The 130,505-nt window shown below is 49.3% G+C and overlaps 2 long non-coding RNA genes across 2 annotated transcripts; both read left to right on the top strand.

Annotated features, from left to right (window-relative positions):
- Positions 1–22,487: 22,487 nt before the first annotated feature.
- Positions 22,488–66,981, top strand: LOC123571638 (uncharacterized). The gene is made up of 2 exons (XR_010584818.2): positions 22,488–22,717; positions 66,581–66,981. It is a non-coding gene; the product is annotated as an uncharacterized lncRNA (long non-coding RNA).
- Positions 66,982–76,918: 9,937 nt separating this feature from the next.
- Positions 76,919–114,584, top strand: LOC135969576 (uncharacterized). Its single transcript, XR_010584819.2, has 3 exons — positions 76,919–77,369; positions 103,017–103,134; positions 113,244–114,584. It is a non-coding gene; the product is annotated as an uncharacterized lncRNA (long non-coding RNA).
- Positions 114,585–130,505: the final 15,921 nt, after the last annotated feature.

Raw genomic sequence — 130,505 nt, forward strand, 5'->3', positions numbered from 1 at the left:
CCGCCCGCGATCGGGCTCCCAGCCGCCACCCCCGGCCCGCCCCCCTGGCTTCTGGGAGCCCCATCGCCGGGGGTGCAGGCACCGCCCGCGATCGGGCTCCCAGCCGCCACCCCCGGCCCGCCCCCCTGGCTTCTGGGAGCCCCATCGCCGGGGGTGCAGGCACCGCCCGCGATCGGGCTCCCAGCCGCCACCCCCGGCCCGCCCCCTGGCTTCTGGGAGCCCCATCGCCGGGGGTGCAGGCACCGCCCGCGATCGGGCTCCCAGCCGCCACCCCCCGGCCCGCCCCCCTGGCTTCTGGGAGCCCCATCGCCGGGGGTGCAGGCACCGCCCGCGATCGGGCTCCCAGCCGCCACCCCCGGCCCGCCCCCCCTGGCTTCTGGAGCCCCATCGCCGGGGGTGCAGGCACCGCCCGCGATCGGGCTCCCAGCCGCCACCCCCGGCCCGCCCCCCTGGCTTCTGGGAGCCCCATCGCCGGGGGTGCAGGCACCGCCCGCGATCGGGCTCCCAGCCGCCACCCCCCGGCCCGCCCCCCTGGCTTCTGGGAGCCCCATCGCCGGGGGTGCAGGCACCGCCCGCGATCGGGCTCCCAGCCGCCACCCCCGGCCCGCCCCCCTGGCTTCTGGGAGCCCCATCGCCGGGGGTGCAGGCACCGCCCGCGATCGGGCTCCCAGCCGCCACCCCCGGCCCGCCCCCCTGGCTTCTGGGAGCCCCATCGCCGGGGGTGCAGGCACCGCCCGCGATCGGGCTCCCAGCCGCCACCCCCGGCCCGCCCCCCTGGCTTCTGGGAGCCCCATCGCCGGGGGTGCAGGCACCGCCCGCGATCGGGCTCCCAGCCGCCACCCCCGGCCCGCCCCCCTGGCTTCTGGGAGCCCCATCGCCGGGGGTGCAGGCACCGCCCGCGATCGGGCTCCCAGCCGCCACCCCCCGGCCCGCCCCCCTGGCTTCTGGGAGCCCCATCGCCGGGGGTGCAGGCACCGCCCGCGATCGGGCTCCCAGCCGCCACCCCCGGCCCGCCCCCCTGGCTTCTGGGAGCCCCATCGCCGGGGGTGCAGGCACCGCCCGCGATCGGGCTCCCAGCCGCCACCCCCGGCCCGCCCCCCTGGCTTCTGGGAGCCCCATCGCCGGGGGTGCAGGCACCGCCCGCGATCGGGCTCCCAGCCGCCACCCCCGGCCCGCCCCCCTGGCTTCTGGGAGCCCCATCGCCGGGGGTGCAGGCACCGCCCGCCATCGGGGCTCCCAGCCGCCACCCCCGGCCCGCCCCCCTGGCTTCTGGGAGCCCCATCGCCGGGGGTGCAGGCACCGCCCGCCATCGGGCTCCCAGCCGCCACCCCCGGCCCCGCCCCCCTGGCTTCTGGGAGCCTTGGGAACCCCTGCCTCTTTCTCATATTCTGAGTAATATCATCTCCCCATCGGAAAATTTTCAACTCCTTCTCAGACGATTGTACACCCCCAGTGTGCACACCCTCAGAGGGAGTAACCCCCTCTGTATTAGGAGTCACATCAGCCTCTTCCTCCCTGAATATTCAGAACAGTATCCCACCGTTGTTTCTACTTCCAGTGAAACTGATTGTCATATCCTCCTCTCCCAAGCAGAACTTGGAAACTCTGTCACGGGGGGTGTACACCATTGTGATATAGAAATTAACATCGTCCTCTCCCGGGTTTACATCAGGAGCAAGTCTATTAATCATTAATATTAATAATTATATTAATATTAATAATAATTATTGATATTAATGATCACAATAAAGAGAGTAAAAATGAATACTGGTTTAAAAGGTTAACCACTTGTAATCATAATTATTAGTAATATCACTATTAATAATAATATTATGATATTAGCAATTAATGTGACTTAAATCAATACCCAGTGATGCTGGGAATACAATAATGATTAGTATTAGGAACTAATAATATTATTTGATGACATTAATATTAATAATTAATTGAAAGCAGGCATAATCATGTATTGAAAATCATTATCCATAATTAATAATGGTATCTTATGAATTTTTAGTATCATTGATAATTATTAAAATCGATCATTGATGATTAATAATCATATTATTATTCCTCATTCCACAGGAAGTGTAAACCTACTTGTGATGCTGTTCTTAATAACCAGGGTCGGAAAGCAGGACTTTAGTTTTAATATCGCAGCAGGTGTACACTCACCACGTGACACTGATCCTAATATGAACGGGGGTAGAGTATCACATGACTCCAATTATAGCAATGGATGGATAGCTATGCGGTAATATTGCTCCTAATATTCCCGGAAGAAGCCTTTGCTATTAGTCCGAATATGGCACTGAGGGGATAGTTTTTCTGAGATATAGTTCCTAGTATACGGAGTTGGAGAGGATGATAATAATTCACAGGCTGTGTGCTCCCGCCCAGTGATATTGTAATTACTATCCTGGGAGGGAGAGGATGATATTGCACTCTGTACAGCAGGAGGCGTACACCCAGTCTGGGATATTGTTCCTAATATCCATGGAGGGGACAGGCTGATATTACTCGCAATGTGGCACAGGGTGGACATTCACCCTGTTTCATCCTTCTCAATATTCCAAGGCCGAGAGACAGATATTAATCTCAGTATCACAGACACTGGACAACCCCTTGTGATACTCTTCCAAATATCCAGATCAGGTTGCCAGGAGCCACCCCCGGACGGCCCCCCTGGCTTCCGGGAGCCCCATCGCGGGGGGGTGAGGCACCCCCCGCGATCGGGCTCCCAGCCGCCACCCCCGGCCCGCCCCCCTGGCTTCTGGGAGCCCCATCGCCGGGGGGTCAGGCACCCCCCGCGATCGGGCTCCCAGCCGCCACCCCCCGCCCGCCCCCCTGGCTTCTGGGAGCCCCATCGCCGGGGGTGCAGGCACCCCCCGCGATCGGGCTCCCAGCCGCCACCCCCGGCCCGCCCCCCTGGCTTCTGGGAGCCCCATCGCCGGGGGTGCAGGCACCCCCCGCGATCGGGCTCCCAGCCGCCACCCCCGGCCCGCCCCCCTGGCTTCTGGGAGCCCCATCGCCGGGGGTGCAGGCACCCCCCGCGATCGGGCTCCCAGCCGCCACCCCCGGCCCGCCCCCCTGGCTTCTGGGAGCCCCATCGCCGGGGGTGCAGGCACCCCCCGCGATCGGGCTCCCAGCCGCCACCCCCGGCCCGCCCCCCTGGCTTCTGGGAGCCCCATCGCCGGGGGTGCAGGCACCCCCCGCGATCGGGCTCCCAGCCGCCACCCCCGGCCCGCCCCCCTGGCTTCTGGGAGCCCCATCGCCGGGGGTGCAGGCACCCCCCGCGATCGGGCTCCCAGCCGCCACCCCCGGCCCGCCCCCCTGGCTTCTGGGAGCCCCATCGCCGGGGGTGCAGGCACCCCCCGCGATCGGGCTCCCGGCCGCCACCCCCGGCCCGCCCCCCTGGCTTCTGGGAGCCCCATCGCCGGGGGTGCAGGCACCCCCCGCGATCGGGCTCCCGGCCGCCACCCCCGGCCCGCCCCCCTGGCTTCTGGGAGCCCCATCGCCGGGGGTGCAGGCACCCCCCGCGATCGGGCTCCCGGCCGCCACCCCCGGCCCGCCCCCCTGGCTTCGGGGAGCCCCATCGCCGGGGGTGCAGGCACCCCCCGCGATCGGGCTCCCGGCCGCCACCCCCGGCCCGCCCCCCTGGCTTCTGGGAGCCCCATCGCCGGGGGTGCAGGCACCCCCCGCGATCGGGCTCCCGGCCGCCACCCCCGGCCCGCCCCCCTGGCTTCTGGGAGCCCCATCGCCGGGGGTGCAGGCACCCCCCGCGATCGGGCTCCCGGCCGCCACCCCCGGCCCGCCCCCCTGGCTTCTGGGAGCCCCATCGCCGGGGGTGCAGGCACCCCCCGCGATCGGGCTCCCGGCCGCCACCCCCGGCCCGCCCCCCTGGCTTCTGGGAGCCCCATCGCCGGGGGTGCAGGCACCCCCCGCGATCGGGCTCCCGGCCGCCACCCCCGGCCCGCCCCCCTGGCTTCTGGGAGCCCCATCGCCGGGGGTGCAGGCACCCCCCGCGATCGGGCTCCCGGCCGCCACCCCCGGCCCGCCCCCCTGGCTTCTGGGAGCCCCATCGCCGGGGGTGCAGGCACCCCCCGCGATCGGGCTCCCGGCCGCCACCCCCGGCCCGCCCCCCTGGCTTCTGGGAGCCCCATCGCCGGGGGTGCAGGCACCCCCCGCGATCGGGCTCCCGGCCGCCACCCCCGGCCCGCCCCCCTGGCTTCTGGGAGCCCCATCGCCGGGGGTGCAGGCACCCCCCGCGATCGGGCTCCCGGCCGCCACCCCCGGCCCGCCCCCCTGGCTTCTGGGAGGCCCATCGCCGGGGGTGCAGGCACCCCCCGCGATCGGGCTCGCGGCCGCCACCCCCGGCCCGCCCCCCTGGCTTCTGGGAGGCCCATCGCCGGGGGTGCAGGCACCCCCCGCGATCGGGCTCCCGGCCGCCACCCCCGGCCCGCCCCCCTGGCTTCTGGGAGGCCCATCGCCGGGGGTGCAGGCACCCCCCGCGATCGGGCTCCCGGCCGCCACCCCCGGCCCGCCCCCCTGGCTTCTGGGAGGCCCATCGCCGGGGGTGCAGGCACCCCCCGCGATCGGGCTCCCGGCCGCCACCCCCGGCCCGCCCCCCTGGCTTCTGGGAGGCCCATCGCCGGGGGTGCAGGCACCCCCCGCGATCGGGCTCCCGGCCGCCACCCCCGGCCCGCCCCCCTGGCTTCTGGGAGGCCCATCGCCGGGGGTGCAGGCACCCCCCGCGATCGGGCTCCCGGCCGCCACCCCCGGCCCGCCCCCCTGGCCCCTGGGAGGCCCATCGCCGGGGGTGCAGGCACCCCCCGCGATCGGGCTCCCGGCCGCCACCCCCGGCCCGCCCCCCTGGCCCCTGGGAGGCCCATCGCCGGGGGTGCAGGCACCCCCCGCGATCGGGCTCCCGGCCGCCACCCCCGGCCCGCCCCCCTGGCCCCTGGGAGGCCCATCGCCGGGGGTGCAGGCCCCCCCCGCGATCGGGCTCCCGGCCGCCACCCCCGGCCCGCCCCCCTGGCCCCTGGGAGGCCCATCGCCGGGGGTGCAGGCCCCCCCCGCGATCGGGCTCCCGGCCGCCACCCCCGGCCCGCCCCCCTGGCCCCTGGGAGGCCCATCGCCGGGGGTGCAGGCCCCCCCCGCGATCGGGCTCCCGGCCGCCACCCCCGGCCCGCCCCCCTGGCCCCTGGGAGGCCCATCGCCGGGGGTGCAGGCCCCCCCCGCGATCGGGCTCCCGGCCGCCACCCCCGGCCCGCCCCCCTGGCCCCTGGGAGGCCCATCGCCGGGGGTGCAGGCCCCCCCCGCGATCGGGCTCCCGGCCGCCACCCCCGGCCCGCCCCCCTGGCCCCTGGGAGCCCCATCGCCGGGGGTGCAGGCCCCCCCCGCGATCGGGCTCCCGGCCGCCACCCCCGGCCCGCCCCCCTGGCCCCTGGGAGCCCCATCGGCGGGGGTGCAGGCCCCCCCCCGCGATCGGGCGCCCGGCCGCCACCCCCGGCCCGCCCCCCTGGCCCCTGGGAGCCCCATCGGCGGGGGTGCAGGCCCCCCCCCGCGATCGGGCTCCCGGCCGCCACCCCCCGGCCCGCCCCCCTGGCTTCTGGGAGCCCCATCGGCGGGGGTGCAGGCCCCCCCCGCGATCGGGCTCCCGGCCGCCACCCCCGGCCCGCCCACCTGGCTTCTGGGAGCCCCATCGGCGGGGGTGCAGGCCCCCCCCGCGATCGGGCTCCCGGCCGCCACCCCCGGCCCGCCCACCTGGCTTCTGGGAGCCCCATCGGCGGTGGTGCAGGCCCCCCCCGCGATCGGGCTCCCGGCCGCCACCCCCGGCCCGCCCCCCTGGCTTCTGGGAGCCCCATCGCGAGCCTTGTGGACCCCCTGCCTCTTTCTCATATTCTGAGTAATATCTCCGCATCGGAAAATTTTCAACTCTTTCTCAGACGATTGTACACCGCCAGTGTGCACACCCTCAGAGGGAGTAACCCCCTCTGTAGTAGGAGTCACATCAGCCTCTTCCTCCCTGAATATTCAGAACACTATCCCACCGTTGTTTCTACTTCCAGTGAAACTGATTGTCATATCCTCCTCTCCCAAGCAGAAGTTGAATCTCTGTCGCGGGGGGTCTACACCGTTGTGATTTAGAAATTAACATCGTTCTCTCCCGGGTTTACATCAGCAGCAAGTCTATTAATCATTAATATTAATAATTATATTAATATTAATAATAATTATTGATATTAATGATCACAATAAAGAGAGTAAAAATGAATACTGGTTTAAAAGGTTAACCATTTGTAATCATAATTATTAGTAATAACACTATTTATAATAATATTATGATATTAGCAATTAATGTGACTTAAATCAATACCCAGTGATGCTGGGAATACAATAATGATTAGTATTAGGAACTAATAATATTATTTGATGACATTAATATTAATAATTAATTGAAAGCAGGCAAAATCATGTATTGAAAATCATTATCCATAATTAATCATGGTATCTTATGAATTTTTAGTATCATTGATAATTATTAAAATCGATCATTGATGATTAATAATCATATTATTATTCCTCATTCCACAGGAAGTATAAACCTCCTTGTGATGCTGTTCTTAATAACCAGGGTCGGAAAGCAGGACTTTAGTTTTAATATCGCAGCAGGTGTACACTCACCACGTGACACTGATCCTAATATGAACGGGGGTAGAGTATCACATGACTCCAATTATATCAATGGATGGATAGCTACGCGGTAATATTGCTCCTAATATTCCCGGAAGAAGCCTTTGCTATTAGTCCGAATATGGCACTGAGGGGACAGTTTTTCTGAGATATAGTTCCTAGTATTCGGAGTTGGAGAGGATGATAATAATTCACAGGCTGTGTGCTCCCGCCCAGTGATATTGTAATTACTATCCTGGGAGGGAGAGGATGATATTGCACTCTGTACAGCAGGAGGCGTACACCCAGTCTGGGATATTGTTCCTAATATCCATGGAGGGGACAGGCTGATATTACTCGCAATGTGGCACAGGGTGGACATTCACCCTGTTTCATCCTTCTCAATATTCCAAGGCCGAGAGACAGATATTAATCTCAGTATCACAGACACTGGACAACCCCTTGTGATACTCTTCCAAATATCCAGATCAGGTTGCCAGGAGCCACCCCCGGACGGCCCCCCTGGCTTCCGGGAGCCCCATCGCGGGGGGGTGAGGCACCCCCCGCGATCGGGCTCCCATCCGCCACCCCCGGCCCGCCCCCCTGGCTTCTGGGAGCCCCATCGCCGGGGGGTCAGGCACCCCCCGCGATCGGGCTCCCAGCCGCCACCCCCGGACCGCACCCCTGGCCCCTGGGAGCCCCATCGTCGGGGGTGCAGGAACCGCCCGCGATCGGGCTCCCAGCCGCCACCCCCTGACCGCCCCCCTGGCCCCTGGGAGCCCCATCGCGGGGGGTGCAGGAACCGCCCGCGATCGGGCTCCCAGCCGCCACCCCCTGACCGCCCCCCTGGCCCCTGGGAGCCCCATCGCCGGGGGTGCGGGCACCCCCCGCGATCGGGCTCCCAGCCGCCACCCCCTGACCGCCCCCCTGGCCCCTGGGAGCCCCATCGCCGGGGTTGCGGGCACCCCACGCGATCGGGCTCCCAGCCGCCACCCCCGGACCGCCCCCCTGGTCCCTGGGAGCCCCATCGCCGGGGGTGCAGGCACCCCCCGCGATCGGGCTCCCAGCCGCCACCCCGGACCGCCCCCCTCTCCCCTGGGAGCCCCATCGCCGGGGGTGCAGGCAGCCCCCGCGATCGGGCTCCCAGCCGCTACCCCCGACCGCCCCCCTGGCCCCTGGGAGCCCCATCGCCGGGGGTGCAGGCACCCGCCGCGATCGGTCTCCCAGCCGCCACCCCCGGACCGCCCCCCTGGCCCCTGGGAGCCCCATCGCCGGGGGTGCAGGCACCCCCAGCGATCGGGCTCCCAGCTCCCATCCCCGGACCGCCCCCCTGGCCTCTGGGAGCCCCATCGCCCCGAAATGTCTACTAAAAATACAAAAAAAGAGAGAAAATGCCAGGTATGGTTGTGGCACCTGTAGTCCCAGCTACTCCGGAGGCTGAGGCAGGAAAATCACTGGAACTCGGGAGTTGGAACTTGCAGTGAACTGAGATCACAGCACTGCTCTCCTGCCTGGTCAACAGAGCAAGGCTCCATTTCAAAATAAATAAATAAATAAATAAATAATAAATAAATAAAATAAACCTCCCAGTCTATGGCACTTTGTCATAGCAGCCTGAATGAACTAAGATTGCTCAGTAACGAATCAAACAGAAGGCCAGGTCACAGGAACCAAAAGGAAGTCCTCCTAGAAGCAGAATGACATCAGGGAAGAAGGAACAGTGGCAGGAGGGGCAAAGTAGGACCTCAGGGCTGTTCTAGGACCCCCAGGTCCCAGGCTGTGAGGCTAACTGTGGAGCTTGGCATCCTGCCAACCCAGATCAATGGCACAGGTGCCTACCGGGAGCTGTGCAGCAGACCCCCTCTTTCTCAAGGAGCGTTCTCGGGACCAGCCTTCTGGACTGGCATTGGACAAGAGCTTCACAAATGTCCTCACAATTGCATCCATGGGCAAGAAATTCCACTTCTAGAATCTTTCTTAAAGAAAAAGCAAAATGTTTAAATAAATAAATAAAACAATAAAATTAGACTCATTCCTGGAATGTTGCCAGGATATAGCTTACAAGATAGGACAACAAGCTCAAATTATAGGAGTGTATTTAATAAAAGAAAAAAAGAAAGAAAAGAATAGAACAGTCCGAAGATGGTCATATTCTAGAAGAGCTGTAGGAATAAGGGAATTAAAAACAATATGCTCCAAAACCCTTTATGAAGGTACGCTCGGGCTCCAGACCTTTGGCCTGGTTTTTTGGACAAAAGTGGTGAATTGGTCCTCTCTCCCTCTCTCTCTCCCTCTCTCTTTCTCCCTCTCTATATCCTTCCCTCCATCCCTCTATCCATCCCTTTCTCTCTCTCTCCCTCTCTCTGTCTCTCCCTCCCTCCCTTTCTCCCTCTCTATCTCCCCCTTTCTCTCTCTCTCTCTCTCTCTCTCCCACTCTCCCCCGCCCCCTGTCTCCCTGCCTGCTTCTCTGTCCCCTCCCTGCATCCCATACACATCATGGTAGAAAGGCCCCTTAGGATCATCCCACATCCTCTGTGGCCATCCACACCTGCCAACCTGCCCTCTGATCTGTATACTGTCCTGGTTTATTCTGCCCACCTGAAAAAGCTTGGCCATGCAGGTAGAAGATGCTGCTGTTCTATTTCCATGATGCCAAATGCCTAGAAATTAAGGGAAAACCCATTCACCAAAAAAATGGGATTTTATGGAGAATCTTAGCATTTACTTCTGTTATCCTCCTTTTTTTTCTTTTGTTTAGGTCTGTGTCCTGGGAAGCTCTGGGATGAACATGACTCCTGAGCACAGATGCCGCCCTGACAGAGGTTCGTGTATGCTCGGCTTCATCCGCGGAACTTTACACTCACACTTGACTCACCCACTTTATGTGTCTTTTTTTTTTTTTTTTTGGCCTGACTTTTAGAAAACCAATCTGAGAATAAAGTTTAAAAAGAGAGTTTCTGAATCCTTAACTGAGATCAAAATCTTGGAGTGAAAGCCAAAGATGCAGTGTCCAAGGAGTCAGGGGAATGGGGGCATTTTCGAACCCAGAATCAGTCAGCAGTGGGGAGAAAACAAGGGCTTCTATGTGCGGCTCCCTGATGAGCACTCGGAAAGCAAATGCATTTCAGTCCACAAGAAGGTCAAGTGAGGAAATGAGCTAAATGGGGCTTATTCCTTGCCCAGCCCTGAGAATAAGCTGGAGTCCCCAGGCAGGAGAGGGAGGGCCAGGCCCCATAAGCCTCTCACCATGGAAAACGATGATGGGCCAGGAAGTTGCAGAGTGAGTCGACCTTCTTGCCCTCTCTGCAGAGGCCTGGCCCTTGTGAGTGAACCCCCTCACTCCCTCTTATTATTTAGTCTTGCTACTGTTGGCATATTAAAGTTGGTGATCATTTGGAACATGAGTGCTAAACTGAATTTTGTTAATTCTAATAATTTATCAGAGCATTTTTATATTTCTAGGAAACAGAATTATACATTATCCTCAGAATTTTTTTATCTTTCTTGTTAATAATAACAGTCCTTCAGTCGCCCTGCCTTCCCACTGGGTGTGAGTGCATCTCTGCTAATGTGGGGCATGAGAATGGATGCCAGAGGCAGAGCAAGCAGCTCAGAGGCCATAGCAGCTATTTATTTTTTTGTTTATTTATTTATTTATTTTGAGATGGAGTCTCACTCTGTTGCCCAGGCTGAAGTGCAATGGCGTGATCTCAGCTCACTGCAACCTCCACCTCCTGGGTTCAAGCGATTCTCCTGCCTCAGCTTCCAGAGTAGCTGGGATTACAGGCACCCACCACCATGCCGGGCTAATTTTTGGTACTCTTAGTAGAGACGGAGTTTCACCATGTTGGCAAGGTTGGTCTTGAACCCCTGGCCTCGGGTGATTCACCCACCTTGGCCTCCTAAAGTGCTAAGATTACAGGCATGAGCCACCATGCCCGGCCCATTGTGGCATCTTAATCACAGAGTGAAGAAGGCCTGGACCCAGCGTGAAGATGATGAAAAGGGGGAAGAGCAGCTCTCTCACCTATAGTGTTGCCAGGGTCTTCCAACTTTCAACATAAGGGACACTAAATAGCTTTCCCAACGAAAACAACTGAGATGTTGGGTAAAACCTACAAAAATGCATCTTTGTAAGTGCATTACTGGGCTGGCATTGAAGGATGGAATCCACAGCAGTCAATAAGGAATTGGCGGGAACCAAAGTGAAATTTATTTTTCTGTTTAGACAGTTGCACAGAGGATGGGGCATCAGAAACAAAACCGGATGTCTCTCCAAAATGAGGTCAGAAATCTGACATCTTAGACTTAAAATAAAAGCCCACCTCAGAGCAGGAGCAGCAAGGAGAGCAGCTGTCCCTGCATTGGTGCTGGGTGGAGGGAAAACCACTGACCCTGAGAACCGATGAGAAACAGTCCTCCAGGAATTCATGCTGGAAGACCTCGAGAGCATGGGTCAAATCGACGTGGCACCAGGCGGCTGCTAACTTCACCTCTACCACCTGTGAGTGAACATCTTTGCTGAAACAATGCAACCCTGTCCTCAAAATATCTCCCCACTTAAAATTCCAAGAAAGATAAGTCCCCGTGCAAAAAGTTACAAAACATAAGTAAACAAAGTACTGTGGATACATCCAATAATTCAAGAAACAAATTGAGCAGAGCCACAAAAATCCAAAATGTGGAAAAGATCAACTGCTGGCAAAGTATCCACTGCTGTTGCTCCCGTTAAGAGACTGTATTTCATAAAAAGCTAGACACGCCCCTCTGTGGCCTCACACTTGCCTTCTCAGGCATGTCTGCCCCAGAAATGCCTTTGCACTGCCTTCTCCAAGAGACACATACGGGGCAAGAATATTTAGGCAGTGATTGTAGACATAGAAAACACTTGAAAGCCACCCAAATACATCTCTATCAAGGAAAAAAGCTGGCGTAGTCACATTGTGGAATATGATACAGCTGTGAAAATGAACTGCCGTTAGAAGCATCAGCAATGAAAAATTACAGTGAACAAAGGAAATTACTGAAAAATACACTGCTATTCCACATACAGTTCATAAACTATAACATATGACATGGCTGAATAATATACAGAGAAATGATATAACTTATGAAAAGCAAGACAAACATTAACACATTAGTCCTATGTCTGGGTGAAGAAGGGAGACCCAGGTGATGAAAGAAGGGCGCATTGTAGCCTTTCAAGACACTCGATGCTAATGCATGATGACAACAGCGCAATTATTAATCTATCAGATTATGCATTCAGTTTTGTTTGTTTGTTTGCTTTTGAGGCGGAGTTTTGCTCATGTAGCCCAGGCTAGAGTGTAATGGCACGATCTCGGCTCGCTGCAACTTCTATCTCCTGGGTTCAAACAACTCTCCCACCTCAGCCTCCCGAGTAGCTGGGATCACAGGTGCCTGCCATGATGCTCAGCTAACTTTTTGTATTTTTTTAGTAGAGACGGGTTTCACCACATTGGCCAGGCTGGTCTTAAACACCTGACCTCAAATGATCCACCCGCCTCAGCCTCCGAAAGTGCTGGGCTTACAGACATGAGCCACCATGCCCAGCCAAATTTTATAGACTCTTAGGTGTCATATATTTCATAATTAAACATAAAAAACTAAATGTTTACTGTAGTTTGTAAATGAAAGAGCAATAAAAATTGTTGCAAACTTTTAAACATCAAACCTGTTGTATAGCTCATAGTGACCCTCCTATTAAGCTGTGGTAAGCTCCAATTGGTATTTCATTGTTATTTTCTAAAAACTAGGCGAACAGATGAAAAACAGAATTCAGTTTTAAAACAAGATATTAAGATAATGTTACTGGTTGAAAGTGTCCAGGTTGTTGGTGCCTTGAACCAAGAATTGGACGCAATGCAAAAATGGAGCAAGGAAAGAATGAAGCAGCAAAGCAGACATTTACGGAAAATGAAAGCACGCTCCACAGGGTGAGAGCGCCTGAGCACAGGGGGCCCGTTACTGAAGTTTCTAGGGCTTAAATCCCCTCTCGAGGTTTCCATTGGTTACTTGGTGTGTACCCTACGTAAATGAAGAGGATGAAGTAAAATTACAGAGTCATGTACTCGGTGTAAGCCCTGTGTAAATGGAGAGGATATTTCTTGTCATACCGCAAGAGTTTCCATTTGATTTCGTTCTCGGAAGTCAAGGTGAATCGGCCTTATGTTCCTGCCTCCAGACCCTTTTCTCCTGCCTCCGTGGAATGGATGGCAGGACATGGAAAATGGTTTTGTCCAAATGACATGTCCCAGGGCACTGGCAGCTGAGGACAAGAGGGAACCAGTTGGTGTCACTGAGGAACGCTCACCCGTGTCTCCACACCGCACAGAACAAAGTGAGTGTCCTTGTCCTGAACCCTCTGAAGTGAGTATCTCGCCTCAGGGCTTTCATGAAACCCTTTTTAGGAGAGGCTCCTTCTCTCTCCTTCTGCAGCCACAAGGCAGCAGGGATAGCCCCTCTCTCGCTGAAGTTCTTCTTAAAAAAACAAAGAGAATAAAATACTAGAATTAATGTAATGAATAATAAAATAATGAAAATGAAAGTATGTTTCACAGAAGCAGCTCTGGAATTTCATGTATTGGTGGCATTTAAAGCATAAAATGGGCCTATAGGCCTGGCGGGGTGGCTCATGCCTGTAATCCCAGCACTTTGGGAGTCTGAGGCAGGTGGATCACGAGGTCAGGAGATCGAGACCATCCTGGCTAACACAGTGAAACACCGTCTCTACTAAAAATACAAAAAATTAGCCATACATGGTGATGGGGCCCTGTAGTCCCAGCTACTCGGGAGGCTGAGGCAGGAGAATGGCGTGAACCCGGCAGGCCGAGCTTGTAGTGAGCCGATATCGCTTCACTGCACTCCAGCCTGGGCAACAGAACAAGACTCTGTCTAAAAACAAAAAAAAAAAAAGAAAAAAGAAAATGGACCTATAGAGCTCCATTTCATGGCAAAAAATTAAGGAAAGAATAAAAAGACTCTGCTAATAATGGTGACGTGAGCTGCTCATACTGTCATTTTCTCTGGGACCTAATATTGGGGAGGAGGTGGGACCACCTGCCACCAGGCTCCAGGTGATTTTCGGGCTGTTCCCCCAAATCACTGCAGCCTCTTCCCTGCTGGTCCCTTGATCCTGCTGCTGTGCCGGGCGTCCTGAGTGGCAGGAGGCACCTCGGCAGCTTCCAGTGGGATAGGCCTGCAGCATTCTGAGCCTGAATGTCGTGATCACTAGGAAGTAAGGAGACATAAGCAGGAAGGGTTCAGGGATGGAGCGGCCGCTTCTCAGGGATCAGTCTCGGGCCCGAGCTGAGAAGAATCCCCTTTCAGGACGATGGCTCCAGGCTGAGGTCAACGCTGTTTCTGTGCGTTATGATGACTGACCTGCATCCACAGGGAAGCGTATCCGGGCTCCTTTTTCCCAGGCAATGTTGGGAATACCTTGAAATGGGCACTGGTGGATTTCAATTCCAGCCTTCCAGAAGCCACTCCAAATGGAAATGGAGCTAACGGATGCAGGTGGAGTAAGTAAACAACTTTAGGTCCCAAACAACAATTTTCACATACAATATAGTGTACAGGGAAAAATAAAGCCTTGGGACCCCAACTCACAGCCAAAACGGAAAAAAATCATTAAGTTGGAAGCTGAATCATGCAAGAAACTGCCTTTCCTTTTGTTCCTAAGCAGATAGTTACAGATAGCTACATCTCCACAGGAAGCTGGGCTATGTTCACCTTATCTTATATAAAGGCTTATGTAGAGGACTGATTTACCGCATGTGAGATGAAGACGTAACTGATCCTTCCCCATCTGCTCTCTTTCTCTTGCAACCTGAGGAAGACCACAGGTTCCCTCTCTCCCCTCCTGCCCACCATTTTCCTCCAGCCCACCCTTCCCCTCCAGCCCACCCTTCCCTCCTGCCCACTCTTTTCCTCCAGCCCAGCCTTCTCCTCCAGCCCGCCTGGAAGAGGAAGAGGTCTGCAGCTTACATCAGAATCTCGAAGTTGACACCCAAAAAAGGTAAAAGATCCTGCGGGATGCTGGCATATACAACTAATGAGATAACGCTCTGGGTGTACATCCTAGCATACAGGAAGAGCATTCTTGTTCATGGCGGTGGTTTCAAATATTTCAGTGAGTTTTCCCTTGAATGCCTCAGTTGGGAGCCACTTCAGTTCAGCGCAGGAAGCAAGGGAGCTTCAAGGACTGGTAGTTATGAATTCAAGCTTATACACAGCGACAGATCACAGGTCTGTGGAAGATACTGGTCAATCAATATACAGAGGTAGCATTCCATAACTGAAGCATAGGGCATATCTGACTTCATCTGACAAGGCTAAAATCATGATTGTTTTTCTAACTGGGAAATTTATGTAACTTATTTGCCAATAAACAATCATCTCTCTCTCCCCATTTTCTGACATAACGCTAGTCGTTAGAGAAATGTTCCGATGATGTTCATGAAAGAACAAACCAGTGTCTTCCGCTTTAATACCACCTATTTCACACATATGACTCTTGCTGCTTCCATGTGACACTAAAAATATCGGGAGTGCCAGGAAGTCTCTTTAATCATCGTTCTCCAACGTGCTCAGGAGATGAAGTCATTCTGTGAAGTGGACTTCAGTTGACACCACTGAGAAAACGTCCTAGAGAAAGTAAAACTTGTAGTGGCCTCATACTTTACAGAAATAATCCAACTTCTTTCTTTCATTTCTCTCCGGTTTTTGGACATGAATTTTAATTGGTTCAGGGCGACCTGTTTCTGCATCAAAGTCTTGGGAAGCTTCCATCTGTTTTTATATTATATTATATTATATTATATTATATTATATTATATTATATTATTTAGAAATAGAGTCTCACTGTGTCACTCAGGCCAAAGTGTAGTGGTATGATCACGGCTCACTGCAGTCTCAACCTCCCAGGCTCGAGCCAATCCTCAGGCCTCCACCACCTGAGTAGCTGGGACTGCAGGTGTGCCACCATGTCCTGCTAACGTTTTATTTTTATTTTTTTATTTTTTGTAGAGACAGGATCTCGTTATGTGGCCAAAGCGGGTCTCAAACTCCTGGTCTCAAGCAATCCTTGTGTCAGCCTCCTAAAGTGCTGAGATTATAGACATGAGCCATGGCACGCAGCTGATTTATTAGTTTATTTTCTCAGAACTCTATGCAACCTGATTCTTAATACATAAGGAAAGAGAAGCCAGTCAAAAGTGGAAGTAGTTGCACACAATGAAAGTGTCATTTGGCACTTAGACAAGAGAGGCGGATTATAAAAATGAAAGATCTACATGTCGCAATTGGCTGTGGGCTTGGACTCCAGCACTTTTTATTTTTATTTTTTTAGGAGATAGTGTCTCACTCTCTTACTCAAGCTGGAGTGCAGTGATATAATCATAGCTCACTGTTATCTCAAACTCCTGAGTTCAAGTGATCCTCCTGCCTCGACCTCCCAAGTACCTGGGACTACAGATGTGCCATCGCTCCAGGTAATTTTTTTTTTTTTTGAATTTTTGTAGAGACGAGGTCTCCCTGTGTTGCCCAGGCTAGTCTCAAACATGTGACCTCAAGCAATCGTTCCCCCTTGGCCTCTAAAGCACTGGGGTTATAGGTGTGAGTCACTGTACCCGGCCAAGAAACCAACCCCACCTGTTTTCTATATAAAGTTTAGCATCTAGATACGAAGCAAAATAAGTTTTCAAGATCAAGGAGTCTGAAGGGAAGCTGCTGGGAGGGGAATGGGCTCAAGGCAGCGTTTTCTGGTCTACAGTTTTGCTTATTCTTGGACTTTCCAAAGTCCTGAAAGAAGCAGAAGGAAAGTGAGAAGAGAGGAAGAGGCAGGAGGAAAGGAGGAGGGCTGCACCTCTGCGGTTGCAGATTAGCCCAAGCCGGCTCAGTGGCTGGGAAGGAAGGGAGGAAACCCCCAAGGCCGAAGGTGGAGTCAGAGTCCTGGGTCCAGCAGAGACTGGACAGGGGGAGGGTGCCGGGAGCCAAAGACCTTCCTGCTAGCACTGCAACCTCTTAAACTGCTTAGGCTTTTATCTAAATTTGATATGTCCGCATTTTGTAGACCTCCAAACCAAGTCACTCAGGGTAACCCAGACAGGAAGGGGAGGATGATAGGAGAAGGTGCCCCACCTGATGATGCCCTTCTGGCTTTTATCCATTCCTGGGAATGACTCTTTCTCCAACTCGGGGGATACCCCTATGGGAGAATACAGTGGCGTGGACCAGCAGTGGAGAATTCCAAGTCCAAAAAACGATTGGCATTTTCAAGGAAAGTAAGAAATCATCCTGCATATATGAAATATTGGGAAAAAGGTTGTTACTAATAATTCTCAAGCGACCACTCTGGTGAGACTAGGTTTCTCTGGGGATGTGTGGAGCAGGGTGTATGTATCGAGTGAGCACATCCCACCCTTCAGACTCCTTCAGCTCCTGTCTACTGTAGCAGTCAGAGGGCAACTCCTGTCCTCATCTCCTCTGAGCGACCCACTCACTCATTCACTCACTCATTCATTCACTCGTTAACTCATTCACTCACTCACTCATTCACTCATTCACTCCTTCACTCGCTCACTCACTCATTCACTCACCCTTTTACTCACTTGCTCATTCATTTACTCATTCACTCACTCATTCACTGACCCATTCACTCACTCACTCACTCATTCACTCACCCATTCACTCACTCATTCATTCCCTCATTCACTCACTCAGTCATTCCCTAACTCACCCTTTCACTCACTCACCCATTCACTCATTCACTCACTCATTCACTCACTCATTCACTCACTCACTCATTTCCTCATTCATTCACTCAATCATTCACTCACTCAAATCATTCACTCATTCACTCACTCATTCACCTCTTCACTCACTCATTCACTCATCCTTTACTCACACACTCACTCATTTATTGACTCATTCACTCACTCGTTCATTCACTCACTCAATTCTTCACTCCCTCATTCACTTGTTCGCTCACTGACTCATTCACTCACTCTTTCCCTCACCCATTCACTCACTCACCCACTCATCTGTTCACTCACTCATTCACCCACTCACCCATTCACTAAGTCACTCATTCATTCACTCACTCACTCACTCATCACTCATTTATTCCCTCGGTCACTCACTCATTCACTCACTTATTCACTTGCTTATTCACTCACTCATTCACTAAGACGCTCATTCATTCACTTACTCACTTATTCACTCACCCATTCACTCACTCACTCATTCACTCATTGACTCCCTTGGCAATTCATTCACCCACTCACGGTCACTCATTCAGTCATTTACCCACTCACTCACTCATTTCTCCTTCCCTCATCCACTCACTCACTCATTCACTGACTGACTCACTCACTCACCCATTCACTCATTTACTCACTCATTTACTCCTTCACTCACTCACTCACTCACTCACTCACTCACTCACTCCTTCATTCATTCATTCAGCAGCACCCATGACAGGTTCACTCTGTCCTGGGCTCTGCTGTTGCCCTGGGACTGCAGCAGGGAATAGTCAAAGATCTCTGAATCCACGGCATTCAGAGTTCAGCCAGGGGACCTTTCGAGAAGCCCAGCAGATAGGTGAAATGCCCCATGTGTGACACTGACGAGGATGTTTTAAGAGCAGCAGGGAGGGAACAGGAGTGTGCATGGAGCCCAAAATTTCTAAGAGGGTGATCTGGGGAGGCCTCACTGTGCAGGAGACCTTGCAGGACAGACCTGTGGAAAGTGGGCAGAGTCGGTAGGGAGAGGAGGGCCTGGGTTGAGGAAAGAGCAGGCTAGGCCTGAGGTTGTCGGGTGCCTGCATGGGCCTCTGGGCAGCACCAGGATCTGAAGGGACCAGACGACAGGCCAGTGTGGCTTGTGTGGGGTCTGTGACTCCGAGTCAGCAGAGAAGATGCCTGAATTACATCCTGATAGGTGCACCCTGACTTTGAAGCTGAGGACACCCGAGACATGGAGGTGGGGTGGAGGTTGGGGCAGAGCAGGGGATGAGGAGGGAGCCTGTTCCGGTCCAGGTCAAAGGTGGTGGCCTGGCCCTAGTGGCTCCAGATGCAATGAAGAGCCAATGGGGACTTTCCTGAGGGACTTAGATGCCAGGGTGGAAGAGCACTGCAAGGCTTCAGCCTGAGCCCCTGGGAGGATGGAGTCACCAGGAGCTGAGGTAAGGAAGACTGAGCGATGGGGGGTTGTGTGGGGGGTGCAGAGGCCTGAGCTCAGTTTGGCCCCTGCAGATTTGAGATGCCCACTCCATGCACAGGCCGAGACAGCAGAGAAGGGGAAGAGGCTGCAGCTCAGGTAGCCCTGGGATGTGCAGCCCCACATGCTGGGGCACTGGGTCATGGTGTCCTCATGGCTGGGAGCTGCTTCCCTCCTGGGATGCCAGAACTCCTTTAGGGCACATCGGCAACTCCTGCGCTCACCACTGAGGGGAAGTGGGAAGGGCAGCTGTCCCTATGCATGTTCTCCTTCACCTTGTCCTAGGCAGGTCCCAGGCAGCACCACCCTCCCAAGTGGCTCCCCTTGGCCGCTGTCTCTAGTGTTCACAGCCAGACCCTAGAAGAGGGCTGGACTCAGCGGCTCACTTCTGATGAATAGAACCAGGCAAAAGAGATGGTGGTCTCTCCTGAGATTGCATTGGGAGGAGCTGAGGTTCTGTCCACTGGAACTCTCCCCCTGGCTCTTGGTAGGTGCTAGTTCTGGCAAAGCCAGTCACCCGCCCAGGGCAGAGGGCAACCTGAAGCTGATGCCACAGAGAGACTGGGGCCTTCAGTCCAACAGCCTGCAAGCAACAGAATCCTGCCAGCAACACAGAAGTGAGCATGGAAGCAGCTCCTCCCCTGATGAGCCTGAGCCTTCAGAAGACACAGCAGCCCTAGGCAGACACCTGCTGCAGCTCTGGAGAGCCCCTGGGGCAGAGGGCCCAGTGAAGCCTGCCTGAACTCCTGGCCCAAGGAGTAATCACTCCTGGGGTATAAGTGTGTGCTGGTGTGGGCCTTTGGAGTAATCTGTCAAGGGACAATAAAGAACAAGCACACACCTCAGGTCCTACTGGGTGGAAGCTGTACGGTCAGCACGGCATGTAATATCTTCCTCTTGAATTAGAAGATTCATTGCTAAGGCCAAAGTTAAAAAAAAACAAAAACAAAAACCTCTAGTTGTAGCAACATTGAAATACATGACTTTCAAAAAAAAAAAAAAAAGCCATAGCTATTCTTTTCCATCTTTGCTACAGGTATATATTAATATATGTTAATTCCCTGACTGACTGAGCAATGGGCCAAACTCATAAGAACAGATGTGTGAGGACCGTCAGTGACCACCCTGACCCTAGCCCTTATACACAGACAAACTTTTGAACATAATCCGTAACCTTGGGGGTCTTGACACTCTAAATTTTATTGTTTTTCATTAGCTATTTCTATTCCCTAAACAATACCTGTTCATCGCAGAGAAAAATGGCATTGCCTATACTAAGCAAAAGAAAGGAAATAAAATGCTCAGAAACATTTACAGATGTATGCAGACTCACACACACACACACACACACACACGCACGCACTCACACACAGGCTCGCACTGCGTCTAGGCCTGCCTTTTCACTTATTTGTATGTCCTGAACATATTTCCATGTCAGTAGACACATATCTTTGTAGCGGTAACAGCAACTAAATATTATTGCAGCGCATATTTTTACCATCATTTATTTAACTCATCATGTTTGAACTGTTAGGTTGTATCTATCATTTTCTGTATTACAATTTGATGACAAATGACCAATCCCCTAATGTTCAATATAAAAATATCAATTGTATAAGGAGATAACGGGTATTTGGCTAAAATAAAATTCAGTGTGGCCCACCTTCTCCACATGTAACATGCTCTAAAAAGGCATGAATAATTAAATTAGCCCTTCTATTCTCCAGCACAGATCCTGAGCCCAACTGTGGGTGCAGGTGCTTAGAGCCTCGGTCTGCTCTTCTGCCCGCCAGAAGGCAAAGGCCACTCAACTGCCACCTTAAGACAGCCAGGATTCGCCTCTCCCTTTTAATTAATAGAATAATGCTCAGGTTCACTGCATGAGAGCAGCGCTCTCTGACTTTGCATTCATCAGGATAACCTAGGTGGTTTGTTTAAAACTACACATTTCCTGGCTGAGCTCCCAGAAACTGGACTTCAGTGGTTTAATGGGGGTGTGCATAGGACAGGTGATTCTGAGGACCACGAGGGGTTAGGAATTTCGCCGTTAATTCTGGCCAAGGGAGAGATTAGACCATCCAGCATTGTCTGTAGCATATATTTTTTTTCCTCTTTTGCAATGAATATTTGATGCTCAGCGGGATGAGCCCCAGGATGAGGCACACATCCAAGAAAAATCCATGCCTCTCCATCTTTTCCCCAGGATTGCCCTTTGGTGAGACTCTCCTTTGCGATTGCTTCACTTTCCCGGGTTCATAGAACAAACCTCTTCTTAGTCTCTTTTGTTGTTTCCTATCTGTTCAACAAACACCCACTGCGCAGGACCATCCTCCGGAAAGCCCTCGAGTGGGGCCGTTTGGGAGCCCTTCTTCGTGGGGTGAGCACTGAAGGAACCGGGATCCCATAAGCCCGTGCTTTTGTAGGGGCTGCTCCCTCTCCCATCGCAGGTAACTGGCACCAGGCTGTTAAGCTGTGGATGGGCAACTGGCACAGCGCTTTGGATGTGCGTATTTCAGCACGTGGAGTTGGCCGGTGAAGTCAGCCGAGGTCGGCACAGCGTACAGCAGCGCGCCTGTCCGTAGGGAGGAAGGGTCGTCCCGCCTCCCCGCCAGGTCAGTCCCGTTGCGCCTCCTCCTATCCCACTCTGACTTTCGCGCGCCCATGCGTCTCTGAGGGTAGCGCCCCGATACTCTCCCCCACCCCAAGGATTCTTCTCCCCACGGGACGAGCTGGGGGCCCGGGAGCGCCACAGACCCCGTGGACCCGGGAAATCGCAGCTTCGTCATAGCTAAGCTCGCCGCGCTCAGCTTTTCCCACCACCTGGAGGATCCACTCTCCGTGCGTCCTTCCCGACCTCAGGCTGCAGAGAAAACGTGGGGGCGGGGATCGAGGAAGCCGCGCGCAGAGGCTCCTAGCGCAGCCCCAGGAGGAATCCTGCCGCCACCAAGAAGCTGTGCGCGCGGCCGGGCTCGGCGCTGACAACAGCCGGATCTACCGGGCCTGCCGCGAGCCTCCGCGTCCAGGTGGGGTCTCCGCGCCCCAATTCCACCCCGCCCCGCCATCGGCGCTCCCCGCAAGTGCGGGGTTTCCACCGGCCCCGGCGTTCGCGCCCACTCACGGTCTCCCTTGCCCCCCCCGTCCCCGGGAGATGCTCCAGGCGTTCTATTCCGCCCCGCCTTGGCCCGCCCAGCGAACGATGTGACCCCGCCCCCTTGCGGTCTCCCCTCCCCCGGTCGCTGCCCCTGCCCCCACCTGTGGCGCTCCGGGCATCTCTAAAGGCCCCAACCAGAGTCCTCCAACCCACCCGCAAGGGTAGCACACCGGCAACGCGGCCCCACCCCCAGGGACTCCGCCCACTTGTGGTGTTACCCCCGCCTCCGCGACCTCACCCACCGCTAGCGCGGCAGCCACCTACGACGACCCCCGCGTAGGTCCTCCTGCCCACACCCGGCCCCGGCCAGCCCCTGCCCCTTTCTCTGCCCCTTTCCCTGCCCCTGCCCCTGCCCCTAGCCGCGCCCCACCCCCGCAGCCCCTCCTGTGCGCTTGGGCCCCGCCCGTCAAGGCCCTTTGACGCTAGGGCCGGGCGGGGGCGCGGGCGGGGCAGCGTTTCCGAGTCGGGCGCACGCGGGCAGGGTCTCCATTGCCTGCTGCGCACCCGGACTAGCGGCTGCCCTCGGCCTCCTCGTCTTGGACGCGGAAGACTCCCGGGCCCCCAAGGGCTCCTTGCGGAAGTTCCTGGAGCACCTCTCCGGGGCCGGCAAGGCCATCGGCGTGCTGACCAGCGGGGGACATGCTCAAGGTGCGCGCCCCCCTCCGGGCGGCGAGGGAGGGACGGACGGAGAAGGGGAGAAGAGGGAGAAGGGGAGAACAGGGCGAAGGGGATGGGGGAACCGGGCAGAAGAGGGGGAAGCGATGGGAGGACCCGGGGAAAGGTGGGGAAGCGATGGGAAGAACTGGGGAGAAGAGCGGGGAAGCGATGGGAAGAACTGGGGAGAAGCCCGTGCCCGGGAGCGGCAGGGGTACCTGCGGGGCGGCGGGAGCCGGCAAGGCAGCCCCGGGGTCCATGCCGGGTGGGGCGGAGGAGGAAGGAACATGGCGATAGGAACCTCCATTCGGAAAATAGTGAGCTTTCCACCCTCTCCGGTTTATGTTTTAAATTGAGCCTGGTAGAGGGGGTCGCCTGGAGCACCTTCCGGGGTCGTTCTGCCTCTGAGCTGTAGGATGGGGCCGGGCTTCCCCTCCGAATCCTGGGTACAGCGCGATCACTTCTTAAGTTGCCCCCGCCCCCCAACTCCGCCCCACGCCACCCCCCAGCTTGTCGAGGAAGAAACGGCCGGATCCCGGCGGGCCTCCTGTCGCCTCGGGCCCCCCGCGGCGTGGGCGGGGTCCCGGCTGCTGCAATGCGGGAAACGGCAGGGGTGCTCTGGGTTCCCGCCTAGCGTCTCCGAGGCAGTCAGGCAGCCCCTCGCGTTTCCGTTGGAAGATTTTAAAAAAGGGTTTCCTGCGCTCGCATGTGCTGTCGCCTTCCGGCTCGTGACAAAACCGAAAACTAAAATGGGTCCCAGGCCCTCCCCGCCAGCCTCCGCGGACGGGAAGGACCAGGAAGCGGGGACTCCGGGACGTCAGTGGCGCTGCAGCGCGGGCTCTGGGCTTCCCCTGTCCTGTAATGTGGAAAGGGCTCTCCAGGAGGGGCCGAGCCTGGGCCCACGACGCAGGCGCTCCGGGAGGACATTTAACATTGAAGAGCGAGAGGTGGTGGAGACTGCGCTCCCCAGGCCCCGGGTGCACGTAGGGGCACCGGTGCCCAGGTTCAGGAGGGTGAGGCCTTCTTGGCCAGGTAGCCTTGTTAAATCTATCTGAAAATCACAGATAACTAAGTATCAAGTCGTCACAGATCATTTTAGTATCCTGAATGAGATGGCTACGGAAAACATGAAAACGTCGTTACTGGTTACGTGCATGATGCATCCAAAACATTGTTACCTGCACAGTGGCAGCACTGATATTTGTGGGCTTTTGAACGTGTGGACTGGAGTGTTAAGAGCCCTTCAGAGTTATGACAGTAGTTTGATTTGAATGTTCTTTTCTTGGCGAATAAATGCTGTACATTGAATTTACCCAGGAAACTAGGAAGGTGAACCCACACGAAGGACACAGGCCTGTGGGCTGCTCCAGGCGCCCTTAGGGCGTTGCAGGGCCTGAGCCATGCGCTTCCTGCTCAGCCTCCTGAGAGCCGTGACGGCGTCTCTGTTCTGCCTCACACTGGACCCGCTAGTTTCATATTCTTGTTATGGTTCCGAGGCTACAAGCGGTTGGATTCTGTGAGACACTCTCTGTCTTCCTCCTCCGGCTGCTTTCAAATGGGTCGTCTTTTTTTAGAACTGATTTTTTAAGCAGTGATTGATGGGGTGAGTTGTAGTGCTGTCCTGAACTGCAGAGGGAGCGCATTGAGGAACCTGGGTTTTGATGCTGTGCACATCAGCAGAGTCACCAGCCCAGGGCCCTGTCAGTCCCATTATTAAGCTCATTTCTTGCTCTTGTCATCGTTACTCAGACGCCTTAAAAAAAAAGCAAACTCCTGCTTACCGTCACTGGCTGAGTTTGGCAAATGGGTGTTTACCCTGGAAAGAGGGGCATTTTGTCCTCTGGAACGTCTAAGGCGCCCTTTGGTGAGGTGGTCTGTTTCTGACCACTCTATCCCGTGGGCGTCCTTCCTACTTCCACCTTCCCTTTCCGAACGCCTCCGCCTCCAGGGCTTTAACTTTCCTTCTGTGTGTGTGCCACGCAGAGGTTATGACTGTTGTGCCAGTGCCCTGTTTTTTCTCTTTCTTTCTTTCTTTCTTTCTTTCTTTCTTTCTTTCTTTCTTTCTTTCTTTTCTTTTTTCTTTCTTTCTTTCTTTCTCTCTCTTTCTTTCTCTCTCTTTCTCTCTTTCTTTCTTTCTTTTTTTCTTTTCTTTTCTTTTCTTTTTTCTTTCTTTCTTTCTTTCTCTTTCTTTCTCTCTCTTTCTCTCTTTCTTTCTTTCTCTTTTCTTTTCTTTTCTTTTTTCTTTCTTTCTTTCTTTCTCTCTCTTTCTCTCTCTTTCTCTCTCTTTCTCTCTTTCTCTCTTTCTTTCATTCTTTCTTTCTTTCTTTCTTTTTCTTTTTGCTGAGGGCCCAAAACTTGCTGCATCTCAAAAGAAGCAATTGCATCCATTTGTTCGCGATGAGCATAAACTGCTCTTTAAGGGAGACTAATTGGTAAACCCGGCTGCTGTGGGTAGAAAGACAGAGGTGGGTGCGGAAGCAGGGCTCTGCCTCTTGGAAGCCTGCACAACCTTCCTGCTTTCTTTCTTCAATATCCGCGGGGGGGGGGGGGTGGTTAATTTTAATAAGCCCTGGAAACCAACAAAGCAGGAAAGTGCTAAGACATTGAGGTGTGAGATTTAAAATGACAACCAGCAGCCTCTCATTCTTCCTTCACTGAGGAAGGAAGGAACCAGTTGCCTCTTCGTTTTGGGGCTGCAGGGTATGTTTGGCAGCGACACTGGCCCTTTGTGCTGTGTGACTCATGAATTGAGATAGTTCTTTACTAAGTGTTTTGTGCAGTAGGTATGAAAATGGGGAAAGAGGGAGCACTGTCCGGGGTGGAGAGGCGTGGAGAGACGCTGTGATACATAGCGAGTCCTTTTCTTCTGGGCTCCTGGTTTTCAATCTTTTTCTTCTTTTTTTCCTAACAGCTTGAAAGATGATTTTTGTGTCTTAATTAAAAGATTGAAGACTGTGGGTCAGACCCAAACTAATTCCATTGGCATCAAAGAAAAGGATTCTTTACATATTTATCTATAGGCACAATTAATTTTTTTATTTTTTGCTGAATTATCTGGTTAGTCAAATCATACATTAGAGAAGTAATATTAAAAATTAAAAAATAAAAAATGTATCTGTAAACATATCCCCCTTCCATTCCAGTCTTTGTCTCCGTGTAATTTTAGAACCTTGGGCCATGATGTACATAGAGTTTATATTCTTTTAATATCTTGCTACTTCATTGTTTTCATGTTTAATCTTTGGGTTGATGTATCACAGGTTACTTGACCGTTTCTTACAGGTGTTTGGTTTAGTTTTTTTTTTCCCTTAACGCTAATGTAAATTTGAGTGTTTGGATGGTAGTTTTAGCAGAATTTAAGGCAGAGTCTCAGTTAGGGTGATGGATCGATTTATAGTCCCTAGTTTGAGGAGGGAGGTGGCAATATGCCCTTTCTTCTAAAATTGATATGTTAAATCACAATGGACATTTACATGATTTTGAGCACTTGGGACTCCCCTGGGGTTCACTGTTATTGCACGGTCAGGGCTGGGGATCTTCTGCTGGAGAGGCCCCCAGCGTGCCCAGCGCAGGGTCCTGAGTGTGTTGCTGCAGGACAAGCTCTGGGCTTTGCCCTGCAGTGGCCGTCGCTCTGGGAAGAGCTGGCTGCTCCAGGAATGAGGCCTATGCTCTGAAGCTCACAGTCAGCAGACCAGCAAAGGTCAGCACAGATGACCTTATATGAATCATTCATTTAACAAGCATTCATGGAATACACATTCCATGCAGTTGGAACTTAGAGTGGAAGGCCATCAGTTCACTGTTGTCTCAGCAGAACTTTGTCCCTGGGTCCCTGTTGAACTTAGAGTGGAAGGCCATCTGCTCACTATTGTCTGAGCAGAGCTTGGTCCCTGGGTCCCTGTTGAACTTAGAGTGGAAGGCCATCAACTCACTGTTGTCTGAGCAGAGCTTGGTCCCTGGGTCCCTGTTGAACTTAGAGTGGAAGGCCATCAGCTCACTGTTGTCTGAGCAGAGCTTGGTCTCTGGCTCCCTGTTGTAGCCTCCGCTCCTAGGAGGTGCACGGTGAGTGTTGGGGGACCCTCCACAGGCACAATTGCTGAACAAGGACCCCTCCCAAGGGTGTCAGCCCTAGGCCCTGAGCTCTGAAGAGGAGGAAGGCATTCCTGGGGCCATCTCCCCTTCTGGATACTGAGCTCTGCACAGAGAGAAACTCTTCCACATTCACTGCAGTGAAGTTCATACTTTAGAGACTGGGGCCTGCATTCCCCAGAATTTCCATGGCCACAGGTGGTGGCCGCACCATGCGACTGGTGTCTATGTTCCCTGGAATTTCCGTGGCCATAGATGGTGGCTGTACCATGTGACTGGGGTCTGCATTCCCTGGAATTTCCGTGACTGCAGGTGGTGGCTGCACCATGCGACTGGAGTCTGTGTTCCCCAGGATTTCTGTGACCACAGGTGGTAGCTGTACCATGTGACTGAGGGTCTGCGTTCCCCTGAATTTCCGTGGCCATAGGTGGTGGCTGTACCATGGGAATGAGGGTCTCTGTTCTCTGGAATTTCCATGGCCATAGGTAGTGGCTGTACCATGCGACTGGGGTCTGCGTTCTCCAGAATTTCTGTGGCTGCAGGCTGTGGCTGCACCATGCGACTGGGGTATGCATTCCTCGGAATTTCCGTGGCCATATATGGTGGCTGTACCATGTGACTGAGGGTCTGCATTCCTTGGAATTTCCATGGCCATAGATAGTGGCTGTACCATGTGTCTGAGGGTCTGCGTTCTCTGGAATTTCTGTGGCTGCAGATAGTGGCTGTACCATGTGACTGAGGGTCTGCATTCCTGGAATTTCTGTGGCCGCACATGGTGGCTGTACCATACAACTGGGGTCTACATTCCCTGGAATTTCCTTGGCCACAGGCGGTAGCTGCACCATGCATCAGGTCCTCTGTCTCAGGAGTTGGTGCCATTGTCTCTGTTACTCCCTCGCCTGACACACAGAGGCAGTTCCTGACTTTATCACTCCCAGGAAACACACAGGCATCTGTTTTGGATCCTTGTTTTATTTCCCCATCACCTTTCTCATCAAAGGGAAATTCACATCCCTCTAAAGCTGAAAATGGTGTGGGGCCCCCTGGTGGTCTTTCCAAGGCGTTATCAGCAGGTAAATTAGATCATGTGGGCCAGTGTACCTGAAATGAAAACAGAAAGGTAAGTCGTGTCACTAAGCTTTGGTGGGAGATTCAGGGTCTTTGTTAGTGGCAGAATCATCCAAAGTAAGTTGTTTGTTCACTGCAGATCTAGATGGTTGGCTGTGTCAGGATTAAACTTAGCCAGTGTCGACAGAGTGTCGCTTAATCCCTCACGGAAGCGTGTCAAGTACATTGAAGAATAGCTGCCAAGTCTGCTATTGTCGGGAGAGAGGCAGGTACGTCTCTCGCTTAGCCCAGTGCTGCAGGAGGCCAGGCTCACGTCAGGCTGTGCGTGTGAGTGGGTTGGATTTTTAGCACTCTGGGACGGTAAAGCACAAACATCTATTTTTAACTTGTGGGTGACCTTCTTCTGTGCTGCTTGAGTCTCTGTGGGCCTTTCTGTTTCCTTCCTGAGGAGTCTGTGCCAGGGTCCCAAGCGTTCTCTGGGCTGCACATCCGCGCCTGCCCAGTGAGGAGCCTCCTCCTGGTGGCTGTGGGACTGGGCTGGGCCCACACTGTCAGCATCGTCTGGGGTAAGCAAGCCCGTCCTTCCACACCTCAGTGTCCCCAGCTGTTGAACAGGGCTAATCAACTGACCGTCAGGATTAATGGGGATCACATGCGCTCATCTCATAGCCCTGCTTGGTAAATAGCCACTTCCACTCTGTCCTCCAATGTGCTACTCTAGACTTTTTCTTTACCTCCATTTAGCCAGGTGATTCGAGGTGACAGTGACTATCAAGAGGGATGTACAGAGGAAACCAGTGGAAGAGAGCTCGAGGAGCAGACATGGGCGCAGGGAGCACAGTGCGGGGAGCACGGCTGCAGGGAGCATAGGCATGGGGAGCACAGATAGGTGTAGGGAGCATGGGCGTGGAGAGGACGGGTGCGGGGAGAACGTGTGTGGGGAGCACGGGCGTGTGAAGCATGGGTGCGGGGAGCACGGGTGCTGGGAGCACAGGGCATGGAGAGCATGTGTGTACTTGCTCTGCTCTGACAGAGGCTGCCGAGCATGTACTCTGTGCTCAGATGGGTCAGAGCCTCAGTGCCTCTTTTTAAAAAAAAAAAAAAATCTTTTTTTAAAGATAGGACTTCTGTCTTCCTGGTGGCCCCTTTTAGTCGATACTCTTTTAAGCCTGCTTTTCCAGAGAAAAGCTAGGAAGGATGGCCTATATAGGTTCCAGTCTGGGCATATCTGGAAGAATGGGTCTTTTTTAGGTTTGAGTCTGGCGTACCTGGGGACATCTTTGAACCTCCACTCAGAGTCCCAGAACCACGTGTAGAGGCTCCCCAAATGTCTGCTGGGACTTTCCCCTCTGCTCGCGGATGATGAAGAGCAGAACCTCACCCTGCCACTACCTCTGGGGTCCTCCTTCCTGGAGGGCAGTGCCTTGGTGACCAGCGTGTGTAGGAGTCTGAGCTGGCACCTTCGGGCTATGCTGTGCAGCGGGGGCTCATGCCATGGGGCATTCTTGTGTTCTGCACCGGGACTGGTGACGTTGGGCATCCTCGTGCAGTGTGGACCACATGAGGTGCACATGAGCCAGACAGCTCCCGGAATTCGGAGCCTGGCTCTGTCTCAGGCCACCCACCTGTCTGTGGCATTTCTGAGGGATTGTGGGGACCGTATGAGTCTGTGTCCCCACCCTCACTGGCTGGACACCTGTGCCAGGCTGGAGCTTTATGTTTCACCATCCCCTGTTCCGAGTTGTGTGAATATTTATTTTCATTACCTACTCTCATGAGCTTTCCTTTTTTAAAAAAAAAAAAAAATCGGAGACAGACTTTGAAGTCCCCTGGCCCCACCGTTCGTGGACCTAATGGTATTGCAGAAATTATGACTTCAATTATGTAAAATAACTGGGGCTACTTTAAAAGTCATGTAAAGGAACAAGGTGGAGTAGCCATTTCAAGCTGTACATCATGCTGGATTCTTAAGTGAACATTATCAGGGTTTCAACACGTTTTCTCTTTTTATTTACTTTGGAGAATATAATGGATGCTCAGAAGCTGTTGGGATTTAGTAAGAGGAAGTTATCCTTAAGAAGCTATTTAAGCAAGGGGACAGTTGGAGTAAACGTAAATTATGAACACACACCTATTCCAAACCAGAGAAATAAAAGCATCAACTTTACTGGGGTTGAAACTTGGGTGCTAGTGTGTCTTTCCTGCCCACAGTGACTGTGGCAGTGCTGTGGGCAGGAAATTCTGGAAAGAAGACTTGGTGCCAGTGGTAATTTTTGTGACGATTCATTTGCTTTCAGCTCAAGTGACTATAGTCTTACTTGCAAATGGCTAGGTCTCCACCAATGGACCACAACACTGACAAAGGACACATGAGAAATGACCCTTGGGTTTTTAACAATTATTATTTTTAATGGACACATTATAGTACATATCCATGGGATACAGTATGATATTTCAATACATGTTTTTCGTGTGTAATTAGCAACTCAGGGTAATTAGCATGTCCATCATCTCAAACATTTGTCATTTCTTAATGCTGGGAATATTTAAAATCCTCTCTTCTAGCTGCTTGAAAATATACAATAAATTGTAAACTATAGTCACCCTACAAGGCTATAGCACACTAACCCTTATTTTTACTATCTAGATGTAATTTTGTATCCATTAGACAACCTCTCCCTTTCTGCCTTCCCGCCGCCCTTTCCTGTCTCTAGAAGCCACTGTTCTACCTTCCGAGGGTAGAATATCGTTTTCCTCATAGAGATCTTTAACCTTCTTGGTTAGATTTCTTCTGAGGTATTTTTATTTTTATTTTATATTTTTGTAGTTAAATGGGATTGCTTTCTTGATTTCTTTTTTCACTGGCTCATTGTTGGTCTATAGAAATGCTACTGATATTTATATGTTGATTTTGTATTCTGTAACTTTACTGAATTTGTTTATCAGTTCAAAGAGATTTTTGCTGGAGTCTTTTTTTTTTTTTTTTAATATATAAGAGCACATTGTCTGAAAACAGATAATTAGAGTGCCTCCTTTCCACTTTGGGTGCCCTTGATTTCTTTCTCTTGCCTGACTGCTCTTGACTAGGACGTTCAGTGCTGTGTTGAATAGGAGTGGCACAAGTGGGCGTCCTTGTCTTTTACAGATCTCAGAGAAAAAGCTCTTAGTGTTTCCCCATTCCCCATTATGTTAGCTGTGGGTTTGTCACATATGGCCTTTATTGTGTTGAGGTATGTTTCCTTCAGTGCCTCGTTTGTTGAGACTTTCTATCATGAAGCAGCGTTGAATTTTATCAAATGCTTTTTCTGTATCTATCGAAATGATATTATGGTTTTTGTCCTTAATTCTGTTGATGTGATGTAGCATGATTATTGATTTGTGTTTGATGAGCAATCCTTGCATCGTGGGATAAATCCCACTTGATCATGGTGTATAATCTTTTTGATTTGCTGTTGGATTCAGTTTGTTAGTATTTTGTTGAGGATTTTTGCATCTGTGTTCATCAGGAATATTGACCTATAGTTTTCTCTTTTTATTGTGTCCTTGCCTTATTTTGGTATCAGGGTAATGCTGGTCTTGAAGAATGAACTTGGCAGAATTCCCTCCTCTTCAATACTTTTGGAATAGTTTGAGAAGAATTGAAATAAAAATGTGTAGAGTTCAGCTGCGAAGTCACCTAGTTCTGGGGTTTTCTTTGTTGGGAGACTTTTTATTATTACTTAGTCATACATGTTACTCATTATTGGTCTCTTCAGGATTTCCGTTTCTTCTTGGTTCCATCTTGGTAGGTTGTACGTGTCCGGGAATTTATCCATTTCTTCTAGATTTTCCAATCTGTTGACATACAATTGTTCAAAATAGTCTGTAATGATCCCTTGTATTTCTGTAGTATCAACTATCATTCTCCTTTTCTGTTTCTAATTTTATTTCTTTGGGATTTCTTTTTGTTTGCTTAGTGTAGCTAATGGTTTGTCTATTTTATTTATCTTTTCAAAAAACCAATATTTTTTTCTTCATTTTTATATTTGTTAGTTTCAAGTTTATTTAGTTCCTCTTTGATCTTTGTTATGTCTTTTCTTCTACCACTTTTGGATTTGATTTGTTCTTGCTCTTCTAGCTCATTGCAGTTCGTTGTTAGGTTGTTTATTTTAAATCTGTTTTTTAAATGTAGGAGTTCATTGTTATAAACTTTCCTCTTAATACTGCTTTTGCTGTATACCATAAACTTTGATATGTTGTGTTTCTGTTTTCATTTATTTCAAGAAATTTTTAAATTTCCTTCTTCATTTCTTCATTGACCCATTGGCTATTCAAGGGCATATTGTGTAATTTCTATGTATTTATACAGTTTTGAAAGTTCTCCTTGTTGTTGATTTTTTTTTTTAATTAAACTTTTTGTTCTAGAGTACATGTGCACAATGTGCAGGTTTATTACATGTGTATTCACGTGCCAAGTTGGTATGCTGCACCCATTAACTCATCATTTACATTAGGTATATCTCCTAATGCTATCCCTCCCTCCTCCCGCCTCCCCCCTCCCCACAACAGGCTCCAGTGTGTGATGTTTCCTTTCCTGTGTCCAAGTGATCTCACTGTTCATTTCCCACCTATGAGTGAGAACTTGCGGTGTTTAGTTTTCTGTCCTTGCGATAGTTTGCTGAGAATGATGGTTTCCAGCTCCATCCATGTCCCTACAAAGGACATGAACTCATCCTTTTTTATGGCTGCATAGTATACCATGGTGTATATGTGCCACATTTTCTTAATCCAGTCTGTCATTGATGGACATTTGGATTAGTTCCAAGTCTTTGCTGTTGTGAATAGTGCCGCAATAAACATACATGTACATGTGTCTTTATAGCAGCATGATTTATAATCCTTTGGGTATGTACCCAGTATTGGGATGGCTGAGTCAAATGGTATTTCTAGTACTAGATCCTTGAGGAATGACCACACTGTTTTCCACGATGGTTGAACTAGTGTACAGTCCCACCAACAGTGTAAAAGTGTTCCTATTTCTCCACATCCTCTCCAGCACTTGTTGTTTCCTGACTTTTTAATGATCGCCATTCTAACTGGTGTGAGATGGTATCTCATTGTGGTTTTGATTTGCATTTCTCTGATGGCGAGTGATTATTGTAGCAGGACTAGCCGCAGACAAAACATGATGGGAGGCTACATGCATCAGCTAACAGAACAAAACGTTTTACAGTGCTTTCTCAGACAATGTCTGGAATTTACAGATAACACTAGTAGTTTTGGTCAGGGGTTAATATTATTATTATTATTTTAACCACCAGGGCCAGGTGGTGGTGCCAAGGTCGTCTAGCTATTTATCTTACTTCTGTTTCCTTCCAACTTTTTGTTTTCTCCCCCTTCTCCTGTCTTATAAACTAGGGAAAAGGGGAGACGGGGAAAAGTTGGGAAAGACAACAGGAGAAGTGGTGGTCTCATTCTATATTATGAGCATTTTTTCATGTCTCTATTGGCTGCATAAATGTCTTCTTTTGAGAAGTGTCTGTTCCTTGTTGTTGATTTATAGCTTTATTCTGTTAGAGTCTGAGAATATCCTAGATGTTATTTCAATTTTAGAAAAAATGTATTGAGAATTCTTTTGTAGCCTAACATGTGGTGGATTCTAGAGAATGTTCCATGTGCTGAGGAGAAGAATGTGCATTATGTATCTGTTGGATGAAATGTTCTGTAAATGTCTGATAGGTCCATTTGGTCTACACTGGACTTTAAATTTGATGTTTTGTTGTTATTTTTTGTCTAGATGACCTCCAGTGCTGACAGTGGGATTTTGAAGCTCCTACTATTGTTGTGTTGGTGTCTCCCTGTCTCTCTCTGTCTCTCTCTCTCTCCATATATATATATATATATATATACATGCACACGTATATATGTGTGTGTGTGTGTGTGTGTATTTATGTATATATAAATTTATTTGAGACAGAGTTTTGCTGTTGTTGCCTAGGCTGGAGTGCAGAGGTGCAATCTCAACTCATTGCAACCTCCACCTCCTGAGTTCAAGTGATTCTCCTGCCTCAGCCTCCCAAGTAGCTGGGATTACAGGCATGTGCCACCATGCTGGGCTAATTTTTTGTATTAGTAGAGAGAAGGTTTCACCATGTTGGCCAGACTGGTATTAAACTCCTGACCTCAGGTGATCCACCTGCCTCCACATCCCTCCCAAAATGCTGGGATTATAGGCATGAGGCACTGCGCCAGACCTCTCTTTCTATTTAGATCTACTAATATTTGCTTTACATATCTGAGTGCTTTGTTGTTGGGTGCACATATACTCGTAATTGTTATATCCTTTTGCTATTTTGATCTCTTTATTATATAATTACCTTTTTTTCTCCTTTTTACAGTTTTTGACTTAAATTGTGATTGATCTGAAATAAATATGGCTACTCTTGCTCACTTTTGATTTCCATTAATGTGGAATGTGTTTTTCCATCCCTTCACATTTAGTCTATGTGTGTCTTTGCGGCTGAACTGAGTTTTTTGTAGGCAGCATATAGTCAGTTTTTCTTGTTTTAAAGTCATTCAGGCCGTCTGTATCTTTTAATTGGGAATCTTGGGATTATTTTGCTATTGATATCACAGTCCAGACATTAAGATTTTCTCACTTAAGTTGCTTTACACAAATTAATATGAAGAGGAAGTAGAGTTTTTCTTTTGTCCTTTTGAAGAGAGTGATGGATTATTATTTTGACTTCATGCAAGTGAGGGACTCACCATGCCTGTTGGGATTTTAGAATTTCTTTCCTGTTATTAGGAACAGCAATGATCTGTAATGGGTTCCTGGAATCATCCAGTGATGGTCTGAATATCTTAAAACTTTCCTTTCATGTCTCATTTTCTATTTCTCCCCTAGTAGCCATGCACCTGGGGCAGGACCTGGCCTTACATTTCTTTGGTTTCTTGATGATTTTTTAGGTTTAGTGTTTGACACAGTTAGGAGTCTGGATAAAATCAGCCCTTCTGGGAAGTGTGTAAGTCAAACAAGGACTTTCTGGTGACGTTATACAGGTTTCCCATGCCCCATGAGTACAGGAATAGCTCCCTGGGGAAGGAGAATGGGCACATGATGGCAGGGAGCCATTCTGGGATGGTCCCATCGTTCTGCAGGAATTGTCATGCAGGAAGAAGAAGCACGTGGTGACTGAGCTGGTAGTGATTCTGCTGATAGTTTTGATCGTTATGATTTGCTCCTGAAAGGTGATGTGGGATGAACTGCAATATTTAGAATGCTGACATTCCTTGAAACAAAGATATAGAAAAAGGTTTATAATTGCATGATGCCTTGTAGTTTTCAGCTGCTCTCATGTGGATCCTTTTTCGTGCTTCTGAAATGCTTTCCCAGGAGAGAGCGTTGTTCTTTGTATATAGATGAGGAGCCTGGGTTTCAAATGGTTAGGAATTCAGCACACGCATTGGAATCTTTAGTTTCCTGGAACATTTTCTATTCAAGTATAGACCACATGGCCTCTAAAGGCTGGCTCATTCTTAACACCGCGATTGGTTATCCAGCCTCACGTCTGGGGTGGGTGGCAGGAACTCCACAGCCATCCTGGGTGCTCTGGGGTGGAGTGGCTGAGCTGTGGCAGCTCCTCCCAGCTGAGCAGCAAGGCTGGGGAAAGCTCATTCCATTCCCCTTGGTTCTAACCAGGTAGAGGCTTACACTGCACGTTTCCTTAGCTGGGAACCTTTAGAACTTTACATTTAAATCTAATCTGTGATCCAGGGGGTAGACACATGGGTATTCACTGTACAATTCCTACATTTTTTGAATATTTAAAAATTTTTTTTATATGTGTCATGGACGACAAAAGAAATGAGACCCCTTTGAGTTAGCTTTTCTGTATAGCATCTTCTAGAATCAGGAGGCTGGACAGGGTTTAGTTTCATCAGAAATCTGAATCTTTCTGGTCAAGAGACGGCACTATTAAGTTCTTGGTTGTGTGGTTTCTGGGAAAGAAATATTCTAAATGAGTTCCAGGAATCACCTCTGTGGGATTTCTACAGGAAAAATGACCACTCTTGAAGCTTCGCTGTCACTAACAAGAATAATGGTGACGGTTTCTAAGCTGTCTCCAGCCAATCTTTAGTTCTTTTATGCAGAGTGCTTTTATTCCAAGTGAGGTGCCCTTCTGTTTAATAGTGACCTGCAGTTATTACAGGGATTGCAGCTGCATTTGATGGACGTGAACCTGTTCATCTCTGGCTCCCCAGCTTCGCCTCTGGGGTGCGTGGCAGGCGCTCCACAGCCATCCTGAGTGCTCTGGGGTGGGAAGTCTCTAGGGGGAGTGGACAGTGCATGGCCAGGACGTTCCTGTCCGACGTTCCACACTGGTGTGTGGGCGTCTCTGCCCTGTTTCCTCCGTCCGTGCATGTGTGGCGTTTCCTCCGTTCGTGCATCTGTGGCCTGTTTTCTCCGTGTGTGCCTCTGTGGCACGTTTCCTCCATCCATGCGTCTGTGGTGTTTCTTCCATCCGTGTGTCAGTGGCATTTCTTTCGTCCCTGCGTCTGTGGCACTTTTCCTCCCTCCATGGGTCTGTGGCGCTTTTCTTCCCTCCGTGCGTCTGTGGTGTTTCCTCCGTCCGTGCGTCTGTGGTGTTTTCTCCGTCTGTGGATCTGTGGCGTTTCCTCTGTGAGTCTGTGGCCTGTTTTCTCCGTCCACGCTGAAGGCCGTCACTTCTCTCTAGTCACCACTTACTGATCGCTCCCTGTTGGGGTCCGTGCCGGGGGTGGTGGAGAATGAAAGAACACACAAAAGACAAAGACACACAGAGAACATGGCGGCCGCGCTCAGAGCCTCCGCCTCACTTTATTTATACTCCATAAACCCCACGTCAGCAGAAAGAATGCAATGCAAAACAAACTTTCTTTTCCCAGATGTAACCTTCTACTCAGTTCTTTGTTTCTATGCTCTTCCTTATCTGCCCGCCTTCTTGGCGCCTACGGGAGTTCATTAAAAGTTCAATTGGAGATACTGTCCTTGAGCCCTATCTATTCTCAGCATACTGCTTTCAAAGGCCCCTGCAGCTCCCTGTGTGCTGAGCCTGTGTCAGGCGTGTGGCGTGTGTCACCTGTGTGGCAGGGGTTTGCGTGACACACAGGGACACACGCTTGGGGAGCTGCAGTGATGGGGTCATAGCCACGCAGCTCAGCCCTCGGCCTGAGGGTCTTGGTGCCCACCCAGCTCTTCCCGAAGCAGCCTCAGGGCAGATCCCAGCTCTGCTTTCTCTCCTCGAGATACCTCATGAAGTAAACTAAGCAAATCGAAAGTAGGAAACAGTTGTGAAATGAGGCCTGGTTTCAGGTGTGTGTGGTCATTTCTCTTTACATGTTTACTTCACATACCCCAAATGATATACTTTCCAGCTGGTATAACAATTAATTACCAGCCATTACTGGTACAAAATTCCAGGAAGGATATTTGAGGAGGGCATAGTCTCAAAAACATGCTTGATTTTCACAGTTGTGATTTGCATGATAAAGCTGTCAGGACTGTGACCTTCTTTTGTTATCTTATTTTTATTTTTAGACCCTTGGGAGGAAGTTATTTAGTGATTACTTATAATTGTGAAAATAATGTAATGATTACAGAATCTCATTATAATAAATATTATATTTTCTGTTCCTTATGTCAATGAAATCATCTTAATCCAGGCCGATGTTGGCAGGAATTGTCACGTTTAAAATGGGTAAGATATTTATGTGATGTGACGACCTCCCGTATTGTCTCTGGAACATATCAGAACTTTCATCTCAATTCTCACTTGTTGACACCCTACCCTGTTTTGTAATTATTCTTGTTTGCATCAGAATTTTGAATCCACGTACCTGAGATGATACTTACGTATGCATGTACGCATGCATGTGTGTGCATGTGTGTATGCGTGTGTATGTGCGTGTCCACGTGTCCATGTGCACGTGTATATGCATGTATGTGTGTGCATGTGTACGTGTGTATATGTATGTGTGTGTATGAGTGTACGTGTATGTGCATATGCGTGTGTATGCATGTATGTGCGTATGTGTGCATGCATGTGCGCTCATGCACACACGTGTACATGTGCATGCACGTGTGCACGTGCATACACGTGTATGTGTGTATGTGTATGCACATATGTACACACGTGTGTACATGTATAGGTACGTGTATGCATGTGTATGCATCTGTGTGCACACAGATATACCTTTTCCTTTCATACAGGCTGTTTTGAGTATTGCTGTTAGGCAGTGACAACTTTCTGTTTCCTCAGTCAGAAAATGGGTAGCTCATCATTAATAAAGATGAGCATTCAACATCAGGAATAACTAAATACAAATGAAATTGTCATATTAAATAAATAAATTCCAAAACAAAGGCAATGTTCTGTACTATGTGTTCACATTGAACTTTCTTATAAAAATTGGTGTGAATGTTTCCCACTTATTGGAAATCACATGACTAATTTAAGCCAAAACGTGGAATATTAATTAATTCTGTTTTCAGATCACTTTTGCATATTTATGATTGATCTGTTCTGCTGTTCTGGAAGCTCTGAAAACCACTCTGTCTTACTCTAGCTGATGCCACGGTTGTGAGAATTCAGGGAAACAAGGTGTTTGCCAGTTTAAGTATTTTAGATCTCAAACTGCCTCTTTTCTGCATCATAAACCAGTCTTAAAGAAAGACATAGTGTGACTTGTAGTGGATTATGTCAGTTTTATTTTCTGTGGCTGAATCATCACTCTACATTGTGAATTAATGTTATTTTTCAGATCGTCTTCATAACACAGGGAGGTTCTCCAGTGTTGAGTGCAGGTTCAGTGAAAGTACTAACACTGTTACTACGGACTTAAACAGACTTGTTTTCTGAGGTGATAACCTTGGAGTCAGGCATTCAGTGTCCGCCCATCTCTTGGTTCCGAGTTCTCGGTCCCCTCCCGCTCTCCTCCCCCTGTACCCTTACTACTGTCTTACCTTCTTTTTGACTCCTAGGCCCTCGGAAGATGGTGTGTTGGGGGCAGGTGCCTGCTGTGAAACTTTGATAACTTTGGGAGAGAACTTTTTCTTTGGAGCAAGACCCCTCTCAATAAACTTTCAGTAGCCTGAGTATCATCTGTTGTGTGAACTATTTGTGGAAAATGTTCAGCATTTTTCCTTGGATTTTGACTGATCTTTCTCCACCTGCCAGTTTCTTCTCAGTTTGCCATGTCTGTACCCTCACCAACCCGTTCCAGCCCTGGTTACGTGTAAAGTATTTGAAGCAGAGCTCTGCAGATGAGAGAGTGTGTGTCACCCCCCCGAGTTCCCTTCCTGGCCTCTGAGTGTCGGTTGTGTTTTGTTCTGAGGGACGACTCTGAGGCTCCTGGCCCCTGTTTTGGAGCACCCCACAGCAAAGTGGGTGTAAAATGAAAAATGGGTTTATGCTGTATTATTATAATTCATAGAGTAGATGATAAAAATGCTTGAATCTGAACAGCAGCTGAAAATGAGGACATGGTACCAGTTTGAATGTTGGACGACTTTCTTGAAAAAAGCTTTCATCAAATTTAGAAACTGTGCGTGTGCTGTTTTCTATTTCATACTTAGAATCTGTATAGTGTGTGTTGTATGAATGTGTTGTATGAGTGTGTTGTGTTGTATGTGAGTTGCAGGGGTTGTATGTGTGTTGTATGTGCATATTGTGTTGAGTTGCACTTATTGTACGTTTGAGTGTTGTGTGTTGTATGAGTGTGTTGTGCGTGTATTTGTGAGTTGCATGCTTTGTATGTTGTATGAGTGTTGTGTGTTGTATGTGTGTATGTGTATGTCGTATATGAGTTGCATGTATTGTGTGTGATGTATGAGTGTTGTGTGTTGTATGAGTGTGTTGTACATGTGTTTATGGGTTGCATGTGTTGTGTGTTGTATGAGTGTTGTGTGTTGTGAGTGAATTGTACATGTATTTGTGTTGAGTTGCGTGTGTTGTGTGCATGTTGTATGTGTTATATGTTGTATGAGTGTGTTGTACGTGCATGCTGTGTTATGCGTGAGTTGCATGTGTTGTATGTGTTGTATGAGTGTATTGTATGTGTATGTTGTGTTATGAGTTGCATGTATTGTGTGTACGTTGTATGAGTGTTGTGTTGTATGAGTGTGTTGTACGTGAATGTTGTGTTGAGTTGCGTGTGTTGTGTGTGTTGTACGTGCATGTTGTGTTGAACGTGAGTTGCATGTGTTGTACGTGAGCTGTATGAGTGTGTTGTGTGTGTATGTTGTGAGTTGCATGTATTGTATGTATGTTGTATGAGTGTTGTGTGTGCATGTTGTGTTGTGAGTTACGTGTGTTGTGTGTTGTATGAGTGTTGTGTGTTGTATGAGTGTGTTGCATGTGCGTGTTGTATGTGAGTTGTGTGTTGTGTGTGCTGTATGAGTGCATTGTACGTGCGTGTTGTGTTGTATGTAAGTTACGTGTGCTGTATGTGTGTATGAGTGTGTTGTACGCACATGTTGTGTTGTGAGTTGCATGTATTGGTTATGTGTCGTATGAGTGTGTTATAAATGCACATTGTGTTGTGAGTTGCATGTATTGGGTATGTGTTGTATAGGTTGTGTGTGTTTGTGTGCAGTGTGTGTTGTCAGTGTTGTATAAGCCCATTGTACATGCGTGTTGTGTTGTGTTGCATGTGAGTTGCATGTTGTCAGTGTGTGCCATGTGAGAGGCGTGGCATCCACATGACTGCTCCTCAGTGAGTCCTGCCTTGCAGCCCCTTCAAGCTTGTATCTTCCCGAGCAGCCTAGAAGCAGCAGCCTGTTTGCCTCTGCCCCTCCCCAGGGGGCCTCAGCCAGATCCTGTGCTCAGCCCCCGGCTGGGCAGTCTGCCTCTCTTGTCTCTCTCTCTTCTCTCTCATCGTCCTCCTGCGCCTCCTCCTTCTGGGGACCTGCATCCTTCCTCTGTGCTTCCTGGCAAGCCACACCTGGGACGTTGGAGTTCAGGCTGTCCTCCAAACCGTTTGCTCCTCTCTGAAGAGCGCCCCCCTTGACTGGCCGTGAGCAGCTGGAGTGGATTGCAGGGAAGGGAGGTGGGTGTTCCTGTAGAGACGCCAGGGTCTTACCTGGGGAGAAGGGAGCCTGCACTGGGCAGGCCGCCCTCCTGAGGAAGGGGATGGGGTGGGAGGAGGCTCTCGTGGACAAGGGGCCCACCTCCTGCCCTCCTTCCCTCTATCCCAGTCTGTTGTGAGGGAGGGCGGGACCCTAGGTGATTTCTATGCAGATCTTCAATTATCCACGCTGTGAAACAAATACTTCTGTTTTTAAGATCAGAGGAAATCTCCTTTGTTTCTCTGCCTTTTATTTTATTTTATTTTATTTTATTTTATTTTATTTTATTTGAGAAGGAGTTGCCCAGGCTAGAGTGCGGTGGCGTGATCTCGGCTCACTGCAACCTCCACCTCCCAGGTTTAAGCAATTCTCCTGCTTCAGCCTCCTAAGTAGCTGGGATTACAGGTGCCCGCCACCACATCCGGGTAATTTTTGCATTTTTAGTAGAGATGGGGTTTCACCATGTTGACCAGGCTGGTCTCAAACTCGTGACCTCAAGTGATCCACCCGCCTTGGCCTTCCAAGGGGTTGGGATTACAGGCGTGAGCCACCGTGCCCGGTCTGTCTGCCTCTTAGTTAGAACCTGTGTATTTTATGTTTTACATTTCACTTTTCTGGGTCAGAACAGTAGTGTTTCTTTTTCGTAGTGTTGCTATGAATGTCCTTTACGGTTAGGAGACTGGGTTGGCTGCCCACTGGAGAGTGGTATCACTGGGTCACGGTCACCATCTGCCGCAGCAGCGTCCAGAGTGTTTAGAGTCTTTCCTGGACGTAGACACCCTTTTGTCTGACATTCAGATAAAACCAATCACCGCATTCAGATAAAGAGGTCAGAGCTGGGAACCGTTAGTTCACATCCACGTCTCCCGAGAGTGTTCACGCCTCTTCCACGCGGGGCTAGGCTGCTGCTGAGCATGGTTCTGCTGGCTGTGGCTGTGGCCTCTTTCCTCAACCACAGCCATCGCAGGCCTGCCACAGTTTTTATTCTTCTAGAAGAGAATAGGCAACACAAGAGAAGCAAGGTATGTTAGATATGAAACCGTTAAAAATTATTTCCTCAAACATTGTATATATTTTTTGCCCATACCTAATTTGATAGCAATTTTAAAAAGATTAAAATGAAAAAAAAATTCCCCTATATTAAGTCTTTGAAAGGCATCCAACTTAGTTTTCATACAATTATTCTCTCTTTGGAGTCATACTTTGTTGGTTTCAGTAATGTGTAACAAATGCACCAGCATAAACAGATTTAGGAGCAAACAACTGCTTCGTAATTATAGTTCAGCTCGCGGGGCCCAGCTGTGGGGGTGCAGCCTGCGCCTGCCTGTGCGCCAATAGGGCTGGTCACCTTGAGCATCTGGGAGTGTCTGGGTAAGTGATGTCTGGGCAAGGCAGCGTCCACACACCTGCGTAGTTCTCACTTTGTCCACGTTATCCGGCAATGCCACAAAATTATCAAGTAAGTGTTCTCCAAGCGCATATTCAGTTAGTGTTTGGAAAGTGCATAGGTACCTCATACAGCACCTTTAAGAGGAACTAGGAGCCCAGGAATGAGAGCGGGTGTGAGGCCTGTACTCTCTTTGCATAGATAAAATATGCATGTGCATATCTGAGGCCAGAAAGTTAGATTGGGGCCAGAATGTGGAAGTCCTTACCTGTGGGATACTAGGGAACCACTGAGGGTTTTGGAGAGAATCGTGTCTCTGATGTGCGGCATGCCGTGGAGCCGGGGGGTGACAGGGAAGGCTCATGCAGGGCACTCGCCGTGGCCGGAGGAGGAGAGAAGGCAGCCAGTGAGCTGAGCAATTCGGTGCCTGGGTCAGGAGGGGAAGAGGGAGTACAGGAAGGCGGATGAAGCTGCGAGTCTGCACCCCGAGGTCGCCGTTGCGCTTTGCCGGAAATCAGGAGAAGCAAGTGTGGACCTGACTCAGAGATACTTAGAGACACCACTGCAAGCTGCAAGTTTGGAAATACAGGAGGAGGCTTGGGGGAAATCTGGAGCAGGGAGCATTTGGGAGCCTCTTAGGTAGAAGTGCACGTCAAGTAGCCAGAGTGTGAGGCGTGCATGTCTGGAGAGAGGAGGCCAAAGGAAAGCCCACATTTGGAAATGGAGGAAGGGTTGGAAGACCCAGAGAAGGCCCTGCTTAGAATCCAGAGAAGAGCTGGATGGCGCAGTTCACTAAAGCCCAGAGCCGAGAGTTTCCAGGAGAAAGTCCCAAGTGTTGCTGAAAACCAGGGGGCAGGACTCCAGTTGGAGCCTGTGGGGGAGCCTGGCGGCCCTGATCCCTGAGAGCAGCCAGAGCCTGGGTGTCATGGTGGAAGTGGGTGGGAAGTGCAGGAAGCAGGTGGAGATGGTCCTTCAAGGCCTGGTGCTTCACACAGGTAGCCAGCTGTGGACCGAGACACAACTGGAGAGGGGCCTGAACCCAGAGCATCTCCAGGTGGAGGAGGGAGCCAGGAAGGGCAAAGGTATCCGGAAGAAAGGGGGCAGGCATGGAGCCAGGTCCCCAGGGAGGCTGCAGTCTTCTTTCTCTGTTCATGGACTGGTTGTTGGTTATTTTGAGTTCTCAAAGTCGTCCACTCGGTGCGGTCCAGAGAAAGTTCCCAGGGGTCTCAAGCCGGAGCAGGCCTTGTGCTTTTCCGAACACTGTGCGTGTTGACTCAGGGTTACCGTCAATGGCTAATTCTAGCGTGTCTTTTGTTGAAGTCTGCAGAGGAGCCTCAACCAGCACCGGCTCTTGAAGAACTTAGAAAACTTGTGTTCTTCTGATTCTGGGATTTTTGCCTGAAATGCCTCGTATATTTTTGGCTAGGTGTTGTTAGCACTTGTGTTACAGCATTTGGAGCTCTGTATTTTTGTGATGTGCTAGCTGTGAGGATGTTTAAAATTAGATTCCTAGAAATCAGGTTATAGGAGCTCTCGGCCATGCTTCATGGGTTATGTTTTGACCCCTCATAGTGGACCCCGTTGCAGTGGCTATTCTTAGTATTTGTGGAACACCTGACTGGTGATGCTAGGAGAATGTGATTTGTTTTCTTTGTAAGTCTAAAGTCTAACGACCTTGTAGAGTCTTTATACCTATCTCTTATAAATCAGCTTTAATATACTTGAAAATGTCCTCATTGTGCCCTTGAAAAGCAGGCTCACATTTTAAAAGTCATCCTTTTAAAATCCTTTTCTGCAGCCTGTGCCCTTTGTCTGTTTTGTTACCTTCACTGCAACATCATGAAACAGGGACAAGGGCTAGAATCTATTTCATACACAGAGCTTGAAACAGGGACAAGGACTAGAATCTCTGTTTCATACACAGAGCTGAACTGTGCTGAGCGACCTGCTATGCTGACGTCTGTTTCTGTCATGAGAGGGAACCCAGGCCTCTTGACTTTTCCTTTTGTACATTTTCAAAAAGAATATTTTTTCCTCTCTTGGGTCCATTCCATTGTGGGATTCTCTCCTAAGGCTGTTTCTTTGCGTTCCATTTTGACAAGTATGATTTATTTCTGAGATGATGAAAGGGCAGTGAAAAGGCCTGGGAAAGAGAAAGCAGGAAGAGAAGGAATCGTCTCATGATTTTAGTCAGAAGGAAATCACTCAGACAGAAACGCTATTCCAAGTGGGTCAGATCCCAGGAAGTGGGATTGAATAAGTGACATGATATCGCACAACTGTTTTACATTCTTGCTGTTGCCAGGGGTAACGAAAAGAACGAGTATATTCATTCCGAGGTCAAATATATATCTTTGCTGACTCTGACTATAATTAGCAGAATTCGTTCAGTTCAAGTTTGAGAATACCTTTACAGAAGAGGGTCTTCGTGCCCGTGTGCCTATTTCTATTTATATGTTCACACGTATTGGAGTATAAATGTGTGTGTGCTGTGTGTGAGACCTCATTATTTGAAACAAGAAATGTGCAGTAGAGCTTATTAATTATGGGAAGGTACATTTGGGGGATAAACCACTTTGTTTAGAATTGAATAATGGGGTCTTTGAGGGATGTATATATGTATGTGTGTTTGCATTTATGTGTATGAAAGTGTGTATTGCATGTATATGTGTTGTGCATGTATGTGTGCCTTTGTGTGTAATGTACATGTGCATGCATGTGTATATGTGTGCATGTGTATTTGTGTTGCATGTATGTGTGTGCATGTGTTACATGTTTAGGCACGACTGCACATATGTGCAAGTAGGCATGCATGGATGCTCATGTGTATATAGTTATACATGTATATTTGTGCATGTTATGTCTACACACTTACGTATGTATGTGTGTCAGAATGTGTATGTATATGCATGTGTGTTTGAGTGTTGTGTGTATGCTTGTGCGTGTGTGTTTGAGTGTTGTATGTTTGTGTGCGTGTGTTTGAGTGTTGTGTGTATGTGTACGCATCTGTTATGTGGTGGTATTATGTGATTATGTGAACGTGTGTGCATGTGTGAATGTATGTATTGCATATAGGTGTGCGTGTCCATGTGTGTGTGTGTGTGTGTGATATGTGTCTGTGCATGCATGCATGTGCACATTTGATTTGTGAATCCTCTCTGGGAGGGGCATGTTCCTGGAGACAGTGCATGGGATCCTCCGCTGTCCTCTCAGGGAGAGAGACATTGTGAAAGTTCGAGCCATTAGGTAAACATGCCTGATGTTCTATAAAATATATATTTAAATATACCACTGGGGTTAAATATATGTTAAATGGGTGCAAAGCTGTTATATTGCATTAAAAGTCATGTTAGTACTTCCTGGTTAAAGGCTTTGTGAAAGATTTCCTGTACATGGGACATAATACACCACACAGAATTACAGCAGGTCAATGGTATTTGCCAGGAGGTCTGGCTTATGATTGGTATTTCTAGTTGCAGACATGCAGGTTGAGCTTTGCTGGACTTAGAGGAGGGTCATTGACTCTGCCCACTGAATGATACCAGCGTCTCTGCTGCTTCCTTTTTCTGCCGGCTTCATCCAGAGCTGGGACAGCTGCTCTCAGACGCATTGTACTTTTTTCTACATAAAAATCTGCAGCATTTGTTAGCAGTCCAGTAGCAGACCGAGTGGCAGGTCCAGGGGCAGGTCCAGCGTCAGGTCCAGCATCAGGTCCAGCGGCAGGTCCAGCATCAGGTCCAGGAACAGGTTCAGCGGCAGGTCCAGCAGCAGGTCCAGTGTCAGGTCCAGCGGCAGGTCCAGCCAACTTTCCACATGGCCCATGTGAAAATGTACCCTCTCCCTTCCATTTTTTAAAGCAGTATCATTAGTAGAGCCTACTGCCATTTCTCCTTGAGCTCCTCACAGTGGATGGTAAGCATTTGCTTTATTAAAGCAAAGTTCCGTGCTCTTTGTGCTAAGTCCCCTCTGCCTTTCTGTGAGAGGCTAGAATTGGGATCGACCCTCAGCTGTGCCAGAGCCTTGGTACATGTCTCAGTTCTGGAATCTACTCTGTGCTTGTTGCCTTCCATCCACCGACAGCCGTCTGTCTTCCTGTCACTCCTTCAACACGGAGTCCAGCAGAGTGCACACAGGTGAGCCTGTGTGAATGCTGGTTTTGTAGGATCTTATCGGGACCTTAGTCATCTTTTCACTAGGAAACCAGACACTGCAAAGGACTTAAAGAAAAGCCCAAAGAAGCCGTATCAGTAGAATCATAGAGACAGAATTCTACAACCATAGGAAATGGCATTGATTATCATGAAATGTGCATTTATGTGAGGCATAGTAAAACATCACATTTCTTACTGGGTAAGAGCTTGGAAAAGATTATGAAAGTATAACTGACTCTACTCTTGTATCGTAGAACATGGTAAAATGATGCAAGGTGTTGTATAGAATGGAACAAACAGAATATAATTATATAGAGTAGCGCAGAATAGAACAAATAGCATAATGTTATATAGGGTAGCATAGAATAGAAGAAACAGTGTAACATTATGTAGTATAGTATACAATAGGAAAAATCGTATTACATGGTCTAGAATAGAACAAGTGGGATAGTATTGTAGAGTATTCAGTTGAACTAATGACGTAGTATTGCATAGCATAATACAATCTAGATTAGAACACACAGCATAGTATTAATATTACGTAGTGTGGTGTGGAATAGTAGAGTCGCATGGCACAGAACAGAGAGGATAGTGTTCTGTAGCACTGATGCAGGAGTTTTGCTCTTTAGCTCAGCTGGGTCCAGGTTCTTGTCTAATGACCAGGAAGAAACAGGCACGGGGACATCGAAGAGTGAGTGCAGTGGAACTCGTTAAGCTAAAAGTTAAGCTCTCAGCGAAAAGAGGGGTCCTGAGAGCAGATTGCTGGTCACCCCCTTCCCAGTTGACTACAAGGGCTTTTATATAGAAGCTGATGGGGCTGGTCTCGCTGTCTAAGGAGCAAATATCTGGTGGTTCCACCCCATTCCCTCGTGTGCATGGGGACCTTTAGTCTGCTGTGAGCATGTTTAGGAGGGCCCCCCCGTGCAAGTCCCCCTATCTGCACAAAACATGGGCTGGAGGCTCTCTGGGACCCTTCCCTTACTGTCTGCCTAAAGCAAGCTGGCTAACTCCTTTCTGTATAGAAGAAAATAGAATAGAATAGAACAGATAGTACAGCGTTTTATAGTATGGAGTGAAGCTGTAGTATTCTATCATAGAGAATGGAATAGTATAGTATAGAACAAACAGATCGTACTAGTGTAGTATAGAATAGTAGCCTCATGCAGCACGGAGCAGGGTTGTTCTCCCTATGTACAGAGTGTAACCACCAGGAGAGCGTTCTTCAGTGGGGCGTCACTGGCCCTTCATATTTCTTTGGTTCTGCGGAAATGAGGAGAGGAAGTTAATAGAGGGGGAGGAGGTTGGCTTTCTTACTTTTAAGGCGCTCATTACTTCTTGGGGATCATTTGATGGTCCCCTTTGGTAGTATTCTGTGAAGCAGTCTCTGTACTCTGTGTAGGGTGAAATGTGGGGCAGTCTGTGGACTCTGTGTAGGGTGAAATGTGGAGCAGTCTGTGGACTCTGTGTAGGGTGAAACATGAAGCAGTTGAGAAAGGATGAAGTCAGAAGTAGCTCAGCAGAGATGCACCAACTCTTACCTGGGAGACTGTGGAGCAGTCTGTGGACTCTGTGTAGGGTGAAATGAGGTGTTTTGTGTGAATTGTTGTCTCATGCCTGGCACATGACAGAGCCTCCGTGGATCTTGCCGTCGTGAACCCTCTGATAACTTCTCTACAGTGCCCTCCACACTATAAATACCACACATTGTGGGAAGTCCGGGCCTTTTCAAAGGCTGGGTTTCATTTTAACAAAATTGTTATGCCCTGCTTATTTGGAATGGCCAGATCATCCTGCACTTCTGACTTCACCTGTCCAGCTGGGTACACCTCCCTGCGTGCTGCCAAGGTTTACGGCGGAATTCCCTGACGCCACTACCCTCACTGCCTGCACCTGAATCTGCTGTGGGGTCATTTCCTTATTGGACTTGTCTGGGGACCTCCTGAGGGGTGGATGGGTGAGGACTGGGTTATCTGGGGAAGGTGTTCATGGCATTCCTGTTTTCAGTTTGTGTCTCTGTTGGAAGAGATGCTTTTAGCACATCCGTTAATCCAGACGTGATTAGCAAGGAGTGTCTCTCCCAGGTAAGAGTTGGTGCATCTCTGCTGAGCTACTTCTGACTTCATCCTTTTTAAAGTCTGTTACAAAGAGAACTTTGGTTTCTCAAGGTTTAAGAATTGATGTCAAAGAGCAATTTAGTGTTCTTTTTGAGTCACCAGCCTTGCTGTGGATGATTCATGAGTCCTTGGTGGTTAGGGCCACAGCACAATCGGTGGGCCGTCTGTTCCCCACCCTGGTGGATACTTTCTCACCCAAAGAAATGTATTCTGTTAACATGTGTCAGTTAGAATATTTTAGTAGGAGACAGAGTTATGGCTCTTGTTTTAATTTGTAATAGATGATTACTGTAGCAGGGTCAAGGTTGAGACTTGCAGTGTAGCTCATGGAAAACATTGATTAGAAACACCCAAAATATATCACCAGCTTTGTTGCTGCAGCTCCAAGGGACTAGGAATGCATATATATTTTTTCTTTTGTTATTATTTATTATTTTTATTTTTGAGACAGAGTCTTGCTCTGTCACCCAGGCTGGATTGCAGTGGCATAATCTCAGCTCACTGTAACCTCTGCTTCCAGGGTTCAAGAGAATCTTGTGTCTCAGCCTCCCAAGTAGCTGGGATTACATGTGCCTGCCACCATGCCCAGCTAATTTTTGTATTTTTAGTAGAGACAGGGGTCTCACCGTGTTGGCCAGGCTGGTCTTGAACTCCTGACCTCAAGTGATCTGCCAACCTTGGCCTCCCAAAGTGCTTACATTACACACATGAGCCACTGTGCCTGGCCGCCATGATCATTTTAAATGTGGCACTGAATATCTGCCTTTTTTTTTTTTTTTTAAGAAGTGCAAATGTTACCTCTCACACCTCTATTCTGTTGCTGGCCTGGGCTGGCCAGCAGGGTTCCCAGGCTCGAGGCCATGTCTGAAGTGTTGTTGGACAGTGTGGATCTGTGACCCCTTGGTCTTTGGGGACGTGGGGCACCCCGAGACACCCACAGTCTTGCGAGGGCTTACGGCTCTGTGTGTGGCTGCTGTGAGGCAGCCTTCGGTGGGGAGGAAGGAGAGCAGAGCCCATCTGTCCTGGTGCGGAAAATGCCCAAGAAACCAAAGAAATGGTACAAAAAAAATCATCTGCCCTGGTGCCATTTCTGTAAAAAAAAAAAAAAAAAAAAAAAAAAAAAAAAAAAAAAAAAATTCACTCTGAATGTGGCTCTGTGCTTGAGGAGGATAGAAAATACCTGGAAAGGCACAGAAAGTGTTCTTATGGGGTCAGTGCCGGGAAGTGGGATGGGAGGCTTGGGAGTGTGTGCAAAGGAGGAAGTGGCATATTTTATTCTAGTTTATTTGGTAGAGCAAGTGATGAAAGTGAAGCTTGAGTGATCAGAGTAGCTCGGCCTGGCCATGGGTAGATCCCAGCGTGTCCCGCCTCCCGCCTGCAGCTGCAGCTCTGTTTCTCCCTCACAAATGAGACAGGTGGCCTGAGGTTGTGGGCCGAGGAGGGGCAGCTCGGTGTCCCCAGCACCTGACTGTCCAGGCTGCTCTTGGGCCAGCCTGAGGGAAGGGGCGGAGGAGAGCTGGGAGGGTGCACAGTGCGTCCTCCTCCCCCGCCCTGGGACTGAGGTAAGCCCAGGCTGCTGTCAGGATGGAGGAAGATGCCCTCAGGACGGAGGAAGAGGCCGATGGAGTTTGGTCAGCAGCCAGTGTTGTCTTTCCCACAGGGGATACGCAGTGCCCCAACTAGCAGGAAAAAACTCTGCTTTAGTTTTTAAATTTTGCTCATTCTCTTTATCGTGCTGGTCATGGTAAGATTTGGATATTGTTGGTAGGAATCAGTGTCAATTGCGTACAGTTGACTCTTGTCCAACACAAGCTTGAGCTTTGCGGGTCAACTTATAGGTGGATTTTTTCAACCAAACTCAGGGAGAAAATACAGTGTTCTGCCACGTGAAACGCATGTCGGAGGGCTGATTCTTTGTACACGCAGAAAATACAGTGTTCCTGCCATGTGAAACGCGTGTCGGAGGGCCGACTCTTTGTACACGCAGGTTCGGCAGGTCCACCTGTGGGGCTTGAATGTGCCTGGATTTGGTGTCCATGGGGTCCTGGAACCGACTCCCTGAGTCCAGCGAGGCTGGCCCCGGGATCGACTCCTTGAGGACAGCGAGGCTGGCCCCGGGACCGGCTCCCTGAGGACAGCGAGGCTGTTTCTAGTAGCAGGTGGTTTATTTTGTGTTTTCCCCCTGGCTCCACACCCCGTTCTCAAAGACACGGCTGTCACAGGGGGACCAGCTGGGGCAGGGGAAGAGTGGAGGGCACCTGGTAGAAGTGGCCGTGGACTCTCTTAGGAACGATAACCGTGACACCTACCGTAGACGAAGATGTTGTTGGTCTGCACTCTTCTCGTGTTGGTCTGGGGCATACAGTGGCCGTGAGCTGGTGTGGTCCACAGCCCCGGTCTGGGGCATGCAGTGGCTTTGGGCTGGTGTGGTCCACAGCCCCGGGCTCCGTGGTCCCTGACCCTGAAATCCCATCCGGTCCTGTGTCACCTTGGGCCAGCTGTCTCCTGAGGGGAAGGGAACAGGGAACAGCCCTCCCCGCATGGCCTCCCCAGCACCACCCACCCCCAGGACTTCCAGTGTTGACCCTGCTGGGGGCTCCTCTCTCCTGGGGGGACCTTGTCCCAACAAGAGGACTCCATGGGCTGCAGGAGGTGTCGAGCTATTTTCTCTCCTGGAACTGGGTTGCTGGCAGCTCCCAGATGCAGGAGGAAAGGCTCAGAAGTGCCTTCATAATAAGGAGTTGTTGACGTGAACTTTGGACAGCAAACACTGCTTACATTTCCTTTTCCATTTTGATGCGTTAATGGTGTGCGGCAACACCGTGACACACGGGGATGCAGGTGATGGGTGACCCCCCCGCAAGGGGGCCATGCACCTGTTTGATAAGAAGGCATGCTTCTCTTACTGCAAATAAAAGCTTTTAATGGTTTTCTGCCAGAAAGACGCTGTCCTTTATGTAGGATACATAGCGGATCATTTGGCAAGGGATTGGGGATTTGGGGTTAAACTAAAAACAAATTAATTTCATTTTGTAGCACTCTGAACCCATTTGAGTTAATTATTCATTGAGAATTTGAATAGCACACACTGTTCTGACTTCCAATTTCCCCCTAATGAACGGCATTTGCTGTAACATGACAAAACCCTTAGTCTTAGAATTACTGGGTAATGTGGAAAAAGTCAAAGTTGGTTCTCTGTTGTTTTGCTTTAAGGAAATTATATTACTTTGCAGCCACTTAGTTTTCTCCTTTCCAGTAAGAAAAATTGCTTTCTTACTACCTGAAAATTCGTGAAGGTCAAGGGGACACAGGCTGCAGTGCATTAAAAGCCACCATCAAATGTGGACGTGGACCGAGTTTTCCCCTGTTCTCTCCCACCATCAAATGTGGATGTGGACTCAGTTTCCCCCTGGTCTCGCCCATCATCAAATGTGGACTTTGACCCAGTTTCCCCGTGTTCTCGCCCATCATCAAACGTGGACGTGGACCCAGTTTCCCCCGTTCTTTCCCACCATCAAATGTGGACGTGGACCCAGCTTCCCCCTGTTCTTGCTAACCATCAAATGTGGACTTGGACACACTTTCCCTCTGTTCTTGCCCACCATCAAATGTGGACACGGATTCAGTTTCCCTCTGTTCTTGCCCACCATCAAATATAGATGTGGACCTAGTTACCTTCTGTTCTCACCCACCATCAAATGTGGGTCTGGACCCAATTTCCTTCTGTTCTTGCCCACCATCAAATGTGGGCATGGACTCAGTTTCCCTCGGTTCGTGCCTACCTTGCCACCATGGCTCATTTCACAATCACTCAGGAAAGGAAGAAACATTATTTTTAATAGGCATGAAGGCAGTTGTTTTTAACCTAAGGAACAGGACATAATTCCAGCAATGGGAATGACCAGCCGAGTGGGTCTGTGTGAGGTTTGGAAGAAAAAAAGGATTTTAACTTCCCCTCTCTGTGTGTGCCCACCTCCCCCAGTTGAGAGTCACAGATTTAATTACTTTAATTTTGAGCTTAAAATAATTTCACAACCTAACAAAAACTACTACAGTCCTATAAAATTCTGCTGTGTGTTTGGTTTTTCAGTTGCTTTTCTGAATATGGTAAATGAATGCATTATGAGTTGTTATTTTAGTAATTGCTGTAAAAATTAATGTATGTTATAACCAAGTGTTATAAAGTTAATTTAGCACCAAAGGAAAGCTAAAGCTGCATTGATTTCCCAGTGTAGTTGTGCATAACAACGGCTCCATGAGGCAGGGGCTGTGACCTTGCAGTCTGGTGGGAGCAGGTGCCACCTGGCTGGTGCGTTCGCTGCCCGTCCCCTCTTGCTGCCAGGCAGCTTTGCAGTTTCCAGGCTATGCGGGAGTTGAGGCCGGTGGTCAGTAAGAGACGGTGGGGAGTTGGGTGGTGCAGGTTGACGTGGGGTGGAAGGAGGCGTGGAGAGCCTGGGGAAGCCTGGACAGCAGCTCCGGTACCTGCACAGGGGAGCAGGGTGCAGCGGCACGGGACAGTGAGTAGCTCCTGGAAACAGCCGTTGGGGTTTTTATAGATGAGTCTGTCTTCAGCTCTGCATCCCTTTCCTGCTGAGTCCGGGTGGAGGGTGGAGGCGTCGAGCGCTTGTTTCTCCAGGTGAGGGCCCATCGGACACAGCCAGTGTTTCCTGGAGTCCCCTCACCTGGGAACGTGCCCCTGCTCTTTTCAGAACAAAAGAAATCTTAGTTAAACTTGACACATCACCTTTCCAGAAGGTGTTTAAGTCTGTATGCCTGTTAAGTCACCTAACTTTAAAGAGTAATGATACAATATGCTTCTTTTTAGGGGAGAAAACCTAGCTGATTTAAAAGATAAAATCAGAGGTTGGGGTCACAGCATTGTGGAGGAGACTTGGTTTATGTCCTGGTGGGCAGCAGTGTTTCCTCAACTATGGTGTTTGCTCTATTATTACATTACAGAGGTGACACTTCAAGCATAGGGAAATGGAAGGCAAAACAGCGCCCCCATTCAGAGATAAACGTTATCAACATATTCATGCACTTCCTTCTGCTGTTTTTGCTCTTCACTTTTTGTTTTAAGACCACGTTCGTAGGATGGATATATAATTGTTTATGGTGACTTTAAAAGCACCTTTCTTGCTAAAAAGAGTATTTTTTCAGTCTGGAAAATTTAGACAACATGTTTTGTTTAAAAATTAATTATAATACCACCGTGAAGTCATCAATGTTTTTATACATTTTCTTGGTCTCTTTATGGACTTAATAGATACAATTTAACAAATTGGAAATAACGTAATATTATGCATAAAATGTTTCTTGGCATTAGAGATGGAGCAGAGAGGAGGCACAGGGCTTCCCGCTGGCTGAGGTCCTCCCAGGGTGTGACCAGCAGCCTCCCAAGTTTAGGATCTGCACGGAGTAAGATTTCTAAATTGCCTTACACCACAACCCCTGCAGCCACGCGTCCCTTTGATAAGGGGGTGTACTCTGATAGATTTTTCAAGACAAGAGTTTGCTGGATCTGAGGCTGTTTCAGCTGCTTCTGGAGACGGCAGCTCTGGGACGTTTGTGCCAGCTCTCCCTCAAGACCCCACGGATGCCACATCCTCATCTTTTGGAACCCAGTGTTGTAGAGGAGAAATCTGAAGCCAGTTTGATTTTTGCTTCTTGGTAGGAAACTGATGTTTTCAGGCTTTTCCCCTTTATTTCCATAATGAAGATGATGTCCAACCTCATCCAGAGGTGTGTTTGTTACCTTGTCGGGAATGTCCAGCCCTTATGTCCCCCTTTAGGTCCTCAGTCCCTTTCTCAGCTTCCTCGCAATCCTCCCCATCTCATCCATCTTCACTGTAATTCTGTTATTTTTTTCATTTTTGTGCTCACTTTCCCATGCGACTTTTGTTCTTGTTTCACAGATGCCCGTGCCAAACTTTATGTCTGGGGCTCGAGGGCCGTGTTTTATTCTGTCTGCCTCTGCATGTACTTTTGAGAAGTGGGGTTGGAGGTTGCCCCCCAGGTGCTGTTTCAGCTGAACCTGCCCAGACTCTGTGAATTGGGGGCGTCGGGCAAATCCCATGTGGCTCTATGGTGGGCCGTGCCGCTGAACCGTACGTCTGAGGTTTGGGGGCCGTGTTTCATTCTGTCTGCCTCTGCATGTACTTTTGAGAAGTGAGGGTGGGGGTTGCCCCCTGGGTGTTTCAGCTGCACCTGCCCAGACTCCCTGAAGTGGGAAGGTCGGGCAGAACCCGTGTGGCACTACAGTGGGCTCTGGTGCTGACAGAGCAAGAAGCCGCACTCCCAGGACGTGCTTGCAGCTGTGGGCAGGACTGGGATTGTGACAGGATCATTTCCTTCTCTAAAATACATCTCAACTGTTATCCAGAGGGTTGGCTGTAGGCTTTCAACAGCTTCACTCTTCTTAGTTACCAGGAGACAATTCACTAAACAGAGTTGCTGTCAGGGTTTAATTAGGAATTTCTGCGAGAGGCTGGTGGTACAGCTCCCTCTTCAAGCCTCCTGCAGCCTACCCGTCCCCACTCTTGGGCCCAGCCACCTGCATTGGTCTGTGGAGACTGCACATTCTCTGTTCTCCTAAGGGGCTCCTGGACTTCGGGACAGCCTTGGTAAGTTGATGTGTAACTCCCAGTCTCTTCTCTCTTTAAGTAAGTACGTTCATGGAATCCTGATCTTCGAAATTGTTTCATCTTTGTAAAACAGCCATAGTTTCCTAAGCCACCTTGTGTCTGAGTGTGAATCACTTGTTATTTTTCACTGCAGAATGAACAGAACTGCAATCATAAGATTTAGAGGGTGATGAAAAGACAGAGGTTAGCATATTCCATTTTCTCACCTTTTCCTTACACTTTTTCCTTAAATGCACCCCTCGTATGTCTGTGAAGTTCTTCCCAATTCTGTAACGTCACTCTATCCGCAAGTGGAACATTTGTGAACACTAACAAGTATTGATGTATACACCTCTGCAACCCCGCTGGAATTAATGCTTTTTATTTATGAATGGATGGTCATCAGATGGCCAGAGGGATTCCCTGTGAATTGCGGGGGTCCTCATGCCTGCTTGTGAGTGACATGCACATGGCGAGGGCTAGGGAATCTCAGTCTCTGTGATTTGAGTTTTGACATCGTTTACGCAAGGCAGGTGGATGACTCTTTGAGCTTGGCATGCTCCTGGGTGGCACAGCACAGCTGACATGGAGTGGGGCAAGGGCTTGTTCCACGAGTTTCTGTGTTTTTGTTGTTGTTGTTGTTGTTGTTGTTATTTTTTTTGAGATGGAGTCTCTCTCTGTCACTCAGGCTGGAGTGCAGTGGCGCGATCCAGGCTCACTGAAAGCTCCACCTCCCGTGTTCACACCATTCTCCTGCCTCAGCCTCCCGAGTAGCTGGGACTACAGGTGCCCACACCACGCCCTGCTAAATTTTTTGTATTTTTAGTAGAGACGAGGTTTCACAGTGTTAACCAGGATGGTCTCGATTTCCTGACATTGTGATCCACCCGCCTTGGCCTCCTGAAGTGCTGGGATTGCAGGCGTGAGCCACCGTGCCTGGCCTGTTTTTGTTTTTTTGAGACGGAGTCTTGCTCTGTCATCCAGATTGAAGTGCAGTGTCATGATCTAGGCTCACTGCAACCTCCACTCACTGCAACCTCTGCCTTTCAGTTCGAGCAATTCTCTTGCCTCAGCCCCCCTAGTAGCTGGGATTACAGGCATGTGCCACCATGCCTGGCTGATTTTTGTATTTTTAGTAGAGACAGGATTTTGCCATGTTGGTCGGCTGGTCTTAAACTGTTGGCCCCATGTGATCCACCCGCCTTGGCCTCCCAAAGTGCTGAGATTACAGGCATGGGCCACTGCACCCGGCCCTGTGTTTGACTCTTAAATCTTCTTTTTCTTTTTAATATTTCTGTTTCTGGACGGCCACTCAGTGGATATGGAGGAAGAGTTCACAGATGTCCGTATTACATTTCTTACTTAAATTAGCCTCCCTTGAACACTGCTATAGGGTACAGATGCATGAAGGGCTGAAAGGGTGGTTGCGTCCCAGTAAGTGTGAGCGTGGAGCTGGTCTGTGAGACCCCGGTGCCAGTGAAGGCACCCGTGTGAGATGGCCTGGGATGGGGGTGTTCAGAGCCCTGACCGTGGCACACACCCTTCAGCTTTGATGTTTCAGGCCATTGCTCTGGTCATCAGTGAGCAGAAGGTCTAACAGCAGTGATATTTATCACTAGCTGTGTTGGCCAATGTGTTAGGAGGGTGAACCTGTTTGACTTAAGCTGTTTGACGGGTTTGCATTTAAATAGACAACTGGTGACCTGGTGCCTGGACGCTTGCTCTGTGACTTGCCCTACGTGGCTTCTCCCTCTGGTATGCGTTAGATGAGATGGGCGTGTTTAGGGTGGTGTGGCCCTAGACTAGAAATGCAAACCCTGCCTCACCCCAGATCTGCCCCACCCCAGTGTGACTTTTGGAGGTGGAGGCCCAGCATCCTTCACCTGCCCTCCAGGGTGATGCTGAGGATGCTGAGGTTTCAGAGCGCTGCTTTGTTGGCACTCCAGCAAGTCCTGCTTAAAGAGGCCAGGATCTGAAATGGCAGGTTACCAAATTGTATAGCAGAAAAATAGAAACGTTTCCTTAGAATGGGCGTAGGAAGAAAAATGATTTCCTTCACCATATCTGGAAAAGATTTCAAATTAGCAGGCACTATTTGGAATTATTAGTGGTCTCCTGTATTTCTTATCTTTTTTTTGTTTTTTCTTTATTTTGATACAGGGTCTCACCCTGATGCCCAGGCTGGAGTGCAGTGGTGCAATCTTGGCTCCCTGCAACCTCTGCCTCCTGGACTCAGGTGATCGTCTCACCTCAGCCCCCTGAGTATCTGGGACTACAGGCACGATACCATACCTGGCTATTTTTTTTTTTTTTTTTTTTTTTGTAGAGACGAGTCTTGCTATGTTGCCCAGGGTGGTCTCAAATTCAAGCATTTGTCCTGCCTCAGTCTCCCAAAATGCTTCTGTACCCCTGACCCAACAAGGAAGGACAAGAGGCGTGAGCCACACTCCTGGCCTCCTGTCTTTCCTTGTTGGAGCAGGGATGTAGAAGCACTTGCCGCAGCTGACTTGAGTATATCTCGTTTTGCTTTGTTTTCGTCACGGGTAACCTGGCAGTGCTGTGCACCAGTGCTGCTGGCCAGTTGTTTTTTCGATGGACTGGCAGAAAATCAATCTGAGACCCGGGTTCCTTTCTCCCCGGGTACTGACCAGGTGGGAGAGGAAGGACGTTATCTGAGTATCAACTTCATGAGGGCTGGTGGGGAAACGTCAACTTTAAGGTGCCTGGGATCTAAGGCATGGAACCCAGAGTGCAGCGGAACATAGGGGATGTATCCTTGGGAGCAGAGACGTGCGGGCCAGTGCCCTCGTTCCTGGCAGGTTCTGAGTGCAAGAAAAGGTTAGTGACCCAGCCGAAGTCACGGAGCAACCTGCCAAGACCTGCCTGGATGTGTGGCTGGCATCTGTGCTGGCCCCAAAACTGCCCATTTGGGGATTCCTTGCAGTTTCAGACCCATCTAGGGGTCCGGAGAGGGTCCCAACCATGACCTCAAAGAAAGAGGTGTTGCCTTGAGATCCTCCAAGGTGAGGGTAGGAATTTTTTTTTTTTTTCAATTAGCAATAATTTGTTGTGAATGATCTTGGACCTATTTTCCACTTCTTTGTATAGGAAGAGAGACAGAATAAAAAGTCTCAATGTGCCAGATGCCATGTAATGAAGTCGTGGGTTTAACATTGTTGATTATTATGTAACATCACGTTAAGTGGAACATATTCACACGTGTCCACAGCGTGTGCGTGTGCCCAGTCCGATGAGCACGTTGGGTTGGGGTCGCTGCTGGTTCATGCAGCCCCTCTGGGTGGTGCTTTCTCTGTGACTTGCCCAACACCGTTGCTGCTGCCTCTGTTGGAGTTCAGCCTTGACCGGCCTTGCTGCCACCAGGTTCTCGGGGCCTGTGCACCCTCTTCCCCGCGCGCACCCTCTACCCTGCGTGCACGTTCTTCCTGGGGCACACCCTCGTCTCCGCGAGCACCCTCGTCCTCTGTCCTGCCCACCCGGGGTCTGCTGTGTGTTTCTACTCAGCCCATGCCTGCCTCTTGCTGTGAGCTCAGTTTATTGAGGTGCGGTGAGAAACCAACAGAGGGGAGCAGTGTCCCAGCTTGTCAGGGCAGGAGGGAGCCTTGGGCATCTCTTCCCCAACTCTGGCGACCCACCCTTCGCGATATAGTGCTGGGGAGAGAGGTGAGTTCTAAAGGTAAGACGGCCGTGATTTCCTGAGTCTTAATTACCTAACACTGGGTCATCTGCCATGTCGCCTCATCGAAGGGCACCTCTAGAGACAAAGCAAAGCCTCTGGTGGCCGTGGGCGGGGTGGCCATGCCTGTCTGTGGGTTCTGTAGAACCTACCCAAAGCCCCTCCAGCCGTGGGGATGTTCAGGCACTTGCCGCCTGTAGGAAGTGTGCGTTAGCCACGTGGTAGGTGCGGACGCCTGGAGGGATAGGCACAGGCCCACAGGCGTGGTGAGTGTGGGAGATTTAGCCACGTGGGGACGTGTGGCGGGATAGGCACAGGACCACAGACGTGGCGGGTGTGAGAGAAAGTGCACAGAGTGCCCAGCAGATGGCGTGTGGTCAGCGGAAGCCGTGAACACAGGCCGGGCTCGGGAGACACATTTGGAAATACACTTTAAGCAACATCAATGGATAATGCTGCGATTTGGTTTCCTCCCGTGGTCCAAAACATGTTCTAGAGATGCCGCTGCTTGGTGTGTACGTGAGACAAGGGTCTAAATGTATTAGGGCCTTGATGTAATCTGTAAGACAGGTACAAAATGCCTATTTCAACGAGGCACTGAACAAGAAAGCGTGCTCTATTCAGTGCAATGAGAATGCTTCATTGTCATAAGCAAAGTAAAATGCCTCCAAGGCGAGCTTGCCATGTGTTTAATGACCTTGGACACGAGCCTCCTAAACCTGCCAGAAAGTGCTTCCAGCGTGGCTTCATGCAGTGGTTTCATGCAGTGGCTTCATGCAGTGGCTTCAGTGGAGAATGTGCATATGTGGCTGATACTGAGAGCTGCGCAGCACCCTCCTGACCTGACGCATGCCCATGTGTGGACCGTGAGCCGGGCAGCACCCTCCCGACCTGACGCATCCCCACGTGTGGGCCATGAGCCGGGCATCCTGACCTGACAGGTCCGCATGTGTGGACCATGAGCCGGGCAGCACCCTCTTGACCTGACGGGTCTCCTTGTGCCCATTGTGGGACCTCCGTCAGTCAAACAAGTGACACATGTCAAACTGAATGCAGGGAGGAGGGTCCAGGATTGCACGCAGGCTCCATGTCTCATCCTTCTGAGGCCTTCTGGGAAGCCAGGAGGGCAGTGGGGTCTTTTGCGTGTTTCCTCCTGGTGGCTATGAATTTGTACCAATGGCTTTTTGCAAAAGGGCCCGGAGGCGGAATCAGACCCTGTCTTAGAAAGGATGACGTCTTCACGGGCACCTCTTTCCGCCACTCTAGTGCTCCTGTGATTTTTCAATATGTGCACCCTGCAGACTTCAGCCTGTTGGTGTCTTGGGGGAATAGATACCAGGATTGTTCCAATGTGTGCAAACCTGAAACAGGAATTTCTCTGCGTTGAGTTGGTCACCAAAATGGGAGGTAAGGGGAGAGGGGAAGGAACTTCTTGGCCTCATCAGCCCTTTTCTTGAAACTCACAGTCAAACTTTGTCAAATTCTAGATGATGGTGCTTTAGTCGATGCATTTATGTATGTTATGTCTTGTTTTCTGAGTATGGTGCTTCGAGAATTTAAATATTAAGGTGAAATTGCCATGCACGGTTGAATTGGCACCATAATTTGACTCTCTGTAAAGCCTTTTGGTTTTCTGTTAGAGTGACTTACCATTTTTTGAGTTAACTGAAACAAACTCTGCTGTCAGCACGAAGGAACCACTGTCTAGTTAGGACATCCAATTAAATAGAATTCTTCTAAATAGAGCGTGCTCTTTTCATAAATTTTAAAAATTCATCTATTCATCAAACACATATTGAGTACTTATCACCCTGGTTGCTAGTCACTGTTCATATATATATTTTTAAGGAATTACTTCCACCTAGCTCTGAAATAACATTGTATTTAGAATTTAGCCCAGAGGTGATTAAGCATGAACTTTTCTCAGCAGTCTTGTTTTCATTTTTACTTGATAACATGTTCTCAGACTCGGTGCCCAGCTGACGTTACTGTGCATTGCCCCAGGCACACACCTGGCCGGCGCTGTGTCTCTGGGGCTTTAGAGCAGGAAGGAAGGGCTGCCAGGTGTCTGGCCCTTCCATGTTTCCCTGGGGGAAGGATTAGGCCTTGGGCAGGAGTCTTGGCTTGTCTTACTGGATTAGCTGGTGTCATTCAGTCAGCGCTGCCTTGGTGTTAAGCTCTGGACTGACTCTGACCTCTGAGTGGCAGAGGAGAGGATGGCGTTTTAGAATCAGTCATGCAGACCGGGGCACCCAGCAGGTCTCGGATAAAAAGTGGTGGCAATTGATCACTTCCCTTTTTGGGAGAACTGTGTGGATTGACTCAGACCTCTTTCTTTTGATTTTATCTTGAGACTTTGCAGAAGCAAAAATGCCTTTAAAAAAAATTAAATGATGGGCTTTTGTAATGTTTGTGTCTCCCCAAGATTCACAAGTTGGAATCCTCACCCGCGAGGAGATAGTGCTAGGAGGGGGAGCTTTGGGCGGTGAGGAGGTCGTGAGGGTCTCATAAATGGGATTTGTGCCCTCAGAAAAGGGACTACAGAGAGCTCCCTCGCTCCTTCCATGGTGTGCGGACCCAGTGAGAAGCGCCGTCTATGAACCAGGAAGCCCTCACCAGGCCAACCTGTCAGGCCTTGACTATGGACTTCCCAGCCTGAGACTGAGACTGAGAGCTGTGAGAAATGAACTTGTGTCATTTGCCAGCCCCTGCCCAGCCTGTGGTGTGTTGTTAGAGCAGCCTGGGTGAATGAAGGCAGGTCGTGAATTTTCTGTCATGCTTTCTGGCTTCAGATACTTGCTAGGGAGATGTCACCATCTTACCCAGGTGGAAGTGTCTGGAATCAGACGTTCCGTTATGATTTGACCTTGTTCTTGCCCCACGCCTGTGCCGTTCGCACCTCCAGGTGTCTCGGCTGCCCGCGGCCCCTCCAGACGTTTCTGATTCGGGGTGTGGTGCTGGTCGCGGCCGTGCCGTCAGTGACCAGGAGTAGGAGCTCGCGCCCCTCGTGAAGCAGCAGCCTCACCCGGAAGCTGCCGAGAAGCATTTGACAGAAGGTGATCGCGCCTCGAGACTGAAACTTCCTGTTTACAGGGAATGGAGGTGCATAGTAGGGAATTTCATGATGGCCCTAGAAACAGATGCCTCTGGGGTAGGGGATATTCTGCAGGACAATGCAATGATCTTCTCGAAAAGTGAAGATCACAGATAAAAGGGGTGCGAGGCTGTCCCTGACTAAGACGGGGAAGGAGAGTCACTCAGCACAGTGTGTGGCCCGGATAGAAAAGACGTTTTCGGAACGATTGTGCTACCTGAACATAACCTGGACAACGATGCTCTGAAATCATTCTTGTCTGCCGATGATGGTACTGCGGCTGCAGAGGGGCCTTTATTCCTAGGGAACGTGTGCCTGAGGACTCGGTGAGGCAGCAGGAGCCTCTCACCTTCAAGTGGCTCCAGAGAAGAAACAAATCTGTCTCTCTGTCTGATCTACAGAGAGAGTGAGAAAGCAAATCTAACGAAATGTTAGCAGTTGTTGGAGCTCCACGTGGAGAAAACTTGACCACTCGTTGTACTGTTCTTCCACTTTTTAAATATGTTTGAACATTTTCATAATGAAAATGTGGGAAAGTAAAAATAAATCTGGAAATTAGAACGGAAGTGAGCCCAGCCAAGTGCTCTTGGGTTCAGCCGGGAAGAGCCAACGGTCCGTTGGTGTTCTCTCGACTCGTCGTGGGGATTTCCTCCTCCTGGGTTCACCACCTAGTTTTCCTTGTGGTAGTTATTTTATACATAGCTATGAGCATAGGTGATACTGAAAACACACGTTTAGTGTGGTTTGTCATTAAGAATTTGGAGAACTGGCTAAATAAACCACTTGTACAGAGTTGAGATGAGCACTACCTGCCTCAGCGTCTGTGGTAACAGCTTCATTTGGGTGCAGAGCTTGGCAGAGGTTTGAGTGACTCTGTCTCGATGGTCCTCTGTCAGAGGACAAGGTTAAGCATCACCACCGAGGGCCCTGTTGAGCCTCTGGGCTGGAAGTAACCTCCCCCTGGCTGGTGAGGCAGCCTCTGAGGGCCTTTCCTGACAAAGCCCTTCACTGAGCTGCAGTTTGGCCATCTCTGCCCTCATCTCCCCGACTGCAGGGCCTCGAGGTCTCACCACCTCCAGCCTGAGCACCCAGTGCCCAGGGGCAATTTCCCACCTTCCCTGGGGGCTCAGGATTCTGGCTCCCGGGGCAGTGCCCGCAGCTGGACCCCTCCTCCTGGGCTGGGGGTAAGGCTGGCCACGGCCTCCTGCTATGTCCCACTGGCCACTTCACCGCAGCTGCAGCCCTCACTGGGTGGCCCCTCCTGCTTCTGTTGGATGAGGAGATGCAGGCCTTCACCGAGGCTTCCTGGCCTCGCCCCTGCTGGCCCCAAGGCTGTGCCGCTTCCCCCTTCCCAGCCCCTGGTCTCTGTACAGTGTCTGTCCAGGATGTCTGTCCATCTGTCCTTGACATTCTGTCCAGAAGCAGCCACTGTCATCTTAGTTTGTGAGGGGCGAGCAGAGCCCAGGTGCGGTCGATGTGGAGATGCTCATGCACTTCAGTGTGCAGGGAAGTGAGTTCCTTCATATCTACAGCCTCTGCACAGCCAGCTGGGAGCTCACCCCATTCACAGGTGGATGTGCCTTGTTTTTTGGCCCAATCACCTGCATTAACTCAGAAGAATCACAGTTCCCTGCTTTTCTGTCTTTCGTGACCGTCCACCTCCCTCCTCTGCCTGGGGCTGAATGGTGGGGTCTGTCATGGGTTCGTGGGACCCTCTGTTCTTGTGCGGCCACCAGGAACTGTTATCCGGGCTGATTCCACAGGAGGAGTTTGGGGTGAGCTCCTGAGCGAGAGTTGGGAAGACTGACGTCTGTGTAAACCTTGCTTGTTCATGGTTATTCCTCTCAGTCTTCTTAAATTGTGAAAAATTGAGGACCATTTTGAAATATGGATTTAGGTATGGATTGGTGAGGAGAGAACGTTGATCTAATTGGGTTTACGTTTTGTGTGATAATTTTACACTATCCTTGGGAAAAACTGAAGATGTTGACAGGGTCATGAGAATCGTTTCTTTCTTTCTTTCTTTCTTTCTTTCTTTTCTTTTCTTTTTTTTTTTTTTTTAGATGGAGTCTCACTCTTGTTGCCCAGGCTGGAGTGCAATGGTGCAATCTCGGCTCACTGCAAACTCTGCCTCCTGGGTTCAAACAATTCTCCTGCCTCAGTCCCCCAGTAGCTGAGATTATAGGCGCTCACCACCACGTCCAGCTAATTTTTTGTATTTTTGGCAGAGATGGGGTTTTGCTCTTAAGGGCATTGTTCATTAAGTATTAATTGGTGGCCTGCCGTTGAAGTAATGTTAGTGTAGTGCTGACATCATCAGCCATGGCAGAAACTTACTTGGCATCCCTGGAAAAGAGGGCAGGGAAGCATAGTGCCCTGACACCACCTCATTCTCCAGTGCTACTTCCAACTCTGAGCTGATGGTCATTATGAGTGGATCTGCCCTGGACAATTAGTTTAGTGCAGCTGCCTTGGACAGTCAGGTTAAAAGTAACAAACCGTCACAAAACTCAGCTAATAAAATGTGAGGAGAGACATGGGACACCAGGAAGGGGTGAGGCCTGTCTCCCTGTGTGCCATCTGTGTGGAGCCTCAGTACCTAGGGGACAGCGTTTACACAGAGCCCCAGGTTTTTATTAGCATTTCCCTGAATAAAATGTCACTTGTGAGCTGCGGACTGGGAGGCTTTTTCTGATTATTAGGTTTCGTAATGTGGGATCATCAGTAGGCAAGGTGGGCCTGAGGGCCATAGGATCTGGAGACTGTCCAGGGCTGCTTTCTGGGGATGACAGGCTTGTCCCTTCAGCAGTCAAGACACCAAAGAGAGTCTTTCTGAGAATAAAAGAGAGAAGCTTTTAAGGAAAAAGGCAGTTTCTCTCTCTGTTTGGGAGTTGAGTGCATTTTCCTACATTTACTCGGAGATGTTCCTTGGTTCCCACCATGTGCCATCGCCCCGCTATGGGGTAGGGTCACCCCACCGCGTACCTAACCCAGGAAAACTCCTCTGCAGTTATTTCAGAGGCTGTGTGCATTTCTCTTGCCTCAACGGGTAGAGTGAGTTTTTCTTCCTACTGTTTTTAGTCAGTTTTCTTAATCTAGCCTGTTACTGGGATAAGTTCCAGAGACGAGCAGTTTTAAAAACAATCTTTGTACGTTGCGTAGAGAGCAGTCCACCTGTAACCAGTTTGTTCCTGGAGGTACCGCAGTGGCCTTGGTTACGCGAGGGCCCCGTGGCTCAGGATGGGCCGAGGAAGGAGTGCGTGAGCAGTGGGCACTGGCCGGAGGCAGGGGAGGCGTGGCCACCTGTGGCTCGAACTCCCCCCATCCACTCTACCGCACCGCTGGGACGTGAACATTCTCGCCCTGGACGTTTTGTCTGAATGTTCAGTGCCCAGGCTCTTGGGTACACAGGCGGCCCCGGGTTTTATTTCAAAAGGGTGTCGCGAACAGTGAAGTAACCCACGTGCCTAAGCTTTGATTGACATGAAGGAATGTAGAGGCTGCTGAAATCCTGGTCATTTTAGAACAAAGTATTTTATTAACAGTTTTCTAAAAGAAAGAAATCATTAAAAAATTGATCCCTGTTGAGGTAGAAGGATCTCGTCCTCATGCTCCTCAGTTCCTTCCAGAATCAGCTTCCAGTTCAGCTGCAGAACAGGTTCTGGTGGTGGCTGGAGCAGCCCAGGCACGTGCCGTCGGGTCTAAGTTCACACTGGTGCCCGTGTGGTCTCCAGTTACGGTGCGGGCCGTGGGGTCTGAGTTCACACCATTGCCCATGTGGTCTCCAGTTACGGTGCTGGCCATGGAGTCTGAGTTCACACTGGTGCCTGCGTGGTCTTCAGTTACAGTGCTGGCCATTTGTGCCTTTCTGGGAAGTTAGAAGGAGGATCATTTCATCACGTCTCTGTCCTCCCACACCTGATCTATGCTGGGCCACCGTGAATTCTTCCTTTTAACTGTTTCTCTCATCACGGGCAACGCTGGTGTTCTGTGGTCAATGTTTGCCATTTCTGAAAACGGATTCTGTGTTTCTTTATATAATCACCTGGTCTCTTTTACGAATTTCGCTTTTCTTTAAGAAAATCATCGTGCTTTTATCTCTTCAATCTCAACTCTGTTCCCTGACACAGGCTCTTACCAGCTCGAAAATTAAAAGTAATCTTTGATTATACTTAATACTTTCTAAAGTTTTCAAAAGTTTATCAGCATGTGGGTTACTGAACATTGACTGTTTATTTAATGGAAAATTAGATTCTAAGTAGAGTATTAGAGTGAAAATGATCTTTTGATTTTATTAAAATATTCAGGTAAAAATATTAAAATGCCTTCGCCAAACTTCATGCCTGTGTAGCGTGAAAACATTAAGCTGCTCTCTGCTCCCGGGAATGCATGAGTAGAGTATGTGTTTGAAAGCGTCATTCCAGTCTTAAGTTTTAGGTATTCTTAAAGGGGTTGGCTGGAGAAGTGACATTTAGCATTGAGTGAACGTTTGACAAAGATTTGTCTCGATATAAAAATAGTTAAAAACAATCTTTAGTGTTTCCTGTCAGGGTTCACCCATTAAAGAATGGTCTTGTAAAAAACTCATCGAGAGTGTCGGCGCCCAGAGGTGCTACCTTGCCCACAGTTGTGTCATCTGCTGTCACCAGGCGACACGCCCAGCGTTTAGCTGCACGTCAGATGTGGCCACGGGGCCACAGGACATCCCTGCGGACGGATGTTCTTATGCAGATTAATGAGGATGGAGACCGCTGCAGAACTGTAAGCCCCCCAGGGGCTGACGGAAGCCTGGGAATACCCGAGACACCAGAGTCGCTGCTGCCCTGGGTGGAAGGAAATCTGCCCTGGAAGATGGGAAATGCAATAAGGAGAAAGTACCAGGGTACATGATGCTGTGAAAACGGAGATGTTTTAATTAAATTAACAATTAAAATCATTTTAATTATGTGAATTATTTGAATTCATGTTAGTTCTTTTTAGGAAATTAATACTTAAAGCAAGTTTGTTTTCTGAATTGTTTAATTGAGTCAGCACAAGAGTTAGCATTGATATCTGACCCTCTTCCAGGGTTGGGGCAGAGGAGATGGGGGCAGAGGAGACAGGCCTCCCACCCGCTTTCTCCTGGAGCTCAGCCAGAATTTCCCATTGAGGAGCCCTCAGCTCCCTGAGAGCCAGGAGCTCTTGCGGAGAAGCCGCTGTGGGCATGCCACCCGCTTTGATGGCCCTGCTCTGCCATCCCTGCGCTCCAAGGGCCGGACCCTGCCGCTGCCTGTGCCAGACGGGTCTCAGGGAGGTGCCAGCCAGGGGTTATGCATGGCGGGGCCTGGGCATCGCTGTCCAGATTCCGTAGCTGCCGGTTTCATTCTCTCGCTGTTTGTCCCCCTAGCAAGACTCATGAGGTTCCTTGAGGACAAGACCCCCTCCTGCCACCTGGTCTGTTTCCTGAACGTTCTCTGCACGAGTACAGCCCCGGGATGCAGCCCTCGGGAATCAGGGTGTCGGCCATAGTAGGGCGGGTCGCTCTGCTGGGCACCATGATGGATGTTAACCGCTGTGCTTCACTTCGGGGACGTGTTTAAGTACAAAAGTAATTTTAAAATTTCACCATTATTTCAAGACAGCTAAGAGCCTATTAGCACAGAATCCCTGGTCTGAATGAAATCAAACGGTTCTTATTAATTATTCATGATGCCACGAATATGTAGCCTTATTTTTTATAATTGCCAGTCTGTATAATTAACCTTTCATTTGGTTAAAGTACTTAACACTAAGTAGAGCTGTACTTTCAACTGTTTATAAAGCATATGGAAGAATGTTTAAATGTTTAATTAGAACCACTTTTTTTAGTTTCATAGAGAATTTTTTTTCTTGTCAACGAGGGTCTTTAATTATTTAAACCAAAAGAGAAAAACAGACCAGAAAAGAAAAACATCTAGTAAAGCTCGGAACTGTGAAGGTGGCATCATTCCGTTAGTCTCGGATTTTGCTTCCTGGGTTTGTGACGTGGTCAGAGTCCTTGTCTTTGATTTCCTAACACAAGTTGTTAAAGTTGGAAGTGAGTGTGAAATTGAGTTAGTCTAGCTTTATTCTTTCACGGATGAGAAGTGAATTATCTTCAGCAAGGTGGGTGCAGGCGTGGTCCCCAGGGGTCACTGTGGTGAACAGGCCGCCCTTGTGGGGAGCCAAGTTCGTCATCACTGGGACAGAGCCCAGGACACTTCCCCAGCTGGCCAGCCTCTTCCTAGAACCTCACACATTGCAAAGGATGGAGTCCAGATCTATACCGTGAAGAAACGAGGGTGGTTACAGAAAGCACCACGATCTCAGCTGAGTGGCTCTGAGCACCCCAACGTTGGGGCACCTCAGCATCCTGTGTGGCTCAGGCTGTGCCCAGCAGGGAGGCCGGCCCGATCGAGCTGCGGTCTCCACCCTGAGAGTGAGGGCTCCTTCCCCCAGCGCGAGTTAAAGCATCATGTGTCCACCTGTGCAGTGGCTGGTCCCAGTGGCCCTGGAGGGCTGAAACCCTGGGTCCCGCCACTGGTCCGGGGCATCCGTTTCCCCTTCCTGCAGTTCCTGTGTCTGTGTGTCCAGGGGGCTACGATCCCTGTCTTAGGACCATGGCTGAGGGGTCAAGTTCACCCGCTTTGGAGCTGGCCCGGATCTTGGTTCTGTGGATCCTCGCTGTGTGGCTCTGGAGCAGTTCTGTCCTCAGGAGATGGATCCTCACAGCCGCCTCTTGGGGCCATGAGGAGAATTAATAGGACGACCCCTGGGTAGCTGCTCAAAGCCCTGTGCGGGGCCAGCCCTGTGTCTCCACCAGTTCCTTTGCTCTGTGCTCCCCCCCACTGTCACATCGCCAGCCTTTATTTCCTTTTCCTTAGACCCAGACAGCGAATGCTCCGCTGGTCTTGGCAGCCCCTTCTCTAGTCTATCCTCAAATCACTTCCTGACGGACAGCCATGACTAGCCATCGGCGTGACCAAAACCCCACAAAATAGAACCCAACTTTCCTATTAAGCTGTACAGAGCTGTCCCAGCCCACTTCCCACAGGCTGGCCTCATTCACCATGGGATCCGTGGTTCTCACCTGGGGCTGGGGGTGCCCCTGGCATCTGGTGGGGAGTGTCAGGGATGTCCCTCCAGGCCCAGTACAGTCCCCCAGCCAGTGGCCGGCAGACAGCAGCACCCAACCTGATGTCCCTGTGGCTTCTGGTTCCCCGAGGCTGGCTGTGCTTTGCTGCCTCTACATGCTCTCAGACGTGTGCCCTCTCTCCACCTTCACTGGTTAGCAGTGTTCCATCCATTAGAGCTCAAAGCACTGCCTCCCGGCAATGCAGCCCCTTCTCCTGGCCTGCCGTCTGCCTGTGCCCCACGGTCTGTACCGTGTCCTCACGGACCGATCAGAGCGAGGCTCCCAGGGATGGAAAGGTTCCTGCTTGTGTCTGCTTGTGTCTCTGTCCCGCCTTCTCTGGACCTGGCACCGTGGCCTTTGCCGACAGAGGTCTTGGGTTGATTGTCAGCGAAGCAGACAATCTATATGGCTCTAAATGGCTGTGAACATGCTTGATTGGGTTATTTTAAAAATAGTTGTATATGTAAACATTTGAGTGTGACACAGGTGGATTTTTGGGCTAATGGTCTTGTTCTTCAGGGAGTAACCACAGGCCCATCCACAAGGACCATTTCCAGCTGATTTATGGAACGCTGTTCTACCTGGTTAATTTTCAACGTTATCTCAGCCTGAGAGGTAGGTCAGCATGTGACGAAGTTCACCGGTTTGAATCCTAATCTGCTCCTTAGGAGCTGCACCTTCCATGCCTTCGTTTCTTCCTTGGTTAGGTAGGGAAGGTATGAGCTACCTCAGAGTTGTGAGTGAGGCCTGCATCGAGTGACCGCATTAAAGTGACAAGGACTGCACCCGGAGTGTTGATATTTAAAGACCTTTAAACATCGCGATGCCGCATTTTGGTACCCAGGTAAAACAGCAAAGTTCTTTCAGATGCAGACACAGACCCTCGGTGAGGTGGGGGGCTGATGGCAGGAGGTGGACCACCGACCCTGTAACGAGGGCGTGGTCTGTTCGAGGCTGAACGAAGTGCACATCATTGCATGTACCACGGAAGTCCCTCTCGTGAAGTCCTGGAAGGGTCCATGTGGCTGAGCCGTGTGGTCTGTCCATGACGTCCGGCAGAAGCAGAGCTTTCGGGTGCAGCCTTGCTCTTGTGCGCACAGCCCTCAACGGTCTCAAAAGTCTGAGGCTTAAAGCAGGCTTGGGGTTTCCTTACACCTCCTGGACATCTAATTTGCCTGGCAAACATGTTTTTCTTGGGTGTAAAGGTGAAGGAATGGGTGATTCTGGTGAAAGTGTACTAATTACTGCACTTCTGGGTCAGTGGCGCTTGGTTGAAGACACTATCTGCCCTGGATGGACATCTCTGGGATGGTGAGAACCGGTGGCTGGATGTCGCGGGGTTGCCAAGAAGATGCCAATTTTTTCCTTTTTCCTGAGTAACAACACCCTACTTTGTTTAGGGAAGCAGCACACCCAGCTGAAAATCCAATTCTCTTGTATGGCGGAGCGGCTGGTGACACAGGTCCAGATGCTGGGATGCTGATGGGGGGTCCTGGAGTGGGAGGTGTCAGGAGGCTTTCCTGACCCACAGCAGCCCTGGGCCCTTGTCCGGCCTTCTTGCCCGGGGCATGACACCTGGAGGGAAAGCAGCTTCGGGGGCCCGAGGGCCAGAAGGCAGAGTCCTGGCGTGTGAGGCAGGCCTGGGCCAGGCTCCTCGGAGGATGTCACAGACCTGCTGTCCATGCAGGGACCACCCACCTCTGAGCCCCACGCAGATTTTCCTCCATAGCCGAGTGAAATCCTGGTACAGCCAGTGAGGCAGTCAGAGGCACCTTTTGTGGAAGGAGGACAAAGCTGGAGAGAAAGAGGTTTTCCTAAAGGCACAAGGCGCTGATTCTGCGTTAGGGATAATTCCTAGGAGTGTGGTTGCTGGTGGGTGGAAAACTAGCCAGAGAATAAGTGGGAGTGGCACTTGCTGGTATTTAACTGATTCGTTCACGAATGGTCCGAACAGTTCCAGTGAAAAGAACATTTCGGACACAGAAGTTTTCATCCTGCCTGACAATGAGCATGACCGTGGGCTGTTCCATCCTTCCTGGGCGACAGTGAGAGGGTCTCAGGCCCTTCCGGCCCTGTGCTGTGCCCCATCCCAGGGTGTGTGCCCCATCCCGAATAGGCTGGAATGCCTCTGGGTTCAGCTGAGCCTCTTGAAAAGGGAAGAGACATGTGATGTGCTCTGGCTGAACAGGAAAACGAGGGAGGACAGGGAGAGGGGCCTGGAGGTGAGGAGGATGGTGAGCAACACTGGGGACAGAGGAAGTAGGGTAACACCAGGGACAGGGGGACGGAGGGTAAGGCCGGGGACAGGGGCATGGAGGGTAACGCCGGGGACAGGGGATGGAGGGTAACACCACTTCTCCAGGTGCCTTTGGGGGATGCTGCCGCCTCTCGCACCCCAGAGTGAAGTCAACAGGATTCTGTCCCGAGGAGCCCCAGAGCCTGGCAGCTGGGATTGTCGCAGTATGAACCACTGTTCACTAGCTCTGCACCCTGGGACAGGCTCCCTGGTGTTTCCACCCTGGTTTCCCATCTGGACAGTGGGACCCTGAGTGTCCCCGTCCCAGCTACGCCCAGAGCCCTGGACTCCAGCGTGTCGTCGGCACTCATTAGCGTTTCTTTTGTTGTGGTCCGTGGACGAAGTGGCTCTCTCTTTGTGTGTTCACAGCCCTCCTGCTCACTTTACCTTCTGGGAACACTTTTTACATAGCTTCGTATGTGGGGAGGACTCGAGTGATTAATGGAATGTTTCATCAGGTGCAGTTCTTCTGTTTCCCAGTTTTGACACAACATTTGGTGAAATTTCCAGGGACTCCTGTGGTCAGCCTCACGGTTTCACTCTGTCACTTTCTAATGCAGTAGTCTTTGGGAGTCTTTTCAATTAAGCGCCATCATTTAAAAATAAGTTTTATAATATGCAGTTTCAGGTTAATTCTTTACCTTTGTGTCTCAGGCAGTACTACCTACCTGTGAGTAGTCACAAAGGTTCACGCAGTTTTCTCTAGCTGTCCCTAGCTCGTAGCTCAGCAGGTCCCTTCAGATGAGTCAGCCAGCTGTGTACCTGCATGTTCAGGATACTTGTCAGGGGCCTTCCTCAGAGCAAGACCGACGCTCACCTCATCCTTGGGACTTTGGAGCCCGCCCTGGAGAGACTCCAGCCACGTCCAAAGGGGCCGTCCGGGTCCCACAGGCTGGTGGGAGTGACTTCTGAGCCACTCCAGACCACACTTTGTGTTCCTACACCCCACAAAGCCACTTAAAGTGCCATGTTCTGGTGCTGTGTGCCTCACCAGTGTGCCACACAAGCCTGCACGGGGATCTGAGCGGGCGCTGCCTTCCTCAGGCTATGCTGGAGTTTTGGGGCAACTGGAGCACTCGTGGCTGTCATTCTCGCCACTGTCTGGGCTTCCCTAGAGGGTCTCACCTGCAGCCTGAGGACCACATCGGCAGCCACTGAGGAGCCACCAGGTGCAGCGTTGGTCCCACTCAGTCCTTCTCGACTTTGGTGAGAGAGTAGACAGCAAAACTTCAGCTGGGAGCCCCAGGCCTTCTCTGCTTGGGGCCCTGGGACTGACATAGCACAGATCCTGCCATCCACGTGCTGGGGGCCCCGCCGTGCGGCTCCCTCCTCTGGTCAGGGGCTGCACCCTTGGGCTGTGCAGCTCCTGGTTCTCACACTCAGGGGCCCAGGGAGAGTGGTGGATGAAGAGAGAAGGAGAAGGGTGGCAGTTTGAGCCCAATTGTGTTGGCTTCATCTTCCGCCTCTTGTCCCTAAGTACATTGGCAAAGTTTTCCAGGTGAAAACTCAGAAGGGATTTTTAATGACTGGAATCTGTGAATTCCATGGAAGCCAAGTCTGTCCACCTCTTTCACCCACCTCATTTCTCCCCGTTGGGGCTGATTTTGGCAGCGTTCATAGGGGCAGGGACGGAAGGGGTGGGGGCCAGCCGTCGGCCCTGTGTCCCTCCCTTCCTCCCCTCAGCGCCACAGCATTTCGGTGTCATCCCCTTCCGTGCACGCGTCCTCATGAAAACCAAGTGCGGCTGGAGGGAGATGCCTGCGCCCACTCCCATGACCTTCCCGGCCGGCCTGGCTGCAGTGGCCTCTCGGCAGGCATCTTTCTGGTGCTGCCTCCGTGCCCCTCCCATCACCTGATGCTCGTGTTCCTGAATCTTCACGCGTGTGCTCTGTGCAGCCACCTCACGGGCTCCCTGGGAAGGAAGACAGTGTCTCACACTGGTCAGAATGCTCTTCTCTGTCCACTGAATAGTCCAACACAGAATCATTCCTCTGTGATTATTTGTGCTTTGTTATGTAGAACTGGAATAAAGAAAAAGTGAATTTAGACATTACAGCCATCAGGTTGAAGCTTAGTAATTGCATTAGGGAATTAAATGGAAGCATTTGAGCTTCTCGAGTTCTAATTCCACATCTTCGTATCCCCATCACCCCCCATACCCAGTGTCTAACAGAGCTCTTGGTCTAGGAGTTTCTTGATAAATGCTTACTGAATTGAACTGGACTGAGCTTAACATTCCCACCCAGAGTTAGAAGCCAGTCCCTGAATAAATTGCATTTAGAATATGAGTTTGATGTTACTGTGGTAAGGGGTATCCTACACGTCATAATTCCTAGTCAATATCGGGTATTTAGTCAAATAGACTCAAGTATAGAGAAGCATAGGCCCATCTGGCAAAAGGGCAAGGCACGCTGCTTTAGGTCCAGGTCCCCAATATCAACTATGAAAATAAAATGTCAACTCCAATGACAGCCCTGTCCTCAGCTGGTCACTGTTTATGCTAACAATTATAAACAGCTTGAACTTGCTGTCCTGAGAGGCAACACACCCTCCATTCTCTCTGCAGTGTAGCTGCCTTGGTGGATGGAACATGCCCCTCCTCCTTCCCTCTCCCTATTCCTCCCTCCCCCCTCCTCTCTCCCTCCCTCTCCCCTCCTCTCTCCCTCCTTCCCCTCTCCTTCTTCCTATCTTCTCTCACCTTTCTCCCCCCACCTTCTCTCCTGGACAAGGGGCAGAAGAGAGGAGATCTCCGGAATCTTCTGCTTCATCCAAGCAGCTTGGGGGCAGCATCAACAGCTGCAATTTGGCTGCCCCAGCAGGTGCCTCAGGGCAGCCTTTCTAATGGGAATCCTGGAATCATGTCTTTCCTTAATGTGTCCTAAAGGCTGGAGGACATGAAGTGAAACAATGCTCCATGCTCAGTCCTGTGATTTTGTGTAATTATTGGACTTACTTTGAAATTTAACTAAATGATACCCAAGGTAGAGCATGAAAAAAAAGAAAAAACAGGCTATGGTGTTTGAAAAACAAACAAAACCATTTGGTTTGTTGGTTTGTTCTTAGACCTTCACAGGCTCCTAGGTCACACGTTTCAGTTTCTTAGCAAGTGGCATTCTCTGCAGAAGCTGTGTCAGTCTCTGTTTGATGATGTCAGCCACAGCAGAAAGAAGCACTCCGTAGGCCCCGTGCTCAGCACCTTGGCGTGAGCTCCTGCCATCTTCTGTTCATGCTCATCACAGCTCTGTGCAGTGGGCATCCTCCTGATCCCTGTGGGAGGATGGAGGATGGAGGCGGAAGGGTGAGTGATGGCAGGATCACATGAGGGGTCTCTCCCGAGGTAGGGAGGGGAACTGGCCCAGGACCTTAGTGCCCATCGCATCCTTCTTCCTCCTCCTCTGCCTCTCTGTGACTGTTTGACTCAGGCTGCAGGGACAGACATGAGTATGTGCAGAGCCTGTGTGCACCCCTGGGAATGTGTGCTCATATTGGCAGGGAGGGATGTGAGTGTGTACAGAGCGTGTGTGCACACCTTGGCGGTATATGCCGGCGTTGGCAGGGACAGATGTGAGCGCGTATGGAATGTGTGTGCACACCTTGGGGATGTGTGCTGGCATTGGCAGGGACAGATGTGTACAGAGCGTGTGTGCACACCTCGGGGTGTATGCTGTCGTTGGCATGGACAGACGTGAGCGTGTACAGAGCGTGTGTGCACACCTGGGGGTGTGTGCTGGTGTTGATAGGGACAGATGTGTACAGAGCGTGTGTGCACACCTGGGGGTGTGTGCTTATGATGTTTTGTAACCGGCAAATACGTGGCCTGTTGCATCGGGCGGCCCTGCGCCCATGCTGAGCCCGTCAGTGGCCCTCGGGTTGGGGTCTCCATCTGCCCAGACAGCACTCGAGTGGCTTGAGGTTTCAGATTCTTCCTCTACGGATACTTGGGCTTCCTCAGGACCAAACATCAGAACCAGCCAACTGCAAACTACAAGAACGTTCAAATGCATCTTCAGTAGGAAAAACAAAAGCAATTGGAAAAATTTTCCAACGTGACCCCGTGGTTAAGCCGTTAGATACTCCAGCCAACAGATTGAGTCACTTTAAAATTCACACCAATTAAAATGGTTGTGAGAGTTGCAGAGCTTTACCGCTAAACCTTGAAATAATTGAAGCATTCTGCTCCACTTGCTTACAAACTAGAGTTGGGGATACCTTTCAGTCCAAAGTAGCAACCTTCTAAATCCAGCTTAGATGCGAGGATCCCACTGACACAGGAAGAGACAGTGGCCCTTGATTATTCTCCTGTGTTCAGATACTGTGTCATTTCTTTCTTTCTTTTTTTTTTTTGTATCCTGATCATCACTTCTGCTTTTCCAATTCAAACTAAAGGGAGTTTAGTTCTGTTTTGGAGAAGCTGTGGTTAGTAGTTTCTTTTCATGGTTTGCTTAATCTCTTAAGTCTGGTGCTTACATTACCCAAATAGACTTTTCTTTAGTACGACAGTGCCATAACCCAGGGCTTCTCCCTCCATATCTGCTCCCCAGGGGGCTCCCTAGGAATGGGCGCTGGAGATCCAGCCCCCCTCCATGTGCCATTTTCTTTGAGTCCAAGGTCGCTTTGGCTCAGAGAAGAAAAGAGGCCTCCGGGTTAGGTGCCTCTGACTGCTTGCTTGTGAAATGTTTAATGATAAGGCGACTTCCAAACTAATTTACACATTGATAGTTGTAGCTTGAAGTATCACCGCAGTCATAAGAACAAGAAACACTCCCATAAAGTAGATAAGCAGAAGAAAGCCATAGAAGTTTAATAAAGCGCAAATAAAATGGTGTTGTAAGAATGTCCAGTGGGAAATGCTCTCAGTCCAGCCAGATCCAGCTGTGGCGTCAGTCCAGCTGTGGTGTCCTCCTGTAAAAACATTCAGCCACGTGTGGCCCTGATCGCAATCACTACTCTGAATTGTGATCCAGAATGTTCTTGGGGGCCGATGCTGGGACTGTTCCAGCAGTTCAATCTGATTGGGCGTCACGGTGGTGATGTGCTTAGCGCGGCCAGCTGGGCTGAGTGGTGGCCACCCGTGCACTCGCCACGTGCAGCCGTTATTCTGGTGATGGGGTTGCATGCGCCCCGGCTTGTCCACCTGGGCTATTAAAGTACTGGGAACCCAACCGCGGGCGGTGCCTCCCGATATGGGAGCTGTCTTTTTTATCCAGGGCCCTGTGGCGCTGCAGAACCCTGCTGCCAGTCTGAGCTCACAAGGAGGTACCGGAGGGCTCTGCTGGGGCATGGAGGTCCCTGAGCAGGTGGTCACTTATTGCTTGTGGAGTGGTCCATGGCCTGTGAGTTTATTCTCGGGGTTTGTGTGGGCGAGGTTAACCAGTTCACAGCTGGGCACTTACCCCTTACACAGGTGACACTAGTTAAAGTGGAATCTATATTAGCTCACACGGGAGTGTGTGAGGAGCTGGGAGGGTGGGGAGGCTTGGCCTTAGCACTAGATTCCCGGGCTCCTGACATTTCTGCGTCTTCCAGTTGAGGGGCCGTCAGAGCCGCTGTGGGTCCTGAAGACAGTGGGTGCCATATGGACCAGGGGATGCAGAAGCCTCTAGAGGCTGCGGGAGGCAAGGAGACGGTGGCTTCCCCAGAGCCAGCCCTGCCGCCACTTCGACGTTAGATGGTGGGACCTGTTTTGGACTCCAGCTTCCAGAAATGTGAGAAAATAAGTCAGAGTTTAGGGCGCTAAATTTGGGGTGATTTAGTGGAGAAATAGAAAACTAGCCCACAAATGTGCACGCATTGAAATGTGCTCTGTCCAGGTGTTCACAGTGGTGTGAGGGAGATGGCATCAGGGTTCTGGGAACTGTGCAGTTTTACTGAAGGAAGGGGGCTCGCCACGCCTTTCCTCATATAACTGAAGGTATGTATGCCTGCCACACTGCCCAGGAGACAGGGACTAGAATTCTGACTTTATTTCTTATGGGAACCAAGCCACAGTCAGAACACGGTGAGGACCGAGACGAGCTTCCTACAGCCTGAACTGGGAAGAGGAATCGCAAGTAGTTTGTGTTTTTCTACACAGACCTGTCCTTTTCAGGTTTTGTTAAGTTTTGGAAAAAGGGAGAAGCCAGGCACACCTCGGCGAGGGACAGTGTTTCTGGAGGTGGTGCGGCTTCAGCCTGAACGTGGCCGTGTGGTTGGGAGGCTCAGAAACTGCCCTCCAAGGGCACTCATCTATTCCTTATTGCAGTAATACCTCGTTTACAGAAATCCACAGAAATTACAGTGCGGGAGGCTTCTGGTCTGGATGGGTTTGTGTGGACCGAGGTCACGGGGTGTTGTCCCAAGTGCTAATCCTGATCTGGCAGAGACTCTGTTCCCAAATAATTATTCCACAGTTTCAGAGCCTATATCTGAGTGATAGTCTTTTAACTTTGTTGCATAAAAGGAAACAAAGTATGTCTTGAGGGTCTAAAAATCCATGTGGTAATCATGGCTGTAAACTCATACCTGGGGCTTTGGGATGGAGTGAAAACCACCGTCAGCTGGCGTGGACGCTGCGTGGTATTTTTAGCATGGTGGCCTGCTCGTGCCTTGAACTCTATCTGCAGTGTGAGCAACAGCTGTGCATTTGAGAAATGTGGACAGGTCAGCTTGCTCCTCCAGGGGCCTGCAGGCATCCGGGTGAGGGGCCTGGGATGAGGCCACATCAGTGGGAAGGAGCTTGGTTGTGTCAGCAGATATGTCTGTCTCTACAGGCCCGCAAGCCAGCCAGAACCCAGTTTTCCTTAGGTCATCTAATGCCAGAAAAAACCTGTTTCTTAGAGATTGTCATAATTTATATTAATGAACCATTTGACCGTACATAAAATGTTATAAATGCATGAGGCTTTACAACTTGGCAGATGTGTAACTCACATGTCGTTGTACCAAACTGTTGAAGATATTTGTTTCACTTGAAGGTTGTTAGCATTTTATGTGCAAAGCAAATGCCAGTAGCATTTTGAAGGAGTATTTTGGAATTTTAAACACAGTGGGATAGTGCTGGGTCTCTGGGATACTGGTGAGGTGGACGTGACCTCAAGCTCTTGTAGCTTGCAAGCAGGATTGCTAAATTGTCACAACTGCAGTGCTGGAAAGTCAAAGTGGATTTCTGTAAATGAGGTATTAGTGCAATGAGGAACAGGTGAGTGCCCGTGGAGGGCAGTTTCTGAGCCTCCCAGACACCCCAGGAGGAAGCGGGGGACGGGGGCAGTTACCCACCAGAACCTGGACGGTGAAGCTGGGTTTGCTGGTGGCCCTGCTTGGCAGGTCATTACATGCAATAAGAAACAGGTGAGTGCCCTTGAGAGCGGTTTCTCGGCCCCCTTCAGAACCGCAAGTGGAAGACGCTCCAAGGTGGGGGGTGGGGGTTCGGTTAATCCACAGGAGCCTGGATGGTGGAGCTGGGTTTGCTGGTGGTCCTGCGTGGCAGGTCATTACATGCAATAAGGAACAGGTGACTGCCCTTGAGGGCGGTTTCTCGGCCTGCTTCGGAACTGCAAGTGGAAGACGCCCCAAAGTGAGGGGGGGCTGGTGGTCGGTTATCCAGTGGGGCCGGATTTGCTGGTGGCCGCTGCATGGCAGGTCACGGCGTGGAGCGATGGGAGGGGAGTGGAGTGGGAATAGAGGATGCACCCTCCACAGCTACTGCTGGGAGTTGGCTCTGGTAGCAGAAGGGGCATAGATAGAGGGATTCCCATCAGGGGCAACACGACTGGGGTCCCACGTGTGGTGGATGCCGAGGTGTGGCTATATGTACTCTCAGTCTGCACAGCCGTCCTGGTGAGTGGGTTCAGTTACCTTCCCATCTCACATTTGAGAAATCTCGGGGGCTCACATCACAGCTAGGTGGGTTGGAACTAATGTCTCAGGCAGGACGTTGGCCCCAGAGCCCAGATCTTACCCGCCCCCGCTCTTTTCAGTCCACCAAGCTTGTAGAGAGGGTTGTGTGGTGGTGGGTGGCGGCTGAGAAACCAACACAGTAGAAGGCGGGGAGGAACTAAACCAGGCAGGAGACACAGGCAGTGCTTGGGAGGTCTGCACGGGGTGTGGGTGTGGGAGACACCTCTGGGCCAGTGAACCCCGTTCTGTGCTCCTGGCTTGCCCAACCTTGGCCCTCAGCCACATGCTGCGTGCTTTAGGTGAAATCTCAGTCGCTCGTGTGGTGCGGGCATCTTTTCTCCCTGGCTTTGCCTCTCTTTAAATCACGGAGTCTCAGTGGGGATGGCGGGGCGGATGGTGGTCCATGGAATTTGCCCTCCACCTCCTCATCCTTGTCCTGTCCTGTCCTGTCTGGCCTGTTACCTGAATCTGTGTCTCTTCAGAGCCTGCAAATGAGTGGAGGCCACGACAGCCTCTCGCTGACCGACCTCTCAAACTTTTATTCATCAGAATAGTGTTAAATGCCGATTCCTAGGCACCCCCATTGGACTCTACGCCTGCCTAGCATGGGTACTTTGGGGAAGGTAGAGGATTGCTGGGCTGTTCCAGGGGGGAATTTGCATTGTTGAATGTCTATTGTGTTCCTTCCAGCACTCTACTTTCCACGCACACCTGGCATTAAACCTGGAAGACCTCTGGGTGCTGTGCTGGTGAGGAAGCCCCGGCTGGACGAGGGGCTGCTGGGGCTCGGACTTGATTCCTGGGCTGGGGGCTGCGGGCTTATTCTCTTCAGTGGGTCTGCTGATGGGATGCCCTGAGAAGTCCTGCTGTGCACTCAGGGGAAGGTGCAGAGACAGGCTCAGAAAAGACAGACCATGGATTTAAAAATTCCTACTGGAAAATCTTTTATGAGCAAAGTAATTTGCATCTAACTGAAGACAATCATTGCTTGAATAATTGGTTTGTTTACAAAGTTGGTCCTATGAACAGATTAAAGTTTTCATTCATGCCTTATCTATAATGTGAATAGGAGCTATTACCGCAACTTAAATTAGCTTTAAATTTCGTATCAGATTGCAGTCCAGATTACAAACGGCTGCTTGATAATCTAATTGATAAAACGGAGGAATTTAGTGCTTGGAACTCGGAGTGAAGGGAACAGAATTGCTTTGGTTTCTCCAAAGGGTGTTGACTGAGTGGTGACCTGGGGTGAAGAGAAGTGGCTAGAGTCATTACACTCGAGGAGATGATCTGCCCCCGCCTTTCTCAGCTGTCTTCTGGACAAAACAAAGGGTGATAAATGGAAAAAATTCAGCACTGAGTTCGTCTATGCCCTGAGCTTCTCATACAGTCATTAATGGGCTGTATCTGTGAAGCCTCCATACAGGCACAAAGGAATTAGGCTAGAGTAAGGCGGCCGGCGAGCTCTGGCGTCTGGACCGCGTGTCACTTCCTAAAGCCCTTTTGGGTGAAATGACAGTGGCAATGTCGTTGTTCGGAGGAGTGTAATCTCACGTATGAGATGCAGATTTTAAATGATGCAGATTTTAAACACCAAAGTCAGGAAGCTTGGTGGGAGTGGCTGTCTTCCAAGTGGTTTTCTGTGCTGCCATGGATGAGGCGTGGATGTGTCATCTGTTGGTGAGATCCACTGGTGAAGGGGCTAAGCAAACCATGGAGGTCGGGGGTGTGAAGCTGCATCTCTTCTGGCATCCCAAGGAAATACATCTTGTAAAACTTGTGAATTTGACCCTGACCCTAACCCCAACCCTGAGTGTTGAAGTCTGGTGCAGTGTCTTGAGCCCTCTTCTGCATTGAGGGTGAGTGACTGTAAATGACCGATTCCTCAGTGGTGAAAGTTCAAATGTAGCTTCCCTGAGGAAGCCAGACCTCGGTCACCCGTATCTCCATTGTAAACACTGCGGCCCCTACGCGGGTGGCTGCAAGTTTCCAGGCCTTCCTTGGAGAAGCAGCCGTGAGGTGCTTGATGATTTGATAACATCAGCCACCTTCTGTCTTCTGTCTAATCACGGTACAAATGATTCTCCTACAAGGAAATGGATCTGGTTTCTTCCTGATCGTTGGAAGAAGCAGCCTGCCTAGGGACTCCACCGTCCTCTGCACTTTCACAGCGAAGCCTGTGTCTGTCTCCAAGGAGTGTCACGTGTGTCGTGGGAATCGCTTCCTTAATTCTTCCTGCTTTTGAGGGCTCCGGTAGCTCTGCCTGTTTCACCCGGGATGAGCAGCAGGTGGTCTCCGGCTACTGTGGGACTAGGGCTTGGGGGTGCATCATCACATCCGGTGGCCTGTCCAGGTGGGCATCATTGTCTTTTGCCTGTTGCCTGAGGCAGCTGTGATGCCATGGGGGTCATGCTTGTCAGGGCCAACCCAGTTCTTCCCGTGTACACCTCTCCTGCTGGAGTGCCTTTCCTTATGATGACTTGTTGAATTAACGTGGAGAATGCAGAGAGGCTCTGGGCCTCTCTCTCTCCCATTCTTACTCCCTGGAGCTGTGAAGCCCGACAAGGGAGCCCATAGCCAGAGGCTCCTTTAAATTGAATTAGAATAAAGATTTGATTACATAGCTAAACACATTTGAAAAGAACTTCACAGATTAAATTCCAGATTCAACCCTTCAGGCCCAGTGGCCACGTTTTGGGGCTCAGCAGCTGTAGGTGGCTGTTGTCTTTCTGTGTTGGCTGAGCAGATTGGGGCGTTTCCAGTTCAGCAGGCAACTCTCTTGCATGGCTCTGCCTGTGGTGAGGGCACCTAGGCTGGAGAGCCTCGTGGGGATCCCTTAGGCCTCCGGCTGCAGCCAGGCTGCACGGTTCCTGTGCCCCGGGTCCTCTGCAGGCCCAGATGGATCCCACCACAGAGCCAGCACTGCTAGACTTGGGTACTGTGTGCAGACAGCAGAGGGTCACGTCCGGGCCTTGCAGGGGCTGGGGTGACTGGCCTCCTTGGCCAGGCTTCTGTTTCCGAGTCTTCAGGGGAAATGCATCCACCATCCACCATCCACACCGTGCACCAGAGGAAAACTGCAGGCTTCTCTGTGGATGGTGAATTGAGATCATGCAGAGTGACTAGGTTTGGGTTCCTGAGCAGCATGGAACCTGATACCTTTAGGTGGAACCTGACATGCCTCCATGTGTACATGGCAAAGAGAATGCAGCATTGTCAGCTTGAATCCAGATGTGCTCCCGTTTTGAGGTGGAAGGTTCTGGGAGTATTGGCCATTGGTGATTGTGCTGCCGTGGAGGACTTTGAATGCAGGCACTGGTTTGGGATAACCCTGGTTTCCTGGTCCTGTATGTGGGCATCCCTGAATATCCCGGACTGGAGGAAGGCAGGGCAGATGGGAGGGTGACAAGAGGTGTCAGGTGTTTCCAGCTTTGGGGACTGATGCCATCAGATGGCCGAGATCAGGATGGTGGTGGCCAGGGACCAAAGCAGGGGTGCGTGGAAATGCCATGTTCCTCGGAGCATGGGGAGGACCTCTTGAACTCTATTCCTGGGCAACAGTTCTTCCATTCTCAGGAATCTGTGCCATTGTAATTGAGTAGCAAATTCTGTAATTACTCTAATTACTTACTGTTAAGTCCCCATGCCAATTACCATAAATTAGCAACAGTGATAAGAGTTTGCCTGGTCAAACCTTACCAAGAAAAACCAGTGGACCTAGTTTTAGTTGCCTCCAGTTCCCTCCAAATCAGATTCCTTAGCGGCTTGTGTCCCCACACTTGCTGCAGTTCCTCCTGGGCCTGGCAGGCACATTCCAGACATTCACATCTCAGCTCAGATGCAGGCGTGCACATTATTTATAGAAAATCGCACTGCGCTGTGATCGGCTTGAGCTGACGTTCTCTAGGTGGGAGGTGGAGGTTCAAAAGTTCTAATGGGATGAAATTAGAAATATGAATTTTAAAAATTCACGTGTTATGAACTCTGTTCAGTGATTTTCTCTGAAATGAGAGACTATTTGCAGATGAGGCAGTCAGCCTGCAGCTCTCCTTAAATCTGTCCTAGACCTCGATGCCGTCCTTCGGCCTCTTCCTGGGTGTGGGGTGCTCTGCTTGAAGCAAAACCAAAGGAAAGAACGTGGTCTGCATCACTACTGCAGCCAGCTCAACGCGCACACCCACTAGGAGGGGCGTTTGCTCACTTAACATTTTAAATGCATTTAACATTCAACCAGCAAGTCAGCCAGTGCTTTCTGTAAGCAAGCTGCCTGGCTCATGGGAACCTGACACTTGACTTTTTGGAAGAGAGTACTTGCTTCTGTGGAGTCTCAATATTTGTCTCATTTCTTGAGACTCTGCTCAAAGTGATGAACGTGAGTAAATTAGGACTTTTTTTTTTTTTGTAAATTGGGCCACAGAGCTCTCTAGGCAGAGTCAGGGGAGTAAACGGCTGTGAAAGATGCCGCCTGATGTGAGCCACGGCCAGGCACTTTGGAACCTGGGATCCCATCTCCAGCCTTTCAAAGGACACAGACGAATATAAAATGCAGATGGGAGAGTTCATAATTTGGGCATCTCTGTTCTTTTGAAATCAAAGTGCAAAGAAAAAGTTTTGCCTTGAGGTCTTAACCCATACTTGTTTTTCTCCTGAGGTTTTAAGATTTTCTTAACTGCTTTTCTCTCCCCCAATCCTTGAGGAAGTTCTATCTTCATATCTTCTTAAAAGATATGGTTAAATTCAACACTGAAATATAAAAACATGCTTTCATATTTTTCTTTAAACTGAGGTATCTGACATTGGTGAAGAACTAACTGGGAGTATTGGTTTATTTTTATTTTTTTGAGACAGTCTTGCTGTGTTGCCCAGGCTGGAATGCAGTGGCACGATCTTGGCTCACTGCAGCCTCACCTCTTGGTTCACGCCATTCTCCTGCCTCAGCCTCCTGAGTAGCTGGGATTATAAGTGCCTGCCACCATGGCTGGTTCATTTTTGTATTAGTAGAGACGGGGTTTCAACATGTTGGCCAGGCTGGTCTTGAACTCCTGACCTCAGGTGATTCGCTCACCTTGGCCTCCCAAAGTGCTGGGATTACAGGCACGAGCCACCACACTCGGCCTGGGATATTCTTGATTATAATTGTAACATATCCCTTTAATAAAAACAAAACAGAACAACAACAACAAAACAGCTGTCTGAAAAGTCTCGAAATTAAAGAGCTCACTTGGACAGGGATTTGGACACCAGTTGAATGGCCCAGCACACCATAGTTACATGGGCCACTCGGCCTGTTAGGTCCTTAGGGTATTTGAAGTCATATGGATATTTGCATTTCTGCCTCTGGATATCGTGTTAGTATTCGGCTAGTGTTTGAGGGCCAGGCTCAGATCCGGGAAAACAAGAGCCCCTGCCCTCACGGCACTTCTCTTCCATGTGTGTGTGTCAGGAAAATAGAAAGCATAAGATATTTTTTTCAATGAGCTGGGAAGATGGAAAAACAAGCTTAAGATGTTTACTTGTTCAGAAGAAGGGAAGTGCAAGGAACACTCAGCTTTGTTGCTGCTGAAGGAGGCCCCTGGTGGAGGCTGTTTCAGAGGTGGGGTTTCTCTGAGAAAGGTGGTAAGAGGCATATAGGATGCCCCATCTGGTTTGCCAGAGATGGGGAAAGTTAGTATCCCCAAAACAGCTTCAGCATTCTGGCAAAGCTTTGGAAAACCAGCTACGGTGTAGGACCTTGTTGGCCGCTGGGTAGAAGGAAAACATTGCTGGTCCTGAGGACTGTACTGTTGTTCCACTGCTATAAAGAACTATCTGAGGCTGGGTAATAAGGAAAAAAAATGTTTAATCGGCATACAGTTCTGTGGGTTGTACAGGCTTCTACATCTGGGGAAACTTACAATCAGAGTGGAAGGTGAAGGGGAGGCCGGCATGTCTTCACATGGCTGGAAGGGGAGAGAGAGTGAAGGGGAAGGTGCCATGCACTTCCAAACAACCAGATCTCAGGAGAACGATCATGAGGACAGCACTTGGGGGATTGTGCTAAATCATTAGAAACCACCCCCATGAGTCAATCACCTCCCACCAGGGCTCACCTCCAACATAGGGTTAGAGTTCAGCATGAGATTTGGGTGGGGACACACAGCCACACCATGTCAGGCTTCCCATTCTTCTCCTGCACGTGCTTCGCAAATGGTTCTGTCATTGGTTTTTGTTTCTGTTGATACATAATATACGTACATATTTTCAGAGTGCATGTGATACCTTGATTCACCCCTATGTTGATGAAATCTGTGTACTTGGGATGTCTTTCACTTTAAATAGTTTCTTTTCCTTGTGCTGGTTATGTTAAGTTATTCTCTCCTAGCTGTTTTGAAATACACAGTAGATGACCCACTGCCATCCCCCTGCTGATTTATCAATAGTAGGTCTCGTGTTCCCATTAGGCTGTGTGTTTGTGCACATTACCAGCCTCTGCCCATCCTGCTTATGAGTGGGCTCTGCTGGGCCCTGTTGACCACCTACTTTTGGCCTCCATGAGATCTGCTCTCAGCTCCTGCTTATGAGTGAGAACATGAGCCGTTTCCTTGCTTGACTCGTTTGCTTAACGTAATGTCCTCCAACTCCATCCATGCTGCCGCGGATGACAGGGCTCTCCGCTGTGTGGTGGAGTATTGCTCCTGTGTGTGTTCGGGCCACGTTCCCTTCATCCCCTGTTGACGGGCACTCAGGTGATTCCAGACCTTGGCTACTGTGGATGGAAGCTGAGAGCAGTCACTGGCTTTATACTCGGGGGACGTGAGCCACTTTGATGTTCTCAAGCAGCCTATCCCCAAAGCCCTCCGTAGAATGCCGCATTCGTTTGTACTCATGGCTTCTTCCACTAGGATGAACAGCTGGGAAGGGGCTTTGAGTGAATGCTTGGGTTTCTGTCTTTAATTGGTACCCAGCTACACTGGCCAAGTAGGGGTCCCAGTGGCCCTGGACACTACCTCACATAAGGTCCAAAGATGCAGTTAGGTTCTTTTTTTAACTTAAAAAAAAATGCTTTTGACCTGGGTAAGCTATGGCATTATCAGTTAGAGTTTTTCATATTGGAAAGGTGTATATTTTATTTTCTAAGAAGGAAAGAAATCCTGTTAAATACTCTAACCACAGATTAAATCATGTCAAGGAAAGAGGTACTATTTTGGGGGAAAATTACCCCTTCATGTCAAAGATCAAGGAGATGACTTACATTGTTTAATTGAGTTAATTATGAAATCTTAAGTGGTTTTAAGAAGATGAGCTGTGGATCCTACAAGACATGAGACTGATACTGATTTAATGTTAGTCAGCCCTGACAGAATGTGGCTAATATTTAAAGCTTGCTCCAGTATTGCTTGATAGATTGTAAGTTAATGTAAAGATCTGTTTGATGCTTTTATTTTACAAAATATTATTGAGAAAAAGTTTGACAGCCAAGGAACGGCCTTCAACCAATTTCTTCCTAATTTCTATCACCAGAAAATTTTGTCCTGTTAATTCCAGAATTTACTTTTGGGAAGTTCCCGTAAGGAGAGCAGAGGTATTGGTGGTTGAATAGTGACTTGAATTTAGGTGAAGATCGTTAAATATTTCATAGTCATGTTTGTCTTGGTGGTTTTAGCAATTTTATATTAAACTTAGAACTGTGAGTCAAACCAAATGTGTTCTTTTGCTTTTGTGATACTCCTTTGTATGACTATACTGGTAAAGAATGATAAAATGTGTATTGGGTATTTTTTCTGTGTAGATATTAGGATTTTTAGGGGAACAAATTAATCATTCTTCTAATATACACTGTGTGTTGGGTCCTTTGTATATTAGTTGAATCACTCTAATGAGGACCACTTGAAAGTCTGTTTCTATAGCAGATCTTTTATATGTTGACTTGTGTTATGCAAAATCCTTCATCCTCTAAGAAGACTAAGCAATGGGTTGGAGGAAAGATTTAATCACCCATTAGGTCTATTCCGAATGCCCAGAATTGAATGCAAGTACTAATTATGTTTTTGAAGTGGTGTGTGTGTGTATGGGTGTGCTTAGTGGACTCCTTTTTAGGTCATGGGAGGGAGGTAAAGCGAAGATGAGATTTGCTGATGAACATTTGTGCACATGCTAGTGGAGAAGTCATATGACTTGACTGCACCTGCGTACTCTGATTTTGGTTTCGTTAGTGTCCGTAGCCACAAGCCTCAACTGCCTCTGGGACCCACCCTGAGGGGCTGTGGTGAGGGTTATTATAGAGTCGTGCGTCTTAGTGAAGGGCACAAACGGCCTTGTGGGCCTACTTTGGCTTTGTTTGAACGTCTAGATTGTTAAACTAAGTTTAACATTTTGAGGATTATAAATTGTGATTCTTGTCTAAGAAGAGGTTTCTGTTGTCTCTGAAGACAGGAGCCCCAATACAGAGGGTCCCTGGCTCCCAATTGTTATATATCTGATTTTTTTTTTCAACCTTGTGATGGTGTGAACTAGTCACACTCAGTGCATTGTTTGGCCCAAGATGGGCTGCCTCTGGATGAACCCGTTGTAAGTTGAAACTATGATGTCAAATGCACTTTCTATTTAGGATATTTTCAGCTTACGCTGGGTTTATTGGAACAGTTTCATCCCATGGTAAGTCAGGGAGCATATGTGCTCATAAAAGTGGAGACGATCTCATAGATACCGTGAGATATAATGTCTCTGATGTTATAGAGATACGATGAAAACAATCAAGTGGGACTTGGAAGCCTTGGAGGGACTCACATGGGCGGCTCCTGGAATGCAATCTTGAGCGCCACTGGCTTCTGGATGTGACATCTGTACCTTCTGCTTAGCCCAGTGTGTTATCGGCTGCTCTCGAGGGCAGAGAGGTCCAGCGTTCCTGTGTTTAGGTATTTGAGCTGCCTTAAGAGGCTAGGTCAATTCTCACTGGTGTCTTCAGGGCTTTAGGCCTTCTGAACAAGCAGGAGGAAGCACGACTTTGTAGAGCTTTGGAAATCTCAACGGACTTCAGGGCCATCCCCTTTGGCAGGAGAGAGCCCCACTGGAGGCGAGCAGGGTGCCGTGCGGGCCTCTGCTGGGCCCAGGCATGTACGGATGTTGTGAGGGCCACAGGACACAGATCGGTCTTGGTTCACAACTGGCGTCGATGGCCACGCAGCATTTCTGCCAGGTACATGAGTGCGGGGACTTGGGTTTTGGGGTGTGCGTCCTGGTTGCCTAGTTGCTTGGAAGACCCCCATTCAGACCCCAGCCTGAGTCACCGTGACAGGCCTCCTGCTTCACACGCCACACGGAAGCCGTGGTGTCGGTCACTGACGTCCACCGGGTGTCAGATGTGCGTGTGTATCTTCCTTGGTCTCGGGATGTGTCTTGTTTTGAGGTTATAGTAAACGTTCTTTACAAGGGGTTTTGGATTTTTTATGTTGTTTGCAAGGAGGCAGCAGGGAGTGCTTGAGCAATGAGATCCCCTTTCCAACCAATACAATTTCAGATCCCAGCAGGTAATTAAGGCAGCGGAGCTGTGGGATCACCTTTGCAACCAATGAGAATTCAGATCCCAGGAGGTAATGACGGCAGCGGGGCGGGTGGCAGAACCCTGAACTGTGGCTGTTTCTGGTGTCTTGCCCCGCGGACAGAGCGTGCTGGGGCCTCCGTGGTCCTCTGTGGGGTGAGTGGAGCGCATGAGCTGGGTGCTGCTGGGCCCTGGCTGGCTCCCCAGCCCGGGGTTTATGCAGGACTCGTTAGACAACTTGGAACCCAGAAAGCAGCACGAGGAGAACGGGATTGTGCCTTTCTGGATCCTTGGTGCTTCCCAGTCTCAGACACTGAGTAGGCTCTGAGGGGTCTCGCCGGGAAGACTTGCACAGTCGGCCCCCAGGATGGAGTGGGGCTGCAGCGGGTCTTGCAGGAGCTGGAAGTGGGGGTGAGTGTCTCGCAAGCGGGACCTTTCAAGTGGGCCCAGCAGGATGCATCTGTGGAAATGGTGCCACGTAACGCAGGGCTGCGGCCAGCAGGACCTGAAAGGCTACAGCGGGCTGTGTTTCTGCTCTCTCTCGAGTCTCTGCACGGTTTTCCTTGGTTTTTGTCTGTTTGGAGGACGCTTCCCCCTTTCTTGCGCTTACCTAGCCTTCTGAGCTTCTTTGTTGAGTATGACAAAGCCCTGAGAAGGCATTTTTATCGCATAATTGTGTTATCCTGGTGGCTGGATAAATGACCTGCAAATGTGGATGACTCAGTAGCTCTGAGGGTGTTCAATATCCAAGACAGAGGTGGGAAGGAAATGTTCAGGCAGGCATCAGAGGATCTGTTCTCTGCTTTACACTGGGGCCCTGGTTTGCTGACAGTCTTCACACTCGATCCAAAATGGTGCGAAGGGCGGGCGTCAGTCAGTTGATCTTATTTGTGGTGGTGCTTATGGTGGGTTTTCCGTAAGGAATGTAGACTTTATTAGCTTTGGCAAGGGAATCCTGAGTGATAAATTGGAAGAATGTCTCAGGAAATTCTGGAACCTGCAGTGAATCTGGAATCTGTATGAAATTGAGATTTGGATTCTCACGATTTCCTAATGCTACCCCGAAACCCAGTAGTTGAGACAGTCGTAGAGCTTCAGTTGTGCTGCCCCGGTTCCCCATTTTAAAAGGAACACGTTGCTTTCCTCTAGAATGTTCTGAGCTCTGAGTGCTGCCGGCAGAGTGACCAGCTCTCTGCATAAGAGGGGAAGCCAGGGCTGCGTTCACGGCGTCGCGGCAGCCGGGAGCTGACCCTGGACCTCAGGCACGTGTGATGCTGACCATTTTCTGTAAACTCCAAGGGTGTAGTGGTCTCCTTGGCCCTTTACAGTCTTCTGAAGCTTTTGATGTGTCTGCACTTTGTAGATTTTTCAGAAGTAGACAGCCTTTTCCCACACCCTTGGGCTGAGTTTCGTCAGAGGCTGGTGTGTGGGAAGCACCACACCCACATTCTGACAGGGAAGACTCTGGTGCCCAACTGAGGTCAGAGTGGAAATTTGTTCTTCCTTCCCTCCAGTCTGGTCCAGCTGCTCCCTGCTTGGCCAGAAGAAAATCATGCTTATTCAAGTCATAGGCAAACCCCCGAAGTCAAACATTTGTCTTTTTTCTTTTTTTTTTTTTTTTTTTTGAGACGGAGTCTCGCTCTGTCACCCAGGCTGGAGTGCAGTGGCCGGATCTCAGCTCACTGCAAGCTCCGCCTCCCGGGTTTACGCCATTCTCCGGCCTCAGCCTCCCGAGTAGCTGGGACTACAGGCGCCCGCCACCTCGCCCGGCTAGTTTTTTGTATTTCTTAATAGAGACGGGGTTTCACCGTGTTAGCCAGGATGGTCTCGATCTCCTGACCTCGTGATCCGCCCGTCTCGGCCTCCCAAAGTGCTGGGATTACAGGCTTGAGCCACCGCGCCCGGCCTTGTCTTTTTTCTTTAATATGCCCATTTAGTTTATATGGAATGATAGCTAGAGAAATGCCTTTTAGGGGAAAATTAATTTCCTTAATTACAGAGAACTTTTTGGATAAAAATCAGGAGGCTATTTTGTAATAAGATCTAGTTAAATACTACAGTGGAAAGCTCCTTATATTTGATCTTACACTTGGGCCCTGTGTGCGTGTCCGCATGCTCGTGCTCATGACGCCAGGCACAGATGTGAACTACGGGCACAGTACATACTTTCTGGTTGCTTCTTTGAACGTCTTATTGCTTGACCTCTCCGACTCAAATGTTGAGTTATGTTGATTCTGTTCAGAATGTTTATCCCTCCGTCTAGGGTCCAGTCGTCTTTCAGGGAGGAACCGTCTTCCTCATCTCTGTCTCCTACAGTATTGTATATTTAATAGTCAAATATTTATAGGTTACATGGGTGACTGATCTGTTCATTAGGAGGAAAACAATGCCAATTTTCACATCATTAGAATGGACTTGTTAAATGATTGTTAGTATAATGAAGTTTCCATGGCAAAAGAGGCTTTGCAGATGTGAGTGTAACGGACAGTGAGATGGGAGAGGACCCTGGGTTGTCCAGGTGGGTCCAGTGTCTTCACATGTGCCTTTTGAGAAGGCAGTACGAGGGTCTGCCTCAGAGGAGGAGACCTGAGGACGAGATAGAGGCCAGAGGGCTGTGGGGGTGAGGGCGAGTGTGGGGCAGGGGCAGGGTCCGGAGGGGTGCAGGGCTGAGGCCGGGGCAGTGGTAGGAGGGGTGTGGGGCTGTGAGTCAAGCTGCATGGTGGCTTCTATGAATTGGGAGACTCCAGGCAGGAATACAAGCTACTGACCCCTTGACTTCAGCCCTGGGACTCCTGACTTCCAGGGCTGAGAGGAGGTTTGCATTTGTGGTAATTTGTTGCAGCAGCAATAGGAAGCTAATGCATTGTATCTGTTCTTCACCTCCAAACCTTTGAAAAGTGACCCTGTTGTATCGGCCTTTTGTGTGCCCTAAATTCTAATGAGATGGTTTGTAGGAAATAATGGACACAAACGATGGCAGAACACAAAGTTGGACAGAAGCAGTGTCTTCTGTGGTTCTGTAGTTTGGGTCTGGGAAGTTAGATTTCGGTCAGAGTGTGTGGTCTTGTTCAGCGTATACCTGGAGTACTTGTTCAGAGCTCCTGGGGGAGTGGTCTTTAACACTGTTAGGATTAAAACTCCAAGCACATCAGGGCCAGAGTTCCTGAGTCAGTGTTAGGCGACCTTTGAATAAGAGTTGGCATGTAGAGTCTGCCCACTTTACTAGTATGAAGCAGCAAAATCTTTTTTTTTTTATTTTTTGAGATGGAGTCTCGTTCTGTCACCCAGACTGGAGTACAGTGGCGAGGCCTCGGCTCACTGCAACCTCCGCCGCCTGTGCTCAAGTGAGTCTCCTGCTTCAGCCTCCAAATTGCATGATTTATTTTCCTGTTTTATATACTTAGTATGTGAAAACTCTGCAAACTTTATTAATACAAATGACATGCCAGAACTTAGGAGAATCTGGTATTTTCCCATGCAAATTAGTAGTGATGTGGAATTCCTGGGCTGATTTGGTTTTATAAGACATGGGGCAGATTCTTTGCCTTATTTCTGTGGAACTAACAATTGTTAATCACCCAGCACTCTTACCTCCCCCAACAGCTCAGGTGAGGGGGGTGTTACCCTCACTGTCGTGATGAGAGGCAGGAGACTGAGGCTTAGATGAGCAGGTGACACATTACTGTCCAGCCCCACCCACCCTGTAGTTTCCTGCCATGGCTCAGCTGTCTTCCTGCAAGAAAGGACAGACACCCTGGTGCTGGGTAGAATTCCTTGTGAACCCCTTTCCATCCTCCAGGGAGTTCTTGCTTTACAGTGGTGGCTCATGGGGAGTCCTCTGGCCCACTGAGAAAGTGACTCATGTTGTGACATTACTGTCTCTGTCCGGCTGCTGTCGATTGGGTGATTTGTAAAGAGACATTTATTGCTCACAGCTCTGGAAGCTGGAAAGTCCAAGGTCAAGGCAGTCCAAGGTCAAGGCACCTGCACATCTGGTGCCCCAGGGCCTGTGGCTCACAGACGGCAGCATCTCAACAGGTGTTGCGTGGCAGCGGTCGTCTCGTCAGAACTCACGTGGTGGAGGAGCAGGAGGGCTCCTCTAGGCCTCCCAACAAGGACACCAACCCCAGTCCTGAGAGCAGGACTTCCTAAAGGCCCCACCTCTTAATGTATCCCTTCGGAGATGGTTTCAGCATGAGGTTTTGGGGACATTCAGGCCAGAGCCATTGCTCTGCTGTGGTGTTAGGGCTGCATGGCATCATTACTGCAGCAGAGCCACAGCTTCTTATCTGCATTTGCTGCAGGAGGAAGACGCAGGTGCCTGTGCAAGTTGGGGTTCGGTGCAAGAAGTGGAGACTCTGGGAATCTTAGCAGAAGGAACTTAAGGGCTTTGAGAACTGACACTTTAGGACTGTAGTTTTCTTCAGACTGTAAAAACCTTGGTGTGTGACAATACTGAACATTGCCTGAGCCCTGTGATCCTGTAAAACAGTGATGGTTAAGACATTCCCCCTCCCCACAACTGCGCCCCCACTTTTACTGCAAGAAGCCCCTTCCCATGTGGCTTAGGCTGACTGGCGGATGACCGTTTACCGAGGACAAGACCAGATACAGGCCTTCAAACCCCCCTTCTCTGCCTTATAAGTGATTAGCTAAACTGCCTGTTCCCACTGATCAATCACTTCCCACCTTGAAATGGTTCTTCGTGGTGCAGTTGCGACTAGGGGGGTGGACTTGTCTTTGACTGTCGCCTTCCACAGAGGACAGTTAGGGTGGGCAGGAAAGAATTCTCTGCTACAGGTCTGCATTCCTGGCTGTTTCCAGAAGTGGGAATTCTGGTGCCGTGGAGTCTGCGAATGGATTTCTAGTGTCCCAGCTTCAGGTGGAGTTGAAATTGAGTGAGGCAACCCACCACACCCATCTGGAGCCAGGAACTAGAGCCATTTTTAAAGTGGCAGTTTCTCCATAAGATTACCCAAAAAATGCGCTCAGCACGTTTCTTTCTTTCTCATATGCATTTGGCCATCTAAAATGGGAATGGTGGTTTTTTGGAGCATGGATGTAGTTTTAAATTTTGAGTATTGTAAACCTTAATGTAGCTTCTTAAAATGTTTGCCTGATTATCTGGAGATTTACTAAACCTTTGGAGTGGTAATAATGAGTTGATCTATATGACTTTGCTTTCTATGATGCAATGAAAGTACTCTAATTAAAACCTCTGCAGTTGGGTCAGCAGGCGATTGGCCAAAACAAATTCTGCTTTTTGGGTTTCTTTAACCAAACAAGGGAGTAGAGTGTAGGCTGAAGTGGCAAATTCATTTCAGAGCACGCCAGAGCCCTCAATGATTCAGCAGCCTTCTCAGGTGAACGTGTAACGTGCCGTGAGTCTTGGCAAGCCTGGCTACTGAAGTGTGCACGTGACACCACAGAGCCACACCTAGGAAGATGTGGTTTCTGTAACAAGCTTTGGAAAACCAAAGTTCAACTAAATTATCCAACTTTGTTACAGAAAAAGCTTAGACCAGATGGCCAAAGACCTGATTGTTTCATGGTTGAGACATGGTTATAAAATTGCCCTTACTTGGTGCCAATCAGTGTTGGTCCACAGTGATACTCCTCCAACCTCACTGAATAGTTTGGAGACTGATATGAGACTGTGAAAATCTCCTTAAGGTGAAAAGGGCTCTGGGGCACCCGGGAATATCCGCACACCCGTGGCCATTCCCCTATAAGGTGGAGAGGACGGCTGGGTCACGCGGGAGCATCAGCACACCCGTGGCCATCCTCTTTAAGACGGAAAGGGCTGCTGGGGTGCCCCGCAATATCTGCACACCCGCGGCCATTGTGGCTGTCCCCCTTTCTGCTCAGTCACCTCTGTGTTCCCGCATTCAGGCTTTGGGACACTCATGAACAGCTCATCCCCTGGGCTGGTGAGGAAGGAGTGGGAGGTTGTTCTGAGGCTCTGTCACTGTCTGCCCTGTCATGAGCTGGGCAAGGCAGTGGCAGTGACCCTGGAGGAGTCTGGTCAGTGAGGGCTCCGGCAGGAAGTGCTGAGGCTTGAGGTGACTCTGCCAGTCGTAACCAAATGTCTTCCCTCTTATTTCCATGATTCCTTCTAGTTCTGCACCTTGCACTGCAGAGTCTCTGTGTATCTATAAATACACATGAGTTACGATACAGGTGTCTCTTTCCCCTCTGTCTGCGGCTGGGCCCAGGGAGTGAAGTGCAAGACCCCCTTACTGCTGGATGCCCACCAGCACGAGGCACTGCCTGCCCTGCTGACGAATGCCTACAGCGAGTCCTGGAAGCCGCCTCCTGAGCACCTGGCCTGTTGACGGTGTATACGGGAGACAACGGAGCTCCCCTTGCCCCACCCTGAGCAGAGACTGGGGAGGCGGCGGCAGCACTGCCCCCATGGTGCATCCTTGGTGCATGGAGGAAAGTCTGTTCATGCTTAAAACACAGCCCATCCTCTCAAAAGCAGGATGACAACCCCATTTACTTCTGGAATCTTAAAAAAGGGCCCGTCTCTTTGAGAGAAGAACATGGCATGTATGTGTGTACCTCCTTTGTTTTTTTTTTTTTTTTGAGACAGTTTCCCTCTGTCACCCAGGCTGGAGTGCGGTGGTGAGATCTCAGCTCACTGCAAGCTCTGCCTCCCGGGTTCATGCAATTCTCCAGCCTCAGCCTCCCAAGTAGCTGGGACTACAGGCACCTGCCACCACGCCTGGCTAATTGTTTGTATTTTTAGTAGAGACGGGGTTTCACCGTGTTAGCCAGGATGGTCTCGGTTTCCTGACCTCGTGATCTGCCAACCTCGGCCTCCCAAAGTGCTGGGATTATAGGTGTGAGCCACCACGCCGGGCCGTATGTGTGTACCTCTTTACAAGTCTTGCCTGACCTTCGCATTTAAAAATTACTGGAAAACTTAAGGATGTAACTGACAAGAACTTTATAGGTTTCTCCAAGTAAAAATTTGGAAAAGTTAAGTGAACCCATAATGTGTTTTATTTCTATGAGTCCCACACTTGGATTTTTAAATGTGGGCAAAACATCTGTATGTTCTTCAGCCTGATTTCCGTGGAATCGTGAATGAAACGTGCTGAAGTTGCCGTGCGGATTTTGTTATGTGGCGGTGACAAGTGGGGCTGGTCATTAAACAACTGGAGGAACCCTGTCCTTTCTGTGCTCCTGTTGGACACTAGGCACGTGCTTGGGTGTTTTCTGTGTGTGTGGACAAGATGACGACAGAATTTCCAGATTCACACGGTGGTATCTTCTCCCTTTTCTGTTAAAACGTGTCTTCTGCTGCTTCTACATAGACCAAGTGTTTCTTTCTCTCGCCTGTCTACATAAACGCTGTTTAACAAAAACCGTATTGTAGACATGTGAAGCTGAATTCCACATGATCAAGCAGATAGAGATGACTGAGTACACTGTTTTGTGGAAGGAAGGTTTAAAATGATTTTTAGCTTTTTCCCTGAAATAGGGAATACTTTTAACTTTTTCCCTGAGATAGGGAATAATGAAATGGGAAAATAATTAAATTTTCCCATGTAATTGTTAGATTATATTTAATTATTAGATTATTCATGTATTGCAAGGGAAAAAGGAACTAGATCACCCCATGTACCCAAATGAAAATTTAAAGCGTATGGGCGAGTTCATTTGAACTCCTTTAATTTGTTTTTGTTTGTTTGTTTTTGACAGTCTCACTCTGTTTCTCAGGCTGGGTGCAGTAGTGCAATGACAGCTCACTGCAACCCCAACGTTCTAGGCTCAAGTGATTCTCCTGCGTCAGCCTCCCCAACTGCTGGGATTTACAGGCGTTAACCACCACACACAGCTTATCACCTCTTGGAGACTAGCTTTGAGTTTGGGCATTCACTGAACTATATTTTAGTTAATTCTCAAAGTTTGTCACTGTTTATCTTTAATTTGCTAAAAATCTACATGTATTGTAAAATGCGTTACATTTCCTTAGCATTCACGGATTCCCTGTTAGTGGGGCAGAGGCACAGAAGGGCAGAAGGCGTTCGGACATCATCAGGGTTGCAGTTGAGTCCTTGCCCCGAACACACTGGAGCTCTGGGCTCTGTGGTCCCACGGGGGTCCTCTGTCCACTGAGGGGGACGGGTTACCTGGAAGGTCCCTCCAGCCTCTGCAATTTTGCCCTTTTCAGGTTAACATCTCATCATTGTCCTGGACAGCACTGCCTTTCGTTCACTGATCCACGAGTGAACAGCTGGTCAGTGGCCAGTGCTGCTTCCTTCAGCTGGGAGGTGGTGATGTGATAACACTTCCGTGGAATTTGGTTCTTGGTGTATTAAGGGTTCAGTTGTATGTTTATTTTTAATCTGCACCTCTGAATTGGTCTTTTGATTGCAAAGAGATTGCTTACTGGATTTGTTTCTGAATATTTGGTGGATAACAGGAGAACCTTGCTTATCTGTGTGTTCATTTAGTGTGTTTTTGCCAGGCATTTATATGGTTGTGTTAGCCCTCAGCCCACTTTCTGTGTGTGGTGGAGTCATTGAAATCATTTATGTGAAGTCTCTCCTCTTTTAAGGCCAGAGGACGTGGGGTGGTGTCTCCCTAAACTAGGGGGAAATGGCATTGTTCTGCCCTCCTCCCTGGGAATGCTGGTGTTTCCAGGTCTCTGAACTTGGCTCCCACACTGGGAGAGTAGCTGTGGCTTCTGGAGCCCGTTTTGTGCGGGACTGACTCCTTCACTTGCTTTATTCCCCACTGTCTTTGCTGCTTGATGACGCAGGGATGAGGGAGTTGGGCCCAGGGGCCTTGCCTGTGCCTGAAGGGCCCGATGCAGAAAACTCCTCATGGGAAGGATGTTCCTTGAGGGCAGCTTTTGGAGTCTTTTCCTACTTTTAACTGAGAAGCAGCTATTCACATGGTTCTATTCTGCTGGTGTGTTTCAAAATAACTGGTGTAGAGTTGTGAAGATGTCCGAGACACCCATGATCCACTCCGGGCCAGTGCAGGACATTGAGCTCAGAATCCTTCAGACCATTCAGATGCCAAAGATTCTTGCTTGGTTATTCTCAAACTTATGAGAATCTAAAACGCGAGCCACGGTATGGATTTTCTCTTGAGCACCCATGACTTTGCCTTGTATTTTGGGCATGAATGACTTCATCAAGGGGAAAGAATTTGAGGAAGGAGCCTCTGAGGCTAGGAGGGGGTGGGAAGGGGCGGGGGGAAGAGGAGGGAAAAGGAGCTATAGAGGGAGGAGCCAGGCTGGGGCTGGGGCGTCTCCCCATGATGCTCCCCCACCCCTGGCGCGAGGCCCCAGAGACTGACTGATTTTCCCACAGGAAATGTGTATGATTGCATGTCTGTTTTGTGGGCTGGCCATTTGGATTGAGGGAATGTCTGTGTTGTGATTCCTTATTGATTCGAAGGTTGGAAAGGTTTGTGCTCAATACAGGGGTCTCTTGGTGCGATGGGAAAATGTGATCGCAGCCGCCTTCGGGGTGGGGAGAGCCCTCGAGGCCCTCAGTGGTGGCCGGCGTCAGCCTTCGCTTCCCTGGGTGAGCTGCCCTCAGGGTGGGAAGGGAGGTCCTCGGTGGTGGCCGCTGTTGGCCTTCGCCTCCCTGGGTGAGGGCTGCTCCATCCCCGGCTCTCCGACTCCTTGCCTGGCACCTTCCTCGTTGGAGGCCGTGATCCATCAACTTTGTCCACGCGTGTCCTGCAGACTAATGCTGACTGGAGGTTCAGGAGTGGTCAGAAGAGGCCAGAGGAGGCCCTCGTGAGGCGAAGCTAAACGTTTAATGATGGCGCTGTTGAGTGCATGAGCCGCGTCAGCCCAAGAGTCTGGGTAAGAGGGAACCCCGCGGGTTGGAGGGAAGACTGGACAGATGGGTGCTTTCCTCGGCCCCTGGGAGCACGGCCAGGTCCACGCTCAGACCTCCTGGTTTCTCCCATATTTCCATCAATAGCAAGGGAAGGACTCGGGGCAGAAGTAGTTCAAGGGCCTCTAAAGACTTATGTAATTGTTAATAGGCCTACTTTTATGCTTTCTTATGTATTAAGAGCAAATCATGATACAAACTCATTTCTGTTTGAAGAAATCTTTACTGCTCTCATTTTTGTGGCAAGCAACATTGATTCTTTGCTTAGTGAGCGTTAGTGCCCTCCTGCCCAGTGCTGCTGCCTGGCGTGTCCTCGCACACACCTCTGTCCATTGGTCTCCGTTCACCTTTCCGCCTAGAATTGTAGGAGGGGCGCTGGGATCTTAGGGCTAGAAAGAAATTCTGAAGACCACTTTTAGGGGCGGCTTTTAGTCAGGGCTTCCAGAGAGACAGCCAGCCGGGTGTGCGTGTGTCTCCAGGGCGAGGCTTGCTGCAGGGGCTACAGAGTCCAAGAAGCCCCAGGACCCACAGGCTGCAAGCTAGAGTCCTGGGAGGGTGTGGCTTGAAGACTTGAGAAGCGGAGGGTGCGGATCCCACCGTGGTCTGAGGAGCTGAGACCCAGAAGCACGGGCTGCAGAAGACAGATGTCACTGGCCCATCAGCCAGACAGGTGGAGTGAACCCAGTTTTCCCCGCCTTGCTGTTTTACTCGGGCCCTGGGTGGATAGGGTGGTGCCCCCCACGCCGGCGAGGATGGGTCTCCACTCAGTCCAGAGGCAAACATGCATCTCACACAGAAATAATGCAGAACCAGCCATCTGGGCACCCCGGGCACGCTCAGGTTGATGCACAAAACCAACGCCGCGCGTGGCCCTGACATCTGTGTGTTCGCATCACTCCACACACATTGCTCAGTCATCGCCTCGGTGAGTTTGTAAGCTCGTTGTGTGGTTCTGGGGCTTTTTGTCCTTGGTGATGACAGGCTCCCCACTGCCCCAGCTCAAGTATGGAAGGTGATGGCACCAACGGCTCCTTGTTTCTCAGACACTTGAGTGGGTGCTCTGTGCAGCCAGTTTCACCTGCAGCAGCATCTGTTCCCTATGCGGATTCCATTCGGAGTATGTGCCTCCCTTCTGTTGAGGGTGCAGCCTTCTTTCAGGGAAGAACTGTGTCCTGTTCGCCTATATCGCCTGTGGTGTATCTCATGGCTGAATAAGTAGCTATAGGATACCTCGGTGGCTGAATGATAGGTTCATTGGAAGGAAAACTTTATATTTTTTTTTCTTTTTGGGATGGAGTTTCACACTCAACGCCCAGGCTGACGTGCAATGGCACGATCTTGGCTCATTGCAAACTCTCCCTCCCGGGTTCAAGTGATTCTCCTCCCTCAGCCTCCCAAGTAACTGGGGCTACAGGCTTCCGCCACCATGCCTGGCTAATTTTCGTATTTTCGTTAGAGAAGGGGTTTCACCATGTTGGCCAGGCTGGTCTTAAACTCTTGACCTCAGGTGATGCGCCCACCTCGGCCACCCAAAGTGCTGGGATTACGGCCATGAGCCCCTGCACCCAGGAACTTAATACCGTTTTTTTTTTCCTTTAAATCGTAATGGGCTTGTTAAATGCTTACTTTTTTTTTTTTTTAATTTATTATTATTATACTTTAAGTTCTAGGGTACATGTGCATAATGTGCAGGTTTGTTACATATGTATACTTGTGCCTTGTTGGTGTGCTGCACCCATCAACTCGTCAGCACCCATCAACTCGTCATTTACATCGGGTATAACTCCCAATGCAATCCCTCCCCCCTCCCCCCTCCCCATGATAGGCCCCGGTGTGTGATGTTCCCCTTCCCGAGTCCAAGTGATCTCATTGTTCAGTTCCCACCTATGAGTGAGAACATGCGGTGTTTGGTTTTCTCTTCTTGTGATAGTTTGCTAAGAAGGATGGTTTCCAGCTGCATCCATGTCCCTACAAAGGACACAAACTCATCCTTTTTGATGGCTGCATAGTATTCCATGGTGTATATGTGCCACATTTTCTTAATCCAGTCTGTCACTGATGGACATTTGGGTTGATTCCAAGTCTTTGCTATTGTGAATAGTGCCGCAATAAACATACGTGTGCATGTGTCTTTATAGCAGCATAATTTATAATCCTTTGGGTATATACCCAGTAATGGGATGGCTGGGTCATATGGTACATCTAGTTCTAGATCCTTGAGGAATCGCCATACTGTTTTCCATAATGGTTGAACTGGTTTACAATCCCACCAACAGTATAAAAGTGTTCCTATTTCTCCACATCCTCTCCAGCACCTGTTGTTTCCTGACTTTTTAATGATCGCCATTCTAACTGGTGTGAGATGGTATCTCATTGTGGTTTTGATTTGCATTTCTCTGATGGCCAGTGATGATGAGCATTTTTTCATGTGTCTGTTGGCTGTATGAATGTCTTCTTTTGAGAAATGTCTGTTCATATCCTTTGCCCACTTTTTGATGGGGTTGTTCGTTTTTTCTTGTAAATTTGTTTGAGTTCTTTGTAGGTTCTGGATATTAGCCCTTTGTCAGATGAGTAGATTGCAAAAATTTTCTCCCATTCTGTAGGTTGCCTGTTCACTCTGATGGTAATTTCTTTTGCTGTGCAGAAGCTCTTTAGTTTAATGAGATCCCATTTGTCAATTTTGGCTTTTGCTGCCGTTGCTTTTGGTGTTTTAGACATGAAATCTTTGCCCATGCCTATGTCCTGAATGGTACTACCTAGGTTTTCCTCTAGGATTTTTATGGTACTAGGTCTAACATTTAAGTCTCTAATCCATCTTGAATTAATTTTCGTATGAAAAAACTGCTTTAAAGTTCATATGGAACCAAAAAAGAGCCCGCATCTCCAAGACAATCCTAAGTCAAAAGAACAAAGCTGGAGGCATCACGCTACCTGACTTCAAACTATACTACAAGGCTACAGTAACCAAAACAGCATGGTACTGGTACCAAAACAGAGATATAGACCAATGGAACAGAACAGAGTCCTCAGAAATAATACCACACATCTACAGCCATCTGATCTTTGACAAACCTGAGAGAAACAAGAAATGGGGAAAGGATTCCCTATTTAATAAATGGTGCTGGGAAAATTGGCTAGCCATAAGTAGAAAGCTGAAACTGGATCCTTTCCTTACTCCTTATACGAAAATTAAATGCTTACGTTAATGTTTATTTTTAAAAATGTTATCTGTGACCTTTCAGCTTTTCATAGCACTTCTCGTGTGAATATTTTAAAAAGGCCCTTTAGTCGTGGGGGAGAAGGAGGTTATCCCTTTCAGCAGAGGGAGATGGAAGAACAGGCCCTGGTGGGTCTGAGCACAGGCAGTCACCCCAGCCTTGGTGCTTGCTTAGGTCTGTTCTCCGTTCACCGTAGCCGCATCCACTCTCATTGTCAGCTTAAAAATAAGCTTTTTCCTCTTTCTAATCGGAACAGTTAGTTTGTTAACCGTCACATTAAGGTATCGAGAATGATGGCTTTCAGGCCTCAGATATGACACAAGTAATAAATGCAGCTGACCCTGAACAACATGGGTTTTGAGCTTCGAAGGATCACTTATGTTAATTTTTTTTCCAACCAAACCCTTACTGAAAAAACCTGGCTTTGTGGAGGGCCGACGTTTCCTACATGTGCTTCCATAGGGTGGCCGTGGGGTCCTGTGGATACGTAGATTTGGGTAAACTCGGGCATGTTCTGGAATCCATGTCCTTGTGTATACAGAGGGACAATTGCAGCTTTTTAGAAGTTTGTGTCCTGCCTTGTCCTAAAAAGGTTCCAAGGTGGATGCAAAATTATTTCATTCCTTTGGTTTTCTTGGTGGGATATTGATGTTTATTCTTCAGTGTCTAATATCCTGAGTTAACAGAGTTACCGCTTCAGGAACAGAGCCAGTCTGGAAACACATATTGAGATATTCACCTTTTCTTCATGGTTTCACAAAAGGCCATGATCATATTTTATTCAGTTGAACTGTAGGAAACTGCCAATATTTGCTGTTTTTGGCCTATAAAATGGCAAGTTCGTACGATATTAAAAACAAAGGCTTCCTGGATGGGGAAAATAGGAATCGGTAAGAACCTGAAGTTCTCTGTCATGGCCTCTGAGTCACAGGTAAATAAACCTGCGTGAGGGGGAGTTGACTGTACAGTATTTTCCTTCTGTTTTGATACTGTCAGAAAACGGTCAGTTCCAATGTGTTGGGTCCCTTTGCCTCAGCTTTGCTGCAGAAGGGACTTGCCATTATACCTCTTGTTCCCAGTGCCCAGGAGGCTGATGCCACATAGAAGACCTGCAGGTCGGTGGATGTGAAACAGGCATCGGACACGCTGTGCACCTTGGGACGCATCTGAGAAGTGTGTGCTTGCAGCAGATCTGAGGTGAGGGCGTGTTCCATCTCCTCTCCCTTCTCTGGCTTTGCAGGCCTTTGAAGTTGGTCCTGGAAAGTGAAATTAGTTAATGCTGATTTAAGCTCCAGGTCAAAGCCTGGGGGCCGAAGAGACCCGCCCTTCACTAGGGGTGTGAAGCATTGGGCCCTCCCATCAGGAGGCAGCAGGGACTCGAGAAAGCCCCACATGCCCTCCAGTTCCCTTATGTTGACATTTTTTGTACTCGGCCATGCCGGGTCATTTTGGGAGGTGAGTAGGGGATTCACATGGGGGTGTGCAGTATTCTTAGGTGTCAGGTGCGAGAGTTGAATTTGTAGAAGCTGTGCAGATAGGAAAGGGCCTGGCAGGGAGTGCTGTTTACACGGAGCCGATTTAACGCGAGGTCTGTGCTCTACCTGGGTCCGTGTCTGACTGCTGTCTCCCAGTCTGCAACAGGACGTTGACGTGACTTGGCGCCATCGTCCCACTCTGTGTAGATGTCTGAGGATCTGTGCGCAGCTGCTCTGTGAGAATGCGTTGTGATAATGAACTGAGAAACAGTGAACAAACCCTGAATTGGTTAGCACTGGTTCCACGGCCACTTCTGCTGTGGTTGGAGTCATTCATAATAAAGTGTGCTGGACTGCTATGCAGAGCTCTGAATTTCAGAGGCCCTTTAACCTGGCAGCTAACCAGTCGCTTCCTTCAGAAGACATTTGAGTCCCCTTTACCTACCAGGGTGACCCTGGGAGTTTGAAGATGAGTGAGACAAGCCCTCTGTGTCTTGTGGATTTTACTGTCCAGAGGGGAGACAGATGTGGATGGTGAAGGAGGCCCTATCAGAGGTCAGTGCACGTCAGTTTTGTTTCTTCAGCACTTGCTGTGTTCAGGCGGTGCCCCGGGCCATGTGCAGAGCATCTGGGGACCCTGCCCATGGCATCCCAGGCACAGCTAGCATCTGCGCCATCTTCATACTTGGCCTGAGTTTTGGGGAAGTACTGAGGATGGCTTCTGCCTTTGCTGGAGAGAGTTGGAAGTCAGGGCAGCCCTCCACAAGGAGATGATCGCCAGCTGATTCCTCAAGAAAGAGAGGTGGTCCCCACATGGGTAGAGCAGGGCAGCATGTACAGACCTGGGTGTGGGTCTGGGGCATGTGCATCTGAGTGGGTTCTGCTGGGAGACAGCAGGGGTGAGGTGTGAAGGCAGTTGGAATTTACAGGATAAATTATCACTAAGGCGATGCCTGGAAAACATAAAATGGGGACTCTCTGGGGGTAAACGTGGACTTAGGGTGACCCTGGGCGTGGGTGTTTTCAGGCTCTGAAGGCAGAGATTTAGGAAATTGGGGCAGAGCTGAGCCCCAGACGAGGATGAAGACCACCCTTGGGATGTTGAATGAGACAGGGGTGGAAACCCAGTGAATGTCATGGGGGGTCAGTCCAGCAGGCAGGCAGCAGAGGAGACCGGTGTCCTCAAAGGCCCCTTGGGCCTACCTCTCAAAGTGCTGGGATGACAGGCATGAGCCACTGCTCCCTGCTGATACTTTTAAAATTTCTAAGCTACTCTCTCTCATACCCACTCCCGTATTTTTTTAAAAAAAACCAGGTTTATGGCTATATTTTTTCCAAGGGAACCAAACAGTTACCTGTTTGAAGTACAAATAACACCGTGTTTAAAAACCGAAAATAGGCCGGGCGCGGTGGCTCAAGCCTGTAATCCCAGCACTTTGGGAGGCCGAGACGGGCGGATCACGAGGTCAGGAGATCGAGACCATCCTGGCGAACACGGTGAAACCCCGTCTCTACTAAAAAAAATACAAAAAACTAGCCGGGCGAGGCGGCGGGCGCCTGTAGTCCTAGCTACTCGGGAGGCTGAGGCCGGAGAATGGCGTGAACCCGGGGGGCGGAGCTTGCAGTGAGCTGAGATCCGGCCACTGCACTCTAGCCCGGGCGACACAGCCAGACTCCGTCTCAAAAAAAAAAAAAAAAAAAAAAAAAAAAAAAAAAAAAAAAAAAAAAAAAAACCGAAAATGCCACTTTGCATAGAAGTTTCCAAATACCCAGTTGGTTTGAGCCTTGCATTGCAGTGTCACTACCTGCTCTTAAATTTCTACCCGATGTATAGATAGCGAGACAGGGACGGCTCGTACATCTTCAGGTTTCAGTTCTACTACCTTGGGCTATATTTTCATTTATTTTGGCACAACTGTGGGTGTGGCAAGCAATGCCAGGGTATTTATTTTGAAGCGTGTCCAATAACAGTTGGGAAGATTTTCACATTTTTAGAATTTTCATAGTAATAGTTATAATTTACAAAGAATTTAAAATTGTGTAGTCATTATTTTGCTTTTTTCTAGATGTGCCCCGAAACAGGGTTGCTAACTATCATTCTACATCACAGGATTAATAACAGTACCCTTTTGGAGCAGATGCCTGTAATCAAGGAATTCTGCCTAGTCAGTTCACTTTAAGCGTGTTTAAAAGGTTGTCTTTATCCTAGTTGGCACCTGTGGCTATAGTTTGTTTTCACTGCTGAAGAATATTCCACGATGGAAGCCGTAATTCATCTGTTTTTCATATCGGTGGACATTTGGATTATTTTGGGAGGGTGTGTATGTCTATTCAGCCTTCATTTTTTCAGGATTTTTTGTAGAAGATAATGTAACAGTGTAACATCCTCTGCTAGGGAGCCAACACGAACCCTGATTACAGCCACACTGACTCTCACACAGACTCTCAGGCCTTGTTACCAACACACAGAACCATTTTCTTAAGTTGAAACACAGTAGCAGAACCTGAAGCCATGTGAACGGTTCCTCCGATCTTACACTTGGAATTCACTTTTTATTACTATGTCTGCTAATTAGGAAGCATATCAATTATACAGAAATCTGAGAATGTAAAATTATACGTTTATAACAGAAAAAACCTTATTTAATAGCCCAGAACACATGGCTATGTTTTTCCCTCATGCCCCACCACTGTTTTCTTTGCTTGAAATGGGAAATGACACTTGAATGCGGTTTTCTAGCGACTGTTAGCCTGGCATAGTTCTTCAGAGACAGAGGATGTAAAGCACATGGAGAATTTCTGTTTGTGGAATGTGATTTCCCGGTCGCCTCATTCAGGCTGCCGCCGCCTTCCCCTCTGGCCGCCTGCATCGTGGGACGTCTGAGAAGGTCCCTGTTTCATCCTCTGGAAATTCTGAAAAGGAAGGAGAGGAGGGTGTGCAGGGTGTGGTGCATTTGTGTTGGTCTTCCAGCTTTTATTTGGAGTCTCCGCTACCTTGGTTCCTGCCTTTATGTCCCTAGCTCGTGGCTTCATCCTTGTGTCTAACTCACAGGCAGACAGATGGAAAGGGAAGTTGTATTCAGCCAACAGCTTGATCTTATTCTCAAGGCTTAAATCGACTGGGTATTTGGAGACTTCTGTGCAAATGGGCATTTTTGGTTTTTAAACACCGTGTCTTATTTGTACTTGAAATGGGGTAACTGGTTCTCTTGGAAAAAATATAGGCATAAAGCTGGTTCTTAAAAAAAAAAAAAAAAAAAAAGGGAGTGGGTGTGAGAGAGTGGCTTAGAAATTACACCAGTAATGGTCGGGAGTGGTGGCTTATGCCTGTAATTCCAGCACTTTGAGAGAAGGAGGCAGGTGGATCCCCTGAGGTTAGGAGTTCGAGACCAGACTGGTGAACATGGTGAAACCCCGTCTGTACTGAAAAGATGAAAATTAGCCGGGCATGGTGGCAGGCACCTGTAATCCCAGCTACTTGGGAGGCTGAGGCAGGAGAATCACTTGTACCCGGGAGGCAGAGGTTGCAGGGAGCCAAGATCGCACCACTGCACTCCACCCTGGGCGACAGAGCAGAAACACCATCTCAAAATAGAAAAAAACCAAAAAACTAAACAAAACAAAAACCCGGTAATGAAAACCTGATTGCATCATCTGTGATGGAGATGGCGGATTATTTCATTTTTAGTGACAGGATGAATTGGATATGTTTGCAGTATTTATTTGACAAGGGAAATGGTGAGAACCAAATGTGCCGCCCAGCTTGGGCCTCGCCGTTGGCAGAAGACCGTGGCGGGCAACAGACTGGAGACTCGGAGACCTAGGGGAGAATTCTCATGCCTTGACGCTGGTGCAGTGTGTGCTTCTGGACTCCTGCTGGAGGGAGCTGCCCCTTTGCCTTGCAGGCTTTGGTGCAGTGGAGACCTTAGGACCTGCCCCTCCTGGCACACCTGTGGGTGTGGCGAGCAGTGCCAGGGCTGAAGCACAGGTGCTGAGCCCGGAACGTGGGACGGGAGAGGCTGCACACGCCGGCAGGAGTCTTCTCCAGCAGCCGGGGGTTTCCGCAAGGGGGCGGGGCGTTGGTTTTCCTCCTTGAATTTGGGTTTAGAGGGTGTCCTGGGGTGCTGTCTGCACTTGTGTTGCTCTGAGGTCAAGTTGTGGCCCCGAGTCCCTGTCCCTCTGCAAAGTGAGGGTTTGCCCATTTTCAGGTCAGATTTCCCTTGGGTCCGGGTCTCTAGGAGTGGGGCGCATTCCAAGGGGCCGTGAGCACGGTGGACGCCCGTGGGCCTCTTCCTCTCCCCTCAGCTCCTGGGCTGTGTGTGAAGAGCTGCCCAGCGGAATCACCCTCCTGCCTGGTGTTTCATTCACCAGAAATCGTTCTCACTGTGGACTCTTGAGTCAAATGTAATCCAGGAATGGAACGTGCTGTTGCTGGATGCCACACACAGCATCAGGAGCTTAGTTGGGGATTATATGATCTTACCCCACACCTTAAAAGTAAAGACTGTAGTTGTCAGGCGTCTGAGCCCAAGCCAAGCCATCGCGTCCCCTGTGACTTGCACGTATATACGCCCAGATGGCCTGAAGTAACTGAAGAATCACAAAAGTGCAAATGCCCTGCCTGGACTTAACTGATGACATTCTACCAGAAATAAGTGAAAATGGCCAGTCCTTGCCTTAAGCGATGATTTTTTTTGTGTGTGTGTGAAATTCTTTTTCCAGGCTCATCCTGGCTCAAAAAGCTCCCCCACTGAGCACCTTGTGACCCCCACTCCTGCCCGCCAGAGAACAACCCCCATTTGACTGTAATATTCCTTTACCTAACCAAATCCTATAAAACGGCCCCACACTTAGCTCCCTTCGCTGACTCTTTGGACTCAGCCCGCCTGCACCCAGGTTAAATAAACAGCCATGTTGCGCTCACAAACCCTGTTTGGTGGTCTCTTCACATGGATGTGCATGACAATAGTTAAGGGGATATTGAAGTCTTTGGCAGCTCCAAGAGCCTTTTCAGTTTGTGTCGGGCCATTGTAGGCAGAAGGAAATACTTGCTTAGAGACTCTTACAGAAATGTTCGGTGCAGTGCCATTAACTCGTGGAATAAATGTGTAACTTTCCATGGCAGACCTCTGGAAAGAGATGCTCTTTGAGTGCACCCTGGCCTGCTCGCTACAAGAATCGGCCGTGTCACCCCGCTTTCCGTGGGTCTGCAGGTGTGCGTGGTCCATTGCCCTGCACTGTGGCCATGGAAGGGAAGATGATCTGGAATGCTGGCGACAGTTATCGGTGCGTGTTGATGTGTGCTGCTTTCTACAGGGGAGAACATTTCTGTTTAATAAACATCTCATCTCGATGATGACTGCAAGATATTTGAGTCTCATTCAATAGTGTTTCTGGGTTCCTTCTGTTTTTATCTGCTTTCTAGCACTAGGCAAGTGAAGACATGGAAAGTAAAAACCCATCGAACTTGTAGAGACATGGTGTTGTGGAGGAGCAGACTGTAGCCTCTGGCTCTGTTTAAAGATTGTAGTAAACCTCTTACCTGGCACGGTCAGGGTGTAAATTATCTTGTTTAATCGGAATGTGTATGAGTCAAAGCTGGCGCCTGCATTGTTGATGAAATACCAGATTTTAAGGGAACATGTCAATGTGCTGTAAGATACCAAGAAAGTTCCTCACTGAGGTTCGGCGCAGGTTCGGAGCAGCTGGGCCTTAGGTCACCAGGGTCGTCTCTGGGAGCAGATGCTCAGTGTGGGCATTAGTCACTTAGCCTTTCCAGAGCCGAGGAGCAGCTCTCTGTGGTGGTTTTTGGAACCTGTATTTTGAGTCAGTTTGTCCCACTTGACTCGAAGTTGCCGCGCGATTTCAGACCTTTGCCTCCACCGTGCGCTCGTTTTCTTGTCCCCTGATAACTGCCTCGGTTGCCCCGGCCTGACATTTGAGCCTCGTCGTTCATGGACACAGGTTCCGTGGTGGGGCAAATGCCGCGACTCCGGCTTGCACAGTTCTGTGACTCTCACCATGGCTTATCACATCACTCTCGGGATCTCCCGTTTAGAGGAAGAGTGTCCCTTTCCTGCAGGCCCTGTGTGGTGTGGAAACCACCCCTACCTACCTTTCTCCTGTTTGAACTGTACCGTGAAGCTATTTCTGTCCTAGTCAACCGTCAGAATTTAAGGAACAGTGATTTATGTAACTTATCACACGCTTCTGAGCAATTCTTTATGAATTTCATTCTGTTGTGAAATTATTGCAGTTTTCATGGCTATGCTGGTCTCATGTTGTGGCCCTTGAAATGAATTCCCTTCCCCATTGTGTGTTAAGGTTGTGCCTGGGAGCTGTTGAGGCCTCACCTCTGCTTAGGGCAGTGGCTTTGCTCTCCTGACAACAGGAAGAATCTTATTTAGAGCACTTCTAATGTAGTTTTTGCTTCCAGACAGAGTTACTTTTTTTCACAGAGACAGCCACTAAAGTCATAAATTATGCTGAGGATGCACACACACGGGTCAGCTGACAGAGTGGAGTCCAGAACAGATCCAAAGATGCAAAAGCAGTTCAGTGGAATTTGAGTCTTTTCAACAAATGGTGCTGGAATTATGGGACAGCCATATGCAAAAGAGTGAAAACAGGGAGAAATTTCTGTATGAAAATTAAGGTGGATCATAGCCCTGAATGTAAAATACCAAACTACAAAACCTGCAGAACAAAGGGAAATTGTGGAGACCTAGGGTGAGAGCTCTTAGCCATACCATGATCCATAATCAAGGAAGAAAACAAGTAGGTAAGACTCATCAAAATTAAACTTCTAATATAAAAGACACCCCTAGGGAATTGAAGAGACACATTTTCGATAGATGGGGAGAAGATGTCTACGAACCATGCAGCCGGCAAAGGACTCGTATCCAGAATGCACAGGACTCCCACGGCTCATGACAGAGAACAAACCACCTGACTTAAAAGCGGAAGAGACCTGAACAGATGCTTCGCTGAGAAGGACGGGAGGATGGCCCGAAAGCATCTGAAATGACCTTCAGCGTGACTGGTTGCACCGAGATGTGCACCGAAGCCGCAGTGAATTTGTTCACACCCCTGCTGGAGCGCCTGACTAAGGTCTTCCGACAGCCCCAGGTGCTGGTGAGGACCGGCAGTCGGGACTCCTGTGCGATGCTGGGGTTCAGCACGGTGCAGACAGCTTGGCGGTTTCTTACAAAACTGAACTCACACAAACGTGGGTCCCAGTGACCCCAATCCTGGGTATTTACCCTAGAGAAACAGAATCTGATGTTTAAGAAAAACTGTGCCCAGATGTTAATAGCGCTGTCTATAGTTGTTCAAAACAGGTTACAATGTGCCACAGCCATATGTGGAATAATAAATACCCAGCAGCCCCGAGGCCTGGCTGTTGATCACAGGACACACTGGGTGCACCTCCAAGCACGATGCCCAGGAAATTGTGATTTTGCGAGTGTTTTGCCACAACGCTCGCAAAAGATAGACCCGAGTCATGGGAGGACACGGAGAGGGTGGTTGCTGAGAATGGGAGGGTATGCTTATGAGGCCCCGTGAGTGGGTTTGGGGCTGTTGGACTGTTCTGCTTGTGTGATGATGATTATGGGAATATTTGTGCCGAAATTCACAGAACTGAACACTGTCCACTTTACAGTAATTTTTAAAAAGTGGTAATATGCTCATTTTCGGTACTGTTTTTAATGGAAGATGGAGTTTGCAGATGATTTGTCAGGGCAAGCCTGTCTCAAGAGTTTGTAGACGATTCGTTAGGGGCCTATCTCAGGGCCGTTGGGTTGGGTTGGGTTGGGTTGGGTTGGGTTGGGTTGAGTTGGAAAAGCCTTCTCTGTTGTGGGCAGTAGTACGGGGCGTGGAAAGGATATTGCCAAGGAAACATGTAGAATCCTTTGAGGAAACGTGTATTTCTAACTTGCTATAAGATAGAATTGGAAATTGTAATGGTTTTGTTTTCTAGAGTCTTGGTAGAATAGGGAAGACAGTGTAATAAAAGCTAATTTTGAAATGAAGAATTTTAAAGATTTTCAACAGCAATTGCTCTAGGAAGTCACCCTGGAAATGTTTTTAAAGATGTTCAATAGCAATAGCTCTAGGAAGAGTCACCCTGGAGTTGCTTCTTGAGCATTGGTTTCCTGGCTGTATCTTCCAACTTTCATTTTTAAGTTTTGCTGTGAGTTGGGGATGTGTGGGAATAGCCATCCCAGCCCTGCAGGGGGGTGCATGTGCCCCGAGGCCTGAGGCACTGTTTCAACCTAGCTTGCAACATGGGGACTCTTGTCAGTGGCTGGAGTAAGAGTACCAGCCTGGCAGGCTGGGGGGAGCCCCAGGGTGGTCTGGGCACTGTCCTCCCTGCCTGCAGGATGGCAGCTGGAGGAGCTCGAAGGCTGCCTGCCTCGTGGCTGTCAGCGCAGCAGCCCCTCCTGGCCCTGGAGCAATCTTTGGGTCCATGAGTCTCTGCACCAGGACTTGCCTCCTGGGACCTCCGCCACTGTCCTGAGGGCCCTGGTGCCACTTTCCCGGTGGGACCCAAGCCTCAGGCAGCTGCGACCCCAGATTCAGTTGCTTTCCCTGCCGTCTCATTGCAGCACGAGTGCTCATCTCACTCAATGTAGAACCTCAGGTTCCTTCAAGATCCCCAGAGATGGAATCTCCCAATTTAACAAGATAGTTGGTGACAAGATTTGAGCGGCACTGATTTAACTCAGCTTCCAGAGTTTAAGTTCCCAAGACACAGTCCTGCTCCTTCCCTGGCCTCATCCTGTGTGGCTGGTGTGGATGCGGGGTTTCCGGAGGGTGGGGCTGTGGCAGGTCAGCAGCCAGGGGGATGGCTCATTATTGATCGCTCAATGCCTTGAGGATAACTAGGATTAATGACCTTTATAGGGCTGTAGGTTTGGAGTATATATATATATATGTGTGTGTATATATATACATATTTAAACGAGGTGGACACGGTTATCACTGCATTTTTCTGACATGAAACTTGGAGAGCAGAGGGTTTAGGAAACTCCTGAAGCCGCACTGTCAGCGGGACTCGGGCGGTCTGGCCTTAGACCCTGCACTGTTTGCCCCTCACCACGCTGTCAGCAGATCCGGGTGGTCTGGCCTTAGAACTCACGCTGGTCGCCCCTCCCTGCCACGTTGTGGGGTTTTTCCTGCTTCTGGGCAGCATTTGATAGCTTGTGAAACAAGACCAAGACTTACTATGAGTGGATTTGCCATTATCTGAGATCCAGAACGTTTCCTGGACCTGGCGTTGCCGATGTCACGTAAGGGAAGGTAAAAACATTTTCATTGTGGTCACTGGGGCTCCGGAAATGGTATTTTTCCCAGTGAAAGTTTACTCATAAAAATCTATTAACTCAATACTATGTGAACAGGAAGAAATGTGTTGGGCTCTAGTTAAATGTCTCAGAGCCACAGAAGTAAATGAGGGCACCTTCCAAGCACAGCCTCCCGGAAGAGGCCAAGGACGTTTGTCTGGAGGGTTTGCCATGAAGCAGGACTTGGGCAGGGCTGGTCTGCCTCTGCCATGATGTAGGTTAGTTGAAGTAGTTGACGGGTGGTGGCTTGAGGTCGGTGTTCCCCAAGGAAGCCCCTAGCAAGGCCGGTTTCCGTGGGATGGAAAACTGCCGTTCAGTGGCTGTAATCTTGGCTTCACAGGTCTGACATACAATCCTGCCCTCGGATACTTGGATCCCAGCCAGGGCAGATGGCCCTGAAAGGACATTCGGACTGTGATGGCTGCACCCATTCTCAGCATCTGTAGGGTCTCCTATGTATGTCTGTGTTTCCATTTTCTTTTAGCACAATTTCTCCCAGTGAAGTCGTGAGAAATAGAAGGAAAGGTGGAATGAAGATGTGATTGAGGAAAGTGTGGTGTGGTCTTCGACCTTATTTTGCCTTGGTTGGTGCTCAAGAACTCCACCTGACCTCAGAGCTGAGCGTTTCTGCCAGGAAGTCCTGCCTTTTATCCTACCTCGAGGCCTGTTGAGACACTCCAAGAAGCTTCGTTAACAAATTGCCTTTTCCTTTTACAGCAGTTGGATATATTTGCAGCAAAACAAAGGAATAACCCCCCAATATGGTGATGAAATGCATTTAAGTATAGATAGCATTCAGTCTTGAAGGGCCTGAGATTTTAATCATCTTTGGGTCATGTAACAAGTGGTGTTGGTGATTAAAATCTCCTGACAGCTTTGTTCTGCCACGTTCCTCAGTTTTGAATGATGATCTTCCTGGTGTTGTACCTTGGGAGGGGCGTTTGTGTCAGTAGAGAGCAGAGTGGTGGTTCCCAGAGGCTGCGAAAGGACAGAGGTGAGGCCCCTGAAGGACACTGGTCTTCCTGGTTTAGGGGTTTGGGGCTCAGCCACCTTCCTGTGTCCGTGTAAATTATACCCAGGATCATTTTCACTCGCCCCACTTTAGTTGAGTATTGGAGCTTCAGGATATGTGTGCCCACGTCACCTGGGCCGTGATCCTGGAGTTGGGTGAGACTGATTCCCGGGTTTATAGAATTACTCTGGGATTATTGAAAACAGAAGCACTTAAGGCATTCATAATGCTATTTCCTGAACGTAATTTATGTTCAGTTCTTCAGAAACATTTATCTGAGGAAGCATCTATAATTTTTGTTTTCTGCCACTCAGTGCTAGAAAGAATTGTGCAACACTCAAGTGAGTGGCATTATTCCTCTCCCTCCACCATGCAAGCAAGATTAAAGGTACCTCTGGCTCCCCTCAATCTTCTCATCTGCAGGGTGCCTGGCGTGGCAGTGTGCTGCCTTCCGTCTTCTTTTTGGGGAGAATCAGTCGTGTTTGTGTGTACTGCTCAGCTCAGCCTCGTGCAGTTGTGTGGGTGAGGAGCTTGGATGCTAGGTGACCCTCCCAGGCCTGCCTCCCACCTCCCTAGGCCTTGTTCTAAACTGACAGATAAACAGTGTGTTTTGGAAGAGGACAGCAGCAGGGCAGGAGAGAGTTTGTTCAGACTTTCTCCTTGCACTGACGTTTGAGCCTTCATCCAGCCTGGGCACTTTTACAGAGCTGCGTTTGTGTGTTGCAAACCATTCCCTCCCAGTAACCGTGCTTTCAGAGGTTTGGAAATGTGACTTAACTCATCTTCAATTTAAAGCATACTATCAAATTTTAGTGTTGAAACTGATGTATTTTATGGCCTTTATTTGATTTCTCTTGATTTTTTTTCCCATACGAGACAGGGCATCTTAAGGGACACAGCCTGGTGTTGGCCGCCTTTCCTAAGGATGGAAGTGAATTCTGAAAGCCCTTTATGTAGGCAGCGAAGGCCTCTTTTATTTTGGCCTAGTCAGGTATATAATTCTTTTTCTCTTTGGTTTTTTTGAGACAGGCAAAAAAACCTTTTTGTTGCCCAGGCAGTGGTGTGAGCACAGCTTACTACAGCCTCAACCTTCCAGGCTCAAGTGATCTTCCTGTCTCAGTCTCCTGAGTAGCCAGGACCCACAGGCACATGTTCCATGTGTCCCCATGCCTGACTTAGTTTTGTATTTTTTGTAGAGATGGAGTTTTGCAATGTTGCCCAGGCTGGACTTGAACTCCTGGACTTAAGCAGTCCAGCTGTCTCAGCCACCCAAAGTACTGAGATCACAGGCATGAGCCACCGTGCCTGGCCAAGTGTGTTTCTAATTTCAAAATTAAGAGGACACCCATCCAGTTAATTACATCTCTATTGGAACATGCTGCTTATAGTGCATTAGGAAAAATCATCCAGAACTCGGAAAAGGAGCTGGACAGACACAGCCCTTCGAGGTTGTCCGATGAACCCCTGGGGTCTTTAACTATCTGGAGGGATGTACCATGTCAGACTCACTGTTGACCGGCTGAAGCCCAGGTTTCATGAGGTTATGTGTCAGCTTGTAGTACTTTCTCTGGCAGAGATGCGAGTGACTTCTGCTCAGTGACAGGCTCATCTCAGGGACTTCATGGCCTGAGGGACGGCAGCCTGTTTGAGCTGATCCAGCAATCTCGCACTACCCTTATTTTCTGAAACGCCTATGAGTGACTTCTCACACGGTCTTTGAAGCGGCTTCATGCCCGCGCTCCTTGGTAATGATCGAATGCTTTTGTTGACCCCTCATCCCTTTCTTTGGGGTGTTCCAGTCTCAGTTCTCATGATGTGTTCTGCTTCTGCAGGAATTTCTGAAGCTGCTGACTGTAGAAAGCACTGAGGAGGCTGTGCTCCCACCCCTGTGAGCCTTCCAGGCATCATCCTCTCCCCTTGGTGAGGCAGCGTCCATGACACACCGAGGAGGCTGTGCTCCTGTCCCCCGTGAGCTTTCCAGGCATCCTCGTCTCCCCTCCAGGAGGACAGGAGGAACCTTTCAAACCCTTCTTAAACTTGTTTTCATGTCTTTGTTTTAACAGTTTTCTTTGCATCGTCTCCCTTATCCAGAAGTGAGGGTGAACGCTGAGTTATTCACGGGAGTCAAGAAACCACACGCAGCCCAAAGTGACGTTTGTTTCCCTGAAATGATTTGTCTGTGTTCACCTTAAAATGCAACTCAGTAAAACAGGTGTGTTTTGAGGAATGACTTTAAATTACCTAGGTAAAAATGTGACAGTTAAATTTCATCATCTGTGTGGGTGTCCACAACCCCCTTCTGTGATTGCGTGTGAGTTTGTGACTTGTGGTTATTTTTGAAGAAAGAAAATCTGTTGTTGAGGACTTCAGATGGTGTGCTGGGATTGTGTAGGGTGGACATCGGGGGCTTCAGTGTGTGGCTTCCTTGAAGAGGTTCAAATTAAGGCTGAGAGTCCCTACTCCAAAATGCTCCAAAACCTGAAACATTCTGAGCTTCCTCATGACACTCGAAGGAAATGCTCTTTAGAGCACTTTGGATTTCAGGCTGGGGATGGTCAACTGGAAAGTGAAATATTGCAAGACCCTTCTGGCCCCAGGAGCTTGGATAAGGACATGGAGGGGGCCTGTGCCAGGTATCCCTGGAGTGCAAGGCAGCCTGGGCTCTCTGAACTGGTTTTTTGTAGGAGCCACAGAAGGGAAAAGAGGGTCAAAGTGGCCACGCCTGGCTCCTGAGAAGGCTGGACCAGAAGGAGGTGGATGCGGAGGACAGCAGTTGAGTCCCCAGCGTCCGGGACTCCTGTCCCTGGTGGAGTTGAGAGCCTCCTCTAGTTGTGGCCTCTCCGCTGTCAGCAGCCACTGAGGCCTGAAGGGAGAGGGGGCTGAGGAGAGGAGGAAGGATAGGCCTGCTTCTGGAGAGGGCCAGCATCGGCCTGTGCTAGCCTCGTTTGTTACTCCTGCGTCCAGTGTGCACGGCCGTGCCTCGTGGTGTAGCGGTTCCCGGGATGCACAGCGCTCTTGTCTGCAGTAACGTCTTTGTCTCCGACCCTTGGAGGCAAGTTACCTTTTTCTCCAGTGAAAAGAGGTAGAAAATCTTACAGAAATGCATTTGCTCTAATGTCTGTTTTCCGATAAGACATGGTCGCTTAGGCTAAATCTTTGTGAGGTCAAGACAGGAGGATCACTTGAGGCCAAGGGGTTGAAGACCAGCCTGGACATCATAGCAAGACCCCATCTGTATAACAGAAGTTAGCTGAGTATGGTGGTGCGTGCCTGTGGTCCCTGGTACTCTGGAGGCTGAGGTGGGAAGATCACTTAAGGCTACAGTGAGCTGCTATTGCTCCACTGTACTCCAATCTTGGCGACAGAGCCAAGACCCTGTCTCAGAAAGAAAAGTTAAAAAAAAATCCAGAAATGTCATTTTCTTTTAAAATCATCCCAAAAGAAAAATCGTTTTTTTCTAAGAATGTAAAGGGTAACTGATACGATTCTTTCCTTGCATTGTTTCTCCTTTTCGAATATTTACAGTAGTCCGTCCACATCGTCTCTCATCTCATTACAAAGCAGCAGGTGTCTTTGAGGTTAGTGGTGTCTCTCTGTGTCGCACCTTGGAGAACAGCCAGCATGAAACCTCTTACCACGATCGTGCACATCGTTTGTAGTCCCAATTAAAATCCTCTCCAGAGACGCCTGTGCTGCTTATTATAGCAGAACTTTGGTTGTGCTGAAATGTGCATTCAGCTAATGGTTTTAAGTTCATATCTGAGATGATGCTGTATAATTCCTGAAGCATATGGGATCAGTAATGATTGAAGATAATTCTGGCTGATGTCATTTGGAGGATATTTTTCACTTCAAGTTAAAACTTCCTTCGCGATAGTCATTTTGGGATTCATTTAACTATGTGCTTTATTTCATAGCTCAAATTTTCATTAGTCATTTCATACCATAGGATTTTGAAAGCAGATTTGGCAAAACCTTTCTAACAAAATGTTTGCTTATGATGTCCCAAGGAACAGCACTCAGAATTGCTGGTAACTGTGGTACATTTTAAGGCTGACGATAGAAGTCACTTGAATGGTAAGGGCTGCTTTGTGAGGCAGATGGGGTTTGAATCCCGACCCTCCTGATATGCAAGCCCTGACCGTGGCCTTCTCTCCTCTCCCCTGGGAGATGGGAAGGTGCCAGCATCTACCTCACAGGCCGTCCTGAGAACCTGGGACTAAGGGCTTGTGTTCCTCTTGCAGGTGGCACAGACGTGGGGGCTTGACGATACACACACTGCAGGCTGCCAGTGTCAGGGTAATCCAGTTTTAGTCATAAAGGTGGGATTTGCTTTGCTCCCCTGCAGACCAGGTGTGGTGCTGCTGTTGTAGCAGGTGTGTGGATCCTCTTGGGTGGTCCTCAGGTGGACAAGGAGTCACCGATTCGGATTCCCAGTGTTAGATGTGAGGGGACCATGGACCTCATGTGTTCAGAGGGGAGGAGTAAAAATCTTCCCTTGTATTTCCAGAACTGTCTATCCCAGGAATGCCAAACCACTGGCTTTCACCTGACGCTGTCGTAGGTGACACTGTCTGGAAATGAGGACTCATGTTCCGCATACTTGAGCCAGTACCCGTCTCCCTCCAGGGCCGTGGCCCAGCCCTCCTCATTTCGCTGGGTTGCCAGCCTGGGGATCTGTAAGCCCAGTGACGTCTCCGGTCTCGGCCCCCGCTCCCCCTGGGGACAGGAGGTGGCTTCAGGAGGCTGGTGATGAATGCCTGAATGAAGCCGACTTGTGACTGCAGTTCTGTCTAAGGGCCTCCCCGGGTGTTAGATGTCAGTAAATGACACCTGTGTGTGGATCTCATGTGATGAGAGAAACAGTGGGGGAAACCAAAGCTTGTGGAGTCTACAGGTTCTGAACTTGGAGGTGTGTGCACCTGTGTACTTGGTGAGGGGTGTGACGTCCGGAATGAGTGTGCACGTGTGTCACGTTTGTGCATGTGTGGTTGAGTGTATTTAGCAGGTGTGGCTGGAGTGAGCATGTTCATGTGTGTCGTATGTATTTGAGGGTGTGTGTGGAGTGTGTACACGCATCATATTTGGTGAGTGTATTTGAGGGTGTGTATGGAGTACATACATGCGTTTGCGTGTATACTATTGGGTGAAGCGGTGGCATGTGTGGAGTAAGCATGCACAAGTGTATGCTGTGTGTGGGGTTTCTAAGTGGTCCTCCCCTGAGCCTGCTCCTGGGCCCTGCTGTCCTGGCAGCTTTACAGTTTGGTGCGTGTTTGATTCCGGAAGATTCTGGAACCAAATTCTGAAGCTGTGATCACAAACTTGCAGCCCTGGAGGACGCTGGCCCGTGGAGCCGGCACGAGGGTCTCTGTGCTGGCCTCTCCCTGGCCTCTGTCCACAGAAGAGCATGTCCGATGATTGAGCTGTGCAGGTCTGTGGCTCCCCAGCCTCGAGTCAGCCCTCGGTTCTGTCCCACCTCTGTTTTTCTTGCTGAGGGGCTCCGGGAAGTGGTGCCTGGGATGGCGTTTTCACCCTGGGGTTGCTTCGCCAGCTGCCCAGGTGCTGGCTGCCTGAGACCTGCTGCCGTCCTGGGTGGACGGGGCTGTCGCGGGGACATCCCTGAGCACCCGCGGGAAGGCAGGTTTAGGAAGTGCCAGAGGTGAGTGGCTTCCTCTCACACTTGATTTTCTGGAAAGTTCTGGGTCTCCTGTTTTTCCCTAAGGGAAGTTAGAAACTGAGTTTCTCTTGAGGGGAACGTCTTTGCAGAGTCTGCTGTTTGAATGTTCCCCAGGTGTGGAATACTCGGGGCCATATGTGTTTGGGAACATCCGTGTCCTGAGCGAATTCAGTAAGGAATATGGAGAGAGGCCTCCTGTCAGCTTGGCCTCTGTTTCCAGCTTGTTGAGGGTTGGCGGCTGCTGGTATCCCAGGGAGAGTTAAACACTGGGCGGTGTGGGATGGGAATGTTTGCTCTGACAAGGACAGTGGGAAAGCATCTAAACAAACGTTGCTGTTCTCCGGGCTCCTCGGGGTCGAGCTTGTTTTGTGGTGTTGAGGGAAAGCTACCCTTGTTCCTGTTCCTCACCATTTGAAAGGTGTCCAGGACACGTTCCTCTGGAGAGGTGATGTGCGTGAGTGGGGGTCAGGTCGCAGGCTCCGAGGTTATCTGGGACCTGTCAACTGATTTCCTGAACACACAAGTGCTTGGTAAAGATGTTCCTGATTAGCTAAAACATTTCAAGAGGACGTGATAGCTGGTGGTTGTTTAAAGACTATCACAATTTTCCTGTTACTTTTTAAATGCCTGTTGAATAAGGGAGGAATCACGTATTTTTATTTTCCTGTCTGCATACTTGATATTTTGTTTTTTGTTTTTCATGTGGGTGTGCAGTTAACAGGATTTAGAAACAGTCTCAGTCCTGGGGAGACTTCAGGGCCGCCTCAGTCAGTGCTGAAGGGAGGCAGGGATTTGGGGGCTGCTACCTCCACAGGAAGGGACACCAAGGGCCAGAGGTAAGCAATCTCAGTGAGGTCACAAAGACGGGCACACCCAGCACCCTGGCCCATGTGCCTCTCCTTCACCTTTGTCTCTGCTCAAAGCTGCTCTCCTGGGTCATCACTGGTGATCTCTAGGTGCGTGCTTGCTTCTTGCAGAAGTGGTGTCTGGCTGTGGTCAGTGTGGGCCCTCAGGACTTCCCTGTTTTTGGCTCACATCAATATTGGGCAGTGGTGTATGTTTGCTTTGGAGTGGTAGATCCGGTGGATTTTGGCTTTGCCAACTCATTTAATACCTGTTCTCCTAGGTGCTGGGACCCTCTCCTAAGCCGCCTGTTCTCCTAGGTGCTGGAGCCCTATCATAAGCCGCATGTTCTCCTAGGTGTTGTGACCCTATCATTAGCTGTGTGTTCTGCTAGGCGCTGGGACCCTATCGTAAACTGCTTGTGAGAGATCTCAGAGGTGCTCCTTATGAGGATCCGCTGCCTGACCTGAGGTGGAACAGTTGCAATTCAAAACCACCCCCCAGAAAAATTGTCTTCCATGAAACCCATCCCTGGTGCCAAAAAGGCTGGGGGACAGCTGGCCTAACGCGGGCTAAGATGTCAGTAGATTTTTGGACTTGGGCCTCAGTTGAAGAGGATTAGATTTTGAAAGGTGGGGTTTGAAGGCTTCTAAAGGGCAGGTTTTCATCTCCAGTGGGGCCTGGCCAGAACTGTGTAGAACTGACCCAGAAGCTGACAACTAGTCAGGCTGGCTCACTGCCTGTGTCCTGTGTGTGCAGCCTTGCTGTTTATTCAATTGTCTGGTGGTGGTGTGGATTCCATCCACAGCCTCAGAGTAGTGGAACCCATTACTTCAAGGCTGACCTTATTTAACTTTATCAAAAAGACATGAAAATCATTTAGTATAAATCTTCCAGATACCTGTATCCTTTCTTTTCCCAGAGGCTTTTAAGTATTGCAACTTAAAAATCTTCAAAAATAACTTGAAAGGAAAACCTCTAAATATATTTTTGATGAGCACCCTTGAGAGCTTTAATATGTGAAGTAAATTCCCTTGACTTTTGTATTCCTAGAAACTCGTTCATGTTTGCAGATGACTTTGTATTTTGTCAACAGTGGCCACTGGTTGGTGACCATCAACACCTGCCGTGTATCATTTAGAAAGTTGGATGTGGATGTATTAACTTTTCAGACACACAAACACATGGGCTGTTTGTTTTTGGTTTTGATTTTTTTGGTTTTTTTTCTCCCCCCAGCTGAATTCAAGAAAGGGAAACAAGCAGACAGAGTAAGTACCAGAAAGCGTCTAAGTGGCTGGGTGGGGGATCCTACTATGGTGTTGGATTGTGTTCTGCCAGACATCGCTCCTCGAAAAGCTGACCCTGAAACGGCTGGCATTGCCCTCACCCTGGCACATTCGTCTGTCTCACCAGAAAATGAAGAATCTGCCAGAGTACTGTGAGTCAAATTCAGTCAGAACTCGATTAACTAAGAGGCTTTGTCTCAAAGGCCAAAACATGAGGACACATTTTTAATTTTTAAGGAGTGCTTCATTGTGAGTCAGTTCTGATGTGTACTGCATTAGGAAACCTCTGAACTTCCACGGTCAGGCCCAGAACTCTGAGGGAAAGTGGTTGTGCCCTTCCCACTGTTTTTGTCACTAGCTGTATTGATTTCCTTAAAACCCTTTTTATATGAGTTCTATTATAGTTTGAAAAAAATTCACTGAGGTAGAACTGGAAGCGTTTGCGCCATGTTAATACTCATGACCCGTTCTGGGTCTCGGTGTATGCGTACTGTATAAATGTACATGTGTGTATGTGGTGTACACATACTACGTGTATTTCCACTGCATGTATTTACAGTGTATAGGTATGTACACTACATTTGTGTCCTACACACGTGCATGCTGTAGGCATGCATGTACATGTGTATATGTGTGTATCTACGGGGATGATTATATGCACACTAGTTGGACACCTATCTGTTCTACATGTGTACATACATGCATGTATTTAATGCCACATACATACCTGTGTACGTGCACCATGTGGGTATGTGCACATTATTTCTGCAGATGTATATATACATATGTGCACACAAGCATGCATGTACACTATGCACACTGAATAAACTTCTGGATATGTACACAATAATACGTATACATGCTGCATATGTACGTACACTATTGCATATGTGTATACGTTTTATACGTTAGTGTACTGATGTACATTGTATACATGTGCATATGTGTACACTGCACATGTGTATGCATGCTGTAGTGCACCTACGTACATTGGATAAGAATGTATGTTATATGCATGTGTATACATATAGCAAATAGCATACCTGTGTACATACGGATGTGCATGTGTATGCCATATGCATGTACATACAGGTTATAGTATACCTGTGTACACTGTATGCATATAGACGTGTGTGCATGCTCTGCATGTACATACATGTTAGCATACCTATGTACATTTGCTATATGGATGTGTGTATGCTCTATGCTTGTACACACGTAGTGAACTTGTTTGTACACTATATATATTTGGATGTGTGTACACTCTATGCATGTACCCTACATGGATCTGGACGTGTGTGCACTCTGTACGCACATAGTGCACTTATGTACACTCCACGTATTCGGATGTGTGTACGCTCTATGCAGGTACACGTGTTACAGTGTGCCATATACGTACATTATGTGGATGTAAATGTGTGTGTGCGCTCTATGGCACCAGGAATAGGGCTCCCGCAGGGATCCAAGAACGCACCATCTCGCTGGCACCGGAGCGTGTAGGATGAAAACAGTTGTTTGTTACAACCTAGTTGAAATTTGGCAGGTTACTCTACCCTTTGCAACGATTTAGGAACAGTCACTTCATTGATGTGTGTGTTCCTGAAATCATAAACAGCTCTGTGAGGTGTGTCTCATCCCCAGACGAGAGAGGGAACCGAAACAACAATGACTCGGTCACTTAAGTGAGGTAGAACTAACAGAGCAGCTGTCTAGCTTTCTGTATTATAACTTTGTCAGCAGCTCAATGAGAAATCGGCACTCATCAGGAAATGTGTCCACTTTCTACTGTTCTTTATTCGTGGCGTATTAACTGCCTCGTGTTATTCCTCACGATGTAGCAAAATCCCTCCTAGAGCTGTGAATATAAACAGTTCATGACAAATGTAGTATCTTCTTTGTAACATTGAAAACGATATGTAAGTTCATCTTCAGATATTGTTTGGAAGGATGAGAAGGAAGATGTTTAGGACAAAAGAATAGAGAGCTTTCAAGTAAACAGGGAAAATAAGGACTTTGTGCAAAATATTTCCAAATTTGGAATTTGAGAATACTAAATCTCACATCTAAGATCATAGGTAGTTTTTTTTTTGGGGGGGGGGGGTTAAAATTAGTACTTGGTTTTCCATGCCTTTGGGAATTTCAGTCCTGATGGAGGATTGCAAGAATAATCTGATTTTTCAGAACAGAAGGGCAGTCTGTCTCAAAGGTAAATTCCAGGTTGTACCATAGAGAAATAGAAATTGCTGTCAACTTTCTGTAAGGTTCTTCAGTTCTTTCCTCTTCTGTGGTTAAAAAAACCATCTCTGGGTTTAGTCTCAGCCAAGTTCCTCTTATGAGGTTGCCTTACATTTCGCACAGCTGTTGAGAGTCTTCATCATTCGTAGTTAACTTGTTAAAAGCAAAACCTTGTACTAGTTAGATCTGGGCACCTTGAAGGCAGGGGTTTGTTTTATATTTTTAATAAGCAGCAGGGTGATGGCAGGGCTAGGGCCCTTCATCCCATCATGCATTCCTCTGAGCTTTCAGAGCTCTCACTGCATGCTGAGTGGTGTTGGCTGTTTAGGGTTTAAATAGGAAGACGAGGCTCTGCGACTTGGGACGCTCTTACTACCTTCATAGAGAGCTTGGTGACAGTTTAGCATGACAGTTTGTGCCCCTGCTGTGTATACTTTGTTACGGCCTCACAGAAAGGGTATTGATTTAAACGTGACTAATTTCTTCATGTTTATTTTTGCCTTTATTCCTAGTTACAGTCCTGATAATTTTTCTTCCTTTAAAATCTTGCTAATGGCTAGTGAATTAGTGATAAACTATATTTACGTGTTCTCTAAATCTAGCGATTTAATTGGAGGTCATTCTTCTTGCACCATGTGTCAGTGCTATGTCAGGATGGCTCAGTTTTACATTGTCAAAGGATTAACTAGAGCAGGATGCAGCCTTACTGGAAATTGCTCGTTTGTGAAATACAGGCACTTTATTTTTTGTTATACTCGAGGTGTGTTCAAATGTAAACATTTTAAGCCGTGTTAGAAGGATATACAAGATTGTAATGAAGAAAGCAGCAACTTGATCAAGTACTAGCTAATGAATTTTATGTTTTAAGTATATGGACTGTGGACCTTGGCAATCAGTTCTCATCTTGACCTTTTATTGTTTTATTAGAATCTTGCTCTGTCACCCAGGCTGGAAGGGTGGAGCCCAGGAGTACAATCTCCATTCACTGCAACCTCTACGTCACAGGTTCAAGCGATTCTTATGCCTCAGCCTCCCTAGTAGCTGGGGTTACAGGGTGTGTGCCACCATGTCTGGATAAATTATTTTTAGTAGAGATGGGGTTTTGCCATGTTGGCCAAGCTGGTCTGCAACTCCTGACCTCAAGTGATCCACCCACCTCAGCTTCCCAAAGTGCTGGGATTACAGGTCTGAGCCACCATCGCTGGCCTGACCTTCTGTTCTAATATTGGTTATTCAGTCTCGATGATAGCACCTGGTTGTATTAACTTGGGGTAGAAAGCACAATTGCAATGAATCTGGTTGTGTATATACGTGCTGACTTAGCGTTCATGGCAGCACTGTGAGGTGGGCATTGTTCCTGAAGGAAGGCCGATGGGCAAGTCGGGGCTTAGATACGGGACTTGTGGGCAATCACTGCTGTCCCATGGCTGAGATCAGGCCTGTCTGTCGCCTGTACCCTGAACTCTGAACACACAAACGAGCAACTGTCAAGAGTCGGTGCTCGAGTGTGATGTGGCCTGTGGTGTTTGCCTCGCAGCGCTGCTTTGGCTCGGGGCAACAGGGCAACAGCTCCCTCCCTCGTTCGGCTGCCTGGGAGTCCCAGGAGAACCCACTGATACCGTTTATAAATGCCGGACATCGAGCGTTCTCCTTGGTACCAGCACATCTGGAATTGGACAGCTCGGTTAGATTCTCGGCCAGCAAACCTGTACAAGAGTGTGTGAACTCTGCGTTTGCTTCGCCCGGACAAAGGTGAATTCCTGGTCACTACTGGATGGCAACAGGTGTGGCCTCAGGAGCAGCACGGAGACAGGCACCCGGGTGCAGGAAGAGCATCTGCAAGAGGGGTTGGGGAAGGTGACAGACGCACGTGCGAGTTTAGCTGTTACCGTGGATGGGGGGTGGTTGGGTAAGACCAGATTTTCTCATTGTTGCCCCTTTCTGAAAAAGACCCTGAATTGACTTCTCTGTGGCTCCTCGCGCCTCCTTGTCAGGTTGGAGGAGACTGCTCTCCTGGCTCAGGCCCTGCTTGCGGCATCACGGAAGCTGCTGTTGCTTGCCCTGCCCTCCCTGTGACGTCCTCTGTGCTGTTGTCCGGGAACAGTTCTGCCGAGCAAGCTTGGACTCTGCTCCCTTCTGCTCTTGGATTTCGTGTCTGGAAAGCTTGTGTTCTTTCCTGATTTTTGATGATGCTGAGCTATGTTTTTGCAAGGATCACGCGTGCCTATAGCAGGGAGAAGCCCCTTTGCAATTTTAACATCTTGACGCTCTCAAGCAGAGCTTGCTATCGAAGTTGACAGCCTCCTGTGTTTTTGTTTTGGCAGAAACTGAATTTCAGTCCTAGGACAGCTTCAGCACACTTGATCCTAGCTCTTCTCTCTCACTGCTCCCCTCGTGTGTGGCAGAAATCATATGCCCTGAAGTTTACCAGTCCCTTCATTTGAAAATCAGTTAGTGTATGTGATCCTCATGAGAATTTTACTTTTTATAAAAGCAATCGCAAAGACTGGGTTTTGCGAAACCAGTGTTTTATGTGTATATTAATTGCACTCACAATAAGCTTTGTCTTCTAAATATTTCATGTTTCAGATTAGCCCTGGAATCATGCCCTGGAGTAGTTTTGCTATTCCGCTTTTATTTTTGGCTAAGGTAAAGTTGAGAACATTGTGATATTAGATGTAGTGAGTCCTTTTAGTTTCTTCTATGTCTGTTTTCCTTTAAGCCAGAACCAGCAGACTGATAGCAGTTTGTGAGCACCTGGCATCTCCCAGGCCTTTCCTGGGTCTTCCCTCCGCTGTCTTGTGGACAGGGCAGTCATTGGTGGAAGATGAACTTGAGAATCTGTGTGTGGAATTAAGTAAATGTCATAGCTCTCTTCTGTGACAAACTGAATGACATTAAGCCCAGTAAATTGTAACAGCAGACTTTGCACATACAAAGCATTGAACACCAGGAAGGTAACCAGGCTGCGATGCTTCTGGTCCTGCACAAGACCTCCGGTATCACAGCGCATTTAACATACTGGCAGCATTGGGTGTTTGAAAATGTTGTGTATGTACCATGTCCGTGATTTTCGAGGGCCTGGATAAACACCTCTGGTTATCGCAATCTTTATCAATGGGAGCTTAAGGTTAGTACTGGGGCAGACTGTGTTTTAAAGAATTAAGGTGTCTCGAGTATGTTTCAGTTTTCCCATGAAGAAGAAACATGTCAGCTGTTCTTTCCTGGACTGTGGCTATCACAGTGCCCCACCACGGTCGGTCACATGTTTACTTCCCCTCCATTTAACCGGGCTGGGCTTGGGCCAGAGTACTTCGGTTGTCAAATGTCATATGAGGCTGAGGAACTGTCTTCTGCTTCATCATTAGCTTATGGAAACACTGTTTTCCAAAGCATACTCTCCTTTATCATTTGTGTTTATATAAAATAATGGAATGGTTATTTTAACTGTGCAGTTTCCTATGTTTGGTTATTTAATTGCAGAAAGATAATGGTTTTATTTTGCTAAAATCTGTGCTAGGAATTGTGCAAAATCTTTGTGAAATGCCCAGTTTACTAGCTTAAGTTATAGATCTTTGTATAGAAAAGAAAAAGCCTATTGCTACAAGGAGCATTGTCTTTATCGATGCAAAAAGCTTTAAACTTATTGGCCGTGTAGTAGGTAAAAATGCATCAGAATGTGACGAAAATTGAGAAAAGCATTGAAGTTTTAAAATCTGCTCTGCAGTTTTCTTCAACTCCCTTGCAAGATACTTAATTTGAATAAAAGACAGAATAAAGTGTTCCCACTGAGGAAAGTGGCAGGAGGACTGTGTAGACTGTGTTCTGAATCTGAGCAGTCCTGCCACACTCGTCTGTGATGTGGTGGTGTCCATGGTGTCACTTTTACAGAACTTTAAGAATGCCTCTGTGAATAAAATACATTTTATTCTTAGTATTTCTGTTTTGAGTTTTGAGGTGTGTAAAACATGTTAATGGTTTCTTTCCCTTACAGAATTTGCTTGTTCCTTTCTTTTTTTTTTTTTTTTAAATGCCTACAAGACTCTGAAGCACATTAATCGCTTAAAAAGGAAAGAAAAAAAAAAGGGCCAGGCGTGATGGCTCACGCCTGTAATCCCAGCGCTTTGGGAGGCCGAGGCGGGCGGATTGCTTGAGCCTCGGAACTCGAGACCCAGGGAACCAGCCTGGGCAACCTGGTGAAATCCCATCTCTACGGAAAACACACAAATTAGCTGGGCATGATGGCTGCACACCTGTAGTCCCGGCTACTCCAGAGGCTGAAGAGAATCGCTTGAGCCTGGGAGGCGGACCTTGCAGTGAGTGGAGATCACGCCCCTGCTGTCAAGCCTTGACAGAGTTGGGACCCTGTCTGAAAAACAGCAACGTTCATAACGTATGGGTGAACTGCCCGGCTGCTCTGTCTAGAGTAGAATAAATCTAATTATGTTTTTGCCTTTTATTAGCATTGAAATTTTCTTAATTATCCCTTTGTTTTCATTACATTGTAGCAATATATTGCCGCTTAGAGTCTGGAACAAGTAGGCTTCTCTGGATCAGGTTCTTACTGGATGGCTAAAACTTAGAATGATTTTTCCCTTCCTTGGATGTGACTTATAGAACTTTGCCTTTTGAGGTGATGTGCTGCATTTGATAGCGGACACAGGAATGCCCGAAGAATTCACTTACAGGGCTAAAGTATACGTGTTTTGTAGTGTTTCCCTCCTAGAATGAAAACGGTACCTCTCATTTGTGGGTCGATGATGCTATTTGCTGAAAACTTTTAAAATTTTATTTATTTTATTTTTTTCAGACGGAGTCTTGCTCTGTCGCCGAGGCTGGAGTGCAGTGGTGTGATCTTACTCTCTGCAAACTCCGCCTCCTGGCTTCACGCCATTCTCCTGCCTCAGCCTCCCGAGTACGTGGGACTACAGGTGCCCGCCAGCACGCCTGGCTAATTTTTTGTATTTTTGGTAGAGACGGGGGTTTCATCGTGTTAGCCAGGATGGTCTCGATCGCCTGACCTTGTGATCTGCCTGCCTCCTTCTCCCAAAGTTCTGGGATTACAAGCATAAGCCGCCGCCCCCGGCCAAATACATGTTTGTTTACTGCCTCAGTCCTCCGTTGGGTAGCCCTGTTCTTCGTCGGATATTCAGGGAGCGGGGGCATCTTGAGTCTTGAAAGGTGTGCTCTGCGAGATGGGAATCTTCCGGCTGCTTATTTAGGGAATCCTGCCGGCTGTCATTTACTGGAGAGCGCAGTTTCCTGGCTGCCCTGGTCTTTGAGGGGAGGGAGACTGAGGGGTCATTTTCCCACCTGGACCAATGTGTTTATTAAACCTGGTTTGTGTATCATTTGGATCTTTTTATGAAGGAAAAGCTACATCTGTGACTTTCAGATGAGTGGAAGTCATGTTAAAAAATATATATATATATAAATATATATCTATAAATATATATCTATATATAGGCTACTATGGAGAAGTTTTGTCCTTGTGACCTGTGAATACAGTCACAGGAGGGCAGAATGTTCACGGTGTGGGTGCTTACAGTGTACATGCAGAGTCACATTCTTCACTAGTATAACGTTAAAAAGTGACAAATAAGAGAAAAATATTTTGCTCATTACAACGTCGGTAAGAAGCTGGCAGCACTCTTGTTTTTGGAGGGGTGTGAAGGGAATATTGAGAAAGTGTCATCAACATTAGACTCGCCCACTCTGCAAATCCTGTGCCAGCTGGAGTGAGGACCCCGTGATGGAAAGATGCACCCCTCTTCCCGGAAGGAGTTGAATCTTTGTAGCGCTCAGGACGCATGGTTCATCTCTATATAAAGGCAGAGTGTGAAACGCCGTGGAGGCTGAGAGAAGCGATGTGGTTAGCAAGTATGAGTGAGACGTTTGGGGCTTGTTAGCACCTGGCGTGTGTGCAGCAAGCTTTGCTATCTGCACATGTGTGATCCTTAGAACACTGGCGTCTGGAGCCATGGGGGCTGTCGAGGGCCCCAGCTCCCGGCGGGCTGAGGAGTTCCCTGTTACCACCAGGATAACCGTGATTTTGAAGGCTGTCACTCAATCCCAAGTCCTGGAAGGGGGCTCCTTTCAGAGAGGAAAACACCCCTAGAGCCTCAGGCAGAATTCAGTGATTTTTCTTATAATGTTGCTTAGATTTCGCAACACATGAAACCAAGAACATATTTCAGAATGCTTATGGTTCTTTTGTAACCATGGAAACAAAGTAAGTTGCAGTCGATGGACAGTTTGCGGAAGCTGAACTGCCTACATCGTGAGCACGGCGCTCTCCCTACCGCCCTGGGCCTTGCTCCGGTTTGCCGGGGAGGCTTTGCAGGGCCTCTTGGCTGGGATACCTCTCTCATGTCCCATGTTGCTACCCCTGGTCACAGCCATACTGTTGGACACCTGCGCCGTGAGGTCACTGAGTGGACACGGAGCCGCGGGGCAGCAGTTGGTCAGGAGGTGGCATCCACATGGTCCGAAACAGGTTTCTGTTCATTAAGAATGATCATTGCAATAAAAACAGAGTGAAAGAAAACTCTACTGACCTGAGAATGCATCCGCTGAGTTGCATAGGGAAGTGCAGTGAGGAAGGTGAGGGCTGAAAGGACATGAGGGAGGGAGAGGAAAGGAGAGAAGGGAAGCGAAAGGGGGGGAGGGCGGATGGGAGTGAAGAGGGAGATG

The sequence above is a fragment of the Macaca fascicularis genome, chromosome 2 (genome assembly GCF_037993035.2).
Source record: "Macaca fascicularis isolate 582-1 chromosome 2, T2T-MFA8v1.1".
Lineage (NCBI taxonomy): Eukaryota > Metazoa > Chordata > Mammalia > Primates > Cercopithecidae > Macaca > Macaca fascicularis.